The 121,896-nt window shown below is 44.0% G+C and overlaps 2 protein-coding genes across 5 annotated transcripts in view; both read right to left on the bottom strand.

The window, feature by feature from the left end:
* Positions 1-2,143: 2,143 nt before the first annotated feature.
* Positions 2,144-69,044, bottom strand: DNA2 (DNA replication helicase/nuclease 2). 2 transcript variants are annotated; one of them, XM_088476219.1, is made up of 21 exons: positions 68,788-69,044; positions 52,117-52,284; positions 50,006-50,192; positions 48,629-48,774; positions 43,218-43,340; positions 42,439-42,649; positions 32,586-32,703; positions 28,840-29,005; positions 27,010-27,204; positions 22,918-23,148; positions 22,709-22,825; positions 22,220-22,329; positions 19,561-19,670; positions 16,764-16,988; positions 15,856-16,049; positions 7,336-7,425; positions 7,043-7,244; positions 6,241-6,330; positions 4,546-4,728; positions 4,288-4,433; positions 2,144-2,917 (listed from the first exon to the last, which is right to left on the bottom strand). In XM_088476219.1, the coding sequence occupies exons 1-21, from the start codon at positions 68,877-68,879 to the stop codon at positions 2,872-2,874; spliced, it is 3,150 nt and encodes a 1,049-aa protein (XP_088332345.1). In that variant the 5' UTR covers positions 68,880-69,044; the 3' UTR covers positions 2,144-2,871. The 2 variants fall into 2 exon arrangements, with proteins under 2 accessions (XP_088332345.1, XP_088332353.1); XM_088476227.1 differs by lacking the exon at positions 4,546-4,728.
* Positions 69,045-87,161: 18,117 nt separating this feature from the next.
* The window catches only part of SLC25A16 (solute carrier family 25 member 16), a 48,752-nt gene continuing 14,017 nt past the window's right edge, over positions 87,162-121,896 (bottom strand). For 2 of the 3 annotated variants that reach the window (XM_088476180.1, XM_088476189.1), the window contains exons 2-10: positions 112,306-112,404; positions 104,437-104,529; positions 102,448-102,581; positions 96,330-96,393; positions 95,630-95,751; positions 94,508-94,574; positions 91,977-92,139; positions 90,052-90,120; positions 87,162-89,285 (exon numbers count right to left, since the gene is read on the bottom strand). In XM_088476180.1, the coding sequence (XP_088332306.1) occupies positions 89,129-89,285; positions 90,052-90,120; positions 91,977-92,139; positions 94,508-94,574; positions 95,630-95,751; positions 96,330-96,393; positions 102,448-102,581; positions 104,437-104,529; positions 112,306-112,384 (948 nt within the window). In that variant the 5' untranslated portion in view covers positions 112,385-112,404 and the 3' untranslated portion in view covers positions 87,162-89,128. The remainder of the gene's footprint in view (positions 89,286-90,051; positions 90,121-91,976; positions 92,140-94,507; positions 94,575-95,629; positions 95,752-96,329; positions 96,394-102,447; positions 102,582-104,436; positions 104,530-112,305; positions 112,405-121,896) is intronic. The other variant, XM_088476192.1, reaches the window with a different exon arrangement.

Raw genomic sequence — 121,896 nt, 5'->3', positions numbered from 1 at the left:
ATATAATGTACAATATATTGTTCTGACAGGGAACGAAATGATATATCGCGCGGATCATATAATGTGTGTATGTCAGATTGCGCATGTACGAAGGTCATTTTTTGCATCGTCCCATTTGCTGTGCTGCACAGCAGAATGGACAAAGTGGTGAATGACGCCGTGCTGCTACATACAGCAGGGAACTATAAATTGCGCGGTCGTACATCGGAATATTGCAGGAGGAGTCTATAGCAGCAGTTTTCAACCGCTGTGTGCCACAGACGGTTGTGTAGTGTGGCATGGTGCGAGAGCTGCCACTCACATTATAGAACGGACCAGGAAGCACTGCTGCCGAGCTTCTCTGGGAGCTGACGCGCCTGGGCCGTAAATAAACGCAGTGGCGTGACATCACAGGACACGCATGTCGTGTTGTCTGTCTGCCCGGCTGCCTTCGCCAGTCACCCAGCCCTTCCCTCCCGCCACCCGAAGCAATTCACCCAGCCTGCCTTCCAAAGTCAATCAGCCAGTTATCCCACCCGGACACTGCTGACAGCTCTGCAAGCTGCTGACAGACGGCTCAGCACTGTGTGCACCTTCAGCCGATGAGGAACAGGTAGGTCCAGAAAAATTTTCATTTATTTTTTTTATTTGGGAGCCAGTGTGATTTGTTTTTGCGGGGAGCAATGTGGATTATATTTTTGCTGTGTGGTCAGCAATGTGTTTTTTTTGTTTGTTTCTGTGGGGGCCAATTTATGTGTGTTTTATTTCTCTGGGGCCAATGGATGTGCGTTTTATTCCTGTGGAGGCCAATGTAGTGTGTTTTGTTCCTGTGGAGGCCAATGCAGTGTTTTATTCCTGTGGAGGCCAATGTAGCGTGTATTATTCCTGTGGAGGCCAATGTAGCGTGTATTATTCCTGTAGAGGCCAATGGATGTGCATTTTATTCCTGTGGAGGCCAATGTAGTGTGTTTTGTTCCTGTGGAGGCCAATGCAGTGTTTTATTCCTGTGGAGGCCAATGTAGTGTGTATTATTCCTGTGGAGGCCAATGTAGCGTGTATTATTCCTGTAGAGGCCATTGGATGTGCGTTTTATTCCTGTGGAGGCCAATGTAGTGTGTTTTGTTCCTGTGGAGGCCAATGTAGTGTGTATTATTCCTGTGGAGGCCAATGTAGTGTGTATTATTCCTGTGGAGGCCAATGTAGTGTGTATTATTCCTGTGGAGGCCAATGTAGTATTATTCCTGTGGAGGCCAATGTAGTGCGTTTTTCTTGTGTGGGAGCCAATATGGATGTTTTTTCATAGGTTGCGCACGGTGTATATCGCCAGATGGTGTGCCTTGGCAATTTTAAAATCTTGCGTAGTGTGCCTCGAGTTGAAAAAGGTTAAAAATTAAGAATCTAAAAGGAAGCAGACGCCTCCTGACAGCAATTGCAATCTGAGTGCAGCGTCCATAGATGCTAGATCGGATCACCATCGCAACCAGCTTACTCAGGCTGGCAGCTTGCGAGGCCAGGAAATCTTCAGTATCTTTTTGGATAAATAGTAAATAACATAATAATAATAATAAACACCAGTGAAATTCTTTTCCTGCCTAGGTTGATGTACAGTATAGTTGGTCTTTGCTGTTAGACACATGTATTTCCGCAGTTCATAAGGTCAGGTTCTCTCGGTTTGTTTGTGTTTATACATTGGGGACATGTCTGAGACATTGGGGCAGATTCAGAGTAAAACAAAAAGGGGTAACTGTGCACCTCGGTAAAGCCATGTTGCACTGCAGCTGGGGCAGATTCATACTGTGCTCTGTTCTTGCTTTGCTCTCAACTCAATGTTGCTACGAGGTGCAGCTTAAACTCTGTAGACAATTGGGATAAAATGGTGTAAAAATGCCACAAATAAAACATCCATGTGACTTGGCTGTAAAGTGTCGTACACAGACTTACAGTAGGACACTTATGGTTAGTCTGCACTTCGCAGCTATATCGCCACTTACGATCACCGAACATTGACATTTGGCAAAGTGTCGCAGGTTTCCATCACCACCTTCTATTAGCAAATCTTCTATAATTAACAACTATTGTTTCTTTTAAAAATAAAGCCAAGATACAAACTGCAAAAATGAACAATTTTATTGAATCAAAATTCTAATTACTTAAGAAACCTTATAAAAATAGTACAAAAATATTTACATCTATATCAAAGCTTAATTATTGTTGACATGAGACTAGTTTATACATAAGCAGTAATAAATAATAGAGCTTCCTAGGAGACATCACATTTTAAACATTAATCACACAAACTACTATATATATATATGTGTAGAAATAATGGCGGCACTCACAGGATTTTGATAAAGAAGACTCACGACTCAGGAAGGTCAAAGTCCTGTGAGTGCCGCCGTTATTTCTACACGTTTGGCAGCTTTTCCATTGGAGGGCACCCGGGCAAGTACCAGTCATTTTTGTGGAGTGCCGGCCATGTAGTGTGAGTGTGTGTGTGTGTGTGTGTGTGTGTGTGTGTATGTGTGTGTGTATGTGTGTGTGTGTGTGTAAGCAGCATTATCAGGAGTTGTGTAGTGAAGTGAAATACAGAGTTGTCTATCAGTGCATGAAGGGGGTGAGGGAGGAAACACCAGCCAGTACAATAACCTGCAGCAGCTCAGCAACACTAGACAATGGAATCATCACCAGGAGTAGGAGTGACAATGCTGCTCATATATGATCAGTACATAATACCAGACATGAACAGTGTGTAGTCAGCGTACAAACATGTCCAGATCCAGGATCCGTGTCTGCAGCAGTGACTGGCTTCACATTAAGCACAATAAGTCCCTCAGGAATATAAAGTAAAATGGGCAGCAACATCATCATCATCATCATCATCATCTTGTGTGCTCAGATAGGGAAATGCTCATGGGCTCCGGGGGGAAGATTGAGAATGTTCTGGCGTCAAGGACCAAAAACAATTGACGAATATTACCAAATGTACGGGGGTTCATCTCCGTGTATGGCATAAAGGAAAGAGACTGCCTCCATCATTGCGGTATAACAATACTTTCTGAAGAAGAAACCTTGTGTGGTTGGTGATCACATCAGCCTGTATCTCAGCTTATCTACAGCTGCCCTGTTCCCCTAATCACCCACTAAGCTAGAAGCAAGGTCATCATTGCACAATATCCTCTGGAATGGTTATACCCATGAACAATGGGCCTCATTCAGACCCGCTCGCAAGCGGGTCGATATTGGGCCCTGCACAGGCGCAGCGGCCGCACGGCGCGTGCGCAAGCCCCGGAGCAAGAGAGAAATTCTTTCTCTCCGGGACTCACTACAAAAGGGGCGGCTGTCGATGGTGATCGACAGCTCGTCCTGTTTTGTAGATGGGGCGCGGCTACACAAACGGAGGTGTTCCCAACATCGGGATGTCAGTGGTGAGCTTCCGGCTCTAATAGAGCCAAAAGCTCACTGGGGCTTGCGGGAGACTAGACCCTACTAGAAGGGTCTCGTCGCAACCCCCGATGGTCGAGATGGTCTTGACCATCGCGACCATCAACCTGGCCGCTCGCTAAAGCTGTGGGTGGTCACCCACAGCCCAACGAGCGGCCAGGAGGCCGGGTCACAAAATACATGCGGCCGCGAGCGCCTCTGAATGAGGACCAATGTGTTTTGTGCTCTGGAGCCTCCTAAAGCTAAAAGGGAGGGGGTTACCAAACAAACAACTGTTTCTATATGGATTATATGGGAATTTAATAATAACCCTACTGGGATATCTCCGGTCCCCCAGCAGCGCTCACACAAGGTAGTTTTGTGACTGATATGAGCAACTTCCTCAATTTGAACTCTCATTTGATGTTCCGGCCTCTCTAGACATCACTTAAACTGTACAATCATTGGCAGCTACAACCAAACCAATGTTCCCTGTAAGAATGTAACGAATGCTAGGGAAGTATTGTACTACCAGCCCCAAGACAGAACACACAGTATAAAACAAATAGTGAATAGAATGATACTATAAAAATATGCCCAGTATTTAAATAACTGACCTTTGTCCCAACCCCTTTAATACATACATACACCCTAGAATTGTAACACTAGACAGCCCACTAAACCCGGTCAGCCCTAATTCCACAGGGAAATTTAGCATACATTGGCTTCTATGTAGCTGTTTACATTTCCAACAATTTGGCATGGCCGAAGACTCATTGAGGCCAGGAGTTATGAAGCGGAGTAAGGATAAAATATAATTTGCCCTGGGTAAGGAGCAGAATTGTCTCTTGTCACATTAGCATAGTGCAACACCACAAAAAGGATATGAGATTTTCACTCCTCAGATGGCAAATCAGCTTCTCCAAAGAATCAAAGCGGGAGAGAGTGGGGACACAGCCTATCATGACCAGCTTGTGCTTGGCTCGTGTGAGAGCCACATTGAGCCTCCTCCAGTCCTTCAGAAGATCTCCAAGCTGTTCAATAGATAATATGGATCATGAAAATGTTTTAATCATGAACCAAGATAAACAGACAAATGGTGTTCTCAGAAAGAATTGCTGAGAAGCAGAATAAAATGATACTTGCCTTTCCATCAATATTGCTTCTAACAAATGACACAATGATAATACTCTTATCTCTTCCTTGGTATTTATCTACAGTGTTAACCTCTACAGTGCTGGACGATAACTTTGTGAAATAACCAGAGATCACTTTTAATTGCTGACGGTATGGAGCAATGATCCCAATGTCCGAGGGTTTGGTTCCAGCCTTGTTAAGAAAAATAAATACCGGTATCCATTCGGCATTACATATTAAGGATTACACACAATCAATATAATCTTAAACAGTCTCCAGATATATTACATTGCTTTTGGATATTCAGGAAACATTCACCAAAACACTAAGTAAGGGTTTCCCAAACACTGGAATGATTCAGACCCGCACGCTAGATGCTTACGCTCGCACCCAGCGTATGCAAATTCGACACACACCCAGCAAGGCATAAGCATGCCCACTATGTCTTGGCGTGCGATCGCTGTGTGTATGCAGACGCCCACCAGACTGTCTTAAGATGCCCACTTGCGAACGTCATCTCCAGGAAGTGTATGCAACCATCGGTACATCGGGTACCATCGGAAGCGAATGCAGTGCTTGAGGATGACTATACCCTGCCGCAAGCACTGCGATCACTTCAGTGTGAAATACAACCAGGTGACGTCTACTATGACGCTGCCTGTTAATTATGTACGCCTCTGAAACGGCGTTAAGATGCTCATGCACACCTGCGTTCGCACCTCCAGTCCCCCGTTTCTAGTGGCCAGCCCCTGTTACCACCCATAAATGGCTTCTCCTGTCACTCACGCTGCTGGGCAGTCTATGTGCAGCGACCGAACACTTCTCGCACTGGTTCGCGCACGCGCACTGCGAAAGCATGCCCACTATGTGAAGATCGGCAAGCTACTAGCGAACGCATCTTAGCGAGGGGGTCTGAATCAGGTCCCCTGTCTTCAAGACACCCTAACCAGAGTCAGAGAGAGGCTGGCCGGGCTGAGTGACGGGGGCGTGACCTAATCAGGCATTTTTGCAGTGCCGCTACGCGCTGGGGAGGGGGGCATTGTGAGCCCCTCAGCCCTGCGCAAAGTCAGGGGGACACAATCAGTGTGATCACTCCCCCCCCACAGGCATAGGAGACTGCTGCAGCTGCTGCTCAGCAGCCGCGAGCAGTCTCCCACTGCAAGCCCGGGCAATTAGTACCCGCTCCCCCCACCCTCTCGGCGCCCCTGACCCTAACAGTCCAGGTTTTAAAGAAAGCCATATTTGTGCACAGATGGCATAATCACACTGACTGCGTTACTAATTAAGTCACCTGTGTTGTGACGGCAGATCGGGCAGTCTGTATGCAGTATAGCAGTCGATCTGCAGATATATATATCGTTTACTTGTGTACCCCCGCCTTTAGTGTGCTTTAAAGACCAAGTTTGGGAACAACTGGTTTAAGTCATTGTAACACTAGACGTATACATACATTAGCCCATATAATAAATCTGCAAGTCCAATGACCACCCAACTACATTTGTGACCAAAATTTCCAATCTTACATCCAGCAGTGGAAAGAATTACAGTACCTGAAGACCAATACAAAACTAATAAGCACAACATATTTTCTAGCCGATAAAAGCCAAGCGATAACTAACCATCATGTCAGCACACACATGTAACAGGGCCAAACACTGTGTGCTGCCAGCTGGTGTATGCTAATCTGTATAAAGAGTCACACACCTTTAGAAAGACAGAGGTTAATTGAAACACCAATTTAGCTTCAATCCAATTACTGACACCACATTTTTCTTCTGTTTCAAGAGCAGGGATCTAGAAAACACAATGGAATAATGTACCGTGCAATCAGGTATTCTGTGCTTGGTGACATTAATGTGAGTATAATGAACAGAGATTAGATAGTGTAATAGATACATGTTTTAGTAATAGGAAGGGAAGTTGTTGAGCAGCATGGAGTGTAGGGATCCTCAGAGATAGATGGAGTGTAGGGATCCTCAGAGATAGATGGAGTGTAGGGATCCACAGAGATAGATGGAGTGTAGGGATCCACAGAGATAGATGGAGTGTAGGGATCCACAGAGATAGATGGAGTGTAGGGATCCACAGAGATAGATGGAGTGTAGGGATCCACAGAGATAGATGGAGTGTAGGGATCCTCAGAGATAGATGGAGTGTAGGGATCCTCAGAGATAGATGGAGTGTAGGGATCCACAGAGATAGATGGAGTGTAGGGATCCACAGAGATAGATGGAGTGTAGGGATCCTCAGAGATAGATGGAGTGTAGGGATCCTCAGAGATAGATGGAGTGTAGGGATCCACAGAGATAGATGGAGTGTAGAGATCCACAGAGATAGATGGAGCAGAGAGGGATCGCTAGAGATAGATGTTGGAGTGTAGTGATTGTGTGTGGGAGGGTCTCACCTGTAGCCATTTATGTGCTATGGATTTTCTGAAAGATACTGTGAGAAGCATGATATGTCTGTGGTACAATGTACCATTGCAGGATTATGTAATGACACCTACCTCCTCTGTATTCAGAAAGCAGACAGGGTTATTTGGCTCCAAAACATCTTTGACCCATGCACTTTCATGGGTCTCCCTGAATTCCAACTCCAGCTTCAAAGATTTGAGATTAGGCAGTTGGATAATGGCTGTGGACACCCGATCAGAGGCACATTCCAGACGCCCTTCATATACCAGCTTATTGCTCAGAGCCATTATCTTGCTGAACAGGAAAGAAATAGGAGACTGTTCTATATTAACATTCAAGTAAACTAGGTGTAGCACCTTGGATGGTAACACAGATTGCTCTTTACCTATTCATACGAAACTGCACTGTCAGCTGAACTACAGCGTCCTGGTTCTTCTCCAGCCTTTTGAACAAGCTCTCACTCATTCCCAAATCTCTGGCAAAATAGATGGAATTATACAATGCTGAAGCAGAAGTATAGAAAAAGGAAAAAAAAGGAGCGTAATCCTGTGATGTGATGACCACTACCAAAGTACAACATTCACAATTTAAAAAAATAAATGTTAACATGACAGTATACCCAATAAAGAGCAAATCCAGTCATGCTAATTTCCTGCACATGCTCAGTACACAGAGGAATCAGCCATTTTGTGACTGTCATTGTTTACAAGACTGCAAATTACAAGGACCAGTGACCCATCACTTTTATTTGTTTCCATCACATACGCACAAGACAGGAGGTACTGTATAACAAGCCATACAAAAAGCAGAACAAGTGCCTGCATGAGACAGAGGGTAGAAAGGACCCTGCATTAAGAGCCTACAGTCTAGCAGTGCTTTATGGCTCAGATATATAACTAGAGTAGACCACAAAATAGCTGATCCAAAATGTAACCCAATGATATCTCTGGTTCCTAACGAATTGCACTATTCTAATATTGCTTCAGCTCACCGCTGTGTGTATGTGATGGGTGCAATATAACAGTCATCGTTTTTTCACCTGTTAATACTCCAAGCTACAGTAAAATGCCACTATTAATACAGTAGTAAATTGGAGGGCAGTACATAACAGAGCCTACAGGTGTCACTATTGCTGAAACTCAGTCATACATTTTGCATTTGTGACATGAAGCTACAGTAAAATGCCAATAGTAATACAGTAGTATATTGGAGGGCAGTACATAACAGAGCCTACAGGTGTCACTATTGCTGAAACTCAAAACTAGACTTCTAGTGAAAAAAAGTATTTAGAGCCCAAGCAGTTATATCACCATATAGATAACAGATTATGTGCCAAAGAAAACAGATAAACTGAATCTTTAAGACGTCTTTGTAGAAGTATAGCAGGCTGTGAAAGACAGCACTAACTGGTTGTATTGTGCAACACCTGTCAGTCTGGCATTTTTATAACATGTACTAAAATGTGTTGGCAGAGTACACACGTTCATACACATATACAATGCAGGAAAGAGGTCTGTCATTTTCAAACTGTGATTTCAAGATGGCCTCCTCCATTGCACTTCATGAAGTAATATATATATATATTTGCACCCGCCTTACCACCTTTCTTTCCTCCAACTCATTTCAATCTGGCTTCCGTTCTCTCCACTCCACTGAAACTGCCCTCACTAAAGTCAGCAATGACTTCCTTGTTGCCAAATCCAAGGGCCACTACTCCCTACTTATTCTCCTTGACCTCTCTGCTGCCTTTGACACAGTGGACCACCCTCTCCTGCTGCAAATCCTTCACTCCCTTGGTTTACGTGACACTGCCCTCTTACAGTAGGTGTTCCCCAAGGTTCCGTTCTTGGACTACAACTATTCTCACTCTATACGTCCTCTCTAGGTGAACTCATCAGCTCTTTTTACCTCCATTATCATCTCTATGCTGCTGATACTCAGATCTACCTTTCCTCCCCTGACCTCTCCCCCTCTCTCCTCACTCGTATCTCCAACTGTCTCTCTGCTATTTCTTCCTGGATGTCCCAGTGATTTCTTAAACTTAATATGTCAGACTGAGCTGATCATTTTCCCACCCTCCAACATAACCTCACTTCCCACTATTTCTTTAACAATTGATGGCACAATTATCTCTTCTAGCCCCAAAGTGCGCTGTCTTGGAGTTATCCTGGACTCCTCCCTCTCCTACAAACGACATATCCAGACCCTCTCACAGTCCTGTCGTTTCCATCTCAAAAATATTTCCAAGATTAGACCCTCTCTCAGCCAGGATGCCACCAAAACCCTCATGCACTCACTGGTCATATCCAGATTGGCCTCCCCAACTCCCATCTCTCTCCTCTCCAGTCTATCCTCAATGCTGCTGCTCGACTCATCTTCCTCTCCAAACGCTCTACATCTGCCTCCCCTCTCCTACAAGCCCTCCAGTGGCTCCCCTTCCCTTCTAGAACCCAATTCAAGGTTCTCACACTTGCTTACAAAGCCCTCACCCATTCACATCTCTGACCTCATCTTCCTCCACTCTCCTGTCCACCCCCTTCGCTCAACTAAATGCACACCGCCTCTCATGCCAACTGATTACTTCCTCCCACTCCCGCCTCCAAGATTTTGCCCGTGCTGCTCCCGACCTTTGGAACTCTCTCCCTCTCCCTATCAGACTCTCCACCTCTCTACAATCCTTCAAATGGGCTCTCAAGACCCACTACTTCATCAAAGCCTTCCAGCTCTCATCCTAACTTGCTGCAACATGCTCCTTCCTCCGTTTACCCCATCTGTATCACATCTGTTTGTCTGCCCCTACCCTTTAGAATGTAAGCTCTTACGAGCAGGGCCTCTACCCTCTTGTGCTTCTCCCTACTTTACTTTCATCTACTTCTTACCCCCCACCAGGGCACCTAACACTTGGTTGCTTACGGTCTGTTGCATATCTGGGTGTTATGGTCACTAATGTAGCAAAGTATATTATCCATGTCCTTGTCCTATTTTGTACTGTAAGTCAATTGTCAAATTATTTGTTTATTTACTTTGTAAGGCGCTGCGGAACACTTGTGGCGCCATATAAATAAAGAATAATAATAATACAAAAACTCAGGCCAGCATTAAGATATTTTGATTAAAAAAAAACCAAAACATTTTGTTTAGACCACAGGTTCGCAAACTCGGTCCTCAGGACCCCAAACAGTGCATGTTTTCCATGTCTCTAAACAGAATCGCAAGTGAAATAATTAGCTCCACCTGTGGATCCTACAAAATATGTCAGTAAGTAATGACTACACCTGTGCACCTGCAGGGTGACCTGGAAAATGTGACCTGTGTGGGGCGCTGAGGACCGAGTTTGAGAACCACTGGTTTAGACCATTACAGGGCTTTAATGTGATAAACACCATGACTAGGATTAAGAAAGTCAACGTTTCAAGGTCTCAGACTTAAGCAATTACAATCAGATTTCCCAAACAATATATGGGTTACATATTTTCACATACTTTGTATTTATTCCTTGAGGTTTAAAGATTGTCCATGACAAATGTCAATTTGGGATCTTCGCTTTTAGTAATTTATTATGGTGACCATTTCTGATTTGTACATATTTTGTAGTCAAATATCAAAAATATATTTTTTTTGACAGTTTGTTTCTGCATGCTCACAAGTGCTAAAATGTTTGGATTTTTGACATATTCAAACTATAACTCAAAACCTATACAAGATGAATATTACAAACTCAAGATTTCCGGTCAGGTTTGCTGACCCATTGGGGCGATTTAATTGTTTATGGGCGGTGTTAAAATTAATAGACGTCCAGTGCTGCAAATCAATTGTTATGGGCACCCATTAATTATCATGTCATTGTGCCCTATTAAACTGGGTTAGCGGTCTAAAGTCCTGGTTAGGGCATACAAACTGCTGTTTAGGCGCCTTAACCACGGATTAATCGCACATTCGTGCTCGCACCCTCCTGAAGGTGCGAGCAGAAATACTGGTGCCCGAACAGAGCAACAACTGAATTGCTTCGTTGGGTGCCCAAAACATATAGCCGCCCAAAAACAATTTAATTGCCCCATTGAGTATACAGAGTGCAACAAATTTGGAAAAGTAAAAGGTAAAAAAGAATTTCAAAACTATATTACTTGATGTGAAATGACCTGTAAGTATAATGATAATGTTATGATCTTTCAGCCCATAATGGTAGTAGACTGTGCCAAAGGTCCATGACCACAACAATGGTCAATTTGGTAAAATGCCCAAATTCATTGTATCCCTCCCATCCAGGAACTACTCACCTCCCCTACACTCTTGATAGCACCACGCTTTCCACCATCACTCAAGTCCACTGCCTGGGCGCCGTTCTCGACTCCTCCCTCTCCTTGATGCCTACGTGCAGTCTCTCTCACAGTCCTGCTGCTTCCACCTTAGCAATATCTTGTTATTTCCCACCTAAACTACTGCAATCTCCTCCTCTGTGGCCTTCCTCTCTCCCTACTGAATCTACCCTTAATGCTTCCATCCTTCTCATTTATCTCTTGCAGTTCCACATCAGCCAATGAAGCAGATTACCTTGCCCATCCACCAAACAATTGCTATCCTTACCTTCACTGATAAAGCCCTCAATATCCCCATTCCTACATCTCCAACCTCAATTCTGTCCACACTCCCTCTCACACCCTCTCCGATCCTACACTGACTGCTGAATTATATGTAAACAAACAATTGTTCACACATACCTCATTCTATATGATGAAGGCCCTTATCAGGTGTTGCTGATGGGCAGCAGTAACATCTATGAGGAACCAGTCCCTAGCTTACCTAAAACCCATGATATCCAGTCTCAAGAACCTGTATTGTTACATTACCTTTGCCTTTCAAACCTCTCCCTGTAGTATATCTTGAGCTTTGATCACTGTAAACATGTGATGTGAATTCCAACAAGAATCCCATGTCAAAACAAAAGCAACATCCCCCGTAAATACTGTCAGTTACTTGTGTGACAGCATAAAAAGTATATCATTAAGCATATAGCACAGACAAAAACCAACGTATTTTTACAGAAAAACCTACCTCCAAACCTTAAAAAAGGAGTGTTTGGTATTTTATATGTAACCCTTCTCTTCCATACACAGTAAAATAAGTTATTTTAATTTTAACATGATCTACAGAGTAAAATCAGTAAGTATTACGTGTTACACATTACTCCACATGGATAATCCCTTACATCAGGCATGTCAGACATGCGGCCCAACTCTATATTTTATGCGGCCCAGGCCGCCCTTCATTCTCCCCCCTGCCGCGAACGGAGCTCAGTTCTGATTGGGCAGTGTTAATGTATTACATTAAACATGGCTGACGAGGGAGCAGCAGCTCCTTCCATAAGCCAATGCTGAGCCGCCAGTTACCGCTGCCGGTCCCGCCCCCTGCCCTTTTGCGCCCTGTGCAGACGTGGTGAGGAGAGGAAGACGCCATCACCACTGTCTGTTCCGCGCCCCTGCTTCTCCGTGCATACGGCTTGAAGAGAGGAGGACGCCGCATCCTGGCTGCCCGCGCTATGCTTCCTGAAAAGACGCTGCATATTGGTCAGTGTGCTATTACGGATCCAAGCGGCTTACTGGGGGCATATTGGGGGGCATTACTACTGGGGACATTACTCGAGGGAGGGGAGGGGGGGTGCATTACTACTGGGGGCACTACTTCCGGGGGCATTACTATTGGGTGCTCTACTACTTGAAGGTGGGGCATTACTATTGGGGGCACTAATACAGAAGCATTACTAATTTATACAGAGGGTACTACTACAGGGGAAATTACTACTGGGGCCACTATCACAGGGGGCATTACTACTGGGAGCACAACTGCAGGGGTATTACTACTGGGGGCATTACTACTAGGACATTACTATTGGGGCACTACTTATGGGAGTATTGCATAGGGGTACTGCATAAGGGGCACCACTACTGGGTGCACTGTATAAAGGGCACCACTACTGTGGGCTCTGCATATGGGGCACTGACACTACTGGGGGCTCTGCATAAGGTACCTATTGCGCATACCCCCGTTTGTCACATTTAATAAGGACCCTCCACATGTTTGTTGCCCAGGGGCCCCCACAGACCTTAATCCGGCCCTGTCAGGAGTTATTAGGAAGACGTTGGCAGCAAAGTCCCTCAAAATATGATCAATAGTGCCACAACTGTTCCATAGCACCAAACATAGGATAGACACACATACAAGATTAAATAGGTACAATGTCGCTATACTAGTTACATTGACGTTCACAATTGAACATCAATAAATAATAGGTTGGAGAAGGGGATTGATGGGGAATGGAACAATCAGATGAAAAGGATTGAGTGCCCAAGCCTCTTTAGGGCCATGGAAGTACAGGGGTGGTGTAACTACATAATTTTTCCTCAATTTTGCATCTTGATTTGCTAATCGTGTACGAAGTCACTAATAGTGTACGAAGTATTTAGGATTAGTATTTTTTTTTAGTGACTTGCACCTTGCATCATTATGCTTAATCTGCTACTTTATATCAATTCCTTTCCAACATAAAAATACTAATCCTAAAACTTCACAGGTGTTACTAAAAAATTATATCACACCTTAGTGTCTTATTTTTTGACATGTCTGCCTTACATATATCTATTATAACCATATTTTTTAATGAAACCTGATAACCTTAATTACAGTATTTCATGCTTTTCTTTGTAGTTGATCAAACCTGTAAGTTGTTTATTAATGCATACATTTAGCATTTTGGCTTTTCTGTGTGGTAAATAAAATTAATTCTACAGATGTGGTTACATATACCTATCCATCACTAGCACCATATAGCCCCGTTTTGCGCACCACTGACTTTGCAACATGCAATTTTTTCTTAAAAGATGCGTCTTAGGCCGCGTATCCACTTGTAGATTTTAATGTACGATTAAACGGTAACGTTATCATTCAATCGCTCATTAATCATGCATGAATCGGGCGATGCACGCCCCTGCTGGTTGTTTCAGACATCAATCATTGCCCGAACATGCTGGTAAATCTGCCGATAACGACAGATTGGCCATGTTCAGGGATGAGGGAGGGTGCCTGCACTGAACGACATATTGTTCAGTGTAGGCACTACAGGGGATAAGGAACGACTGTACGATTACGATGTCTTAATCGTACCGTCGTTCCAATATCTAGTAGTTGATACGCAGCTTTAGGGCCAAATTCAATTAGCCGCAATAACCCATTTATGCGTGTAAATTTGACTTTTTATGGGCCACATGAATTTTAATCTATTCAATTGGCATGCGTAAATTCTCTATGGGATTTAACACTACTTTTTTCGTGATCCTCTGAGCAGGTGAAAAGTTGGGGAAAATACCCATTTTAAAAAGGTACAAATGTGGGGATGGTTCAGAACCACAGGGACACCCTCTTATGCACTCAGAAGCTTTTAATTAGCTTAATGTGGCCAATAACGACATGCCATTTTTGGGGTGAAACATTGCAAAAAGCAGAATGGGTTACAAGATGTAGGACAGGTATTAGGGGGTGCTGTGTGAATGGGACAGGTGTTTTTAAGCTTGCAGGTGGGAGTTACAGGTGTTTTTGTTTAACACATTTTTAAAAGTAGCTTAAAATGACATCTACTTACAGCCATTTTTATCTAAAGCATTTACACTTGCTTTCTATCATTGTTTCATGGTTATTGAAAAATGCATATACAGATGTGTCCTCATAATATTGTCTCAATGCGCTACACAGCACAGCTTGCCTGGCATGAGTGAGCCGCCAGGTCCAGTGAGAGTCTGCTAGCCCTGGGCGTAGTCTTTTTTTGCAGAAAATGTGTCTAAGTCACAATGTGATGCGACTAGGATGTACCAGCAGAATGCGCTGATTAATATGATATGCGATGCTTGTATATCTGTGTGAGCAGATTAAGCATAATGATGCAAGGTGCAAGTCATTTAAAAAAATAAAAACTAATCCTAAATACTTCGTACACTATTAGTGACTTCGTACACGATTAGCAAATTAAGATGCAAAATTGAGGAAAAAGTATGTCATCTGGGTAATCAGGCAAAAGACAACAGTCCTATATGAGTGTCTCATACCACTCATATAGGACATGTCTTTATGCCTTATTACCCAGATAACATAATTTTTCCTCAATTTTGCATCTTGATTTGCTAATCGTGTACGAAGTCACTAATAGTGTACGAAGTATTTAGGATTAGTATTTTTTTTTAGTGACTTGCACCTTGCATCATTATGCTTAATCTGCTACTTTATATCAATTCCTTTCCAACATAAAAATACTAATCCTAAAACTTCACAGGTGTTACTAAAAAATTATATCACACCTTAGTGTCTTATTTTTTCACATATCAGCAGGCTTCCAGCAATGATCAGTTTATGATGTATGACATGGACATGAGGGGAAGGAATAATCAGTTTGGTGCTGATCTGTCCAGGCAAGCTCATTGTGCTCCCTCCCATTAGTTAAAATAATATAATTTATGGAAAATGTAACAAAAAGGTCAAAAAGAATACTACAAATTATATGAGAAACTGGTAAAGCATAAGAGGACACGGTCTGGACCCAATTGCTCTGCTGATCATAATTAGCCCACACCTGCTGTAACCAAATTTGTCAACCAAATTGTTAAAATGAAAACATAAAATGGATCACTTGTAACAACAACATGCTTCTTAACTGGACAGTTGTACAATATAATTCATACATTATAAGAGATACCAAACAGCTTGGAGAAGGTCACAACTATTCAATTATGATATTCCATATAGATTAGTATGGGTCAGAATCTAATTTTGATATACATTTATTGGATAAGTAGAGGTTCAAGAAGAATACTAGGGTAAGAAGTAACATGCAAAGTATTCCAGAGGGACACAGTGAGATTACCTGGCTTCTGGGCTCTGAACCAGCGGGGGAAGTTGTTGATGGTCCCCCACTAACACAAATCTGTCTGCGAAGAACAGAGGACCGAGACAAATCGGCTGGCTAATCTGAGAGGCTTCATCCACAATGCAGAAGTCAAACCTTCTTCGGGTGAAGATTGGATGATTGACTCCCATACATGTGGTCGCAACCACAGGCTAATAAAAAATAATTAGAACAAAAGATCATTAGATAAAATATAAAATGAGTGACGGTACCTTTACATGCTTTTGTACATTCCACCAACATAAGTTTAACAGTCTTAGTTGAAAAGAAATACTGTTCATTTAGATCAAAAATAATAAAAACAATAATGAAAATGAAGTTTTCAAATTACTAAGTGGTATCTCTCTCTCTATTTTCCAACACCATTATTACATTTTGGCCTCAACAGATGCAATATATCATGCAAGCTATTAATTATTGATCAATAAGAGTATATAATGCTAGGCATACACCTTGAGATTAAAATGTCTGTCAGATCGACAGACCAATTATCATTGCTGACAACATCCACTATCGTTGTCATACACTGTCAGATTATAGCAACGATACTGGATGCTTTCAGCCTGTCAGATAATTGAAATCGGATCACCAATTATTTAAATTGTGATGCTGAGATCATCCATAAACCATGCAGCGTTGGGGTTCCCTGAGGACTGGAGGGGATGTAGTTGGCATCCCAGCGGTCGGGTTAGCCCACTTATTGGTAGGTGTAGGCATTGTAACCCAGTCGGGATGCCTGCGTCGGGTTACTGAGCGCCGCCATCATGTACCCAACCCAAATGGAGTTAGAAATCATGGTGTCGGAGGACTGCATCTCCACTGTGATATGACTACCATCAGATAATGCCTTCACAAACCCAACACACCTGACTGTTGTAGAGTTCTTCTAAACCATTTAGTGACTTGATTAATCTGGTTTTGCAGATTTCTTCCTCTCCAAATTTCTGAATGTCTGGGTGAATCTTCTGATTTCGCCCCAAGCGCAAGAATCCTACTTGGAATTTTTTCAGCTTCAGCAGAATATTATCTACCGCTGAGTGTGTATAACTGGTTAGCAACACACTGAAACCACAAGCATAGAGAATTCTTACCTAAAATACAATGCAAGCTGTATTAGTGCCATAAAAAGTAACAATGCCACAATTTGTCATCTACAAAGCATGCATCAGTGAAGACACTACACTATTTCCTACTGAACTGAGAGACTTGTCACTAGAGGACACTGTTATTTGGAAGACTATAAATAATATTTGAATTCATTTTGGCCAAATAAGCATTAAGTCAGCTCCCACACATAAATTAGAAAGTACAGGTAAGCAGAGAATGAAAATGAATTCTGGGAAGAATGAATCTATGTTATGTGTTTTACTCCATCAGACTTTCATCCAGACTCCCAGCCTTTAAGTGTGCCCACAAACAATCTTTTCACCCATATCTACTACCCTTCCTCCTAACTATATTGCCTCCACCCCCTCAACCCATATTCCTCCTAAACTGTAAGATCTCACAAACCGAGCCATCTCTCCTACTGCCTCCTCCATGCAATGGCTTCATATTATGTAATTATGTTAATCTGTAATCTAATCTATAACTGCCTAATGTATTTCTGTTATGCTATCCTCTATGTGCAGAGCTATGAAACCCTTAAGTTACCATATACAGTCAGGTGCATAAATATTGGGACATTGACAGAATTTTCATATTTTGGCCTCTATTCACCACCACAATGGCTTTGAAATGAAATAAACAAGATGTGATTTAACTGCAGACTTTCAGATTTAATTTGAGGGCAATTACATCCAAATCAGGTGAACAGTGTAGGAATTACAACGGTTTCTATATGTGCCTCCCACTTTTTAAGGGGCTAAAAGTAATGGGACAAGCTAAACAATCCTAAATTTAACTTTCACTTTTTAATACTTTGTTGCAAATCCTTTGCAGGCAATTACAGCCTGAAGTCTGAAACACAGACATCACCAGACGCTGGGTTTCATCCCTGGTGATGCTCTGCCAGGCCTCTACCTCAAATGTCTTCAGTTCCTGCTTGTTCTTGGGGCATTTCCCTTCAGTTTGGTCTTCAAGTGAAATGCATGCTCAATCGGATTCAGGTCAGGGGATTGGCTTGTCCATTGCATAACATTCCACTTTTTAGCCTTAAAAAACTCTTTGGTTGCTTTTGCAGTATGCTTCGGGTCATTGTCCATCTGCACTATGAAGAGCCGTCCAATGAGTTCTGAAGCATTTGACTGAATATGGGCATATAATATTGCCCGAAACACTTCAGAATTCATTCTGCTGCTTTTGTCAGCAGTCACATCATCAATAAATACAAGGGAACCAGTTCCATTGGCAGCCATACATGCCCACGCCATGACACTACCACCACCATGCTTCACTGATGAGGTGGTATGTTTTGGATCATGAGCAGTTCCTTTCCTTCTCCATACTCTTCTCTTCCCATCACTCTGGTACAAGTTGATCTTTGTCTCATCTGTCCATAGGATGTTGTTCCAGAACTGTAATGGCTTTTTTAGATGTTGTTTGGCAAACTCTAATCTGGTCTTCCTGTTTTTGTGGCTCACCAATGGTTTACATCTTGTGGTGAACCCTCTATATTCACTTTTGTGAAGTCTTCTCTTGATTGTTGACTTTGACACATATACACCTACCTCCTGGAGAGTGGTCTTGATTTGCCCAACTGTTGTGAAGGGGTTTTTCTTCACCAGGGAAATAAATCTTCTGTCATCCACCACAGTTGTTTTCTGTGGTCTTTTGGTGTTGCTGAGCTCTCCGGTGAGTTCTTTCGTTTTAAGAATGTTCCAAACAGTTGATTTGGCCACACCTAATGTTTTTGCTATCTCTCTGATGGGTTCGTTTTCATTTTTCAGCCTAATGATGGCTTGCTTCACTGATAGTGACAGCTCTTTGGATCTCATATTGAGAGTCGACAGCAACTGATTCCAAATGCAAATGTCACACCTAGAATCAACTCCAGACCTTTTACATGCTTAATTGATAATGAAATAATGAGGGAATAGCCCACACCTGTCCATGAAATAGATTTTGAGTTGATAGTCCCATTACTTTTGGCCCCTTAAAAAGTGGGAGGCATATATAGAAACCGTTGTAATTCCTACACCGTTCACCTGATTTGGATGTAATTACCCTCAAATTAAATCTGAAAGTCTGCAGTTAAAGCACATCTTGTTTGTTTCATTTCAAAGCCATTGTGGTGGTGAATAGAGGCCAAAATATGAAAATTCTGTCAATGTCCCAATATTTATGCACCTGACTAAATAAAAAAATAATAATAATGTGTTACTAAAACTAAGGCTCCTTTGCCTTAGATGAGCTTAGAAGCATTTCTTGGTCTGCATAAAGAATGTTAATCACCAAGCAGTCATTTAAACAGTGTGAAAAATTTCCAAACGAATGCTCTAGAATCCACAATTCACAAATGGGAAGGAAAATGCAGAAATAAATGCGATTGTTTTTGATTTCCAATATCTAAGGACACAGCAAAGTGCACGCACTTCCTTTCCAATCCCGTGTGTTATCCACGAAGATCCTTCCAAGAATGCAAAGTTTAAATTTTCTTAACTAACAAAACAACTTTGAAAACCTTATGAAGTCTACGTGAAGTCACTATGTAAATATTCTTACCAGGGTGCAGATGGTAGTAGTCTTTCCTGTTCCTGGCATGCCAACGATAAGTGTATAGTCCTTAGAGAGGAGGACACGTTTCATGGCCTGCTTCTGGGGCTTGTTGAGCCCTAGAGTATGGAAAATATAAAACACAACGCACAGTACCATTTAAAAATGTCAAAACAGGGAGCACATTTTTTTGGTAGCCAATAGGGTGCACAAACTGTGCAATGGGGTTTAAGCTATCCCTACAACCACTCATCTGGCAGAAAAACACAGAATACTACATAGAAATAAAATAAAGGAACTACGCAACATTTTTGAATTTTAGTCAGTCCTAATGTTCAAATACAAGCAAATACACATCCCTAGGTGACAGTGAACACCCCTCCCCCATTAGGTTTCTGGAAAATGGTACAGTAAAAATCCCCCCTCTCCTTATCAACCATCTGAGGGACACAGGCTGAACGACATCCCAAAGCCAGTACATTAAGAAGGTATAGCTCCTAACAAATAATTCACTGCAAAACGGTTTTCTCTTAAATCCATTCCTGCTCAGGGGCCAATCCAATTGCCCGCTAAGGGTGCGAGTTGCTATTGCCACGGCACCTGAACTCACACCACTTGCGGCCTGCTCCGAGCTCAAACTCATACAACTTTGCTCGGAGCCCTATGGGCCTGCGAGCACTTTTGTGCGAGATCGGGCTGCCGTAAAGTGAGGCTGATGACTCGCATCCGCAAGATCATCACGGCTAATTGGATTGAGCCTTAAGCATTTTTACGACGCACAGGAAAAAACATTACTTCTTTGAATTGCTGTGTGACAGCAAACTGCAAGAGGGGTGAAACTTGCAGTACCGTTTTGGGAAACGCAGGCATGCCAGTGTGTTTGAACGCCGTTGCAGGGGCGTGCATAAATTAGCCATTGCGATGCCATGCGCAGCTTGGGCTTTCACTGCGTGCTATGAGGTTAGCAATTCCTGGGTAGGGTCAGAGCTTGTGCAAGTGTGCATGTGGCTCCAATTGCACTCCATGTTACCGATGGTTTTGCAGACTTGCAAAGTATTACAGATGTGTGTAAGGTAAAGTGGGCGTCCTTAGGCTACGATGGCATGGCGATTGCAATCATTAGCATATTTTCGCAGTGAGACTGCATGCGTAATCGCTGCTGCGATCGCAATAACGATCCTTACTGAATCAGGCCCACAGAACATACACAAGCCACATATTTTAATCAGCAAAGTCTGCTTGTGCGTCTTATTCGAATTATGAATAAGACGCATTTTCAGCGAAAAAGACGCCCAGCTAAAACGCACAGAAACCGCGCCCTGTGTAACATGACTCCTAAAGCAGAGAGGGATAGACGAGAAAGGTCTTATCTGTTCATCTAGATAACAGAATGAACAACCTTGGATTGTCTGGCATGAGTCAAAAGGAACCAAAAAAATAAATAAAGAAAATCCTCTCCTGGGCCTGCTACACACAGAGGGGAGATGTATATCAAACCTTCCAGTGAGAAAGTGGAAAAGTTTTATTTAGCAATCAATAAGCTTCTGTCATTTTGTAAACTGTGCTAGTTAAATATCCACTTTATCTCTCTAGAAGGTTTGATACATCTCCCCATTGTGAAGGGTTATTATTAGAATTTATTTTTATGGTGCCACAAGGGTTCCACAGCACCTTACAAATGAACAAAACAAGAAAACAGTGACTTACAGTACAAAACAACGCAGGAAAAGGAAATGGTTTCTAAACATTGCTGCATCCACGATCATAACAATCAAATCAGCAGCTAAGCAGAAGCAACCAAGGGTTAGATACGGTTGTAGGGAGTATATGATAATATAAGGGAAAGAAGAGGCACATGACGGAAGAGGGCCCCGCTTGTGAGGGCTTACATTCTAAAGGAGAGTGGCAGACAGACAGGGGTGACAGTGAGGAAGGAGGAGCGGGTAAGGAGGAGAGCTGGATGGCTTTGATGAAGAAGTGGGTTTTGAAAGCCTGTCTGAAGTTTAGTAGAGAGGTGGAGAGCCTGAGAGGAAGAGAGAGTTCCAGAGGTAGGGAGCAGCACAGGCAAAATCTTGGGCGGTGGGAGGAGGTAATCAGTTGTCAGGAAAGGCAGAATGAAGTTATGCAAGCTCCTGGGGTACATGAAAATTAGTGCCTAATGAGAGGTGATTAAGAGGACATCCAAGACGTCAGAGAACTTGCAGAAGAGGAGCTAAAGATACTGTTGAATTTAACAACCACCTCCTCCCTCACACACTATTCTGGGGGTATCATAAAACCCAGCTTGTAGTTCTACATGGAAGAAACTAGGAAAATACATGGGCCAGTTAGTGTCCTCCCTACATGGGTAGTACAAAAATTTCTGATGTAGGAGGGAGGCCAGCCTGACCAGTAAATTCTCCCTGCGGTCCTCTGCTGCCAAAGTTCTACTTGATCTGCGGCTGGGGCTGGAGATAGCGGTGGACTGATTGTCCCCAGAAGCGGAAGGGGTGACAAACGCTCCAGCGGATAACAGTGGCTGTCCCTCAAATGTGTAAAATTGTTAAACACAGATTGAATAAGAGCATTTTCAACTTCATATACTGTATGTCACAGCCTGTCACATGAATTAACCATGACAGTTTTTTTTCTTTTATAAAACCAAAGTATTACAGATCAGAGTACACACCTTTCAATATGTTAGCCACTGTGTCCTTTGCATCATGAGGCAAAACAGAGCTTAAATGCTCCACAAATTGAGGTCTTCCAAAGTCAATGATCAGGTCTCTGAGCTTCTTACTACCACAACAAGGAAGGGAAACAAAACACAGGTAAGAAAAACATAAAAATACTTTGTCTGGATAAATGGTAGAAGCAAGAAATGGATAATGTGGCTAAAACATTAAAGAGCTGTTGATAGATGATTGAAACAGAGACAAGGTGATATAAAAGTAGAAAATATATAGATCAGAAAACTGGTGAAAATAGAAGATTAATAGTAATGCAACTGCAAAAATTGATATATATGGTGGTATATGCATCCAACCTATAGTCAGAAGTCCAAGCTACAGTATATTTGTATAGAAACTTGCGTAAAGAAAAAGAACAGGAGTACATTACATGCCAATGTGCTAGAACGCCAACACTGTTATTGCAGGACGAATAACCTGACACAAACCTTGCAGGTGAATTCTCCATCAGTCTTGACAGGTTTCCTAGGTGGGAGTCCAGGCCACCCCCTCCTTCTTCATGATCAAGTCTAAATATCGTACCTTGAGGAATCTTGCCTAGACTTCTGAAAGAGGAAATACCAAGGATTTAGGGTCAATATATGGTTTTCCGTGTAGGTGCCGGCCTTCCGTACTATATAATGGGAATATGCAGTACCTGTCCAAACTACAGGTTACGCAGGTCTCATTCACTTCTCTGATGTAGCCAGTAGAGAGTGCAAGAAACTTCTTATCTTCTCCACTTACAACAACTCTGTCCCCTATTGACAGATTCGTAGCGGGAATGTTACCAGATTGGCGCTGAAAGCAATGAAGGTACTGACCATCAGATACAGTCTGCACAGCCCCTGTCCTAAGAAGCTTCCCAACACATTGCCCATCTTCTTCCCTGGAACAAAACAAAACCCATAACACAACTGAAACATGTTGAAGAAATTAATTACATCCTACATTAACAACTCAGAACACAAATTAAAAGATACATATTTTAACGTATTGATCAATTCTTTTCTTTGAAGGCAAAGAACAAAAAAAAACAAAGACAGACAAATGGGGTCAAGTTAAGATCACAAACAGCTCGGAGCAACAAGAACGATGATTTTGTACTCATCGGAAAACCCATTTCTCACCATGCATCTGAAGGAGACTGCTGCTCCGGATAGAGAGTGTTTGGCACATGGAGCTAGCACTAAACTGTAAACTGAACTAAACAATGGATCTACCAATTCCAGTAGGAAACAAAATAGTTCCTGTGTTTTAACAGAAGACCTTTCTGATCGTGTGTATATATAAAACATCATTGTTTTTACTCCTAATTGCTGCCGTGTTTTCAGGTCTTGGTTGCAGGCTAATGTTGCAGCTCTGCACAATTAACACACCTTCCCCCCCAAAAAAGGAAAAACCCTCTCAGCTCCATTGCGGCCCAGTTTATTCAACTAACAAAGCCATAATTGAGAAACACAGACACTATGAACAAACAAATGACAAGGGTGACAGCATGTAAACAATACCGGCAACGCAGTGTCACCCAAATGTACAACGAGAAATGGGTTTTCCGGACAAAATCCTCTTTTTTTTTTCTAGCGTCCAATCTGGAGAGCCACTCCGGGACTTCCCAAAGCAAGACTTGCAAAGCCACGTGCAACCCTTTATGCCCAACACTGGCATCCAATGAAACAAAGTTGTAAAAACTACTTTATCATGTGCACAAAAGAACAGGTTGCTGCTCTGCACAGGAGCTTGCCAGAGCCACCAAGCCTTGCCACCCATGTCTTGTGGTTAGCCATCTTGCCCATAATTGCTTAGAAGTTAGCCAGCCCCATTTGAGATCTATGAATGGCTAAAGACTGCTCAATGTAGATCTTCAAGGCTCTTACAACATTCAGATGTAGAGAATTGCTGGAATCAGATGGACTTTCCTACTGAAACGCTAGCCAGACAATTTACTGAAAGGCGGAGACAATGTTGGACTGAAAGGATGGACGGGTGAATCAGGATGGAAAATTAACAAAAGGAGATTTACAGGACAGGGAAGCCAGTTCAGAGACAAGCTGGGCCAGAGCTATGGCCAGTTAGGAACAAAACTTTCTAGAGAAGGAATCACAACTCTGTTTCTAGCAGCTGATAAAGGGCCCATTGGAGGGCATCAAAGACCAAATTCAAGTCCCAAGAATGGACTGGCGGAACATAAAGGTGGCTGGATATGAAGCACCCCCAGCACAAAAGTCTGAATCTCTGAAATATATGCCAGCTTACTTTCAAAAAAGAAAGCAGGGGTCTCCCCTTTGATGGATGAAAGTAAAAGCCCTTAATTTAAGCCAATCTGCAGGAATGAAAGGAGGCAGAATCTAAACTTGGAAATGGGTACTCCCCTGTGTGCACACCAAACATACCCCCTTCGGCTTACGGGCCCAAAGCATGAAGGGAGGGCTGAACTGCACACCCTAATTCTGAATATCATAAGAGGTGCTACCATGTTGAGACTTGTAGTGCAATGTAGCAAAAAAATAAATAAAAAATGCACACTCTAATGGTGCGTACAGACGGGACGATCGAAAACGATAGCAATATCGTTGTTCGATCTCCGGGGTGTGCTGGACGATTGATATCGATCATCCAGCACACCACCACCGACTATAGCGATCGACGGTCCCTATAGTAACCTGGTCGATATTGACTAAGTTGGCCTACATGCACGATGGTCGATATCAACCATACGTGCCCGCACATCGCAGGTCATTGGCCACCGAAAAATGCACGATATGAACGAGAACGATATGATCAATATCGTTATCGTTCAGATCATCCATTTCAATCGTAACGTGTGTATGCACCTTAAGAATGATGATAATCAAAACATTTATTATAAATTCTAACAATTTACATGTAGTTTTAATAAAGTTCTTAGTACGTTTGGCCAAAAATGTTTGCCCACATACCAGGTCAAGGTGAACCTCATCAGATGGGTCCATAACAAAGAGTGCAGGGGACTCAAACACCAGACCTCCAGTATCAGACACACACTTAACATGTCAGCTATTTGAAACTATGCAGCAATTGTACTAGTTCTAGATAATTGTAAGCTATTTGTAATGCTTTACATCAGAGCAACCCTGCAGGAACCTGTGTCTGCAATTCTCTGCAGCCAGGTAGATCTATGTACTGTGCTGCTACAAGATGCTAGGAGCATCTGGAATCACCACGGAGTGATCGAAAACAGGTTCTGTTCCACAACTCCCTTGGAGATAGCAAATGCCATACAACAGCTTCCTATTCTTAACTTGTACTTTTCACAAGACGCTTCTATACTGTAGGTGTGACATATTTCAATTAGATAGACAGTGTCTCCCAGATATAAATTACAATAAAATTAACTTAGTCTACTATAGCAGTAAGAAATGAAGGGAAACATCAACCCATTTTTCACCAACTCGAATGTTTCATAAATCTATGCAATATGAATTATAGAGCAAAGGAGACAAAAATAATAAGTGACTGACAAAAACAGAAAAAACATGGAGGTTTTAGAATCTTGGGTCAAATATGTGAGTGAGATTTCATCAGTTTATCATATTTGACACTGAAGTGCCAAAAGTCACGGGATAGCAGTTTGTAAAGGTAATTGTAGGTGGCATCACAGAATTGTGACGTCTTGGAAATATCCAGACCTGCATCAGTAGTAATATGACATCTCGTGAGTCAGTTTGAACACAGACTAGGCTGCTCACGGCAAGCCGACGTGAATTATCGGAGTTAAAATGTGCCCGTTGGATGGTACATTCCATTTCTGAAGTTGTGCGGATATTCAACATCCCTCGATCTACGGGTTCACGTGTTTACCAGGAATACCTCATGGAAGGCGTTATCACCCACCATGGACAGCTAAGTTGCTGACTGTGGGTGCTTCATAACCAGCAGCGTCTGGTAAGAATTGTCTGTGGTATCAGACAAGTGACACTGGCTCAAATTACTTCCACATTCAATGCAGGAGGTACCAGATGCATATTCAGCAGGTCAGTGCAGCATTCTTTAGCTACCATGGGATTTGGGAGCAGAAGACCCACTAGAGTGCCCCTGTTAACACTAAGACACCAGATAGTGTCTCACTTGGACTAGTGACGTCGCTAATTTGACCCCGGAGGACTGGCAACATGTGGCGTGGTCCAATGAGTCACGGTTCCAGTCGTTTTGGGCTGATGGTAGGGTTGGGGTGTGGCACAGACCCCATGAGGCATGGACCCCAGTTGTCAGCAAGGCAGCATGCAGGGTGGTGGTTCCATAATGGTGTGGGGTAGGTTCACGTGGCATGGATTGGGTCCACTGGTACGCTTGACCAAGTCATTGACCTGTAACTGTTACATTACATTGCATTCATGTACCCCCACAATGTCTAGCAGGATAATACACCGTGTCAACCGTCCCAAAGTTGTCCAGAATTGGTTAGAGTTCTGACTAATTAAGTGACCACCACGTTTGCCCGACATGAACCCAATTGAGCATATATGGGATGTGGTGGAGAGGTCCATTCGCACCCAAGAACCTGCACCTACAAATATCAGGGAGCTGTGGGAAGCCATCCAGATGGCATGGGTCATCATTTCTCCAGAGGTCTTCTGTCCACTGATGCCACGTTGAGTTGCTGCACTTTGCCAGGCTAGAGGGGGTCTTATACAATACTATTTATTTAGTTGAGAACTAATGACCTGGAAACAAATCTTATACAAATGGGATGTTTCATTGAACCCTTTACCTTTCATCCGCAGACAGCATCCAGATATTTTTACGTCCCATTTTTGATTCCTTTGACTGTGCTTCTAAAGAGCACATGAGGTACCAGAGACTGAAGTACTGCAGATGGGAGGCTTTCAGATGCACAGTCTCTCTTTCAATAACCGGGAACATTTCATTAGGAATGTAGAAACTCCCACTTTGCTGTTCAACTGACCTGTTAAAGGTTACAGAACAAGTATATGCTGTATTGGCTTATGTCGTTTTATTATCTTACAGTATGCTGCTACCAAAAGGGAGGTGAGAATGTTCTTCTCTAACACTGCAAACAAAGTAACAGACCTCTTGGTAAACTTGATTTGCAGAAATGCACTGTGATGCCAGACTAACTTAAATAGCTGCATTTTCATATTTTTAACCTGTATGAGAGGCCATTAAGACATAGTCCTACATGTGTGAGGGGAGATTAAGCTGTCTATTATGGAGAACGTATGTAATACTTTAGAAATGGTGTAAAGTCATGGTAACACTGAGCACTGATTTAAGGGGTCATGTAAATTGCATTCAAAATAACAAAATTTGCATTTTAAAGGATCCAAGTATAAGTGGTCTGCAAAAATGCATTACTCTTCCTCGGTGAACCACTGGGAATGTGCCTTGTCACGATTTTGCCAATATTTTTAATATATATTCATAAATCTAAATAATTAAGAAAAAAGTAAGGGGCATATTCAAGTGGTAACGACATTTTTACTGCAAAACTTAGAGTGACTATAGTAACCAATTTCCGATTACAGCGGCTGTGTGCACTCCAGATTCCCACACTATCCAACTGAATAAAATTGGGAGGAATCATTTTTAGTTTAAAAATCCGCGGGCAATTTCTGTTTAAAATGGGAAAATCAACCTGTAACTTAAAATAAAATATAAAATAACAGTATAGATATATATTACTGTCAAAAATATATTTTGCACTTTTAAAATGTTAAAAATAGCTGATTTGTGCATTTTTTAATAGAAGTGAAAAAGTTATAGAAAGCAATTATTTTTCATTCAAATAAATGCTGTATTTAATTTTGGGGTGCATACAAATGCCAACAAGTAGATTTTTGGAGTAATCTGAAGCCACTTTTAAAAGGTCTTAAAAAATAACAAACCCACATGTAACTCCCATCGGCAATGTTAAAAATTCCTGTCTCATCTCTTTTAACCCATTATTCAGAACTTTGCAGAATACCCCAATAATGACATGTAATTATTGGCCCAATTAAGCTAATTGAAAATTTCGAATTGACTTATTGATCATTACAGGGGGGGGGGGGGGGGGGTTGAGCTTGTTCCAGGTGTTCGGAACCAAATCCCAATATTTTTAACATAAAATAACGATTTTCCCTGCTTTCTAGCTAAAATTTTCATGGCCAATTAAAAGAAATCCGTGGCAGGCCGTAATTTCTCGCACCGCAGGAAAATATGTGTAACGTGCCAAATTGAATATGCCCCTAGATCAGGGGTGGGCAATAGGCGACCCTCCCCCTCCAGCTGTTCCTGAATTACGCATCCCAGCATGCCTTGCAACAGTTTTAATATGGCCAAATAGCAAAACAGTGGCAGGGCTTCCTGGGATGTGTCGTTCAACAACAGCTGGGGGGCTGCTAATTGCCCACCTCTACCCTAGATGAAGTTACAGTACATTGGAAATTCATATTGTTGCCTTCTAATTACTGCTCTACAGGTATGAGACGTGTTTATCAGAAGGAGCAAATAAAACAGCATATCCCAAAACTGATCTGTCTCAGCAATGAGTGCACACTGAAAACAGTATAACGCCTGCTGTAGACTGGGCACAGATTACCTGCTGTAGAGAGCACAGTTCCTCATCTGTGAACAATATTTGCAAGCTTGCTTGTCTGAAATTATGACTGGTAGAGAGGAGAGTTTAATATCTTTACTTCCGTTATCAGGCTTATACACTACATTTGTCGAATAAAAAGACAACTCGTTCCTTAATTTCAATAATTCTGAGGAGAAAAAAAACAAAACAATAATCCATAGGTTTATATGAAGATCCAGACCTCATTATTTCTAAGAAAAGAAATATACCCGCGCTCAGGTTTTTTTTTTTTTTTATTTAATATTTTTATTGTAGTATTGTTAAGAACAAAATAAAAACACACAGAATAACAAAAAAAAAAGAATTAACAGAATTTTGGTACTTACTGATAAATCCCTTTCTCCGATACCATAAGGGACATTGGAGTTACACTGGGGTATAGACGGGTGATAAGTGGAGTCTGGCACTTTAAATATCCTTAAGAATTGAAGTTGGGTCCTCCCCTCTATACCCCACTGGCGTCAGTTAAGATTAACCGAGCGGAGACGGACAGCAGAGGAATGGAGAGAAAAGGAGAACCAATGAAGAAAAGTCCAAGGACCAAAAACAGAGAACAACAATAGACAATGCCGAAACCAACATGCAGCTACAAACACACCAGAAACAATACAGGAAGGAACAGTGCAGGGAGGGCATCTAGTGACCTCTATGGAGTCGAAGAAAGGGTAAGTATCAAAATCCTGTTTTCATCTTCATCAACTAGGGAACACTGGAGTTACAATGGGGACGTCCCAAAGCTTTCCTCCCAGACTCCTTTTCTCTTTTTTTGATTAAGTTATAACTTTTGGTCTACAGCAGCAACCCCTATCCTATGAAGAAGTCAAATACATGATAAATTATAATTATTCAGGGGCATTTCTCTATTAACATTTTCTGTGCAATAGATTTTTACTTTTCTTATTAATATGATTTATGTATGTCACAGCCGTGGTGTTGTCCGACCGCACTCAGATCGCAGTCCCTGCAAAAGACCCGATGCCGTGAGGAGTGCATTGAACACCGCCCGGAGCTCAAGCAAGCTGAATGGTGGAAGAGTCTCCGGGTGAGACCAGCGACCCTGAAGTTGACTCTCCAACACCACTGCCCCTCAGCCTCGTAAGCTGGCATTCGTGATCAGTAAAATCCAGATCCCGAACTGGTACCCCACAGTGAGATGGCCGGCCTGAAGCCACCAGAGCAGGAAGAGGCGGGTCCGAGGGGACAGCCGAACTTGCTTGTGCATCTGAAGGTGGTACCCTGACCACTGGGACCAACTGAAAGGGCCTAAAATGGAAACTTTCTAATTCAATGGCTTTGAAGAAAGCCACCATCTTGCCTAGCAAGTGAATGCAAAGGTGGACTGATAGCTTTTTCTTATTGAGTACCAACCTGATCAACTCTTGGATCGCCTGGGCCTTGTCAAGAGGGAGAAACACTCGCTGCAAGGAGGTGTCTAGCATCATGCACAGGAACTGGACTTCATGAAATTTACAATCCACCCATGATTGAGGAGTACCTGATGTGTCAAGGTGACCTGACTCTGTAGTGGCTCCGCAGATAGAGCCTTGATGAGAAGGTTGTCCAGGTATGGCACAATGGTCACCCACAGAGACTGCAGATGGGCAACCATCACGGTCATCACCTTGTAAACACCCGAGGGGGCGATGACTGGCCGAAGAGCCGAGCCTGAAATTGGAAATGAGCGTCCAGAGTGGCAAAACAAAGGAACGCCTGACGTGCTTTCCAAATTGGGTTGTGGAGGTAAGCATCCCTGATGTTCAAGGACACCAGAAATTCCTTGGCCTCCAGACCTGCCATCACAAAGTGTAGGGAAACATCATATGAACATTTAAGGATTTCATTCAAAATAGGCCAGACTGAGCCGTCCGGCTTCGGAACTACAAACAGATTGGAAAAAAACAGAGTGCACTGATGCACCGAGGCAGGGACCAAGACCTCGGAGGCAAGAAGCATGTCTATGGCTCGCTGTAACACCCTTTGCTTCTGCATGGAGGCCGGCAGTAAAAAAGCGAACTGGGGGAGGAGAAAGTAGCTTTCTTTGGGAATCCAAACATCTGAACAGGTCTGACGAGCTCACACCATTGGGCCTCCAGGTGGGACGGGAGACCATCATGCTGCTGGTTTGTGTGTGATCTTAGGACCCAGATGATAGGCAGGACTGGACTGACATCCTCTGGTCTTTCCTCCTCTACCCGTAGACAAGGTACCTCTAGATTTGGGACGAAATCAGGAAGGGGCTCAAAGGAACGAGAAGACTGTCCTGAATAGGGCTAAAGAGGAGCCACCAAGGATGAAGGCAAGAAGGTACTATTACCCTGAGTGGCTAGGGCAATAATTTTGCCCAGTTCAGGACCAAACAAGACATCACATGAAAAGGAGAGGGCCGCCAGGCCTCCTAAGTCAAAAAGGCACGGCGTGTGGCCACCGCTAATGCTGAAATCCAAGAACATACCTGGCCAGTATCCATGGCTACATCTCTAAGGTATAAAGCAGACTCTCTGTGTTCGGCTAGGGGGATCAGGTGGGGGCAGAACATTAGACTGAAGGCCTTCAACCAATCGTTCCACCCATTTCTCTACCGCCTTGTTCACCCAAGAACTGACTAAATCCGGCTGGAGTGAAATCCCAGCTGCCAAATAAATGGATTTGAGGGTCATCTCTAATTTTCGATCTGACCCATCTCTCAAGGAAGTAGCCCCAGGGACTAGAATATCCTTTTTGAAAGACGAGACACAGGGATCCACCAGGGGTGAAGTCTCCCACGAAGACCTGTCTATTGTTGGAAAAGGGTAAAGAGCCAGAAAATGTCTGGACATCTGGAATTTTTTACGCGGATGTTTCCAGGTTGCTGACAACTGCTCCTCCAATGGAGAGGAAGAGGGAAAGAAAACGGAAAGCTTTCCTGAACAGTGAGGTACTTAAGATCTCAGCCGTATCAAGTACTTGCCAGACAGCCCTGATAAGGGACTGAACCCCCTGGGGTGTCCCCTGCCTTCGTCTCTGGGGGCGAGGTCTCCTCCGGATACGAATCCTCCATAACCTCCCCTTCCTCCCAAAATGACAAATCTGCATCTGATTCATTCCCTGACTAGACGGTTGAAGGGAGAGGTCTCTTATGGAATGAACATCTATCGGAGCTGTCCAAACTCCTAAAAAGGACTCCATAATTCATAAGGATGAACTAGGGAGATCAGGGGAGACTCACAGCAAACACTCCACACAGTACAATGCACCAGTAAACTCAGAGGACACAGTTAACCGATTAGTCAGTCAGAGAAACAGACAGAACAGGCACAGAAGCAGCTATAGAGAGTGAGGAGTGACACAGAATTTAGCAGTAGCTACAGCCCCGGCCATCCTGCACCTTCACAACCCAACAGTGCAACTCACTGACCCCCAGTAGAGGCTGATGAGCGCTGTCATATATGTCTAACACACTATGAAATTGCAGTTAAATGGACCCACCTCTCAGGTATGCATGTTCTGTATAAATCTATGGCATTAATATTGCCATGTACAATATATGGAGAGAGAGAGAGAGAGAGCGAGCGCATTACGTTATCACATGTGGTATGTTTGCCAGGAGTAATGCCAAATCATGGGTATGCATGGTATTTCTGCTATACAAAGACAGGTTTTTGGTTAAAATAATAAAAACAAGTCATAAGGTCAATGATTGAAATAAATTACACTGGCATACAACACACCTCTTTTGTCTAGACGGTTTGCAGGCACCGTGTACATATTTCCAGTCTTCAAGTATAATAGCAAACCAGCCTCAGGATCTTCTCTCCTTTCCTGGCTTAACAATGTGTACAAAATAACCTATGACAAAAACCTGGATTAGTTTCAGCAACAACGGAGTACACCTGGAAAGCAATGCACATTTCAGTGAATATAAAAAGATTCAACTGCATCTGGGGTGAAATATAGAAATTAAGCCAAAATATTCAGTATCTCTAAATAGTAGAAAACGGGTGTAAATTAAGGTCATGCAAATACAGACTGTTAGCCAATATAGTCTCTTTCAACATCGTAGAAGCCTATGTCCATCTGGGTGACCATCCTGTCCAACTGGATTAAAACTAAGTTGACAATATGGAAAGATGGATTGGAAAAAAAAAACATAAAAATGTTGAAATCAGCAGCAGATGAAAAACACAATTTCTATGTGCAGTGTCAGATTTGGTCATTTTGCCAAACTATTGAGCTGCCAAATATGTGGCAAGATTACCCATAATGTATGTGCCAAAATTTGCCACAACAGTCCTTCAAGGATTATGGTAAACATTCAGATGCAGCGCTGTATGGATAGCTGTAATGACAAAATATATCTGATAAGGAAAAAGGATTCTACTTCGTAAATCCCCTCAATTTACTAGCCCCAAAATGCTAACTCTTTAAAGAACAAAAAAATATAAAAATTATACATTAGAATCTTAGGGCCGTATTTAATTACAGGTGAAGAGCCGAAATCGGCGAAAAAGTTTTGCCTATTGCCGCTTTTTGCCTGGTCGGAACTTAACTCCAAATTCAGTTCCAGACGGAAATCGCCTAGACGGAAACTCAATGCAACGTAATAGGCGAAAATGATTCGCCTATGAATAGCAGGTGAAAAGAAATGCAAAATCTTTTTTTGGGGGGTGCAAACGTGGGGAAACAACGCAGAACCCTTGGCACACTCCCCCAAAGGACAAATGTAGCAAAAAATTATTTTATAAAAAAAAAAAACTAAGAATATTCCCAAAAAGTACTTTCATTTTTGGGGTGAAAGTAAAAAGTGGGGGGACAAGCATAAAAACTAGCGAAATAGACTTCTTGGGGGTTTGCAAGGATGGGTCAGGTGTTTTTGGGATTGCAGGTGCATGTAGCACGTGCGTTTTTGAAATTTTTCAAAAGTTAACTTTAGAAACATTAAAATATGCTTGCACCCATTTTCAAGTACCCCAAATTTGACTGGACTACTTATTTTCACCAAAAAATACTGCTTTGTGCCATTCTTCACCACTTTTGCAAATACACTAAGAAGAAACAATTTAAACTACTTAAGTACCCCAAACACTTATTAGGGCTCTTACTACACATCTAGATTGATTCCCTATTTTAGTGCATCTTTTTGGGGGGTACAGACTGATTTCCCCACTTCTGACAGTACTTTCCGACTGTTCCGCATTCGTCACTTTCGCGTGTTTAGGAATTGAATAGGGCGAAAAGCAGGAACAAGCACGAAAAGTTTTCGCCTCTGAAACAGGCGAAGGAGGAGGAAGGTCGGGCAGGCGAAACCTTTCCGACTTTTTGCTTATTTGAATACGGGCCATAGTGTGTACCATTTTAGCACTGCAAATTTCTTAATAAAACTGAATAGCAAATACACCTTTCGAGGTAACATGCATGTCCCAATAATTTAAATCCACATACTAGGGTCATAAAAGGTTTAAAAGACAAATTTTAATACAGGTGACTGGCAAATGGTAAAAACAAAGCACATAAAAGTTAAAAAAAATATATCAAAGCTTATCTGATTACAGCATTTCCAAAGCGTTTCGTCTTAACCTCTAAGACTTCATCAAGGGTATAGACACTGTGGTAAGAGGCTGAATACCTATTAAAGTCGGAGGCCACACAAGTTAAACCACTATGACCTCACTTCCTGTGAGAAAATCAATATAACAAGCTATTTGGACCCAATATAATGATCTGGACTACATATCACATATAGGCAGCAATCCTGTAATAGTAGTCGAAAAAAAAACAGACTAAGAAAAAAAATAGGTAGAAATCTTTACCGACGATGGTGGAACACATTTGGTACCACCACCGTCTCTTCCGTTGGTGGACCGCAGGTTGAACACACCACAATGATGGGAAATAACATCACTTCTGCCCCGGCCGAGTTCCTGTTTGTGTCAGCCAGCAGGCGTTTAAATAACTACTGAAAATGCGCAGCATCCATCTTTACCGGTAGAACGCACAACGGCCATCTTTGGAGAGTCTTCCTCGTATAATACCTCCATTTTGTTGGAGATGTTGTACTCAATGGTGCGCCATTTTGGAAACCCAATAAAAATAAAAGAATGCAGAAAGTCCATATATCTAAAACAAAGGTTGCATTTAGAATCAATCATAACATATCTGATGGTATATATTAAGACTTAACCAATCGGTATACAAAAGAATTCTAAGATACAATCTTTTTTTTAAGAATAGGAGATAAAAAAGGGGGTAAAATGGACGCAAACAAAAATGTCAGAAGACTGGAGAAGATATAAAGGATGAATCAATATATAGATGACAAACAATATAAAAATTCTGGACCACAGTGTAAAAATTAGTGTTCCTTAATAGAATAAAAAGAACCAAGAGACGTTTAAAAAAAAGGTACCACAAGAAAAAAATTCAAAGAAAAGGTGCAATTTCAAAGTATTCGTTAAACCCAAGTGGGGAAGGTGTTTGGAGATCAAAAATCAAAACATTTTTCTCTTTTTGAGAGTCTCTTCAATAGGTCCCCCCTCTCTCACCGGGCTTTAGGAGTTTGATTGCTTTGAATGCCAGGTGCTCTGGATTAGAGCAATGCTTTTCAAGGAAATGTTTTGACACTCTCTGGCTTTTGACTTTGTTCTTGATATTACGAACGTGCTCTTGTATACGTAATTTAAGGTTCCTTTTAGTTTTGCCTACATACTTGAAACTACATGTACACTCCCAGTACATAGATCGCCAATTGCAAATCACGAAATCCTTTTGAATTATCTTGATTAAAGTATATTCTTTTGAATTATCATGATTAAAGAATGTTTTCCTATTGGGGATGTATATACTTGCAAACATTGCAGTTTCCACACTTAGAACACCCTTTACATTTATTAATAAAAAAAAATAAAACTTCTGAATTAAACTAAGGAGGCTCAGTGCCAAGATGTCTTTTAGGTTTTTGGTCTTCCTGAAGACAATCTTAAGTCCGGGGGGGTGGGGAAGAGAAAAAAAAAAAAAGAGAAAAAGAGAGAAAAAGAAGAGAAAAAAAGAGAGAAAAAGAGAGAAAAAGAGAGAAAAAGAGAGAAAGAAAATCACTTTTAGAATCGGATCCATCAAAAGGACACTCCAGTGTTTATTGATGGAATTCTTGATACGGTTTTCCTGGCAGTTGTATGTGGTGATGAAAGGAATTAATGTCTCTTATCTTCTAGGTGGTCGTATTTTTAGGAGTTCGGTTCTGTCTGTTTCCATGGTTCTCTCCAATGCCTTTTGTACCACGGTATTCGGATACTGCCTTTCTGTAAATCTCTTGGCATATGTTACCAGTTGTTTATCACACTCTTCTTGTATGCTGCAATTGTGCTTAATCCGGTAGAATTGCAAATAAGGGGATGTCCGTTTTCCAATTTTTTGCATGATTGCTCTTAAAATGCAGGTAGACATTTGTATCTACCTCTCTGATATAGTTGCAGGTGTTAATACTTTCACCATTACTGAGAGTGTTAGGTCCAGAAACTCAAATTTATCCTCCTTCACGTGATGTGTGAATTTCAAGTTGTATTTATTGGTGGAGATCAATTTGAAAAACTTTCCAAAAACATCCTCACCCCCTTCCCAGATGATCAGAATATTGTATATGTACCATTTGTATCAAATTACTATAGCCCTCCTCCCAGCTGCCCATTAGGAGATTTGCAAATTGGGTGCAACGATGGTTACCATTGCCATCCCGCATACCTGTATATAAAAATCATTATCAGAATTGAAAATAATTGTGGCAGAGGATAAACCTAATAAATCACAGATTCCAGTCTTGTGTGGGACTGAGTTTGGGGTCTAAAAATCTTTTACAGGCCTCAATTCCCTTGTCATGTTTAATGCAGGTATAGAGACTTTAAACGTCGATAGTGATCCAGATGTAAGACTTTCCATTTCATTTCAGAAAGTGTGTTGATCACACTACTGGTGTCTGTCAGATAAGATGGTAACTGAATGATGTATTTCTGAAGAAAGATCTCTATATACTTGGATAAATGAGAGGTCAGTGAATCTAGATCCGCGATTATTGGTCTTCTTGGTGGATTAATGAGTGATTTGTGAATCTTCAGTAGGAAGAAATTGGTATGGTATATATTAAGACTTAACCAATTGGTATACAAAAGTTTTTCAAATATTGGAATTCTTCTTTTTGGAGTACTTTAATGTGGAGATAATGGACCAAAATACATCTTCGCTCTTCAACAAATTCCACTGTAGGGTCATGTAAAAGCTTCTTATATGATATTTTATGGTTCAAAAGTCTAAGGGCTTCCTTCTCATAATCTTCCCTGTCGAGGATCACAATACTTTCTCTTCTAACCGCCTGTTTAACGACAATATTTGGAGTATCTCGAAGGTGAATGCCTCTTTTTCTGCATTTTTGAGGTTTGAGTGTATTTGTGGCTGACTGTCCTCTTCGCATAGATCTTTCTTCACTAAGTCGTTAGAAACTAAAGGGCACAACATAAATGTTTTTAAGGGATAGAACTTAGGGCCTGATTCAGACTTGGGAATAGAGAGATCTCTCTCAACTGATCATCTTGGTGAAACCATGCTGTACTGCAGGTGGGGCAGATTTAAAATGTGCAGAGATTTAGATTTGGGAGGAGTGTTTCCAAACTGACATCTAAAATGTAGAGTAATAATAAAGCAGTGCAGTATTTGTGGGTTACATGCAAAAGCAGCCAGTATTTACCCCACATGTAAAAAATGTATGTATTTACACCCCTTGCACTGCAATATGTTGGTTCAGGTTCACAGTTGAGAGATAGATCTCACTCTATTCCCAAGTCTGAATCAGGCCCTTATACCTTTTTAGTCCCGATTTGGATGAATGAGGGATGTCGTCTTCTGGTTCCTTTTTCGCAAAATGTCAGGGATCTTACAAATTTGTTTAGGTCAATAAAGGTTTCAAACTTATTCATCTGTTTAGTGGGGGCAAACTTTAATCCGTTGCTTAGCAGCGATACCTCTGTAGTATTAATATGATTGATTCTAAATACAACCTTTATTTTAGATATATGGACGTTCTGCACTTTTATTTTCATTGGGATTCCAAAATGACCACACCGTCCATTGAGTACATCTCCAAAAAAATGGAGGATGCCATCGTGCGTTCCACCAGTAAAGATGGATGCTGCACATTTCCAAGATGGCCACCGTGTACCTAGTCTACACTGTCAAAATGGCTGCCGTACATTCCACTTACTCATAGGGACGCTATTCCTGCCTGGATTTTACTATAATTATGTTTTCCGTTTTAGTATTACTTGTTCCTCCTCTCTGCTGTAAACTCCAGTAGTTATTTAACTGCCCCTGGCTGTTACAAACAGGAATTCGGCCAGGGCGGAAGTGACATTATTCCCCAGCATGGCGGTGCATTTCACCACCGTCGTTTATTGTATTTACAGATTTCTAGCCGTTTTTCTATTAGTCTGATTATGTTCCCACTATTATTACTGGATGGCTGCCTATATGTGATATGCAGTCCAGATCATTATATTAGGCCCAAATAGCTTGTTATATTGATTTTTCTCACATGAAGTGAGGTCACAATGGTTTAACAGACCTATGTATTTTCTCTGCACCGATCGGGAGAAAAACACCTGGTCGGGGATTTGGTTTTGCCTGCCCGAGGCAGGCGAAACAAAATCCATGATAAGTGCCGGCTAATTGGTAATTAGCCGTGGCTAATTGGACACCCCCCTATGTTGCATCTTTTTTATTTTATTTCATATTATGGATTCTAATGGTGGTCACATGATCTAAAAACATTTTACCAGATAAGTAGTGGTTTTATCATGAGCTCTTAACTTCACGGTTATTTGTCATTAGACACTAGTAGGCGCTTCTTTCTTCACCATTTTTATCTGTACTATACGAGTCCCCACTCAATTATTTTTAGAAGCTGACACTCAATTATGATTTGAGTGTCACAAAACCTACTTCCACGTTATCACACTATATTGTTCATTATTGTATCTAAATAATTTTTTTGTGTGTTACACTATTACATGTGCGCCTCTACACCTATTGCACTATATATTTTTAGTAAATCAATGAAGAAAAAAAAAATCAACATTACTTTTTTGTTTTTAATAGCTATTAAATGGGGGACGCGACTGAATAAACTCATCCAACTTAATTATCACATCCTTGATTTATATGGCACCACAAGGGGTCTGCAGCGCCTTACAAAGTACATAAACAGAAACAGTATGAACAAAACAGGAGAGAATAAAAGGAACTTATCACTATTGTAGTACTTGTTCTGCAATATTTTGTATTGTAAACACTGCTGCATCAGCAGTCATAACAAAATAAAAGCAGCGATGTGATCAGCATTCAGGTACTTTGTGAATATCTTAAAGGGCAGCCTGTAAATGGAGGGGTCCCACCTCCAAAACAATAACCATATAATCAAGTCAATGCGGCGCTCGCTTTTAGTCCGTATGGCTTGGCCCTTGAGCTCCCATAATGTTAAGGATTCTACCTTTGAACCTCTATGTACCCCTGCCTATACCTTCTAATATCCTACCTATAAACCTCTAAGGATGACGCTAATTTGCGTACGCAGTCATACAGTAAATAAAGACTCCAGACCTAGAATCTGTGGTTCCAAAGCACAACGTATTATTCAAGTAAAAGTACAGCAGTTACACGCTATGATCCTCATATAATCTTAGCGCAAAGAGATTATACAGACCCAAGTACAATTATACATACGCAGCGCTCTCTGGTCCAGATGTTAGGCATCAGCAAGAAACCCCTCGTCAAACAGCATTCAGCACGAAGACTAGGAACCCAGGGTCAGAACACATATTTATACCCCCCAGAAATAAACACAATAGAGAAGTTTGTTGCTAATGCCATTGGTCCTAAAGGAGAGGGCATATGTTACAAGGCATTTAACAGGTTGATTCAAATACACACAACCCAGCCTCAAACAACTGGGGGTCTCTGGTTTCCTGCCTCAAGCAACATCCTAACAGCTGTTCATATTATGTACATTTTGTTGCTTGAAGTCTCTGCGGTCCCTAAGTTGAGAATGCATGATGCAATCTCCACAACGATGGTACTGGAATACTGTTGAAAGAGTACGCATCAGTACAATACCAATCACTGCTTACTTATGTATAAAACCTTAGTTACCAAATAATCTTTATTTCACAGTATTTATGCTAAATGAACAAACTTAAAAGGTTTAATAAGCTTTAAAGTATAAGATTTATGTGAATATGTTATGTGTAAGTATGCGGGGTGTGATGTAAAGACGCTAGTTAACTTGGGGCAGATGCGTGCGCATGAAGCTAATAAACAGCGTTTTCATACAGGATCTTATGCATTCGCTAATATGCGACTAGTTAACAGCGCAATTGTGCGTATTAATGTGTGTATGAGAAATGGTGCACTTAAATCTCACTTAAACTAAGTGAACACCTAGCAGTGTGGAATGCTGAGCCTTATAGTTCCATGACTTGCTCATGCCCCAGCAGCCCCCACCCTTTTCAGGCTCCAAAATACTGGTCTTTGTTCTCCCAGGGCCTGTATAGATGCAAATTAGCACAGCTACAAGACCCAAACCTCAGATAACACTCTTGGCTTTGAAGGTATTTTATTGTAGGAAGCCTGCTAATGTAAGGTGCTACAAACGACCCTCTTGCTGTATTCGAGCAGGGCCACCTGGAGTGAGAGCAGACGTTATGTCCATGAAGCTTGTCTACACAGGCTAATTGTCACGTGGCCATTTGCTCTGTTTAGCTAATGCAATACAATTTTGACATACTGTACAGCCATTTCTGAAATATATCCTTTAGGGAAACTATAATAATATACACTTTATCCAGAGCACCCAAACTACGGAAAGTCATGAAATGGGCTTTTGGTGAATCGCCATAACTTATGGCGATGGTCACAGATGCAATCGCATGATGCTAATAGTAATATCGCCACATGTACTAAAGTGTGAGTTTATCTAAAATGGCGCTTAGGCGGCCATTCGCAAAATGGTGTCTTGCGATCTCATTTCCAAGATGACGTCTTGCGGCCATTCGCAAAATGGTGTCTTGCAATCTCATTTCCAAGATGGCGTCTTGCGGCCAGTCGCAAGATGGTGTCGCTGTGATTCAATTTTAAACTGATCTTGTCTCAGCCAATAATCCAGCTTCGACAATGTCTATATCTGGAAAGTGAGTTTCAATAACTTTATGCCCTTAAATTCCTTCACTTGTGTTCAGCCAGATAACTGCAAACAATGTCACAATTGTCTTGTAATAAAATGCTCCCTCAAAGTACTGGTAGCTGTTGTAGCAAGTTGGGTCCACGGTCACTTAACAATTCTCTCATCTGGATAGCAGTATTCACATCATATACACAGCACATTACTATCTCTGATTGGCTGTCATGTTTGTATTTATCTTTGGTACTGAACTGGAGTCTTTGGATGGAGTGTGATCTGGGATGAGCGGCTGAAAGCTGCGCGACCTAATATAATTCCTGATCATGGACTGGAACAAAGATGTAGGTGTGCATTGGAGTGCAGTGTGTGTGTTAACTGGTTGGCAAGATAGGGCTGCTGACGACTGGAGGCACTGAAGGAACAGCCAGTCTTGATGGGAACCAGAGGATAGGTGCTTGAGGCACACAGGTGCTGGTAGATAGAATAGAGAGAGCTTTGGTACGTCAACCAGGCTAGAACCAAAAGGCTACTGGGTCACGTGGAACAGAGTAGCAGCTCTGAACCGGAATGCTGAATAAACCGGAATTCTGGATAACCAGAATGGGACCGAAATACCAGATAACCGCAATGGAACCGGAATGCTGGAGCCAGTTGTGCAGCAAGGTGGTAAGCACACTAGGGGGGTATATTTACTAAAGTCAGAATTTTTAGAAGTGGAGATGTTGCGCATAGCAACCAATCAGATTCTGTTTAACATTTAACTAGCACCTTCTAGAAGATAATAGCTAGACTCTGATTGGTTGCTATGGGCAACATCTCCACTTCTAAAAACTCTCACTTTAGTAAATATACCCCTAGGAGTCTCTTGGCCAAGGAAGAGACTTTGCAGGAGCTCACTGATTTGCACTCAGCTAGGCTGTGCACAACATTGCACTGGCAAGTACTGTGTGCAAAGGAAGTCCTTTAATACCCTGGGAGAGTTTGGATTGTCTGGAGGCGTCAGGTGAGAGAGTGTACTGGTCTCCTGTTGGTGGGTCACCTGATTCTGCGCCACACGTGGAAGCCGGGAATGCTGTAAACTGCAGGAAGCCGCAGCAGCTGAAGGATGACTGCCACGGAACCTGGAACCAGGTAAGTAACCCGGAGGCTGCAAAGTGGAGCGTGGTTTGTGACATTGGCTTTCGCTCTCTCTTGCAGTTTCAACACCCTGGCCAGCACCTATAAAGCATCTTGTTTCAAGATTTTTTTTTTGTTACTTTAGTAAAAATAGTCACTGCTATGTTCCCTTTTGTCACAGGTGAATGGTTCATACACCTAAACATTCCTCGACCAATGCTGTATAGGATAGTGAAATATATATTTAAACTCACCTGACTCCTGTGTTCTATGGAGTTGGATTCTTTGCCAGTTTTCAGCTCCAGTGGCATAGTTTTAAAACAACCTTTCGATTTCTGGTGTATTTTCACTTTCGCAGTTACATCAATTTTACCCTTTAAACCAAATCTTGGCGACCAAATATTTTCCTCAATATCCAAAAACTCAAACACTTGAGCAGCACCTTTTATATTTGTAGCAGTGGACCTACAGTAAAAAAAAAAAAAAAAAAAGGCGGTGGTCATAATAGGATAAAACATAAACCAGTTCACTGTAAACAATCTGAGAAATTCACACTGAATACCTGGCTAAAACTATAAAACCATGATAAAGGACCAGATTCTTACATAATGCAGTCGCCATTCTGGCTGCTTTCTGCAATCAAGTCCTATGCAAACATCCACCAATATTGACTGACAAATCTATGAGACCATACTGCCTCCAGCCCTGCGCCTGTGAGAGCAGCCTTCATCAATAGCAAAGGCATGGTGCCGCATATCAGAATGATAGAGGTGTGAAAACTGCATACGCTTAACTTGGAATAGGTTGCAACTGTCTACTTGTCCACAGGATGCTTCTCCTACGTGGGGAAAGCCTGTTGCTGCCCAGTAACGGCCAATCAGCTATCTGTGAGAAGCAACTAAGATGTGTATGACTCAGAATCATTTGTAGATGCTCTAAGATGCATATGTAGGTCCATTTGTATACGAATAGTTCATAAAATAACTAATCCAGTTGTTAAATTATGAAAACAAAATCCTGTATGCCTGCTTACAAGTTAAGCATCACTTGGTGTTGGTTAGCAGGTGTCATGAAGTCACTTGCCCATTTTTCAAACGATGGAAGATATTCCTCAACTTCTTGCAAAACATCGGTTTGATTTAAATTTAACTGGTACCTGAAAGAATATTATAAACACGTGGATTTAAAATACACAGAACAGTACATACTTCTCAAACAAGGTACAAGGGACTTAGAACACAGTTAATAGAAATGTCTTTAAGAACTTTATTTGTGGGCTTACACCACTTAACTTATTGTAAGGGTCATAGTAGCACATACTGGTAACTATATTCTGGTGCCCAAACAGTAATCCACAACACATTACACGGATGTATTGCCAAGCATGACATACAATCTTTTATAAACATTTCTCCGTAGGTTTCAGAAAAGGAGATTCTTACCTGGTTAAATCCTTTTCTTCCGAATCCACAGGGGACACAGGCATTACCATGGGTATAGGCTGGAGCAGGAGGACTCCGTGCACCAACTAGTTATACTTTTTCTCCCAGAAGCCTCTGCTCCTCCTCCCCTGTACCTCACCTCCAGGCAGACCAGTTTAGTTAGCAAGCCCAAGGCACGAGCAAGAAGCGAGAAAGAGGAGAAGGACACCAGAAATGCCAAAAGGAGGACTGGAAGCAGAATAAAAACCCTGCAATCCTGGTGTGTCAGGGTGGGCGACCTGTGTCGCCTATGGATTCGGAAGAAAAAAGGATTTTACCAGGCAAGACCATAAATCTCTTTTTCTTCTTCATGCCGTAGGGGACACAGGCATTACAATGGGATGTCCCTAACCTATCCCACTAAGGGAGGGCACGAACCAGAGCTGCGCTGAGAACCCTTCGGCCAAAATCTGCGACCTCCCTGATGAGAAACCTAGAGACTATCCTAGGAAGGTAGTCTAAGGAACTTCGTAGAACAGCCTGGCCCAAGTGAAAAAAACAAACAAATGGGGAGCGACAGGATAGCACGCCCAAGCCTGACACCCGCCAGGTCGACGCAATAGCTGGTAGGAAGACAGATTTCCATGTAAACTAACAAATGTCCGAGGGCAAAGGCTCTAAGGATGATGACTGAAGAGCCCGAAGCACCAAAGACCAGTGCCAAGCGGTCATCAGAAGAACAAACGGGCTGTATGAGGAGAACTCCTTGAATAATAGCCTGTACATCAGACAACAGAGCAATCTGACTCTGGAAGAAGACCGGAAGGGTGTTCCCACACCTGCAAAGAAGAAAGGCAGAGGCCCCAATCCAGACCCGCCTAGAGCAAACCCAAGAGGAAAAAAAAACAAAACAACCCACTCTGTGGTTAATGTTCCTGTCAGAACACCGAGCGAAGTAAGTCTACCAATGTGGTGAAAAAAACTTGCAGAGGAAGGCATATGAGTATGCAGCATATTACGACTGACTGCACTGAATAAGCCCCAAGTTCGCAGGACAGATGTCTCAAGAACCACCCCACTGAAACACTTCAGAACCAAATGGAAGAGAGGGCCGGAGACAGAATAACCGACCTCTGGAGACACAGTGGAGCGCCCACGGAGAGGCCGAGGAGATCTGCATACCAACACGGCGTGGCCAAATCGAGGGCTACCAGAAACACCTTGCCACACTCCAACGTCAACTTGCAGAGGACCCGTGAAGTCAGCGAGATCAGGGGAAAGATGCACAGGAGAACTAACTTTCACCGGCCCGTCAAGGCATACACCCAAAAGGCTCCTGGATCATGGTGCAAATGCAAAATCTCAGCAGCCTATGGAAGTGCCAGGAAGGCAAAGTCCAGCAAGCCCTATTGAAGAACCATGACCTGACAGACATCTGGGTGAAATGCTCACACGCCAGAATGAACATCCTGGCTGCTGAGGAAGTTCGCTATGCATTTCCAAACCCCGGGAAATAAAAATGCTGACAGAGCCGGAAGAGGACGCTCTGGCCAGCTGAGAAAGCAACTCGCCTCCTCAAAGATGTCTCGACTGCGATTGTTGCTCTGATGGTTAATGTAGGTGACGGCTGTCGTGTTATATTGTTCCTGGACAGGACGATGCTGGAAAAGTGGTAGAGCCAGGCAAAGAGTCCTGAAGACCGCATGAGGCTCCAGAGCCTCTATCAGCAACAGACTCTCCAGAGCCGTCCACTGAAAGGCCTGCTGGCAGGTTACCGCCCCTTTCCCGCGCAAATTTGCATCAGAGGTCCAAGTGGGAAACCTGGAGCCAACACAAGGAGAGCCGAACATCTGAAGAGAACACGATTTTCCACGTCTTCAGCTGCAGAGGAGACCAGTTCCACCGGGACAGAACTTCCCACTTGAAGAGGCAGGGAGTGAAGCTGAGCATATTCCACCCTGCTGAAGTCGAAGACCAGAGAGCCCAGGATCTGCATGCAAGAGAGTATTGACCCTAAGCGATGACAGAAGAACTTGCGAACCCTGGCCTACAGGCCCCAAGCTTTTTGAGCTGGAAAAAAAACAGCTGAATCCTGGAATCCAGCAAGGTCCCTAAAGGGTACATCGACTGACGGAGACAAGGAGGAATTCCCAACTGATTATACCTCCATGGGACTGGAGGAGAACCACTTTGAGACGGATATGTTCCCTGAGACCTTCCAATGCCTGAGCGAGGATCATAAGATCATCTAAATAAGGCAAAATCCTGATACCCCTGCAGAACAAATGAACTGCCATGACTTTCATGAAGGCAAGAGGGGCTGTGGAAAAACAAAATGGCAAAACCAGAAAAAGGAGACGTTCCTCCTGGACCGCCCACCTGAAGAAGCTCAGGTGACTAAGCCAGATAAGAACATGCAAACAGGCCTACTGGGTGTCCAAGGAGGCTATGGAAACCCCTGGCTGCAGAGCCAGAAAGATGGAACGCAGAGACTTAACGCCCTGTGTGAGGACTGAACTCATGACCTTTCAGATTATGAGACTGACGCGCTACCTAATGCGCTAACAAGGCACCCTCCATACGGAATTTGGGGACCACAAGAACCTGTTGAGGGCCTTCAGGTCGAAAATCGGCTCCTGAACCAAGAAGAGGCTGGCCAAAAAGCCACTGCCCCTTTGAGACAGGGGAACTGGATCAATTACTTTGGAGGCCAGCCAGGGAGTGAAAAGAGTCCCGCAGGATCACCGCTTTGCTTGAATCCATCAGAAAATCCATGGAACAAAATTGGTTTGCAGGCCGCTTCCGAAACGCTAGGGCGTAGCCTCGGGAGACAACCCTCGCACCCAGGCGTCCGAGGTTGTCGCTAACTAGGTTTCGGAGAACAGCAGAAGTCTACCTCCCGCGTTGGTATCCCCCAGGTGGAAGCCCGTCTCGTCAACGGTAAGTTTGTCAGACTTGGTGGTAGGGCGTCCGGTAGACCAGAGCTGTTTAGCTCGGACCTGGAACCCCTGGATGAGTAACCCTGGGACCTAGAGCAATGCTGGCCCATGACTTTTCTCTGCAGACAAAAGAAGCGAAAATTAGAAGAAGTTCACAATCTAGGGGCTGACTAAGAAGGGAGGAAGGCCGTCCGCCGCTACCATAGTCACATCTCCTGAAAAAGGAAGAGACTCTAGGGCCTACCTAGAGTCTAAGCCAGCGCGCCAGGAACGAAGTCAGGGGGCTCGTCTAGCAGGTGAGGATGCTAGCATCTTGGAGGTTAGGACATCAGTATCTACTGCTACCTCTACAAGATAAGAGGCTGCCTCACTGAAATGCTCCACTAACCTCCTAAACTCATTAATATAGGTACCTGATCAGAGGCCCTGAAGGGCGTCTGCCCAGCCTCCAATGACTTTAGCCACCCAGGAGAATGCTAGGGTTGGAACTGCGATAGCATCTGCACGAGTATGAATACCCTTGAGAAAAGGTTCCCACTTCCTCTCTGTAGGATCCTTAAGAGATGCCGTATTAGGAATAGGAAGGATAGTGTTCCTCACTCGGCAGGCAATTTGAGTACCCTGAGGAGGAGACACCCATTTGGCTTGATCCTCCTTAGGGAGCGCCCATGCCTCTGCTAAAGAGGCCCTTTAGCTGCGCAGACGAAAATAATTCTGCCAAACCTCCGTAAGAGCGAAAGGGAGACCTCCAGTAAATAAGAGGTCTCGGCCCCTGAAGCATTGGAAATATTGTCCTTGTGAGCTGAGAAAACCTCAGAGTCCAAATCATGACCGGACAGTGGCGTAGAATTATCTAGCCCGTAGGATCTGCGTCTGGAAAAATGCAGACAGCTGCACTACACCCTGCACCGATGAGACGGTACAATCGGGTGCAGCTGGGCCCCTGTAAGGATACAAGCCATGGGGTAGCCAGTCTTCGTCCACTGCAATATTAAATGCGAGAAGGACTGCATCCATGGCAGGTCTCAAGAGGTAGTCCAAGCCGGTTCCTGGTTTTGTGACAGACTGAACCTTCTGGCTGCGAAGCACCGGACACAGAGCCCACCACGGTCCGGAGCAGAGGATAAAGTACAGGGTGACAAATCCTGCAGTTGCGCAATAATGAAGCATCCCTGGGTGCCTTGCCCAGGGAATACATGTACAGAATTCTAGGGCTGTCCCCACACACCAACTAGGTACACTATTGTGTGCAATAAGAAGTGCAATAATGAATGTGACCTCAAAACAAAGTGGGGTTTAACAGAAGAGGGTTTTCCCCCCCTGCAGCAATCCTCCAAATGAGAGACACTTTGACCACCTGGAGAGGAGGCCGTGCCAGAACAATCTACAATTCCATGCACACACAACATTCAATGCTCAACAATCCAAACGATACTCGGCAGAAAGGAGCTTTAATTTATAACCCAACCAAAGGGGACGGGGGAACGGGAAGGGTAAACAGGAGCCCTTTTATTACTCTTCGGAGACTAACTGCAGCAGGCGCAGATTAAATGGCCGCCCAGCATCTCAGTTGGAAGGGGAGAAAGATTATCCCTATGGCATGGCTTCTGCAATGAGGGAACATGCCAAGGGAGCAGGGGGAGTAGCTAATGGGGAGAGACTACCTCCCCCTTGCTGAACAAGATCTTCCAGGACAATGGCTGCCTTCAATAGAAGCACCTCATTGCCTGTGCCCTGGTGGTCTAGTGGAGGCGCCAGACGACCACTGTCAGCACCACCGGTGGTCTCCCTGACAGCAGGGAGCCGTTCTTACCTTGTTGTGCTCCCCCCCCCGGCATCGAGGAGGGTCCCTGGTGTGTGACAGGGACCAGCCGAAATCACTGACCCACTCGCCAGTGCTGCGGTTTGACTAGTTGGTGCCCAGACTGCTCCTGCTCCAGGCTATACTCATAGTAATGCCTGTGTTCCTTATGACATGAAGAAGAAAATAGGATTTTTGTATTTACCATAAAAATGTACTTTATATCTAGTGGGATGTAAACAATTATCTAATATGTTTCATAAAGAAACTTTGCGTGACTTACATTTCTCTCAGATACTTTGGCCCGTGAACAGTCTGAAGGGCTAGGTTTTGCAAAACATCACCACCAAACCCACACGTTGTTGCTCTTTGGAAAATGTCATGTAACATTGTACCAATCAGCATTTGCCGTGAACCTTTATCACAAACCTAGAAGCAGTGAATAGAGGACAATGAGATTTAGCAAAAATTTATAGTGGGAGACAAAATATTATTTTAGCAGCTCCATGCATGAGATGTTTATTCATATATGTGGAAGGATAAATAAAAAAAACATAGACCAGTTCTATAATCTCAAACTTGGTTGCCACAACAATGTGTGGCAATAGGTTATGTGATCAGAGAGCTGGGCTTTTCTTCGACAGTCTGTTTTTTAAAAGTTAGATTTGTTAAATTACTTTAGAATTAAAAAATAAAGCAGATTCCATTCTGAATCTGTGTTCACACACTGTAGCCTAGAATGTTATTTTCTATTTTCATAATGAATTTCACTGACAAATGTGCCACAATAAGCAGAGTGCCCTCCAGTTTCCAGGTTTTATTCTTCCTCGTCTTTAGGAGAGTTTGGATTTTACACCATTTAGAAGAATTTTTTATTTTCCAGAACATTATTATTTTTTGCTCTTTACCTGGGGGTTCCATCAGTGCCAGAGAATTTCAGTTTATTGTTTACTGAAGGTCAACAACAACATGTCTGCGAAGACCTTTACCCTCATGAAAAAGAGCGGTCATTCTTTACAGTTAGCCGGTTCTCTCACTTAGAGACTCAGAGATCTGCATTAGGATTTTCAGATTTTGCTGTGCTTCTGTTATAGTTCTTAGGGCACACATCCACTAGACAACAGGCAAAAGACTGCACGATTACGACATTGTAATCGTGCAGTCGTTTGTCTGTCTGTGATGTGCCTACACTGAACGAGCAGTCGTTCAGTGAAGGCACATCAATCATCTGCAAACATGTTGAACCTGACTATATCATCAGGTTGTACAACATATTTGTAAGATGATAGATGTCTAAACGACCAGCAATCTCCAAACGATTATCGAACAATATCGTAATTGTTTAATTTAATCGTCTAGTGGATGTGTGCCTTAAGTCTTCCATTTCATTTACGGCCATTTACATTTAAACTGTATGCTCAATTTTCTTTATTCTGGTTCAATTAATCAAATATGTAATGCAATGTGTATTTTGTAAGTTCTATGTAGCTATAAAAAAATATATATATTTTTTTTTTAAGTATACAAATATTAACTAAAGTCACAATACTATCATTATAGTAATGCAATACAGGATAGCTTTTTTTCTTCTAATAATGTTTAATTAAACTATTGGATTATTTGTTTTTGTATATATTAATCTGCAACAAACAGAACCAACCTTGAATTTTTCACTTAGCACAGACCTCCGCATACATCGAATACTATTTGCTATACTGGTACCAGATATGAGGTGATCAGGGTATAAAATAAGATATCCAGAATCCCGGTCTATAGTCCATGTATTCTGCAGGGCACAATTACCCTCCAAGTGTATGATATCTCCAGGTTTGACATGAAGACTAACCCTGTAAAGGAGAAAGATATAATTTCTAAAATGTATTTAGTCATCAACCATAAAGTAAATAAAGGCCATCACAGTTGTAGGGTGATCGGACAGTTTATTATTTAGGCCAGGTACGTAGAAAGCTTCGATTGTGATTGACTGGTCAATCGCGGGACTCTTGGTTGCAGATCACCCACGTCCAGAGGCTGCCTATTCCCGGATGGGTGGTGTTCAGGTATAGCATAGCAGGGTTGGCCGCAGCACCAGTGATGCACTGAGAGTGACGTTATATGCGCTGCGACACTTCCCACTCTCATGTTCCAGCCCGCTACTATTATAGCTTCCTGCAGCGTGAGGTGTGACTGTAGTGTCAATCGTGCAGACGGAACCTGCCGACGGTAATGCTGGGCATACACGGCCAGATAAAACGTCTGTAAGACATTTTATCTGGCAGCCTGCCAGCCGCAGATGTCGCCGGCATACACTGTGAGATTTCTCTCACAGTGTATCAGCCCGACATCCGAGCTCCACCGCCGGGGGAAGGAGACATTTCCCTGTTCCTTCCATGGGAAGGAACACAGGAAATGTCTGTCTGTCGGCCGCGGCTGGGCATACACTGCCCGGTGCGGCCAACAGTTTACCGGGTAATATCGCATCGGATGGGCATGCTGGACAATCCGGCATGCCCGACCGAGCAATATTTAACCCTCGGTCGCCCGCACACGCTACAATTATCGGGACGATCTGCCAATATCAGGCGGATCGCCCCGATAATTGTAGCGTGTATGGCCAGTATAAGTAAAACTTGATGGATGCTCTAAAGCTGGCATATCAAGACGAGCTCTCAGGATGTTATATCAAGGGGGGCATGAATGGTGGTGGGAAGGTACTGTAGATCATGGTTAGTTTTGACACGTGAAAGTAAATCACAACCTATTGGAAGTTGGCATAGGCTGATCGTGTAATATCTTAATGCTATGAATTGTTTTTAAAATCTGCATAATTTAAATCAGAAAATAGCACAGATTTTATTGAAACCTATACAGGCATCATTGCAATATCTGGGAGGACACAATCCATATAAACATTACTTCTTACACAGTCGTCATACCCACAAAAGCAGCACATAAGTGGGCCTAGCTCATGAGATCTTACAATCTAAGCTACATCACATTTGTGCCAACTAAGTATATCCTATGTGAGCAAGCAAAAGTTTTTATTACAGCCAACTTACAAACCCCAAGATGTTTACAGTCAGAACATTCACTTTTTACATAGTCAGACAACTTCCTCTAGGCCAGGGATGGGGAACCTCAGATCCGGGGCCATATAAGGCCCGCTGAGTCATGTGGTCTGGCCCTCAGAGCTTTTCTCTGCTAGCCTCATCTGGCTACCAGGGTGCATAGAATGGCACCCTGCAGCCAGAATCTATGCAGTAGTGCCGCCAGGAGCGTCCTTAGGACGCTTCAGACGGTCACAGTGTTACCCTTACAGCTCTCAGGAGCATCCGGCGATTGTGATTGTAATCACCGGCGATTGTGGTCCCGCCCCGTGTGACGTCACATGGCGAGAGCATGGCCTGCAACGGGCCCGCAAATAATGTTATATATATCAAAATGGCCCTCGGCAGAAAAAAGGTTCCCCCCCAGCACTAGGCTGTCTATAATGACATAATACTCTCCTGCGCATACATAAACCACGAATGTATACTCTAAAATTACACATGCGTTCATTCCAGATGTCAAAATCACGGTTCAAAATATCTTGGTCAACAAAACAACATATTATCCCCAAAACACTCTGATTTTAAAGAAATTGTGAGACACTGGACAGTGATAGAGCAAAAGTAAGAGAGAGCAGAATGCCATCACATGTAAATGCAAAAGCAAAACTTCTGGCTGCGAGAGAGTCAACTATCATATACACAATTCAATGTATTTATTTACCAATCATCTCTGAGAACACAGAGCTCTGTATCGTCCCCCTCCTGGGAAGCTGTAATAGTGAGATGTTTCTCCTCTCGGGGTCCATGTACCTCTCTTACATCCAGAATGCAGTACCTATTGTGTAGACCTCTGCACAGTTTAGTCCTGGGGATTATTTTCTTGGGAGGTCTGAAAGGACAGAATATAGCTAGAAAATACACAGATGGAGCAAACACATTTAGCAACATACAGCTCCATTTAAAAACCAGGACTTTACATGAAATAGAACCAAAATGTATATGTACATAAATAAGCCATACTAAGTTACAATTTGTCTCTGTGATGCAGGATATGTATACCAGGGTGCACTGCTGTGATATACTGCACTGAGACCTTGGATAGATAACGTGATACACTTGCTGCATTACATTTTCCAATGTTGATAAGTTTTATACAGGTCTTGGTTCTAGTATGGCCGTTATTGTCAAGGCTGTACTGAATTTTATATTTGTTACAACTACTTTGTTGAAGTGACAATTTTTAACAATTGTTCCAGGATTCCTCAATTAAAAAAAAATATATATATTATATATAATAAAAAAAAATATGAGATATGGTAAGAACTTACCCTTGTTATCTCTATTTCTACGAAGTCCATAGGGTTCCACAGGATACCTTGGGGTATAGGTGTGACGTCAGTCGCAGGGCACCAAAGAGTTAAGCTTTCAGCCTCCCAGGATGCACTAGGTCCCCCTCCTATACCCCGCCCCCGAGCCAAGGCACCTCAGTTAGTTACCAAGCCATAGGCCGGAGGAGGAGGAGGAAGAGAGAGAACAAAGATCTGGACACATACAAGAATCACATTCTCACCAGAGGGAGACGGAAAACCGGTGACCAGAGCAAAGCCCATCTGCAGCACAGGTGCGACAGGGCGGGAGTCCTGTGGAACCCTATGGACTTCGTAGAAATAGAGATAACAAGGGTAAGTTCTTACCATATCTCATATTTTCTACTTCAGGGTCCATAGGGTATCCACAGGATACCTTGGGGATGTCCCAAAGCAGTATCCTTTAAGGGTGGGGACGCTCCTGTGCAGAAAGGAGAATCCGCCGCCCGAAGGAAGCATCCTGAGAGGCGAAGGTGTCAAACCTGTAATACCTCACGAAGGTATGGACAGAGGACCACGTAGCAGCCTTGCAGATCTGGACTACAGAGGCACCACGTCGAGCTGCCCACGAAGGACCCACAGACCTAGTGGAATGAGCCTTCACAGAAGGAGGAACCGGCAGGCCTTCATGAAGATAAGCTTCAGAAATAGCCATACGGATCCAGGCTGCCAAAGTTTGCTTTGAAGCAGGCCAACCCTTTTTACGGAAGCCATAGAGGACAAACAAAGCGTCCGACTTCCTAAACGAAGAAGTGCGGTCAACATAAGTCCTTAAGGCCCGCACAACATCCAAAGAGGCCTCACCCACGGAAAGACCCGGTGAGTTAAAGGCCGGAACAACGATTTCCTCGTTAACGTGAAACAACTTTGGGAAGAAACTCGGGCCGAGTGCGGAGTACTGCCCTGTTCCCATGAAAAACCAAGAAAGGGGGTCTACAAGAAAGAGCCCCTAACTCAGAAACACGTCTGGCTGAAGCAATAGCCAGAAGGAAAACAGTCTTAGCTGTTAGCCATTTAAGATCCACTGATCCCAGTGGTTCAAACAGCGGTCCTTGAAGAGCAGTCAGGACCACAGCCAAATCCCAAGGCGCCACAGGTGGAACAAAGGGCGGCTGAATGCGGACAACACCTTGCATAAAGGTGCGCACATCCGGGATTGTAGCAATCCTACGGTGAAACCAGACAGACAGGGCCGAAACCTGTACCTTCAAAGAAGCAAGGCGAAACCCATGATCTAGTCCCGCTTGCAGGAAGGCGAGAATCCGAGACAGACGAAACTCCCGCGGTGCATAACCTCTCGGTCGACACCACTGGAAGAACGTATGCCACACGCGATGGTATATCCTCGCGGAAGATGGTTTCCGAGCTCGCAACATGGTACGCACCACAGAGCTGGAAAACCCCCGGGACCTCAGCATGGCCATCTCAACAGCCACGCCGTCAAAGACAGCCAAGTCAGGTCCGGGTGACGACAAGGACCCTGAGACAGGAGGTCCGGTCGTAGCGGCAACCGCAGAGGACTGTCCACGGACAGACCCTGAAGGTCTGAGAACCAGTGCCGTCAGGGCCACGCGGGAGCTATCAACAGGAGCGTCCCTCCTTCCTGTTTGAATTTCCGGATTACCCGTGGAAGAAGGGAGACCGGAGGGAACAGGTATGCGAACCGGAACGTCCACCGGACGGACAGAGCATCCACCAGAGACGCCCCTTCGTCTCTTGTGCGAGACCCGTACACCGGCAACTTGTTGTTGTGCCGGGACGCCATGAGGTCGATCTCTGGAAGACCCCATCTGTCCACCAGTAGTTGAAAAACGTCCGGGTGCAGGGACCATTCCCCCGGATGAACGTCCTGGCGACTTAGAAAGTCCGCCTCCCAATTGAGCACTCCCGGGATGAAGACCGCTGATATGGCCGGAAGATTGCGCTCCGCCCAAACCAGGATCCGAGACACCTCTACGAGAGCCGCCCGGCTTCGGGTTCCTCCTTGCCTGTTTATGTAGGCCACGGTGGTAGCGTTGTCCGACTGGACCTGTACCGGGTGACCCTGGAGAAACCGATGTGCCTGCTGGAGAGCATTGAAGACCGCACGGAGTTCCAAGATATTGATTGGAAGCTCCGCTTCTGTCGGCGTCCACCTGCCCTGGAACAATTGTGGACCCGAAACTGCTCCCCAGCCCCGAAGACTGGCGTCCGTTGTCAACAGGACCCAATTTGGAACCCAGAACGGACGTCCCTCGCTGAGGTGGGTCGTCTGTAACCACCAAGCAAGGGACAGGCGAACCTCCGGGGTGAACACAATCGTCTGGGACTTCAGAGACTGAGGCAGCCCGTTCCACTTTGACAGGATCAGGTGCTGCAGAGGTCTGGAGTGAAACTGGGCATATTCCACCATGTCGAACACCGACACCATGGAGCCCAGTAACCTCATCGCCGAGTGTAGAGACACCCGGCGGCTGTGCAGACAACTGCGCACCCTTGACTGTAAAGCAGAGATCTTTTCCTCCGTCACGAAGATCTTTTGCTGTCCAGAGTCCAATAAGGCTCCAAGATGCAGAATCCTCCGAGACGGGATTAGAGTGGACTTCTGCCAGTTGATTAGCCAGCCGTGTGCCGTTGCAGCAGGGCAATGGTCAGGTCCAAGTGGCGTAACAGGAGCTCTGGAGATCCCGCCACCAATAACAGGTCGTCCAAGTACGGCAACATGCGGACTCCCTGCAGCCGCAGAGAAGCCGCCATGACCGCCATCACCTTGGTGAAAACACGTGGAGCTGTCGCCAGGCCAAAAGGTAACGCCCGAAACTGGAAGTGGTCGCTGCGGATTGCAAACCTGAGGAACTGTTGATGGCGCAAAAGAATAGGGACATGCAGGTAAGCGTCCTGTATGTCCAATGACACCATGTAGACCCCAGGTTCCAGCGCCAGAATGATGGACCGTAAGGTCCCCATCCGAAACTTCGGTACCCGCAAAGACTTGTTGAGTGCTTTGAGGTTGAGAATCGGACGATACGACCCATTGGGTTTCTGTACCAAAAAAAGATTTGAATAGAAACCTTGGCCCCTCTGGGAGAATGGAACAGGCACTATAACTCCAGCCTGGAGCATAGTGTGCAATACCTTCCGCAGCTCCGTAGCCTTGTTCCGGTCTGATGGTAGACCCGTGGTGAAGAATCGAGCCGGGGGTCTGTGCCGGAAGGAGAGGGCGTACCCGTGGGAGACCACCTCCAGAACCCAAGTGTCTGTAGTAGTGACCGACCAACACTGGGCGAACTGCAGCAGGCGGCCTCCCACCCTGGGAACCCCCAAAGGGAGGCCCGGACCGTCAGGCCGCAGGCTTGTCATCTGGCTTGGGGGCCGGACGTCTGGTACTCCATGCCTGCTTCCGGGGCTTGACCGATTTCCTAGGGCCAGCCTGACGAGGAAACGACTGTGGTTTGGGCCTGCCCTGGGCCCTAGATGACCGAAAGGACGATGGTCCAGAACCAGAAGGAGCAGCGGCCGACGGGAGACAAGCCGATTTGGCTGCCGCCAGCGTGGCCACAATCTTATCCAGATCCGGACCGAAGAGAACTTCTCCGGTAAACAGCAACGCTTCCAGACCCTTCTTGGAATCTGCGTCGGCCTTCCAGGATCGCAGCCACAAGGTGCGACAAGCAGCTACCGCTGCTGAAGAAATTCTAGACACCAGAGTACTAATGTCTAGAGCCGCCTCGTTGATGTAGGTGGCCGAATCACGGAGATTGCCAATCAACTCCGCCTGTTCGTCCGGACAGTCGGAATCAAAAGAAGCCTCTAATGAATCCGCCCAGCGCTCCATCGCTCTGGCAACCCAGCAAATGGCCATAGCCGGCCGTGCTGCCCCCCCCCCCGCAAGGGAATAAGCGGACTTCAGGCAGATTTCCACCTTGCGGTCCGTAGCATCCTTAAGGGAGGACATGGATGGCATCGGCAATGTGGCACTACGGACAAGACGGGTCACGTGAGAATCCACCTGTGGAGGGGATTCCCACTTAGCAAAATAATTATCCGCGAACGGATAAGCCACCGCCAGGCGTCTCTGCGGCTGGTATCTTTTGCCAGGCTGTTTCCACGCCTCCTCTAAATGGTCCACCATCTGACCGGAAAGAGGAAAGACTGTGGCATCGCCCTTCGCGTCTTTGAAAAAGGCATACTTAGACTTAGCCGCTGGGGGAACTTCGTCCTCAATCACCAAGGCTGTGCGGACCGCCCGAATAAGTCCAGGAATATACACCTTGGACTTAGCGTCAGCGTCCTTAGTATGGAGAGGTTCCTGATCGTAAGGATCCAGAATCTTCCCATCATCAGACGTCCCTTCGTCATCCTCATAAGGAGCGGACAGAGACGCCACCGGCCGTTTATGAGGCCGCATCACAGACTCCCCTTGCAACACATCCGACAAGTGCTGTACAGAACTCGTCAGGGAGTTAACCCACGCTGGCTCCTGAGAAACCGGGAGCGGGGAAATAGGGAGACTGTGGGGTACCACCAATTGTCGTGGGAAACCCTGCATGGGTGACGACACCACAGACTGCTGGGACAAACCCATCGGAGTAAACGCGGGCTGCGGAGCTAACTGGCCCACTAAAGCTGTTAGCGCCTGAGCGAAACAAGCACAGGGCGGCTCCTGTACCGGTGCTGTAACCGTAAGAGGCCGCGCCATGGACAAACACTGCCGGCAAAGGTCCTCCGCGCTACCCTCCCCCTCCGCTAACGGTACTTTACACGTGGTACACTGTAGCCGGAGGGGAAAATCACTTTCAGACATGATGGCACCACGTATGTGACCCCTCTCACCAATTATATATTAAATAGGCGAGAGACCACCCTGCAGCACCGCACCGCAAGGCCTTAGCAGAAAGAACAGGGACAGTAATAAAGCTGACAGTCTTGAGAAGAAAAGTTACAGGCAGCAGCGCTAGCACAGTCACATACAATGCAAAGAAAATCAATTCCTGCACTAACAGCGCTGATCACTCAACTACACAGACACAGGGCCTGGTAGGACACAGCGCTGCATACACAGACCTGACCACAGCGGAGGAGAGGTATGCGGGGGGACCCAGACCACGATGCTTCCAATGCAGGCTTCCAGCAGCGTTCACCATGCTTCTGAAAAGATGGCCGCCGAGGAGCAGAGAGAAGGCTGGCCTGGGGGAGGAGCGCTGACACAGGGCCAGTCAGCACAGTGCAGAGGGGGCTGTGTGCAGCGGGGGAGGCGCCGGCTGTGAGACAGGGAAGGCGCGCTCCCCTGGCATGCATTTAACCCCTGGGACGCCGCAGGGCTACCGCTCTGCTGCGGTCCGCTGTCCCAGGGGGTAGTGGAAGCGCAGGTTGGTCGCCTGGCTCCACGCTGCAGCCAGTCCCCAGGGAGCCCCCTGCCTGGGGACTTAGGACCATGTGATCAGCGGGGACCCACCGCGGACCCCGCTGCTTACCTCTGTCCCCCTTGAATCCGGCCATGGTCCGGAACATCTGGGGTCCCCGCTAGCTGTGACCCCCAGATGCCCACCAGCATCCCCGGATCAGTACCGGCGTTCTGGTACCAGCGGGGTGTAGGGAAGACAGCATGGACGTCAGGACTGACTGTCCATGCTGTTCATCCAGATGTGCAGCCACAGCTGCATGAAGAAAAAGCTTATGGGGCTCTTCTAGCCCCCACTCCAACAGGTGCACCCGACTCCGGCCGGGCACCAAACTAAACTGGGGTGCCTTGGCTCGGGGGCGGGGTATAGGAGGGGGACCTAGTGCATCCTGGGAGGCTGAAAGCTTAACTCTTTGGTGCCCTGCAACTGACGTCACACCTATACCCCAAGGTATCCTGTGGATACCCTATGGACCCTGAAGTAGAAATAAAAATTGAGAGATATATATATATATATATATATATAGTCAACGTTTCAGAGGCGTGACCTCTTTTATCAAGACCTTTTTAGCGACCGTTTGGAGTTACGACCCGCACTGACTCTTTAGTGACAGGCAGCGTGCGTGGCGTCTCAGCGTCAGAGAGATGTCTGAGAAGGAGAAGTCAGAGAAAAGGAGCCCAAAGAAAAGTAAGGCTACTTGACATGAAAATGAAGATCATAAGTTATTGTGAAGCTGGAAAAAAAGTTAAAGAGATAGCAGGTGACTTGGATCTGGCACATTCAACCATTTCAACAATCTTGAAGGATAAAGAAAGTGAAAGAGGCAGTGAAAGCATCAACAGGATTTAAAGCCATAATAACTAGGTAGCGGAAAGGCCTCATTCATGAAATGGAAAACTTGCTGACAATCTGGTTTGATGACCATATGCAAAAAAAAAAAAAAAGATGCCACTGAGCCTTTCAATTATTCAAGCCAAGGCACGCAGTATCTTTAAAACTTTGAAGACACGTGAGGAGGATGAATCAGCGGAAACATTTACGGCAAACCATGGATAGTTTCAACGCTATAGTCGGAGATTCAACCTGCATAATCGCAGTATCAGCGGTGAGGCAGCAAGTTCTGACATAGAAGCAGCTGAAAAATTTGTTGACCAATTTGATGAAATCATCAAGAAAGGCGGCTACCGCCCGAAACAAATCTTCAATGTGGATGAAACAGGACTTTTTTGGAAGAAAATGCCTGAAAGGTCCTACATACACAAAGAAGCTGAAACAATGGCCGGTTTCAAGGCTTTCAAAGGACAGGGTCCGTTGTTGCTGGGTGGAAATGTTGCTGGGTTTAAGTTAAAGCCTTTGCTCATCTATCGCTCCCAGCACCCACATGCATTCAAGCAGGTCAGTAAGCACATGCTGCCCGTATACTATCATGCAAATAACAAGGCATGGATGACACCAGCTTTATTTGAGGATTGGTTTACCAACTGCTTCATACCCCCGGTCAAGCGTTATTGTCTGGACAAGGGCCCTTTAAAATTATCCTCCTGCTTGATAATTGCCCAGGACACCCCCAGCATCTTGATGATGTAAAGGTAGTGTATCTGCCTAGAAACACCACTGCTATCTTACAGCCAATAGACCAGGGGGCTACAGCTACGTTCAAAGCATACTATTCGCGCACAACTTTATCCAAAAGTGTCTCAGCAAAAGAAAATGATGAAGTAACCCTTCGTGATCTTTGAAAATCATACAACATTTTACAGTGCATAAAGAACCTAGAATCCACTTGGGAGGAAGTGACAGAAAATTGTATGCAAAGCATATGGAAGTCTTGTGAATAATGATGAAGTGGATGACATAGATGAACATGTCGATGACAAAAAATAAAACTGTGCAACTTGCAAACGTGCTTAATTTAGATCTTAAAGTGGAAGATATTGAAGAATTAGTGGAATGTCGAGGGAGAGCTATCTAACGAAGATCTAATAGAGTTGGAAGCGCAGCAGCACCTGGAAGAGTTGGAAGAAGGAGAAGAGGAACAGAAGAAGTACAAAAGAAGTTCACAGTAAAGGGGTTAGCTGGTGTGTTCTCTAAAGTGAATGTGGCAATGTTACAACTAGAGGGTATGGATCCAAATGTTGAAAGGTTCTCGAAAGTGGAACGGCAAATGAATGAACTTTTACAATGCTATCGTGAAATTTATGACGAAAAAAAGAAAATTACAAAGCAGACCACATTAATACCCCTTTGCCACCAAAATTCCGGGTCGGAACCGGAGTTGGAACAGAGTTCCTATCCGGATCAGACCCGGAATTTAGCCGGCGCCGACTGGGGATATTCCCGAGTCGGCGCCGCATGGACCCGGCTTTCCCAGCGTGAAAGTGGACGCCTGGAGATGACGTCATATCCAAGCACCACTAAAGCCAGACCAATCGGCCGTCTTGCAGCGCACTCCAGGTCATCGTGGCCCAGAGTGTGCTGTTCTCACAGCAGGGTTTCACGGGCTACGCCCGTGTTAAACCCTGCTATATGCCTGTTTTGGATTGCCAGGTCACTCGACCCGGCGATCCAGCTCTGTCCCCTTTTACACCAGGGAGCTGCCCGATTTAACCCTGCAATAACCCAGGTTTTAGCTCTGGTGTAAAAGGGGTATAACAGGATTCTTCTCAAAAGCTACACCCAGTACCCCTTCCCCTACAAGTCCTTCCATTTCTTTGCCATCATCTCCCTTACCAGAGCCCTTTACAGATCCTGATCACCAATGATGACACATTACATGATGAAGGATTTGATGGCTAGAATGTCTGTTTTTCATATCTATATTTTTTTATGCCGATTGTCCTGTTTATGCTCTGTAACGGTACAGTATGCAACAGTTATGCGAAGTCTAACTAGTAGTACGTAGTAAAGTTATGCAAAATAAAACAAACAAGTTCTGCAAAGTACTGTACAGTGCTGTACAGAGTTATGCTGTACTGTATGCAAAGTAAACAGTTATTCAAAATAAAAGTTTTGCAAAGTAAAAAAAAAAAAAAAAAAAAAAGCTAAATAAAACAAGTTACGCAAAGTAAAGCAGTTTCCTTTTCTTTATTCATAATACAATACAGGTAAATGATTGCTGTGCATACTGTATACAGGTACAGTACATTACTGTATACAGTATTGTACATGTATACAAAGCTGTACTATAGTTACGCATATATAGTATAGCACTGTATATCCTGTTGATGCTTTCACTGACTCTGTCACTATATTTTTACCATTTAAAATTGTTGAATGTTCCAGCTTCATTTTGTAATTGCTCATTTAACGACTAATTTGTTTAACGACCGAGTCGTAGGAATGGAACTCGGTCGTTAAGTGAGGAATGTCTGTGTATATGTATATATTATATATATATATATATTAGTGTAACCTAATGTATTGCTCTATATACAAGACACACACAGTAGTGCTAATTTCCACTTGTGTGCCACTATAAACTGCAGCTTTTAGGGCATTAGTGTTCATTCTAGCACCCTGCTGCTGTCACAACCTGTGCAGTTCCTCTTTCCTGCCTGGGGTGTCACTCCCTGCTTTGGTGCTCTGGTCCGTATCTCAGCAGTTTGTTACATTAGCTGAGTGTGCTAGAAGCACCAGAGCAGAGAGCGACACCCCATGCAGGAAAAAGGAACTGCATGGCTTGTGATACGTGCAGGTGCTAAAATGAAGACTAGGCATTAATTGGAACTTTTTAAAAGTTTGCTGTCAAAGCCTTTGATACTATTAGTCCAAAAATAATGCGAATAAATGGACCTTTATAAACAGACACAAGCACTTTCTGTGATTTGTCATTGCATGCAGAATTCAATAGCATGAAGTCTTGTAAAATGGGGTTCCATGGGAATGCTTATTAAATACTTTGTACAGTATTTACTATAGGGAGGGTTTGAGACACGTCAACGAAGACAAAGTGCACGCTTTTATCTAGATTTTTTTTTAGACTATTAGCCCTTACTAGAACACGTTGAGTATATGCACGGATGACGGCATGTAAACTTTGTTTTAATGTACAAGGGCCTGAACTACGCAGCCTAAGGCTGGGTACACACAAGAACAACATCAGCACAATATGTCGTTTCCAGGCAAATCGGAACGACCTATTGTGCCTGTCGTTCAGTGTGTACCCTCAATTGCAGAACCCGCAGGTCGTGCACAGCATCTTCTAGTTGGCCGTGCTGCTAAATGCAGCATTGCATGGTTCACTGCGCCGTCGTACCGCTACATCGTGCAGTCTGTACGCACGGTGCAATATGTCGGCTGGCGGATCGGCTGGGAACTCACCAGCCTAAGGCTGTGTACCCGCGATTGCTGCGCGCTCCCGCAGGTTGCCAGCGAAGTCGTCACATCTGCTGTTCTGCACAGATGTGACAATCCTAGGGCCAACGGCATGCTCCTAGATGCAGCCATTGAATGATATGTGAGCTAAATTGTTCTGTGTATGGGCGACCAATGTATCGTTACATCAGTCATCCGGTCGGCCACGATCCAGCTTCGTCTAATGCAGTGGTTCTCAAACTCGGTCCTCAGGACACCACACAGTACACGTTGTCCAGGTCACCACCAGCAGCTGCACAGGTGTAGTCATTACTCATTGACACATTTTAAAAGACCCACAGGTGCAGTAATTTTACTTGTGATTCTGTTAGGAGACCTGGAAAACATGCACTGTTTGGGGTTCAGAGGACAGAGGTTGAGAACCTGTGGTCCAATGTGTACCCAGGATAAAACCACTAAAAACTGCTGCATAAGTAAATGCTTGGTATTACCAGAGTATGAAGGAAAAAGCTACCAACTATACAGGATTGCTCCTGTTCATAGTCAGCCTGACAGCAGGATTGCACGGATGTGAACGCTATGATGAGCTGCCTGTCAGTTTAGAATTGACTGAATAATTCCCCCCTTGGAATCACCAGGCTGCAGCAGACTTCAGGAAACCACACTCACTTTTGCAAGATCTCATTTTAGCAGGTATCATGTTGTCCATCCTCATCATCACACTAGCCCAAAAGAGTAAGGACAGTCACCCCTGGCTGCTGCAAACATTGGGGAATCCTTTGGCTAGTGTAGATCACTAGAACGCAGGTAAGTCATATTGTGTACTTAAGTTTATTCCACCCAAAATGAAATTTTAGTTACCCGTTTGCCAATGGCTTCTATAGCCATCTCCTATACTTTATAGGTTTGTTACTATGAGCACAAAGAAGAGATGCTACCCTCTATTACACATAAAGAGACTAAAGGGGGGGGGGGGGGGGAGAGAGAGGAAGATAACAGCGATGACATCAGGCTAGGGCGCTGACGTTTTCTCATTCATAAAAAAGCTCAGGCCACCCATTCCTTCCATCATACTGCTTCAAAGGGTGCTTAAATTTAATTAGGCCGAATTTGTTTTTTTAATACTTTTATCAGAACATTTTTTTAGTAGATAGAGTGACTATTTTGGGACACCCTATGGCATTTAGAGGGGTTGTCAAACTTTTTATTTTTAAAACTGCATACACACATAACGATTTTGTTACCAACGACTTTATGTATGATTCTCTGCCAGATTACCTGTCAGATTTTTTAAAATGTAATGAACGATTTTTTTTAAACTACAAACGATTTTTGCATATTCCCTTAATGAAAATCATTGTGTTGACAAATCTGACTGAACTACAAACGTGAACACACATGAACGATTATCATCGTTTGACTCAGAAAGTAAACGATTTTTTCAAACGATAATCGTTCAAAAAATCGGTGTGTGTGTATGCAGCTTAACTCTTTTCATATGGGTCACAAATTATTGGGTTTACACAGACTAAAGCTGCATACACACACACACACAACGACTTTATGTATGATTCTCTGCCAGATTACCTGTCAGATTTTTTAAAATTTAATGAACGATTTTTTTTTTTAACTACAAACGATTTTTGCATATTTCCTTAATAAAAATCGTTCAGCTGGTCAGTCTGACTGAACTACAAACGTGAATGAATACTAATCGTTCATCGTTTTAACTCAGATAAGGGAATTCAATATGGAGCGAAACTCAGTTTTTGCGTTAATATCGCAACTATGATGTAATTATCGCAGGTTTTAGTTTTACACTGTATTCAATTTCAAAGACTTTTCGCAGGTTCGAAAAGTCTTTGAAAATAGAAATAGGAAATAGGTTCAGGGCTATTCTGCAAGTATGCAGCAGGTGTATTCTAGAATAGGCTATTAGCGGCAGGTGCATAGTTGCAGAATTTTAAAAAACTTATTTTAGGGACATAAAAATATGCTAGTACCCATTTTCATGTACCCCAAATTTGATGGGACCACTTAAAAAAACAAAAAAATAACCTAAGTGCTCTTCTGCAACACTTCTTCAATGTCGGGAAAAAAACACCTGCTGCGGCTATTTAAATCCCCGACTTTCATTTGCAGGCTAAAACGGGGGTACCCATAGTGATCCCCCATGTTTTTACAACTTTAGGGGGGGTCCTACAATTTTTTCCAGGAAAATTTCGTAGTTTATCGCAAATCCCACTTCGCCAGGTCCCGTTTTCATAGATTTTATATTTAATACGGGGATAAAGCGGGCGCGCGCCCGATACTTTATCCCTGAAAAATCTCCAATGTGGAGCGAAAAGTCCAGCACGGACTTTTCGCTCCCATATTGAATACCCCTCAAAGAGTTAACGATTTTTTCAACGATTGAACGATAGACAATATCGTTAACGATAATCGTACTGTGTGTATGCACCTTTAGATTTAAGCACATTTTTGGAGCATATTGTGCTTTTTCTGTACTGCACATGTGCTAGAATAAACTTTTCTGTACATTCGTATGTAAATTTCATCTCCTGACGTTAAACCAGGTGCACATACTATTTTCTTATGACGTAAAGCTGGAACATAATGGTGCGTACACACGGTACGATTAGTCCGCGATAACAATATCGCTAACTGATCTCCCTGCACATTTCCGATGTGCTGGATGATCGATATCGATCATCCAGCACACCACCAACGACGGGCTAGCGACCAACGATCGCAGGTCCCTATGTAACCTGGTCGATATCGACCAGGTAATCGATATCGACCAGGTTGGCCTGCATGCACGGACGATGGTCGATATCGTCCATACATGTCCGCGCATCGCTGGTCTCTTGAGGATTGGAAGGCACCAAAAAATTAATGATTTATCGTTCATATCGTGCATTTTTATTGTACCGTGTGTACGCACCGTAAGTGAGCCTTAAGCTGGGTACACACTACTAGACAATATATTGGATGATGTGTCGTTTTCTGGCGAGTTGGAAATATCAAATCATCCAGTGTGTATGCATTATCACGTGCTCCCATGTGCCGTTCCTTCTGATCTGCTGTGCATGCACAGCAGATCAGAAGATCCGTCGGCCGACAACATGCAGCGGGAGAACGATATATCGGAAGGTCGTACACCAGATCATTCAGTGTGCACGGACCACCTGATATATCGTGCCCTCACATCTGCCGTGGTGGCAGGGTACACACATCGTCTAGTGCAGACCCTCCAACATGAACCGTTCCATTAGGTACACAATGCTCTGCTGCTGGACTTAAGGCCCCCATACATCAGAGATTGATTGCAGCAATCGTGCAATCTGCAATCGATTGTGTATAAAAATCTTTCCCTTTTTCAATCGATTGCAGAATTGCCACAATCGATTGAAAAAGGGAAAGATTTTTATACACAATCGATTGCAAATTGCACGATTGCTGCAATCAATCTCAGATGTATGGGGGTCTTTATCCTCTTAATTTATGATTGCAGCCACCTGTGGGGAAACACCTGTCTCATCAATTACTTAGTTCAACGCAGGTGTCTGCACTCACAAATTAAGAGGGAAGTCCAGGAGCAGAGCATTGTGTACCTAATGAAACGGGCCCTGTTGGAGCGTAGGCAAGTGTGTACCGAGCTTTACAAAGCTGCACATTTCTTCAGGTGAATTTTACACTTGCAGCATTGACATAAAACGTGCACAACTCTATGCCCCTGTGCGTGTCTGAATATTGGCTCCTATTTTTAATTAATAAACCTTTTAAACCTCACTGTTGTCTATAATGTAAGTCAAATGGTTTCTCTAAGTTCTAAGATTAGAGAGATGTACACATATATACACACACACACACACACACACACACATATATATATATATATATATATTTATTACACACACACACACACACACACAGAACAGTAAGTCCAGCTCTTCCGTATATTGTAAATACCGCTGGGTGCCCGCACAGCACATAATGTAAGAAATCCACCAGGTGCAGCACTCCAGACAAATAAAGAATACTCAGACGGCAAAAATAGAAGCGGCAACGTTTCAGTGCCTATGTATTTGTGGCACTTTCGTCAGGACAAGGAGATACAACATAATCTTAATCTGTCATGCGCTCTTTAAAGCGCATGACAGCCCACAGGTCAGCGATTCGTACCGCTATTGGTACAGGTACCAGTGCGCAACCTGTTGCTCGTCACTTCTGCCAGGCAGCACATACACTAGCATCTTTAAGATACCGTATGATTGACCACATACCGGTGTCTATCCGTGGTGGTAATCGTGCAGCTACATTGCTGCGTTGTGAGACTAAATGGATTTTTTTTATTAGGGACTCTTGCACCCAAGGGACTTAATGATCACCTGGGTCTCCAGCACTTTATGTAAGATACAGCTATTAGATCTTCTTGTGTCAGCCATAGCACTATGTGTATGATATGTCTGTAGTTTGATAGGTAATTTCTCAGCTGACATATTGTCTATATATGTTCATGTATTATATATACTATTGCGTTAGAGCATTGCCAGCCTTTTGTGTAATCTAGATATCTATATTGAATAACACCGTTAGGTATGTGTTTAATTATGCGCTTATTTTGTATAGGTGTTTTTTTCTTTAGTTTGTTTATATGTTACCTTGGTGATGGGAGCACAGTAGTGACTTATCAGGTGATGACGTCACTTTATATGCGCCGCCGAACCGAGTGTTGCGTCCTGACTCTGGAAGTGTTCCAGCACTGGGTGTACCTGCGTGTATTTAAGGTAAGATTTTGTCGTATCTCCTCGTCCTGTCAAAAGTGCCATGAATACATAGGCACTGAAAAGTTGCCGCTTCTATTACTGCCGTCTGAGTATTCTTTATTTGACTGGAGTGCTGTACCTGGTGGATTATATATATATCTCCTGCAAACCACATATCCAGATCCTCTCACAGTCCTGTCATTTCCATCTCAAAAAATATTTCCAGGAGAATTCTCACCCAGGATGGCTACTAAGACCCTATGGGGTCTATTTATCAAGCAGTGAAAATTGTGGAGAAGTGGAGCAGTTGTCCATAGCAACCAACCAGCTCCCACCTATTTTATAGACTGCACTTGACAAATTCTACTTCAAAGCTGATTGGTTGCTATGGGCAATTTCTCCATTGGTTCACTTCTCCACAGTTTTCACTGCTTGATAAATAGACCCCTACTACTCATTTCCAGATTGGACTACTGTGAACTCCTCCATTCTGGCCTCCCCAACTCCCATCTCTCCAGTCTGTCCTCAATGCTGCCACTCGACTCATCTTTCTCTCCAAACGCTCTACATCTGTCTCCCCTCTTCTACAAGCTCTCCACTGTCTCCCCTTCCCCTTAAGAACCCAAGTCAAGGTTCTCAGTCGCTTACAAAGCCCTCACACATTCCTCTCCCACTTGCATCTCCGACTTCATCTACCTTCACTCTCCTACCCGCCCTCTTTGTTCAACAAATGCACACCGCCTCTCATGCTAATTAATTCCTCCCACTCCAAGATTTGCCCGTTCTGCTCCCCACCTTTGGAACTCTCTCCCCATCAGACTCTTCACCTCTCTACAATCCTTAAAACGGGCTCTCAAGACCCACTACTTCATCAAAGCCTTCCAGCTATTATCCTAACCCACTACTCCATACTCCTTAACTACCCCATCTATGTCATGCCTGTTTGTCTGCCCCTCCCCTTTAGAATGTAAGCTCTTGCAAGTAGGGCTCCCTACCCTCTTATGCTTCTCCTTACTTTACTATCATCTACTTTTTACTCCCCACTAGGGCACCTAACACTTGGGTTGCTTATTTGGGTGTTATGGTCACCAATGTATATTATTATAATGTAAATGTAGATGAAAAATTACCTGTTTGGGTGCCCAAACGGCACTTTTCGTGATCGCGCTCAGCACTTTCGTCGGGGAAGCCGATTTACGCGGCTAAACCCGACCACTTTGGGCTCAATCAGCAGGAACAATTGAATAGCGGCCTGCAATCTTCCGTCACTTTAGATGGGAGATCCGGACAGCGAAAACAATTGAATACCGCCCTTATTTGGTTATTTACTTTGTAAGGCGCTGCAGAACTATTGTGGCGCCATATACACTAATATATATATATATATATATATATATATATATATATAGAGACACACACATATATACCTTGTATATAAAATAAATTGGATGGTTAGAAGCCACCAGCGTACTGTATATAGGTCATGTTACCCCGTGTTTTGGTCTTGACCGGTAGGCACTTATATAAGAGGACACTATGGGAAGGATGGTGGGACACTTACCTCTCCTTAGGCTTCTCATCCGTCTCAGTGAAACTTTTTTCCATCATCATTTCCAGCCAGTCATCCTCGGAGGCAGCGGGACACCTATCCATGGCTGACTATACATACAGCGCCTGACAGCCACCAGGTGTCCCCGCTACACAGACACAGCAGCCTGTACTTAGTACTGCACCGGGCACATCATCCCTGTCACCCAGCGACCGCCCATTCATCCGACCCGCGCTGACAAGACGGCGGCTCGCAGCGGACAAATCCGTCTCAGGACAGACAGGAGCGAACATGATGGGGAGGTGCTGTGACGTATGGTCAGGTGGTTAGTCCGCTGCATGTTGATTGATACTGAGTTGAAACAAATTGTACATGTAATAGAGTATAGCACTCCCGTGACGTCACACCACCCATTACATAATCCAAACTATATAGGCTACTCTGTTATGGTGAAGGGTTTTTTTTTGTTGTTGGTAAATTTATTAACTTTATTAATTTCCAAGTTTATTTAACATTTTGTAATCAATAATAGCAACAACGATTTGTATTTGCAAATCCTTTGTTATGGATGTGATTCCGACATATACCTCCTGCCCCTGACCAGCAGTACATGTGTTATGCAGGGCCGAAACTAGGATTTTTGTCACCAGGGGCAAGACAGTAATTTGGCGCCCCCCCCCTAGTAATTCCCCCTGCATTTGTGCCCCTATAGTAATGTCCCCTGAGGTAATGCCCCTGTAGTAGTGCCCATATGATAATGCCCCATAGCAATGTCCCTGTAGTAGTGCCCCCATAGTAATGCCCATATGTTAATACCCCATAGTAATGCCCCTGTAGAGCGCATGCTCCCATATTAATGCCCTTGTGGTAATGCCCATGCCCCCATTCTAATGCCCCTGTGGTAATGCCCATGCCCCCATAATAATGCCCCTGTGCTAATGCCTCTGTAGTGCCCATGCCCCAATAGTAATGCCCCTGTAGTGCTCATGCCCTTGTAGTGCTCATGCCCCAATAGTAATGCTCCTGTAGTGCTCATGCCCCTGTAGTGCCCATGCCCCCATAGTAATGCCCCTGTGGTAATCCCCATGCCCCCATAATAATGCCCCTGAAGTGCTCATGCCACATTAGTAATGCCCCTTATTGCCCATGCCCCCATAATAATGCCCCTGTGGTAATGCCCATGCCCCCATAGTAATGCCCATGCCCCCATAATAATGCCCCTGTGGTAATAGTAATGCCCCTGTGGTAATGCCCATGCCCCCATAGTATTGCCCCTGTGGTAATGCCCATGCCCCCATAGTAATGCCCCTGTGGTAATGCCCATGCCCCATCATAGTAATGCCCCTGTGGTAATGCCCATGCCCCCATAATAATGCCCCTGTGATAATGCCCATTCCCCCATAGTAATGCCCCTGTGGTAATGCCCTTGCCCCCATAGTAATGCCCCTGTAATAATGCCCATGCCCCTGTAGTGCAGCTTATTAAAAAAAAATACTTACATTGAACCCTGCTCCTGCATCCAGCGTCGCGTCCGGTCTGCCGGCTGCTCCTCGGAACTATGGGGGAGACGTCATGACGTCTCCCCCATAGTGCCCGTGGGGAGAGCCGGAAGCTGGAGTTCGGGAGAGAACTCCAGCCTCCGGCTACACCGCGTTGCTGCAGAGAAGGAGCCAGGCGCCCGCTGGTAATAAATATTACCAGCGGACGTCCGGCTTGGAGCCTCTCTGCAGCGCCGGGCTGGAGGTCACTGGCACCGGGTACAGCGGCTCACCCGGTGCACGTGCACCTCCAGCCCCCCCTAGTTGCGGCCCTGTGTTATGGATTACCTCTAAGGAGCATTAGTACCCGATCAAGAGGTGGACGCAGCAGCACGATCGCTGCGTCTTTGTATGCAGCGGCTGCGCTACAATATGCGAAAGCTGCAGAAGGCGTTTAAATTAAAAAGACGCCCACTGCTGGCTTTTCTGATCCGCTTCTGCACCCAAAGGTGCAGCCATCAGATCAACTGCTTGACCATAGTCTTAGGTTACTTAGGATGACCTGGAAAATCACACTGCCGGGAAGAGTGAAGCTGCGTCCAGGACGCAGCCACTGGCTTCGGCTCACCCAAAAAATGGGACAGACGCCCCCATTATCAGAGATGCCCCGTGTCACCGCCCCCAGCATGCCAGTCATAATGTGCTATTTGAATGTTACACAAACATGAGGAAAAAAATTAAATACTGCTCTTACTAAACATTTTTATACAACAGCACAGCTTTTTCAAGACATGGAGGATCAGGCTTTCATTATGCCCTACTTTTCTTCATAAAAGTTACTGCGCAAACCCCACAGGTACTGGATAGAGCGCTGTATTATTTGGTTTAAACTACATTTACTTTTCATTTTACTGCTATAATTGCAAACCTGGAAAAAAACAACATGTAAAAACAATTAGAAATTGTCATGTTTATTAAGTGTATTTGTTTTAATTGCCAGCATGGTAACCTGCAAATGACCCTTGTGTAATGTCCAGCTGAAGGGATAATTATTTGGGCAAAATTCAATTGATTCCTGCCCCCATCGCGCCTGACGGAGCTATTCAATTCTTGCTCCTGTCGGGCACGTTCAGCTGACAGCGCTTCATTTCAGCTCGCAGCCCCAGGGGGGTGAGAGCTGAAATGTACGAAAAGTGACATGTTTGGGCGCCCAAACATCACTTTTCGCGATCGCGCCCAGCACTTTGGTCGGGTTTAGCTGCTTTACGTGGCTAAACCCGACCACTTTGGGCGCGATCAGCACGAAAATCTAGAACAATTGCATAGCGGCCCGCGAACTCCTGTCACTTTAGACGGGAGATGCGGGCCGCGAAAACAATTGAATTCCGCCCTTTGTCTGCAAAGATGCCATGTGAGGTGGATTTATGTAAAGCCCATTAGGACTGGCAGCAAATGATCCAACAGCAAATAATGGTAAAATTATGGGGTCCTAAACATTCTGGGCTTGTCCATCTCAACAGCATGAGGTTCCCCTGGGGCAGTGGCAAACGCAGGATTTTGAAAGGGGGGTTTCCAATTTCCGAATACAGAGCCAATTAAAAAAATCCACAGACATACATACATTATATATATATATATATATATGTGTGTGTGTATGTGTGGATTTTTTTAATTGGAAATTGGAAACCCCCCTCCAACGGTGCCTATTTGATATAAACCCAGATGAAAACAAGAAGCAGCACTCGTTGTTTCAAATATATATATATATATATATATATATATATATCTATATATATATATTTACATTTGATGGACTGTTCAGCATTACACACACACTGACAGACACACGCACAAAAACTACACACACCGACACAGATAAACTGATAGGGCACTCACAAAGACTACACACACACACTGACAGACACACAAAGACTACACACACATACTGATACAGACACACTGATAGGGCACTCGCAAAGACTGCACACACACACACACAGATAGACTTGCACAAAGACTACACACACACACTAACAGACACACAAAGACTACACACACATACTGATACAGACACACTGATAGGGCACTCGCAAAGACTGCACACACACACACACACACACACACACACACACACACACACACAGATAGGCTTGCACAAAGACTACACACACACACTGATACAGACACATTGATAGGGCACTCACAAAGACTACACACACACTGACACAGACTACACAAACACACACACTGAAGCAGGCAAACAACAACTGCATCATTTAATATCGAAATCCCCCCCCCTCCCGCCGGCAACCCCCACCCCTGGCACCCACTCCCCCCTTCACCTGCGGCTCCAGGAGAGAGTGCCGGGAATAGTAAGCACCCGGCGGCAGCTCAGCTTCTCAGCCGCCTCTCACAGTGCCCATCGGAACTACCTGGGAGGAGCTGCGCGCTGCCGCTGCAGCTCCCCCTATGTTCAGCCAGCAGCCAGTTTTAAGCTGAACTCCGGGCCCGGCTGCTCCTTCGCTTAAAACAAAAAAAATGATTCAGCTGGGCAGCGATGGAGCGGCGGCCAGGGGGGTTTCTAGGTACTCGGAAACCCCCCCTGCGTGCGCGTATGTGGAGAGTATCACCCCTCCATACCTGAGTGACAGGATGCTCTGGACCAAGGGCCATACAACCTAATTAGCTTCTACACAAGCCAAGTAGGGGGTTGTGTGACAGACTAGGCAGGCATAAAATACCATGTAGAACTCTGAAACTTTGTACAGTTCTTGGGAGCCAATCGGACATTGGGAATTGCTCCATCTTCTTGCATCTCCCAGCAATTAGATTCGGGATCGAATCCCGACGCTGGAACACCGGCAGTGAAGATCCCGACAGGTAAGTATTTTCTCTATTTACTAACCTAACCCCTCCCCCCCCTAACCCTCCCTTAGGGGTGCCGAACTCTAACCTCCCTCCCAAGTGCCTAACCCCCGCTGTAAGTGCCTAAACCTATCCCCCCTTCCCTGCAGCCTAACCCTAAGTCTCCCGGGGGGGTACCTAACCCTAACCCCCCTTCCCCCAAACCCTCACGGGGGGTGCCTAGCCCTAAGTCCCCCCCCCCCCCATGGCTGCCCGCCGCCCGGCTTGCCTTCGATCGGTATGCCGTGCGTCGGGCTCCCAGGCGTAGGTAAAGTGACAGGCCTGTCATTAGACCCCTGCCAGGATTAGACAGTCGGGAAGCCGGCGGTCGGCATTTCGACTGTCGGCTTCCTGACTGCATCCCTCAGATTCATGTAATTAAGACTGTTAATGTTTCACTTAATAGTGAGTGGGAAAGTTACTGGGGAGTCTAATCATTTCTGTAGACAGACCAGGTGGGTGTAATTGGATTAAGTTGATGTCAGACCCACGTCATGCAGGCTTAAGTGAGTACTGATCATGACAAAACTACATTAGAGATTGGAGTTATCTGGGATCTGTTTCGTGAAACAAATATTACACAGTTTAAAAGAAAACCATGGTTTTATTATTTTTTTTTCATGGTTTTCTCTGTGTTGGTTTTATAGATATTGCTCTGTTCTTAACAAAACTGATCATTAACATGGACAGAAGAAATGTAAACTTGGCTCCACTGTTCATGTTAATGACAGTTTTATTAAAAGACTGTGGACCTGATTCAGAGCCGGACGCTCTGAACGAGCGCCCGCTCTGAATCATGGCGTTTTTTTTTTTTTTTTTGGAACGTCCTCCTGGACGCTCACATAGCTGTGGGTTACCACCCACAGCTTATGCGAGCGTCTATGATGATGGTCGCGATGGTCAAGACCTGCGGTAGGGTATCAGTGACCGCAAGCCCTGGAGTGATTTTGGCTCTATCAGAGCCAAAATCACTCCCACTGACATCACTAGTAATGTCAGTGGGGCCGGACCCAGACGGTAGGCGTTCCCATGGGAACGCCAACGTCTGGCAGCCACGCCCCCGGCACGCCCACCAAAGGGGGCGTGCTGTCACTCAACATCGACAGCACGCCCCCTTTGGTGCGAGACCTGGAGCGACAGCTTGGCTGCCGCTATCTGGGTCTCGCGCATGCGCATGACGGAGCTCCCTCCGTCGTGCGCATGCGCACTAGGGCACCATCGACCCGCTTGCGAGCGCCCAGCGCTCGCGAGGGGTCTGAATCAGGCCCAGTGTGTATGGTATTCTGTTTCTTAATGGTGCATACACACAGTCAGATTTGTCAGATCATTGATTTCATTGAACGATTGAATGATTTAATCAACGATTTGAATGAATTCTGACAGTATTAAAATGAATGAAATCGGCCAAATGTTACTGCAAACACCGTTTATGTCAGATAACGATATCTGACATTTGGGAACGCGCATCGTTGGTCGATGCATGCCCAACATGTCAAAGATATGAACGATTGAATGATTTTTACAATCGTTATCGTTTAGATATTTAACAAAATCTGACCGTGTGTATGCAGCATAAGAGGGATAAGCGATCCTGACAGGACTCTTTCCTCGGCCAAAATGCAAAAGAAAACCCGGAACAGATCCCGGGTGGAAGAAATGTATTTGCCTTTATTCAAAGTAAAAATATATGATTAAAAACAACACTTTTACGCTCAGTGCGATTGCTCCAATTGTAGAAAAATTACATGTAGCTTCTGGTGCAAATAAAACACAAAGGTAATGTTTTCTATGGGGATCATAGGGAGTTTCAGGGATGTATAAAAACATAAAAGTGGTTATTTTGGACCGTATGACAATAATTTTAACTTCCCCAGAACATTTGTTAAAATAAACTTTAAAAAAAATAAAGTGCTTGAAGTAAAAACAATCACTTGAAGATCCATGTTTATAGCCCAGGGTCAATATGCTTAAATTGGGTGCTGTCCCTAGTATAAAGATTGGGCTATTGTCAGATGAACATTGTTTTACAGTATATCTAAAGGCTCATACACACTAGACAATGTGCTGTATGAACAATATTGGTGAAAGATTTCCCTTGAACTTTCTGTAGTGCAGGACAGACGATATTGGGTGCACACACTTTAAGGGGCAGATTAGATGGGCCAAGTGGTTCTTATCTGAAGTCAAATTCAAGTTGCATACTGAAAGATATCTTTTAGTGAAGTCATCCTGCCACATCTCTGAATCTGAACAGGCAATTCTTGACAATTTTGTCAGATTGGCCTGCATGTGTGGACGACAAAATACATAGTTAATCGTTGGTCGTTCACTGCATACACACTGAACGATATGAAGGATATATCGTTGAATGACATCTTTATCGTCCATATCGTTCATAAAAATCGTCTAGTGTGTATGCAGCTTAAAGAGGTGCGACACATCATGGGAGGATTGCCTCCATGCTCCTGGGTGCACTATGTAGAGGAAGGGAAAAGGTGCGTGCTATGTTTTTAAAACTAAAAGCTCTATCCATCTGGAAGTAGATTTTCAGATGAGCTAAATTAATTGATGACCTGGGTACTCTTTAGTGATCAGTGAATACAGCAGAGGCAATAGCAAGTATATTAATGGGTCAAGTCAATTAGAAACAAGTTCGGTCCTGTGAAACATTTTTACAGCAAACTCGCTGTGAAACTTGATTTGCAATTTAATTCCAAGTTATCCTATTTTGCCAGCAAATTTGCGTTCTTTCTGTGCGACCTCCTTGAGCAGGTAAAACATTAGGGAAATCTTTATTGTATGGTAAAAAGATAGGGGAAATATTTATTGTAATGTAAAAATGTTGGGACACAGTGAGGAACCAGGATCACAGGGGATATCCCCAGTACTGTAGGTCTCACTGCCTGAGGGTCCATCTTCTCCTCTAGGGTTCAGATGCCAAACTGTGCACTTAAATTTTACATTGTAACTCTATAATACCCCTTTTACACCGGAGCTAAAACCCAGGTTATTGCAGGGTTAACCCAGGCAGCTCCTTGGTGTAATAGGGGTGAGGGTTGGATCGCCGGGTCGAGTGACCCGGCAATCCAGCCCAGGTAAATAGCAGGGTTTAACACGGGTGTAGCCCATGAAACCCTGCTGTGTGTACGACGCACTCCGGGTCTTGATGACCTGGAGTGAGCCGCATGCCGGCCGATTGGTCCGGCTTCAGTGGCGCTTGGAGATGACGTCATCTACAAGCGTCCACTTTCATGCCGGAAAAGCCGGGTCTATGCAGACCCGACTGTGGCGTGAGCGGCGCCGACTCGGGAATATCCAGAGTCGGCGCCAGCTAAAGTCCGGGTCTGATCCGTATAGGAACCCTTTTCCAACTCCGGGTCAGACCCGGAATTTTGGTGGAAAAGGGGTATTAGTGAGTCAGTTGCCTTGTGGAGCAGGACCACAGATAAACATGGGTGCTTGGTTCACTTCTATAGAAACTACGCCAAGATTCACCCTCCTGACAATCAAAGTGGGCTGTCATGGCACACTCCTGTCCCTTCCTCTTGTTGGCTGTGGGCTTCAAGATAATGAACGCAGTTCCTGCCAGTGATTGGAATGGCATTTTGTCACTAACCTACAACGAAGTCATCACTGTAAGAGCTTAGTTGAAGTTTGTTTACAATGACATGTATTTTGCCTTTACTAGACCTAATGCAGTTCTGATTGAGTTGTAGACACTGGCCAGTCAGTACCGGGCTCCCATATCACATATACAGTGCATTAGTGTCATATATAGATAGAATCACCATCATGTGCTTGATTATAATACAGATACTACATTATACTGCATTCCCAGAACTTATTCACTACAGTGCATTGTGTTATCAATCTGGTACATTATCATGCATGCACTAATGCTGGCCACACACCCCTCTGGTGGCTTAAGCATGGGTCCCCACCACTGCATGTTTCGTTGATTTTCTCTAAACAGCTAAAAAATGGGTTAAATAATGTGGGACAGGTATGTTGAGATGTCATATTGATGTGATAGGGGTTTCATAACTTGCAGATGACAGCTAAATATTCTCTTTACTGGTTTAAAAATCACATGAAACACATTGTAATGTACCCCAAAATGCTGTAAAGACTTTAATTTGCTGTAAAAACACTAGCTGACTATCATTTTTCCACCATTACCAATTTTAAAAAATCAAACATTTGACATCTCTTAAGAACCTCCAATGATTGACTCATGGCCACTAACTGCCTTCCTTACTGGATCCAGGATATCCCCTCGTTTTCATGCACTTCTTGCTAGACCACTCTTTGTAGAAAAAATCTGCGCCATTTCTAATTAAATATTGCATTTCTCCGGTATGCGCGTTTCACTTTCACAAAAAAGCATCCAATTGAATTGACCCTTAAGTGTGAGAATCCTGCGAGTAGAGAATTTTGTTCAATTGTGCAAGTAGTAAGATTTGCGGGGCTGGTTATATGTGATGTACATAAGAGTGCCAAATTTGCTAATTTTATATATATATATATATATATATATATATATATATATATATATTGTGTTGTTGCAATCCCATTGAGGAATCTGCCTAATTTGTTGTTATTTTTTAATTGTTAAACCTCATTAACATATCCTGCGAAGGTTAAGTAGACAGTTCAGGAGCAGACTATATTGTACAGCAGTGTTTCCAACTCCACTCTTCAGGGACCCCTAACAGTGCATGTATTACAGATCTCCTCAGTTTCACAATTGAAATTATTAGCTCCACCTATGGATCTTTTAATATATCAGCCAACAATGAATACACCAGTGCAGCGTACTGTTAGGGGTCTCTGAGGACTGGAATTGGGAAACACTGTTGTACAGGGTGGAAAGGGTCATGCTGCATAGAATACAATAAAAAAGGAAGTGTCCGTTTACTCATAAAGCTGGCACAGTGATTATGTTTAATCATGGAATACCTCTAAATGTACTGTTCACTGGCATGCTGATACTTTAAAGCTGCAACTATCATTTCTTTACAGTATACAGAACATGTCCCATAGCAATACCCAGTATACAGATGAGGACTTAAAGCTTCATAAGAGTATTCCAGGCCTAATTATGTATAAGGGTTTAGAACGTTTGAATATATTTATGGGATAATGGAGTAATTCCAATAGATTATACTAATGTTAGAAGTCACAGAGGAGTTACATGACCATGCAAGGCTCTACTGTAGGCCAAGTGATTTCATACAAGTCACAGAAATCCAAATTTGTGTCATAGGAAAAGCGGTCATTGAGAATGTTAACAGGTTCTGAACGTCGACTTGGACATTAGGTCGAAAGCAAAATGTCAACATATTCATAATGTTGACATTTAACATGTCGACTCTGACATGTCAACATACAGGTTTTGGCATATTTTAGCAAACGTACTGTCGAGATTCTGGTGTTGACAATTGTCGACTTTATGTCCATAATATACGGTTCTGGTGCTTATTATATAATATTATCTCCAATCATAAGTGCATGTATAAAAAAGCTGCAAAAAAACATGTATGTTTGTGATTACATACACTACACATCCATATAACAGTGGATGCACACCTACAAAAAATCTATTTAGGTGCATACACACACAACGATTTAGTTAATGAACGATTTTAGTAAACGATTTTCTACCTTGAAAAAATGAACTAAAATAGTTTACTAAAGTTGTTCATTTACTATGTTCATTTAAATGTAATGAACGATTTTTGCATATTAACTTAATGAAAATCGTTGAGTTGACAAGTCTGACTGAACTACAAACGTGAACGTGCATGAACAATAATCGTTCATCGTTTTGACTCAGAAAGTGAACGATTTTTTCAAACGATTATCGTTAAACCATATTGTTTACCGATAATCGTTCAAAAAATCGTTGTGTGTATGCACCTTTAGATTTTGCACTAATATACATATGTGAATTACAAATATTTGTAGTTTACTTGATTCATCATACTACATAGCAACCAGTTTGCTGTATAAAAGCACATTAAAAATGTATATGAATATAAATAACCAAAATCAATTATACAACAAACATCATAGATAATAGTAAAATGCTATAAGTATCTGTTGGTTGAACCAGGGGTTAAAACCACACCACTCCTTCAGGTATTGTTACCAACATTCCTAAAGCTGGCCACACATCTAAAGATTATCTGTCCAACCAGCCAACTAGTTGATTGGTTGGAATGAAAATCTGGTAAGGTATGAAAGCAAATGACAATCAGCAATTTGCTCCCAAACGCCGGAAAATTGACAAAAATTGTTGTTTGAACAAATTGTTTAGATCAAACATTTAACAAACTTGTCTGACGACCATTTTCATCTGTTTTCTGATTTTGGAGCAAAACCAGCTTTAGTGTATTAACACCCTAGAGCAGTGGTTCTCAAAATCGGTCCTCAAGAGCCCACACAGGTCACGTTTTCCAGGTCAGCCAGCAGGTGCGCAGGACACATTTTACAAGATCCACAGGTGGAGATAATATGTATGTTGTATAATTGATTTTGGTTATTTATATTCATATACATTTTTATTGTTTTTATACAGCAACTGGTTGCTATGTAGTATGATGAATCAATAAATTAAAAACATTTCTAAATCACATATCAGACTCTGTTGTATATTAGCGCAAAATCAAATAGATTTTTTTGTAGACTTTGGGGCATATTCAATTACTGTAGGTGCGAAAAGCCGTTTTCTGCGGAAAAGTTTCGCCGGTGACATCATTTCGCCCGGCGAAAACTTATCCCCATATTCAATTGTGGAGACTTATCGCCGGTGCGGAAAACAATGCATTGGACTCGGCAGTAAAGATTCGCCTATGAAAAAAAGTGCAGAATTGGGGTTTTGGGGTGCACATGTCTGGAAACCACTCAGCACTCTTGGGACAGTCCCCCAAAGGTAAACTGTGTCAAAAAAGTTTCATAAATACTCAAGAACACCCCAAAAAAACACTCATTTTGGGGGCGAAAAAGACCAAAGTTGGGGGATAAACATAAAAACTAGTAAAATAGACTCCAGGGGGGTCCCCAAGTATGCGCCAGATGTTTTAAAAACTGCAGGTGCTTGCGGCAGGTGGATTTTTAAATGCTTTTTAAAACGTCAATTAAGCAACTTTACCATATGCTAGCACCCATTTTCATGTACCCCAAATCTACTGAGACTAGTTATTTTGCTGAAAAAATATTACTTAATGCCATTCTTCACCACTTAATCAAAGACGCTAATTGCAAGCAATTGAGAAAACTTAAGTACCCAGATTAGCTTTATTAGGGGTACTAGTACATCCCTATAGTGATCCCCTATGTTAGTGCAGCTTTTCGGGGGGTACAGACTGTTTTCCCCAATTTCGACAGTACTTTTTGCTAGCTCCGAATTCGTCGGGTGCCGTTTTTGCCGATATCTAATTGAATACGGGGATAAGCGGGGACGCGCGCGATACTTTTCCGCGAGGAAAACCAGCGATGACAACGAAAACCTCGCCAGGCCAAAAGTTTGACTTTTCGCACCTAATTGAATATGCCCCTCAATGTCCAGGTCAACATTCTCAGACCCTCCAACATGACCCCTCCCATCAGGTACAAAATGCTCTGCTCCTAGGCTTAATTTAGGATTGCCACCAATTGTGTTGAAACACCTTTATTATCAATTAATTAGTCCAGCACAGATGACGGCGATCATAAATTAAGAGGGAAGTCCAGGAGCAGAGCATTTTTTACCTGCTTTTGCCAGAATCCAGGTTTTGCTGTTATAAGGGCAGCAGCTGAGTGCTGTATATACATTGTACATAGCGGCCAGTCTTCCTGTTTTTCAGAACTTGTTGACATTCTGACCGGATACGTTCCAAATAGCCTTAATAATTTACAGTGGGGGTACATTATTACTGTACATCCATAGAAGTTCTTAATGTACACACTAATGTGAATACAGCAGAACTCACTGTTTATACATAATAACCATAATATAATTATATTAAAAAAGTTCTATGTTGCTGCTATGGCAGCCTACTGGGGGTCAGGCCCGCCAAGAGCCGCGCTGGGCACGGATAAAAGGGAGCGTGGCCTAATCGCAGGAGGCGTGGCCACGCCCCTTATTAAAAAAACAAAAAAGTTTTGCAGCGCGGTGAGCCCCCCTCACCCCGGCACATAACCAGTGGGAGGGCGCGATCAGCTTGATCGCTCCCCCCACAGGCATAGGAGATTGCTGTGGCTGCTTCTTAGCAGCAGCGAGCAGTCTCCCAGTGCAGCCCAGCACACAGCAGCGTGGGCTGCTGTGATGTAAGAGGGGGCTGGAGCAGTGTAGGGCCCCTCCAGCAAGCACAGGTAATTAGTACCCCCCCTCGGTGCCCATGCTGGGGGTTGCAGCTCCTGTACTCAGATACCCCCAAATAGGTCATATTTTGAGATCATCCCTCTGTGAAATACGAGTGTTAATTACTGATCCAATGAAATATCTGTATCTCTTACTAGCAATACACATGGTGGCGTTACCACTAATGTGAAAGGAGATTTATGAATACATAATTGGGTGTCTCTAGTATTCCTTAAATACCTTATTTATGGGTAACCAAGGAATACTAAATACCATTTACTAATACAAATTAATCATATTTCCATTGATTTTACTGTGGGACCATATATTAATCACTTCACTATCCTTGCACTTTCCTTAATATTTTTCGGCCCACTACAGGGAACACCCCCTACCCATAACTTAATAAATTATTTTTATTTTTTTCTATTAATTCTGCTCACACTAGTTATTGGACTACTGTCCATTTTTATATATTTTGTACTTATACCTTTGTACTTCTACTTTTCATGTTTTGTCTGTCTTACAATATAGTTAATACTTTTTATTGATACTAATAAAAGTTGTTTTATATACCTTTACATATGCACAGGACATAGAGTGCCCCAATATATGGGTTCTCTCTCTTTTTCTCTTTCGTATTTACTTTTCCCAAAAGTGCACTCCCATTTTATATACCCCTTTTACACCAGAGCAAAAACCTGGGTTTTTGCTGGGTCTACCTAGGTCGCAGCTCAGTGTAAAAGGGTCCCTGAAAAATAACCCGGTCAAGTGACCCGGCAATACAACCCAGCTAGATACCAGGATTGACCCGGGTAATGGTGCAGTGTAAACGGTGCAACCTGGGTTATCTTAACTGGGCCATGCCTAAAATAAGCTGATTGGTGGTTGTGGAGCAGTCATCTCTCACTTTTTATGACCCTACAAGGGCAGACCCGGGTTCAGTGTGACCGGGGATGACTTGAGAATAACCCAGATCAATGGTGCTGTGTAAATGGTGTCTGGCCTGGGTTGGAACCATGTCTGAAAACCCAGGTCGGACCCGGGTTTTTGGTGGAAAAGAGGTATTAGGCTCTCACATGTTCATTGTCCTAATTTATTATTTATCCTGTGCAGTTTTTGAGAACTCTCCCTTATAGCAAATGAAATAGACACAGATTAAAATTCAGATACATTTAATGTTGTAATGGAGGAACAGTGCAATAACAGTGACATGATTTTAAAGAACAATTAATCTTCTACAGATGTGGATAAAATAGCAATCATGGTATTCGGCGTTGCAGCACCACAAAATTAATATTCAGAGCCAATTTGATTTAAAAAAAAAAAAAAAAGGAGTACAGAAGATTTGTTCACAGGTAAAAATTTGTACACAATAGGAGAGAAGTTTTTGAATGTCTCTACTGATGCTGGCTGTTACATCTACAAAAATAGTGTGTAACAAAAGTAATGCCAGATGACAGCAGCACTTAAGTTTAATTAGGAATATGGGCTTGACTGAAAGTTGTGATCATCACAACGAGGATATCAAAATATATATTTCCTGAAATAGTTTGACTGAATGCATGTTAATAGAAGTTTATATGCATTTTAGTGGTGCAGTACAAAGAGTATTTCTCTGGTATCTTAAAACTACCACATTATTAATTAGGCATTGGACACAAGAACATTAAAATCAAGCATACAGCATAGTCTTTAAGCCTGGCAAAAGCATGTAATGTTTACAGTCCAAAAAATAATGTGAGGGAATGGATCTGTATACCTGTACACACATTTCACATAAATTTCAATATTAACGCTTGATAAAATATAGAAAAAAAAGTATAGCAAACTAGGTGCCGTGGTACCCTGGGAGCACTTGCAGTGGTGTCACAGGTTGGTGGTCCCGTACCAAATCAAATGATTTATGATCCATGTGATTGTCAGCCATCCGCACTGGTATTTCCTATCATAAAACATGTGGACAAACAGTATCTCAGCCCTGTCCACCACCACATAACTAAACCTAAAGATAGATAAGCACAATTTACGTAATTTAATAATTTTTGCAGAATTTCTCAATAATAAACCTTTGGCCTAGGGGTGCCTCAAAAAAAAAATTCTGATAATCTAGGGTGCTTTGATTCAAGAAAGCTTGGGAATCATTGGTATAACATATACTGTAAATGGAGTGCTATAACTACGATCATTAAGTACATATAGGGGTCTATTTACTGAGCCTTGGATGGGGATAAACTGAATGTAGATAACGTACCAGTCAACCAGCTCCTAACTGTCATTTTCAAACACAGCCTGTGACATGGCAGTTAGGAGCCGATTGGCTGGTACTTTATCTCTGTTCACTTTATCTCCATCCAGGGCTTAGTAAATAGACCCCATAGTGTCCCTGTTTCCCCCAAGTACATCTTTGGGGGACATAGGGATGAAAATTGGTATAGGCGGTGAGCTGGAGCCTGGGCACCAAACAGTTAAATATGTGTTTGGTGCCCAGCACAGACTCCCTCTCCCCTATACCCCGCTTTCAGCCCAGAGTACCAGTTTTAGCTTGATGCTTGTAGCAAGGGCACACTTTTTAGGGGGATCCTGTTAGCCAGCCTGGTTTATTTGTTATTGTATTTTTATAACTGAGTGGGCAGTGGGACAGCGTCCTGGACTCCCCCACCGCCGCTCTAACGATTCCGCTGCCGATGACTGGAACACTGGCAACTAAGTCAGTTGCAGCCAGGCTCATACCAGGGAGCCGCAGCTGGCGCACTGGGGATCAGGTAATGCAGCTCCCTGCTTGCAGGGCGCAGTGCTCATCGCAGCTGTTGCCGCCGGTGCAGGAGGCCACCGGCGGTGCTGGCCTGGGGGGGCCAGGTTCTCTCTGCATCCTCACTAGACCACCAGGGTATTCTTGGCAATTGAACACATTTATAATACCGCCCAGTTTCCTGGGGGGATGCTAGATGGGGGAGGACAGCTTATCCCATTAGCTCCTCCCCTGCCCCTTGGCGCATCCTTATCTCAGGCTACCCGCCAAAAAGGCTTCTCCTCCCACAGACAAATGCTGAGCAGACATTTTCCATAGTGCCTGCCTTGCTGAAGCTGAGAGAGACACGGGCTGTCTCTCTGTATACCTACCCCACAGTCAGGTTATACATTTGGCTCCTTCCTCCCCTGTTGGGGTTGGTTTGTTGAGCATTATATTGCCCATTTACATTGAATTCTGTGTGCCTGTTTAGTTTATTAGTGTATATAGGAATACTTTGGTAGGCACTTGACTCTCTGTCTTATCTATTTAATTTACTGTCTTCTGTAATTTAGCCATGTTTAGCCTTCTAATTAGTGGGAACACTCATGTATCTGTTTATTAGTGTCACAATCAATTAGTGCTATATACATTGTTGTAGCCCCACTTATTTTTTTCACATTCAGTGCTCTCTCCTTAGAATTGTACACCACTGTTTTATTATAAACTTGTGTGTGTGGGGACGTTTCTTGGTACACTTTAAGATTTTCTCCATATATCTCCATGTTCTGAAGTTACACATGGAGTCTCTTTGCTCCATAATACTGGCTCTGGAACTGGGGGATTTCATGGCCTTCTTGCATATTCAGGATACCTACTTGCATATTCCTATCCAGGATAATCATCAGCGTTACCTCAGATTTGCGGTAAGGAAGTAACATCTCCAGTCTTTCCACGGCTCCTCGTGTTTTCACAAAAGTCATGGTAGTACATCTCAGACGCAGAGGGATCCAGATATTGCCTTATATGGACAACCTGCTCCTTTTAGCCAAATTACCAGAGGTCTTCAAGTCCATTTCTGCCTCATCTTCGTTCTGCTACAGTCCCATAGCTAGAACATCAATTGGAGGAAATCCAGCACAACTCCATCTCAGGAGATGTTACACGTGGGTGTGTTACTACACTCCGGTGTTCATCGAGTATTCCTGCTGAAAGAAAAGATCCAGTCCATATAGGCCAAGATTCAAGCCTTCCTGTTGGGTCTCTATCCATTCCTGCATGCAGGTCCTAGGAACAATGGTTTCCACCTTCGAGTATACCCAGTTTGACTCCTGTCCTCTGCAGATGAAGGTATTGGCCAAGTGGACCCGTTCCACCCTGCATCTCAAGTCTTAGATGGTGTTTCACCCTCGAGACGTCCGTCACTCTCTCTTGTGGTGGCTCCACCAGTCCCACCTAAACAAGTGCCACCCCTTTTGGTTCCAGGACTGGGTCCTGCTCACCACTGATGTGAGTATTCGGGGTTGGGGGGGCAGTAACTTGTCATTATACATATCATGGCCAATGGACAGCCTAGGACAAGAGACTCCTAAACAACATATTGTAGCTCAGAGTGGTGTACAGAGCCCTCTGTCAAGCAAAGGACATTCTCCGTCACTTGCCAGTAAAGGTTCAATCAGACAACACGACAACCATCGCCTATATTAATCAAGGCAGCACCCGCAGTCGAGGCGCCATGAGAGAAGTGAGTCATACCCTTGTTGGGCAGAGCATTATCTTCCAGCCCTGTCATCCTGCATGACATCAGCAAACGGGGCTGCCCGGCCACTAAACAGACCTTGGCCCGGTGGCTCCGACTGACTATTCATCATGCCTATTCCCTTGGCGGACCTTCCCGTCCCTGCCATGGCCTCGGTGCGGGCACATTTCACCAGGCCAGTGGGAGCTACTTGGGCAGCTCGGTGTGGCACCTCTGCGGAACAACTTTGTAAAGCAGCCACATGGTCCTCCACCCATACTTTCATCAAGGCCAGGTGGTCCACTGCCCATACGTTCATCAAGTTGTATTCTTTCGATACCTTCGCCTCCGCGGATTCGGGCTTAGTGTTCTCAGAGCAGCACAGGAACATTCCCCTCCCTTAGGGAGACTGCTTTGGGACGTCCCATTGTCAGCCATGTATCCCCCATGAGTGAATAAGAAAAGGGGATTTTTGGTCCATGGTGACACAGGGCGCCCATCCAACTTTGGGGTTGTATTGTTACCGGTTTCTCTTTTCACCATCACTCTGTATGTTTGATAAGTGTTTGCGCGCCGGTCTTTCCTCTACTTCCTCTTGCTCCTTGCGTTGTTAACTAAAACTGGTCCTCTAGGCTATAGGGGTATAGGGTAGAGGGAGCCGATGCTACCTAGTAAAGAGATTAAACAGTTTGGTGCCCAGGCTTCCGCTCACCACCTATACCCATTGTCATCCGTGTCCCCCGTGGACTCTGAGAGAATTTTACATACAGTAGGTAAGGACAAAGATCCACTTTTTTTTTTAAACCACTACGTGTATGATCCCTTACACTGAACCATTTCCATGTGGTCCATAACATTAACTGTAAATAAGTGTTGGACAGTAGAACTTTTCAGCAAGGAGATATACAATTTAAAAGAAAGATTAAAAGTAAAAAAATCCTGCAATCCCTTAAAAATTGTCTTATTCGCAAAGCCAAGAAAATAGGTTGCTCAAGCAGCTTATGCTGATTAAAATGATATGCGGCATGCCTATATTCTGTGTGCTGCGGGTGTATCTGCATGTGAAATGCTACGTTACAGCGTCAGCAACTGTAACACTGTAATATAGCATTTTGCATGCAGATATAGCCGCAGTCGCACACAGAATATAGGTATGCCGCATATCATTTTAATCAGCCTAAGATGCTTGTACAGAACAACAGAAATAGTCACATGAAAAGAAGGGCTGTGTAATGCACAAGGAGGCTAGATGTAGGTCACATTAATAACCTGATAGATGTTGCATATAATACACACACATATACCTCTAGTTGGAGTTCCACATTACGTCTGTATGTGTAAGTATTATATAATAGTGCTACATCATCACTCCAACTACAAGGGACCTTGACATTCACCAGATTTTTTTTTTTTTTTAATACAAAAGAGGATTTATTAAAAGGAAAAAAAGAATTTCAGTGCTCTATGGAACTTTTGCCATTCAGTCGTAATAATGTCAGTTGATGTAACAGTAAGTGTGGCAGCAGAAAATGCAGATAGTACAGTGTTGTATTACTGAGGAGAGAACTAATGAAACATAATGACTATTGTGCACAGAATAAAATGACATGTTCCTAGTGTGGCTCATTACCCGCAATAAAAATACTATAGTACTAGAGATACCCTACAGCTTATTTGTTCTCTGGGAATACTGATTAAAAATACTGTAATGTGCTCAGCTTAATACTACTATTCACTGATCATTGTGGCTACAGAATAATAGAACATAAGAAATGATTCTTAATGAGGGGATGTCAGCGAGGAAGGGGTACATAGACCTGAGTTACTGCTGCATATAAATAATAGATAGGACAATACTGAACACACACAGAAGGCTCTTCATAATGGTCAGTGTTCTCCCTAGGCTGTTTTCTGCGGGTGCACCACCTGGCAAGAAACAGCCTACCCCCCGGCACTTTGGGAGCCTGCAAGTGGGGACAGTATCTGGGAGCTGTATAAAAAGGACCAGATCCTACAGACCTTGCAGCTTTTTCATAATCAGATGACTCAGCCTCTAATAAGAAGCGGAGAATTAATATATACAATGTTATTTCAAGTTTAAATCATTATAAGGTCAGGGTTTAAAACATTTTATTATTGCGAAGGCCCCCACCCAGCTACTTCTTGATACCACCCGGCTGGAAAAATTTGTGGGGAGAACACTGATGGTGGTTACTGAAGTTAGTAGACGACCCCTCATACACAATACACAAGGTACAATCCTGGAATGTGAAAAGTCAAAGTTGAAATGTGATCCTTTACAATGCCAGCAAAATGTGACCACAAGATGGTCTGTGAGACATTAGTGAGTATAAGTGAGCTGGCATATCCCCACATTTAAAGGAAGATGTGGGTATTATCCTACGCTATTAGCAAATCCTGATTTGGTATATTTAACCTAACGTTAATAATAAAAAAAATTGATCTTGAAATGTATGGCCAGCTATAAACAAACTGCACAACTCCAGTAAGTAAACACAACAATGCAGCATACTCTAAATATAAATGGTCAATCTAATCATTTGCAAATGGTGTGGGTTGCCGTTGCCACGGCGTTAAAACACAGACGGCACGGCATCTCGCACTCCTCACGGCCCGCCCCAAGCCCGAATTCGCATTATTTTGCTTGGAGCCCTATGGGGCTGCGAGCACCTTTATGCGAATTCGGGCTGCCGTCAAGTGCGCCTGTTGTCACAATGACTCGCACCTATGAGTACATCGCGTGTAATTGGATTGACCCCTAAATATTAAACCCCATAGTTTGTATTTTTATATATATATATATATGTATATATATTTTTTTTTTTGAAACACAAAACCCTACTGTCATAGCTATAATTATTAACTTAAGATAAATCATATCCGACATCTTTATAAAATCACTCTAAAAGAAATTTTTTTTTTTTTTTTTTTTACAGAAACAAGTCTTTTAATTTATAATTTTGCTACAATGATCCAGCATAGACCAACTTTGTTTACTTGAGTTTTGTTCTAAAATCAGTAGTAGCTAAACCAAGGGAGCCAATATGAAAATATCTCAATCTCTTTTATATAACAATATACTTACACTGTACAAGGCTATATGTGCTATAATCATGTTAAAGTAGAGTTGAAAGACACTAGTTTAAGTACAAAACTTGTCGCATAAAGTCATAGGTAGTAAAGGCCACAGCCTGAGAGGGAATGCAACGGATATAGTTGAGAGATAAGCCTCGGTACAGTCCTCTCCTTATACCATGCTCTCTGCAGACATATTGTAGGGTTTGAAGCATCGTCCTATGAAAAAAGAAATGAAAAAAAAAAAATGCATTTTTCATCAACTAAAATTTTTTTATTTTTTTTTAAGCTGTGTTTTTTTTAGTCATTGAACCATGCATGAAGCTGCCTTCATTTGTCTATGTTTAACTTTGCTGAATGTGATTGTTTAGCAAACTTCAGAAGAGGAAAGGAAGGGACAATAATCAATAACAGGGCTGGAATAAAGGAAGTAAGGGTTCTGTGGTAATACTTCTGCTGAATTATGTTCAGTTGTGCAAACAACGTGTGAGAAAGGATATTGTGACATCTGATCTACGCAGTGTAATTGCTGGACTTGTAAGAACATATTGTAGTGTAGTATACTTCTGACCATGTGCACTGCATGATAAAACACCTTGCGGTAAATAATGGCTTCCGAAAGCCAGTCCACATTCTTGTCAGTCTGTACCAGGTACGTAGCCGTGAGAAGTGATCACCACATATTAGATGCTGTTTAAGCATCAGCGAGGCATACATGGACTAAAAGGGCATCACAGAATTATACGCCACACGCGATTGGCTCACCTCCTACATTGGAAACATTTTTCGACCAGGCGCACTCCACTGTGCAGGCAATTGCGGAATATATTAGGATGCTGCCATTTGGTGACTATCCCCTTTATGTACGAATATACATTTCCTCTACTTACAGCATGTTCTTATATTTGTGTTTGTCTTTATGTTTCCAATAAAATACACAGCAAATTTATTGGGATAAGTGTCTATAACAATTCATCCTACTTACCGGCACTTGTCAGAGTCCGGTAGTATGGCTGCCAGCTGCATTCGACGGCGTGTAACATCTAGAGGATAACTACAGAGAAGAGAGGATTGATATTATTAGAGCATGTTCCTCTTATTGCATCCATACACATTTAGGGGCTGATGCAGCGTTGCACCCAAGTCTGTTATTCAGACGAATCCTGCAAATGTTAGCACTGCACATACATCTGAGCCAAGTGCACCCATATGAAGGCGATTCAGAGCCAAACCCATGTCACATGCGGCTGAATGGCTGGAACCATGTAGTGACATTGAGTTGAGGGCATGTAGATGCAACTATGGGCTATACTGAGTAGTGTGTAAGTAGAGATCCGTCTCATTTTGGATCTCTTGTACCAGGTATATGGCTGGTGCAAGCTATGCTGTGAGGATGATGGCTGTTTCCATAAGCGGATTCCTAATCGCAATAAGGTCACAGAGATGTGTACAACTCGGCATACTGATGAATATCCCTATTTAGCTCCATGCACACAATGTGGATATAAAAGTATATGACTTGCTAGCAACAATAATCGGCCCCTTAGTTATTGTTACATGGAGCGTGAACAGTTTGAAGATTTTACTAAGATGTTTCCTCCAGCATCACCGGGCTGCACACATTAACTTGGGAAGAGATCTCTCATTGTAATGATTACATTATACAACGAGTGACAATTTATTCCCTCTCTGAATTGCATATATACCAGGACGGAGGCTGGTGAGCGTTATAATCACTCTAGTGTTCTTCCATATTGCATTTAGGGAATTCTGTACATACTAAATAGTAACACTGAGCTTTAAGGGCCTTTTTCACATTTGCATGTATATGTTTTAAAAGGGCAAATATCAGAACTAAAAAAAAGCATCCTAGTAATTGGCAGCTGCTCATAGTCACTGCCAACACTGAAGGAAAGATAGTCGGGAGCCAGTGAGCTAAATGGAGAAAGTTGAAGTTGTATGAGCTGCTGTTGTTAAGTCCCCGCAGAGGGTACAAGTGGCCGCTGGCTATATGGAACACGATGTGTCTGCACCAATACTAGGGGTCTAGTTACTAAGCAGTGTTAGGAGACAGAGTGAAAAGTGATAAGGTGCCAGCCAATCAGCTCCCAACTGTCATTTTTCAAACACAGCCTGTGAGATGACAGTTGGGAGCTGATTGGCTGGCACCTTAACACTTACTTATCACTTTTCACTCTGGCTCCTAACACTGCTTAGTAACTAGACCCCTAGGAGTGGTGTGCAGCAGTGTTGGAAGGCCGTATGTCTCTGGGGCAAGAGGGGATAGCATATCTACTTAATTGTGGGAGAAGGGTGGTGAGTGGTGATAGCTGGGCACTGGCTGCCAAACTATGTTGGTGAGGAGGGTCTAGCTAGATTATACTGTGGGAGAGGAAGGTGGGGTGTGTCCGAACTAATATAATTGCATTCCTAAACATAAAGTAATTTGACTAAAGGGGGTTTCTACTTTCAGTAAATGTGACTTCATTTGCCCCAAACCTCATGCCTGCTGGGTATGACACCAGTCCAATCAAATATGGCCTACAGTATATTCCTGCTTTCCATGGTGCGGTCTGATGCTGCATGCAAAAGGTGCTTATTTCTATTTCTAATATGATTCAGAGCTCAGTGCATCCAATCATTTAGCCATTATTTTAGCAGAGATCTCTGGGAAAGGCACAATCATTGGCAGTGTTTTATACAATAACAAAAACACCAAAATCTTCTTAGACATGTTTTCTGTGGGGGAACACAAGTGACGAGGACACCTCTATGGATGTATAAATATTCAGTTTCAAAAGGCAGAGCTATCTTTAGTCCCCACAAAGTGAAGTCTGGGACTAGTGAGCCTTTCCTATGAAGGTATGCTGTGAAGTTCTCCTTCAGGAACAACAAAGGAACACAACTTACGAGATAGTCTGGGCAATTGCTCCTGCAATGCCACCACATAGCAAGCTAGCAGGTGTCTTCAATACCAAAACGTCCGGATTGTCGGAGCTCGGTTTCCCAAGTAGCTCTGGAGCATGCTGGAGTCCTGTAGTCTTCAAGGTTTCAAAGGTAAAAAATGAAAATCCTGTGAAAGTAAGGTAATCGCTGTCAAATAGGTCTATTTACTAAGCCTTGAATGGAAATAAAGTGAACTGAGAAAAAGTACCAGCCAATCAGCTCCTTATGGTGCATACACATGGTCAGATTTGTCAGATGAACGATTTTACCAAAGATTTGAACGATTTCAGACAGTATTAAAATTAATTAAATCGTCAAAATCTGACTGCAAACACAGGCGATGTCAGATATCGTTATCTGACATGCGGGAACGCGCATCGTTCATCATTGCAGGCCCACATGTCATATTTTCTTTCAGATATGAACGATTTTTAAAATAATTATAATTCATATCTGACAATCAAATCAGACCGTGTGTATGCACCATTAGTGTCATGTCACAGGCTGTGTTTGAAAAATGACAGTTAGGAGATGGTTGGTTGTTACTTTAGCTCCATCCACTTTATCTCCATCCAAAGCTTAGTAAATAGACCCCAAAGTGCAGTATAGATAAAAAAATAAAACAATACATAAAAAATGAAGAAACTAGGGGGTAAAGTTACTAAGATTTGTATTGGTTCGAGATTGCAATCTCGGGTGAAAATATAACTTTTTTGCTTGTCAGGAATTTACTATTATTAAACTCGGGTGATTTATTCAACTTTTGGGAGAGAAATCGGGCGGGTTAATTCCGCAAATTCGGCCATTTTTATCACTAGAAATGAATACATCATCAGCTCAAATCGGAAATACTTTTCATTCACTTCAGCCTAATTCGAGAATTTACCATTTTTATTTTTGCTCTATCCGGCTGTTTTTGCAGCCACATCGGGGACTAAATAGAAGTTGCAAATGCAATGCCTCCTGACCTGAGAGTGTCCATCAACATACACAAATTCACACTGATTTGTGTATGTTTAATAATAATAATAATAATAATAATAATAATGGAAACTGTGTTTTAAGGGTTAATTTAAAAAAAAAAATGACGTGGGGTCCCCCCCCCCCCAAAAAAGCCAGTCCTGGTTCCTAAAATTACGGGGGAAAAAACGTGTAGATTTCCCCCGTACTTTAGGAACCAGCACTTGGCTGCAGGGCCTGTCCTGGTTTTAAATATAGGGGGAAAAAAATGCATAGGGGTCCCCCTATATTTAAAACCAGCACCGGACCCAAACCGACCCGGGTGTAATGCCACAGCCAGGAGACCCTATCACCGGGTCTCCATGGCCAAAGCATTATCACCCCAAGCCGGGGATCTTAGCGGAGGTGGGAACCCCCCAAGAAGCGGTCCCCCCTCTCCCGAAACCCCAGGCTTAGGATGAAGCCCGGGGCTCATCCCCGCACCCCTGGAGTGGTGGGTACAGGGGTAATAATGTGTTAAATAGTTCCAAACAATTGTATTTTACAGTGGAGCTACAGGTGCTAGCATGCCTGCCCTTTGGCACTTGTGGAACTACAAGTGCCAGCAGGCGGCCGGCACCCGTACTCCCACTGTAAAATAAATAAGTTAAAAAAAAGACAGTACACACACACCGTATACAGTACAACTTTATTACATTCACCTACCTCACTCACACATACTTACCTACTGCCAGCTGGTCAGTCCCCTTCTCCCATATAGAATCCAAAGGCTGTACCTGGAATAAATATCTGATACTCACCTCCATCCTCGCGCTGCTCTCCGTAGCATCCCTGTACTTGGCACCATAACAAACCAACTGACCCGAAGCCAAATGGACAAGTATTGGTATGTGTTGTCACACATACAAATACTTCGCGAATGCCAGCTGACGGGCCACTTCGGACACCCACGGCCTGCCAGCCAATCAGAGGCCGCTTTACATATAGTGGCCGCTCATTGGCTGATTACACGTGGGTCCCAGCCAACTAAATTTCTCCAATTTTGGGGATAAATAGTCATTTAAGTGGTTAAACTAGAAGTAAAATATAAAATGAGTCTTAAAGTTGATTGAGGACATTATAACAAGATATGATGCATCAATATGTATGGAAATAGTAATATTATCATCTGTTAATAGATGGTATAAGAAGGATATTTTAAGTAGGTGGCACAATGAAGAAGAAGGGCAGAGGCCCTGCTCACCAGACCTTAGCATGAAATGTAGTCAGCCAGGCATCAGTCCCCATGAAAATCATCCAAGTAACATCCCTGCTTTTTCAAAGTAGATTATAGAAACTTGCTGCAGATCACAAAGTCTGCCGATTACTGTACACACTGACAGGTACAGTACTTCCCACCATACAAAGTAGTGTTTATGCTTATTTCAAACATATATCCGCAATGCTGTACCATGTTTCCTTTTGTTATGCACCTTTGCAGGTGGAAGGTGTGTGTGTGTGTGTGTGTATAAATAGAAGTATCCAGGTGAACATACCTGCATAAGGAGCCATCCCTACAATGGTTGGCACAAGTCCCCTGTAATATCCACGGAAACCCCCTTCCTAAAACAAACAAATAATGCACAATAAAGGACATTGTCCTGAAAGTGGTCATGTTGTTTAGGAGTTTATACCAGGAGTCTGTTTTTCTCTGTAGGACTATCACTAGGTGGGGATGTTAATATAACAGTCACCTAAAGCCAAGGAATACATTTTCCATTGCATTTCTTGTGAGTTCCCTGAAATGTGTAAGTAGCTTCCCATGGGCCAGCGCCCGTTCAGGTGGCTACAAATGAAATATGCAGACTCCTGGCAGGCAAGCTGCATACACCTTCCTGCAAATGCCATGAGCGGTCAAGTAAGGGGTATTTAATAGTCACAAAAAGGGCAGGACACAACGTTGCATCAATTTGGTCATCTAACACATTTTAGGTGTACACTGTACGGGGTCCATGAACTTACACCCGGAAAATCAATATGGACCTAATTGTTTGGATCCACCTGAATTGCAGGGATGCAAGAGGAGGACCAACAGCATCAAGGCCAAAGAGATCTGAATTCTGCTAAATATAGCACAATAGTAAATACCCAAAAGAAAAAGTGGTGTCACAACAGTGGTAGATTAGGTGGAAAGCGAAAGAGTGGTAACGGGAAGCACAGGACAATACCATTCTGTGTTTCCCACTGTTACAACTCTTTTCCTTCCTACATCATCGCCTGAAGGGGCTGATTGTCAGTTGCGCGCAAAGTGGCTGTGGTTGCGGGCAGTGCGGAAGTCTGATTTACTGCCTTATACTAATGCGATAATTCACAGGGTTAATGTGAGGGTCTGTGCGTCTTCAAGTGGAAACCGTGCTGCCCATTGATTTGATGCCAACCGCCATCATTAGTATCGGCACTTGCACCAGCCCCATACTAAGTGCAAGAGATCCGTCTGAAACAGTCTTTCCTTCCCCATACACACAACTCGGAATCGCATGGAGCTTTTGATGCACTCCCATGACGTTCCAGAAGATAGGGCAGTTCCGTGCGCCCGAATTGCTGCCACCACAAAACATCCCATTAGTAATCATTTTACAATTATGACCATGAAAATATATATTTAAATATTAAAATACCTTTGTGTATATAGTTTTGAAAGCATGTATGATGCCATTGTATCTGTGTTCTCCCTTCACTTGAAATGCAAGACGTGCTCTGACCATGTCAAGGGGATAAGTGCAAATAACAGCAGTGATACCTGGAATTTCAACAAAATGTTTAATATTCCTCTTAGTACATTTTGAAGATGGCCGTGCTCATTAAATTACAAATTAAAGATCCAATCATTTTCATTTGAATTGTGAGAACAAGAAAACAGGTGTGGGTAACAATAGATTACATAAAATGCAGATGTTGTGGTCTGAAATCAATAAAAAAAAAAAAATGGAGGCGTCTAACGTTTTGCGGGCAGCCGCACTGACATCAGCAGTGATGTCAGTGGGGAGCTTCCTCCTCGATCGGAGCAGGAAGCTCCCTGGGGCTTGCGGTTGCCGAGACCCAACCTTAGGGTCTCGTCGCGAGCCCCGATGGTCGCGATGGTCTTGATGGTGGTTACCATCACCCTGGTAACCCACAGCTTAGCTAGCGACCAGGGGGTCGCACTTAAAAATAGAAGCGGCCGCCCTCATTCAGAATGAGTGCTCGCTTCTTGCGAGCGCCTCTAAATGAGGGCCTCTGTCTTAAATAATATACCACTAGTAAAAGCGCTAGACGTGTCAATGAATTAAATCTGTAGGCGAGCTTCATAAATGTCTCCGATAATGCAATGACCAGTACCTGCCATTGATCCAGCCATTAGTCTGTGCACATGTTCCGACTTCCCAATTTTCTTGCGTATTAACTGTAAAAATGTATAATAGTATTAATAACAATGTTACATTTAGATACAAATCCAGAATAAAATATCAAGATGGGAGTAGCTGAAAGAAAAAATTGCTGCTTAGCAAGTAATGGTAACACATTCGGGCAGATGCATAGTGAGTACTTTATAGTTGCAGCAGAAACATACAGCGGCTAAATCTGCAACAGCTGCACGCTGCCATCATCTCACCATGCGCCAATCTCTAGGTATGTATCAATAAATCTCAGCAAAATATAAAAATGAAGAGAAACAGAAATGAAAACGTGAATAAAAAATATTTTAGAACCACTGTGTGTCTGCTATTTCTCTTATTGATAGGTGTGCCTTATGTGTGTCTGTATGAAATTAAAAACAATGTTGAATACAACAAAGTTATTACAAGTTTACTGTATGTTGGAATATTTTGAAGATACCGTGCAACAGTATTGAAATCCATTTTTTGAGAACAGCAGGTTATATACAGAGAATAACTACTGTGACGAACACACTTTTATACCTGTAATTAGCTGTGTCAGACAAAGTAACTCACGGGTTGTGTTCTAGTAGTAATAATGATTATCATATGATGGCACACACATGACGAGAGAGTGAATGAAACTGTATATAACCTGCTATACACAAATAATATATTGATAGATTATTCAAACATACGATAAACTTATAATAACTTTTGTCATATTCAACATTGTTTGTATTTTCATACAGACACACTTAAGGCTTACTTACAGTATCAACAAGAGATATAATATGCACATGGTGGTTCTAAAATATTTTTTACATGTTTTCATTTCTGTTTCACTCCTTCATTGTAATACTTTGCTGATGGTTCTTGATACATATATTTTTAATGATTGTTAATACACTTTATTATGTATTTCTTGTGCACCATAAATGGACAATTTTCCCTTTCGGTTTGTGGTACTTAATAAAGTGGCCACTCAGTGGAGTTTACCTTTTAACAAGATGCACCAACTGAGACTGAGGGCAAACAAATGGGAAAAAGCAGATGTGAGATTCTGCGATTGAACAGCATTTACATTACGTGGTAAAAAGAAACTGTGCTCAGAACCAATTTACCTTAAATTATATGCTCATAAACGATAATTTTTTACCCAACTAGTTGCAAATCACTGAGTGTAAAAAAGCTACCGATCCCATTTATTACATGGCTGGGAATAGGTCATCCCACAATTAGTCTACTGCTGATGTCCGATTTGGCCAGAACATTAGAGGGCTAGATCCTTGCGATTTGCAACATTCCTTCCGATTTCTTCCTAGAATTCTGACATCAGGAACAAGGTTCTCGCCTTATGTGCTTGTTGTCTACCAAGTTACTGACACTGGGCCTGATTTAGACCCGCTTGCAAGCGGGTCGATGGCGTGCCAGCACGCGCGAGCCCCCGGAGTGAGCGCAAATAGCACTCGCTCCGTGGCTCACTACAAAAGGGGCGGCTGTCGATGTTGATCGACAGCTATTAGAGCCGGAAGCTCTCTGGGGCTTGTGGCAACGAGACCCTACCACAAGCCCGATTGTCGCGATGGTCTTGACCATCGCAACCAACATCCTGGCCGCTCGCAATAGCTGTGGGTGGTCACCCACAGCTATGCGAGCGGCCAGGAGGCCGCACCAAAATCTGTATATAAAAAAAGAAAAGCCCTGATTCAGGGCGAGCGCTCTTTCAGAGCGTCCGTCTCTGAATCAGGCCCATTGTACCAAGCTGGGTACACATCATATGACAAAACAGCACCACGTTGTTTATTTTGCGAATATATGCAAATGCCGAATCTGCCGGGAGATGTATTGAGATACCGACGCCTGTCATAATCCTGATGCTGACAACCCCGACCCCCTCCATCCCGATCGTCGCTGACGGGGTAAGTATTCACTTAGCCCGGGGAGGGTTAGGGTTAGGCACCCCCCCCCCCCCCCGAGAGGGTTAAGTTTAGGGTGCGGGGAGGGGGGGCTAGGTTTAGGCACTAACGGGGGGGAGTTTAGGGTTAGGCACTAGGGGGGAGGTTAGGCTTAGGCACTCCTAAGGGAGGGTTAGGGTTACTTACCTCCGCTGTCGGGATTTATAAAACAGAATAGCGATCCATGCTGAATCAGGCCCATAGTCCTAATATAGAATCTTATTAATCCAGGACCTATTGTGTGGCTTACTGAATTCATTTCTAATTTTATGACATTGCTAGTTACCCCATATCTTATATGTTTTAATAAATATGATATTGTTTTATACCTTATCTGTCCACCTTTACAATTAATTTTATTGCATTTAGCTTATATTGGGACTGACAACTCCATTCTGGCTGCTATTGATAGCACGTTGGGTAGATTTCTGTTTTTTTGCAATATATATTCTGGTGTCACATAGGGCCCGTCAGTGAGGTCAGAAGATGGCCACACAACAAGCCAGTAGGGGTCTACACGGACCAACATGCAACAACCTATAGTAAATTATTTTTTAGAGTGGGTGGCGATGCTTCTGCAACCCCCCACTGCTCTTTTGAGCATGCACTGGGGCCGGCATGTATACATAGAATGCTCGTTTGGGCTTTCTATTCAAAAAAGTTTCAATGGTCTTCATGCACCAGTCACTGCGCAGAATAGCAGAATGTGGGCCGGCATAGCAGTAAATGCTTTAGAAAACGAATATCTTCCTCAAGATGAACAGATAAAATGACCAAGAGCACTTTAGACCAGGATTTCTCAAACTTTTTGTATCATGTACAACCTACTGATAGTAAAACTTCACCAGGTAACCAACAATTGTTTATCAATGTATCCCAAGTACCCGGTATGACTTTAAATGTTGAAACATGTCCCTAATATTATTTTGAATATTATATTAATTACTAGAACTATTTACTAATATTATATATTATTAAGAACTGCTATTTTGGGTTACTTAAACTTGTAAAAGTATTTTTCCACCCAGGGGGTACACGTACTATAGACTGAGAAACCCTGCTTTAGACTGGGCTTTTGAATGCAGTAATGGCCATAAACAGGGTTACTATAATCTTATCCTGTAGTAGATTTTACAATTACAAAGTCCAACATTGCAGGCTTCTTCATCTTAGAATATGACAAGGTGATTTTGAAAACAAACCTATCAGCCAATAAATGTATAATCATTAGCCAGCACGTTCTACTTTATAAACGTCTTAAAACTATGAATGTTTTTACCCCTCAGTTACATTTTTCATGATGACAACTCAGATAACCATCCAAAGGTCTTGTAAAATAAAAACGTAACAGTCTACACATTGTAAATACCATCCACGTTTCAGGTTTTACTTTTGTTTTTATTTGACTGTTCTATCAGAATGTCTGGTTCAGCCTGCAGCAATAATACTAGAGTACATCAGTGCCGCATTTACATTAGTAGTACAGTATGTGTCCACAGTGTATTCTTGTCCAAAGGAAGTCAAGCATAGAGGAAGTCACAGTAAAGGTAACTGGGGGATGGGAATCGAGCAATGGATCATTTTAACCATCGATGGATTGGTTCCAATTCCCGATAGCTAATCCTACAATGGTGAGGACCCAACGTTTCCTCACCATCTCTAGTTTTTTTCCCCGACTGTGAACAAGCAGCAGGTTTGCGCTGATTGGCTTCCATGTCCTGTGGCCTGCCTCACCAGGAGACTGACATTTTTTCAGCGAATCAGAAAGCACACAAGTTTCTGCTGACAAGCACAGCTTTGGCGGTGGGCAGACCCAGCAGAACCAAAGCCTCTGAGTCTGTGATGTGACTCTGAGCTTTGGCTTCAGTAATTGCCTGGCCTGTTGCGATGACGTAATCTGAGTGCACAGACTGACTAAACTCAGAGCCCGGCATGGGTGACAGCGATTGACAGAGACTGTGTTATGTGGGTCATCTGAGAGTCAGGGCACTGCGCATGCACACTGTGTGTGTGACTGTTGTGACACAGACTACTAATAGTGAGTACAGATGTGTCCTCATACATCTAGCCTTAATACGCCACGCGGCGTGAGATGCCTGGAGCGAGTGAGCCGCCAGGTCCCCTGCAACACAGCTATACAGGTCAAACACACACGCAGTTCTGAGTACCCAGAAACCCCCACTGACAGACCAAATTTATTTTATAGAGACGAATACAGCCTGGTCTCCGTCTCTGCACTGGCTGCGGGTCATGCGACGCCCACTCGTGGCCGCCGCTCCTCACACAGACACAGAGGGCCTGATTCAGACCCGCTCGTAAGCGGCCGCTCGTTCGCTCCGTGCGATGCTCGCACAACTGCGCATGCGTATGGGTTGTAATACGCATGCGTGAACCAGTCATTGCGGTCGGAAATTGTGTGCTCGCAAAATAGCGAATGCCTGCTATTTTGAGTGACAGGATGAGGCGTTTGTGGGTGGTAACAGGGGAAGGTGCTTGAAAACGGGGAGTGGAGATCCGAACGCAGGCGTGCCAAACGGTCAAAATGGGCGTTTTAAGGGTGTGCATAATTAACAAAGCAGCATCATCGACCACGTCACTTGGTTGTCTTTTAGCCTGAACTCGTATGATTGTCAGACCGACAGACATTTTATCTGGCCGGCTGCCAGCCGCAGATGTCACCGGCATACACTGTGAGAGAAATCTTTACAGTGTATAGCCCGACATCCGCGCTCCGCCCCCGGGGGAGGAGACATTTCCCTGTTCCGTAGGAAGGAACACAGGAAATGTCTGTCTGTCGGCCGCGCTGGGCATACACTGCCCGATGCGGCCTGACAGTTACCGGGTAAATATCGCATCGGACGGGCATGCTGGACAATCCTGCATGCCCGACCGAGCAATATTTAACCCTCGGTCGCCCGCACACACGCTACAATTATCGGGGCGAACCGCCGATATCAGGCGGATCGCCCCGATAATTGTAGCGTGTATGGCCAGCATAAGCAATGTTTTATGACTGATGTTTCTTTCAGTGTACCAACCTTAAAAGTAACCCAAACTTAGCCATGTTCCTCCAGTCTATTGTACACTATTTTCCAACTGGTCTTTTATTCAGTCTTATTGTCAGAACAATTGCATCTGTGGCCAATTTGGACACACACAAAGACAAATTGGACAGACCTTGCAGTACAGGCGGCGTGCTAAATGACACCTTCTTATTCCCTCCTCTCTGACTGGTCAGTGGCATCAAGCAATGCTCCAGTAAGGGCCATCACATGACCGGAGTTTACCTTCTGACCGATATGACTATATTAAGATTAGGATACCGACACCTGCAGGTAAGTATCCTAACCCTACTCCTAAACCTAACCCTCCCTCCCCACAGCCCAAACTAACCCTCCACCCCCGCAGACTAAACCTAACCCTTTCCCCCCCACAGCCTAACCCTAAGCCTCCCCCTAGTGCCTAACCCCTAAACCTAGCACTACCCCTAACCCCAATACTTACCTTCGGGATGCCGGCAGACATGAGCCAGCGGTTGGGATGCTCTTGCCGGGATTCTGACTGGTGTCGGGATTCAAGCGCTGATATCCTGGGCGCCGGCATCACGACAGACGGGACATGAACAGCATCCCGGGTGTAACATTTTACTTTATTACACAGTGCTGAAATCTTAAGCTGCCCATCCACTAAACGATTTTGACAGGCGATTGCACGATATCGACGTCGTTATCGTGCAATAGTTTGCAAATCGGCCGCAAATCGGTCACTTTAAAGTCGGAAACGACCAGCGATGCTCGTGCACGTTGGTCGGTTCCAACATCTATCATCGGGCAAACGTGCTGGACAACCTGACTATAATGTCAGGTTCAGCATGTTACCAGATAATTTATGATCCTGCTCTGAACGTCTGCTCGTTCAGTGTAGGCACATCACAGACATAGAAACGACAGCACAATTATAATGTCGTAATCATGCTCTCGTTTCTCCGTCGGCTAGTGGATGGGCACCTTTAGGGGAGGTAAACACGATCCGTTTATACATTATTGAAACTTTTATGAAAAAGATGAAAATAGTAAAATTAGTAAAATCTGCACAACATGGAGAAAACACAAGAGATAATACCTTTTTGTATTTGTCAAAAGCCATGAACTGTATGGCCCCATATGGAAAGATCCTGATCATCATTGCTCCGTTCCCTTTATACAATCCCAGGATCCCTTCTTTCTGTCTGACTGCGAATACTGTAGATAGTACCCCTGAAAATAAGTAGCATGTTGTAAGACATGAGAACACATGGTTTTGAGAACATGCCTGACATACATGCAATATACATGCTAAAGGAGCATCTCCCTGCATTTAACCATCTTTCCACTGTCACAATGCGCAGCAACATCATTGTAAGGGTTTTTGCCAGGCAATGGTGGTGCTTTACAGTAGTGAAATGACACTATGGCCCTGATTCAGAGCCGGACGCTCTGACCAGAGCGCTCTCTCTGAATCAGGGCCCTCCACCATTAAAATGGAGCGTCCTCCTGGACGCTCGTATAGCTGCGTGCAACAAGATGGTCGCGATGGTCTTGACCATCGCGACCATCGGACTTGCGAGTGAAACCCTGTGGTCGGGTTTCTCAACCGCAAGGCCAGGAGTGATTTGGCTCTATCAGAGCCAAAATCACTCCCGCTGACATCACTAGTGATGTCAGTGGGGCCGGCTCCAGACGATAGGCGTTCCCATGGGAACGCCTCCGTCTGGCAGGCACGCCCACCAAAGGGGGCGTGCTGTCAATCAACATCGACAGCACGGCCCCTTTGGTGCGAGACCCGGAGCGATGGAAAGTCCTTCGCTCGCCGGGTCTCGCGCATGCGCACGACGGAGCTCCCTCCGTCGTGCGCATGCGCAGTGGGGACCATCAACCCACTTGCGAGCGTACTGCCGCTCGCGAGTGGGTCTGAATGACCCCCTATATTCCTTATAGGACTCGTTCCTTACACCGAATATGCACAGGGCTAGGGATACTGGAACCAGCTGTCCTATAACAATATAAAAATTACATTTGTTTCTAAACAAAATGTAGAAAAGCAGTTTGTTCAATAACAGTCGCTGAAACTTTCCAGCAAAGTACAGAGATCCTGATTCAGAGTTGTACGCTAATGCCGCCGCCGCTGCTGTGTCTGTGTACGCAGCGCCTATGCGAAAATATGCAATTGTCGCAGACGCCAAGGATTGTATTGAGACGCCCGTCCACGGCTTTGTAAATCCAAGCCTCTGTGTACAAAGACGCAGCATCGGTTGCAGATCTTGAATTATCGCAGTTCTGAGTCTAAGGCTACTCAGAATGGCGGCGGGAACTGAGACGTCGGAGCCACTTTCACTGTGTACGGGATCGCAGACGCGGGATGTGACACACACAGAAAACAGTCACAACACATCTGCATTCTTTGCTGCCACTCACCGTTACCTCCCTGACTGTCAATCGCACAAAATAGTGTAAATAGTCGCTACGGACTACGGTAATGTACCTTGACCCATGCGCAGTTTACCGATAATCGCTCATCTGTGTAAATATCAGCACTGCGTCCATCTCTGAATCAGTTACTGACCTGCTAACTACATATACATAAATAGCCAAGACAGAACATAGAACAATTAAAACTACATGAAATATCACATGCAGTGAGCTGCACAACTGCATTATATATGGGATGTCCAGAGCTTGGCCTGGTAACCCTGGTAACTCTGAGGGGCTGTAATGAAAGAATGAAAGTAACTTATGTTCCTCTCTCTCCTCAACTCTGTACAAACAGTGTGTAGAGTGCCAGTGTGTATGCAGCTGTAATGTGTAATGGTATGCAACGTTCCTGCCACTGCTTGTTATACTGGGAGTGTCAGTCAGTCTGAGTGGGCGGGCGCGTTCACAGCTGCCTGGCAAGCACTAGGCCATTAAGTGGTACATTTACCATTGCTGGCACTATAGCAGATAGTAAATAGTTACCAAACTAATTTTGCTCTCATAAAATCATAATAATATAAAAAGAAAGGGGAGAAAATAACCTTTTTAAGAAACCAGTAAATAGGTTATTTAGGAAGTCCCATTGTTAAGTTATACTCACCCAAATGCCTGTAGTGGACATTCTGTGCTTGTAGCAGAATCTTGATCCTGTCCAAAGGCGCAATGGTGGTTTTTGCACAGCAACTTGCAACACCTTCAATGAAAAGAGCATAGGTTAATATATTATATATAACTATTACGTATATTTGTTTTTTCAACACAACACCACATTAAGTTGTAAGGCAACTCTTATTAATTAGTGCATTTCCAGTAGAAGTTTAAATAAATATAAATGTATTCATGTTGAACCAAAGAGCCTTCCCTAATACCTCTCCATTATACTGTACAGAACTAAAAACTAAAGTATATTTATTTAAACAAATACTGGATATGCACTAAATAATAATGTTTACCCTACCACTTAATGTGTAGAAAAAAATAATTATGTTATATAGAAAGGTGAACTATTTAAATACTGTGTATTGTCCTTGGTAATCAGGAAATTATTCACAAGTTTCTCCCTGGGCACCTTCATATATCAGGACCTTAGTTAAACTTCCCTTTTAAAAGCAATGCATCTTAAAACTAAAAATACACAGGGTACTAGAACTGGATGCATACCGAAACAGTGCTGTGGGAGGGTTTTCTGTGACACTAAACAAAATCTGTCTCGCAGCCAAAAATAAGTTAAGAAACAAAAGGTGTAACTAGCCTAGCGGTCGGAGTGCTATGGAGTCCAGAGCTAGAGGTGTCCCGTACTAACCTGTCCTAGCTCAACGTTTGGCCTTGGCTGGTACTTGGGAGTGCTTACAAAATCTATAGGGGGGCACAAATGTCTAGTTATGCCCCTGTTACGAGCCCTTTCATTTAAATAACCAGGTACTAGATACGAATGGGGATATGTATGCACTGTACAATGGAGAGGTATTTATGATTGTCATAAAATGCATTTTCTTTGAGGATCGACTTGTATTTTTCAGTCCTTCAAATATTATTTTCTGGCTATTTTCTGTTATTCTATGATCATGATTTATTACACATCCTTTAAAGCAACTAAATGATGCCATATTTTCAATATGCATTGGATCGAAACCTCACTGAATAAGCAGCGCTTGACTTCACAATTTTTTTGACACATCAGAGAGTTACATCTCCACTTTGCCTGGGGAACTTCAACATAGAATTGAGCAACGGCGACTTTTGGGAGATCTTCCCTTTAGTATGTAGTGGAAACAGACTTCTTCTTCCCATTTGAGGTAACTCCTGGAGGTTGGGTCTTCTTGTCCTGCGCGGCTCCCCTAGCCCCCTTCCCCCTTGTCTTTTTCTTTGTAATGGCTTTTTTTTTTTTCCTCTCACATGGGTACCAATTTGGTTATAACCATATCAAATGTTTCTCTATACTAATTTAATGTATTAGTTCATTATCTGTGTAGTTTTGTATTCTACTTATTATGGCTATTGATAGATGGTCATTTCTGTTCATAAATATGTCAGTTTTGCCATTTTTCTTCTGTTACGAGATATTTAATTATTTGAATGTTTATTCAAAGCCATGCAATTGTAGTACTTATACTGCATACTGCATTATGTATTGACGCTTTTGGTGCTTTACACAATAATACAAAGAGATATGGTAAGAACTTACCTTTGTTATCTCTGTTTCTCCGAAGTCCATAGGTTCCACAGGGTTGACCTTGGCGTTTGGGAACCAAATCCGGGCACCACGCAGTTAAAGCTTTTAGCTCCCAGGATGCACTGGGTCCACTCTCCCTATAACTCCACCCCCAAGCCAGAGGCACCACAGTTTGTAAGTAGCCAAAGGCCAGAGGAGGAAAGAAAGAGAGAGAAACTGGAACACTCAACCATACTCACAGAGAAGGAGACGGGAAACCGGTGACCAGAAACACAGCCCATATGAAGCCAGGTGTGTCAGGGCGGGCGCCCTGTGGACCCTATGGACTTCGTAGAAACAGAGATAACAAAGGTAAGTTTTTACCATATCTCTTGTTTTCTACTTCAGGGTCCATAGGGGGTCTACAGGGTTGACCTTGGGGATGTCCCAAAGCAGTCCTTATAAGGGTGGGGACGCTCCTGTGCTGAGAGGAGAATCAGTCGCCCAAAGGAAGCATCCTGAGAGGCAAAGGAAACCAATGCATAGAATCTTAAAAAGGTGTGGTCAGAAGACCGCGTGGCCACCTTGCTAGGCAGAACAGCCGAGGCGCCACAGCGAGCCAACCACGAGGGGCCCACAGCCCAAGTAGAATAAGTATCAACCAAAACAGAAAGGCCTATCCTATGTGTAGGCCCCTGAGATAGTCATACGAAGTTATCTAGCCAATGTCAATTAGCGGCTGGCCATATCACATAAATCCGGAGAGGCTGGACCACAGTCAATGAGGCCACACCAGCCGAGAGGACTGTTGACTAAAATGTCAGTACCGTAAGTTCCAGAAAAATATGGACCTTAAAAACCACTTTAGGAAAAGACCCAGGGCGAGTGCAACTCACACCCCTGACATAGTGAATCATCCAGTAGAGGGAACCACCTGAGAACGCTCCCAACGCCATAAGAGAGAGAGAGAGCCTAAGCTATAGACCATGTAATGGCTATCAAGGCTAGTGGTTCAAATGAAAGTCCCAGGGGGGCACGAAGAACCACTACTAAATCCCATGGAGCCCCTAAGGGAGATAAAGGGAGGCATAATCCAGAAAAAACACCCTGAAGGATGAACCGGATACCAGAGAGTGGAGTAATTCCACATCCAAACCAAACTGACAGTGCAGAGATCCGCAGTGACAGGAAGGCAAGGCAGAGGGCGAGACTCAAGCCAGCTGTAAGGAATGCCAGAACTTCTGGATATCCTAATCACCGGAGGATCGCAGCGACAGGTACGATACCATAAGAATTATGTATGCCACAGTCTGTGGTAGATCCCAGCAAAGTCTGGCCTATGTGCTCTAAACAGCTCAATGATGACAGAGCCAGGGAAGCCCTAGGACCACAGTAGGGACGCAGTCAAAGACAAACGACCCAGGTCCAGGGAAAAACAAGGACCCTGAGACAACAGGTCCGGACAGAGAAGCAGTAGGAACGGAGCATTGATGAGGAGACTCCGAAAATCTAAGTACCAGTGACGTCTGGGACGAACTGGAGCCACCAGAAGGAAAGCCCCTCCGTCTCGAATTAAACTTCCGAAGACCTCGAGGAAGAAGGGAGACCGGAGGACACGGGTCCACAAAGTGGAAGGACCACTTCACTGACAAAAAGTCACTCAAGGTTGCTTCAGTACCCCTAGTGCTGGACTGTAACACCGGTAGTGTGTGATAGAGTCAGAAGGCCATGAGGATCACCTCAGGGAGGCCCTCTCTGCTCACCAGGAGTCGAAACCTCTCTTGGAGAAGAGACTAGACCCCGGAATGCACGTCGTGACAGCTGAAGAAGCCCGCTTCCCAATGGAGAGCTCCCGGAATGAACACTGCAGAGATGGCCAGGAGGAGACCCTTGGACTATGTCCGAATGTGTGACATTCCTGTCATTGCCACCCAACTTCCAGTGTTGCCTAGATGGAAACCACTGTTATGGCACTGTCAGACTGAACCCTTTCAGGTTTAACGTGAAATATGTGTTAGGCCAGCGTGAAGGCCCAAGACAGCCTGAAGATCCAACAAGTAAATTGGCAGGGCGGAAGCAACAGACTTCCAACTGCCTCAAAATGAATGCGGACCAGACAAGGAGCCTGAATCAGACCCGCTCGCGAGCGCTGAGCGCTCGCAAGCGGGTCGATGTTGGTCCAGTGTGCATGCACACGACTGAGCTGGCTCCATCGTGTGCATGCGCGAGACCCGGATAGCGATGGGCAAGCCGTCGCTCCGGGTCTCGTACCAAGGTTTGCGTGCTGTCGATGTTGACTGACAGCACGCCCCCTATGGTGGGCGGCCCGGGGGCGTGGCTGGCCAGACGGAGGCGACTCCCATGGGAGTGCTTTCGGCTCTGAGACCCTACCACAAGGGTCTCGTCGCAAGTCCGATGGTCGCGATTGTCTTGACCATCGCGACCATCTTCCTGGCCGCTCGCTATAGCTGTGGGTGGTCACCCACAGCTATACGAACGGCCAGGAGGCCGCTCTAAAAATTAGGAAGGACAGCCCTGATTCACAGCGAGCGCTCTGTCAGAGCGTCCGGCTCTGAATCAGGCCCACTGTCCGTAGCAAAGAATACTCTGGACAAGATGGCCATAGCCACCCGGACAGAGACCGACTCACCTCCGGAGAGAGCATCATCGTTTGAACAGCGATCAGTTGGAAAAAACTCAATCCATCTGGAGAGGAGCCAATTATGGCAAGGCCCGGAATGGAACTGAGCACATTCCACCCTTCCAAAGGTAGACACTCTTGATACTTGACCGCGCTTCACAGAGAGTAATGACATTAGTCGACTGCGTAGATATCCGCACACTCCTAGCTGAAGAGTGAAGATCTTGTCTTAAACCAGAGGAATTCTCAGATTCTGAGAATCCAGCAGGGCTCCCAGATGAAGAATACCATGTGAGGGATGCAGGGAGGACTTTTTCCCCGTTGATTAAACATCTGTGCCCTGAAGAAGCCATGGCTATCCTGACCTTGCTGTAAAGTACCTCGGTGATCCTACTAAGTGCAGGAGGCCGTCCCGATACAGGAGCAGTCGGATAAACTGAACAGGTGAACTGTCAGAAAATCCATAAAGCTAGTAAACCCTGATGGGGCTGAGAGCAATCCCAAAAGGCGGACCCCGAAAATTGCAAGTGTTGTTGTGGCACAGCAAACCTGAGCCCATGCTGATGAGAGGGCTCTATATGTACCCGTAGGTACGTGACATGAATATTCAGAAATACCATAAAGTCCCCAGGTTCCAAACATCGGATGATGGAGCATGGTGGACTCCTCCTAAGCCCAGGTACCTGTAGGAACTGGTTCAGGGAATTGAGACAGAGAATAGGCCAAAGAGGACCATTCATCCACTGCACCAGAAAGAAAGCAGAACAACCAGTCCCTCGCTGAGATAGTCTGTAGAAGGGCCCCCGTACTACCACATGGAAAGAGGCCGCCTGAGCAATGAGAGGGCGTACCCGTGAGAGACTACCACTCCTACCCACGCAGCCATGGCGACTTAACACCAGCACTGGGTGAACTGAGAAAGTTGGTATCTCACTCTGGAATCCCCCAGTTGTAGGTCTGTCCCGTCAGGCTGAAGATTTATCCTTAGGTTCAGAAGCAGGGTCGTCTGGAAGCCCAGGTCTGCTCGGTACTGGATATGGCGGCCCTTGTAGAGGCCGACAGCCTAGGAAGAAACAGGCCATTAGGCTGACCCTGAGGGCCAAAAGACTTAACAGATTTAGTCTGAGGCCTTGTAGTGGGAGTAGCTGAAGGCGGTAAACTTGTCGTTAGTAATACTGCCAATGTTACTACAATCTTGTCAAGGTCAGGACCAAACAAGATCTTCCCCATAGATGGTATCTGCACCTCTGCATACACAGAGCGCAGCCTTAGGGTATTATGGCGGATACCGTCGCAGCCGGAATTCTGAAAGTTAGGAGACTGGTATCCAATGTAGGTATTTCCTCATAGGACAACTGCATATATTATGTGAGCGACCAAAGACATTTGAACCCCGGAGGTGTTGGAGGGGAAAAATTTTACAAATGCATCAGTCCAGTATGCAATAGTATTAACCAACCATGCTATAGCCATGGTAGGACGGGTAACAGCCCCTGAAAGCGAGTATACTAATTCCGGGGCAGAGTTACCACCTACGGATCCGTAGAATCTGACCACGCAGGAATGGGAGGCGTAGTAACGTCTGTAATCAGACGAGTAACATGCCAATCCACCCCAGGAGGGGCTCGTGATGGCCCTCAGGGAATTTGGGACAGGAGGCCAAATCGCTGTCAAGATACCTCGTACCTGACGACAGCCAGAGTTCCGCCATGCGTTCCACCCGCCAGTCAGAAACAGGGAACCCGAAGGCACGTTAGACTGAGGGTGTATGGTGCAGGTCGACATTCACTATGTCCAGAATGGACCTGGCTACCAGCCCTAAAGCAGGGATAATAATACCTGAAATAGGTTCCCCCCCGTGTAAGAGGGAAAGAGCCCAAACAGCATCCAGTTCACGGCAGAGCCAACTGGGAAGTAACCACAGGGCGTATACCACGCCATTTTGCGTTTCGTAGACAAACGACAACCACCCAGGGTGGCTGCAGTGGTAGTCCCTGCAAGGGGAATGACAGACTGTTGTGGCACCAGAGGAGATTCATGTTCTGTGAAAAAAAAACCTGCAAGGAGCAATAGTCTGTGTCACAGGGGTAGAGTGCAAGAAACTGCGAGATACCCTGAGATGAAAAGGGCAGTATGGTGAAGTAACCCCAAGTGAGTTACAACAATGGGGCTCGCCCGGCAATCCGCAATTTAGAGGATCCCGAGAAACAAACCGCCCAAGGGGGTCGTGTAATGGGCCCGGCACCAGATGACGCCACATACATAACCCTTTATGAGTCAAATCCTCCGCACTAACACCTGCAGCACATGACTTGCAGGATATCAAAAATGGGTGCAGTATCATGCTCTATCTCCTGGTCAGACATATCTGACCAACCCTCTTGGCAGAAATATCAATCAGCGCTATACTGGTCCTGACTGATGCTAAAATTAGCTGCAGGGACCCATTTTCACCGTATGCAACACACAGTTCCACCCAAAAAAATGGCAACGTGCAGCACGCAACAGTATGTGACAAACCTCACAAATATTAACAAGTATATATATGTGAGGACTCAGAATCATCCTAAGTACTTTAGCTGTATTAGGGCAGATAAAGAAAAGGGATAGATATACACTTACAGGTGAGAGAATAAGGTACAGGCAGTCAGCACTAGCATAAGTCGCATACAATGCAGATATATACATATATACATAAACATGTCATATAATATACTGCAAAAAGTCACTGCATTCAACTGCCCAGATTCAGTGTCTGGGAAGGCTACAGCGCTGTGTACACTGACCTAATGGTGAGGTACGCAGGGGGACTGGACTCACTGCCATCTCCGGAGCTCTGCTGCTGCACATAGAAAATGGCCGCATGGAGACCTCAGAAGAAGCGTGGCCCGCGGAGGAAGCAGCTCAGCGATGCCAGACTATAGTACTGAAAGAAAGGCGCGCTGAGCTGAGGGGAGGAGCCGCTGTAACAGGGAAGGCTTGCTCCCCCGGCCGGCTATTAACCACCGAGACGCCGGCTCCCAGCACCGAAATGTAAGTCCCTGGTGGTCTAGTGGACACACGGGTTATGGGGGGGGGGGGGCCGCCGCCACTGCCGGCGCCTCCGGTCTGTCCCCAGAGACCGGAGGCACAGGACTGCATTTCAAATGCACGGATCACCGCGACCTTACCTGGATCCGGCAGCAGTCCTGGGCGCCCGCCAAGTCCGGCTAGTACAGACTCTGGGGTCCTGCTGAGATCCCCAGATCTGTACTGGCGTCTCAGCGCCGGCGGGGTGACGGAGCAGCAGCTTGGACGTCCCATGGACAGTCCGACGCTGCCACTCTGAAGGGTCCAAAAGTAAAGAAAAAGACCTTTAAACTCATAAAAATAAATTTTAAGCTTAGGGGCTGCTAATCAGCCCCCCCTGCGCTAACGGTGACCCGACTCCGGCCAGCCACCAACTTAAACTGAGGTGCCTCTGGCTTGGGGGTGGGGTTATAGGGAGAGTGGACCCAGTGCATCCTGGGAGCTAAAAGCTTTAACTGTGTAGTGCCCGGATTTGGTTCCCAACCCCCAAGGCCAACCCTGTGGACCCCCTATGGACTCTGAAGTAGAAAAAAATGTATTTGAAAAAAAAAAACCATCCTTTAAGGCAGTTTATACTATTTACTGTGAAAAAGAGGCATACATCTTACCTCCTGCCACAAAAGACCGCAGCCAGTAGTAGTCTCTGTACCCTGGGCTTGATGGAGCAATAGCTGCCTCAGTAGTCATGTTAATAAAAGAGCAAGTGTCTAGGGAGAAAACATACTGTACGTATAAACATAAGTATAAACACAGAACAACAGGAGAAAAGAAACAAAAACTTGAACAAAAGTAAATGCTAATCGTTTCCAATAGATGTGACACAATCACCTTTGGGGTTTCATTAGTAGGATTCCTATGTAGATATGTTCCAATGTTCTTTCACCACACTAGGTCACATTATTTATAGCATTTGCAATTTATAGACAACATAATACTACAAACATACACATAAGAGTCAAGCGAGGGTATTTCTGTTGCAATGATGCTGCCAGATTATCAAAAAACACCAAACCACCAATCACTCCTACAAATCTTTATAAACATCATAACTCACCTGATGTACAGGTAAAATATGATTTAACGTAATGGGGATCATTCATGAAAACCGGGGCACAGGGAAATGTAGTGTTGCAAATCGTTACCATATAGTGGTTTTACTTTTCTTGTTTTATAATTGCATTGTAAAAATAACAGCTAGAATCCGATTAGTTGTTATAACACTACAATTTTCATCAGCGTTTGTCTGTATTATATACCTTAATCATGTTATAATTGCACTATTAAGTCCCAGTCCAGTTTTCAGAAAAGTAAGTACAAAAGGTAGAAAGTTCTTCCGTTTATGCCTATAGACAGTAAAGGGTCTATGTACTAAGCCTTGGGGGTATATTTATATTTAGTGAGAGCTTTTAGAAGTGGAGATGTTGCCCATAGCAACCAATCAGATTCTAGCTATTATCTTCTAGAAGGTGCTAGTTAAATGTGAAGTAGAATCTGATAGGTTGCTATGGGCAGGGCAGCATCTCCACCTCTAAAAACTCTCACTTTAGTAAATATACCCCTTGGAGAGAGATCAAGTGGACGGAGGTAAAGTACCAACCAATCAGCTCCTGACATTTTTCAAACACAGCCTGTAAAGTGACAGTTAGGAGCTGATTGGTTGGTACTTTATCACTCTCCAATGCTTAGTACATACTGTAGGATCCCTAAAGCTTGGAGAGATACATGTATGTTTGTGACACTGCAGACACTGTCTTCAACACTCCTAGAAAATGGGGATGACACACCCTGATCGGGAACACTGTTCAGCTCCACTCCCTCCCCACCCCCAAATGGCCACACCTTGGCAATAAGGCTACAGCTTAGGAGTCACTGCAAGCGATCCCATTCTGCACATGCGCAGTCCTCCCTCCATCAGAGATGTACCGTCAGGTATGCGTACATCCCTGAATCAGGCCTTTTTGGTACATCTGAACACAAAATACTAATAAAACAAATTATGATGTTATTTCCAGCGACTGTACATGCATAGGGTCTGATTTAGAGGTGCCCTCAAATCCCATCGTAACTTCAATTCCATAAACCGCATTGCAGTGAAAATACGCTAATGATTTAGCCGATGTCTTGCGCACAGTGATGCCCACCTCCGGTGTCTCACATCTGTCTCTTGTGTACAAAAGATGAAACATGGGGAACATTGGTTTCACATCAAACATCTAAGCAACCCTATGCTGTCTTAGAATGTTTGTCTCACCTATGACGCCGGGGCCTCTCCAGCTGCAAACGAATCTGCAGAAGCTCACTAGGGCATGCCCAGAAAACGCTCCCAGAAAACGCTCCCGACATGCCTGCGGTTTTGTAGCCACCCCCTATTACCTCCCCCAAATGCTGTCACTTTATGAAAAAATCCTCGGTGCAACCACCATCACTAATCCATCAATGCGCGTGCACAGTGCGGTTTTGGTGCGTGCTCAGTAGCCAAAAATCACTCTACATCGACATGCATGCATGCACCTGACATCGACATGCATGCATCTGCCATCGACATGCATGCATGCACCTGACATCGATATGCATGCATCTCTGCATCCAGCCCATAGATACTTATAGCAAATACAGCAATAAAGGGACACACAGAGACAACTAGCTAAAATCCTCATGTGTGTGTCATGATATTGATTCAAACACATTTTTCAGCTAAAAATAAAAAAACTTGTTTCCTAGATCTATTTTTATTACTGAGATGGAACAAAAACCCTGAAAAAAAAACTAATTTTGCAATCTGGCACATATGCCAACAATGTTGAAAGTGGTTGTTGTTCATGGTATTAAAATTAAGCAACTTAATATCAATGATCAACTTTAAAATTAAATCAACACAGAACTGACGTCACGTGACGATCCTGCCGATTATGCAAACTATATAGAAACATATGCAAACATAGAAAAATACAATAGCAATAGTATCAGTGGGTGGAATTCAGATGCCACAGCCAATTAGAAGAGGCCACTGTCGTCATCATCAGTTTGCATTTTGCTCCAAGGTCGCACAAACAAGTGATTCACCTATTAACAGGTCCATTTGTGTTTTTCCTGTGGCCACATTTAGCATGAACATGTTTACGCTATTGTATGTCGTTGGATGGATATAAGAAGGCAGCAGTGGAAATCTCTATGCTCAGAGAAGCATTAGCATATTTTAGCAACTGCGATCCGTGAGAGATCTCAGTTGCAATTGCATTATCTCAGAATCAGGCCCAATGTTTGTATCCTGTTCTGCTATTTATTCCTCCCATGCATGTCTACAAACAACTGGCTTACCATCCTCCAGTGAGCCCAACCCTGGCCCAGAAAGTATGTCTTTCCAGTTTGCTTATGGCCCTGATCAAACAGGTTTATCTTGGTCTGCAGCTTCCTGATCCCACCACAAACAACATCCCAAATCTGATTAGATGTTTAGCGTCAAATTTCAAGAACCTCCAAAATCTACTCTTCTTTTATGGATTGACCATTTTTGTTGTATTTAAACATTAACTAATGGGCATCAATTTCTAAAAAGAAACAGATCACTTTTTGAATGGCTTCCTGTAAATGCCAACTCTGAATAGTCTTTTAACCAATTAACTGGCTAATATTTTTCCCAAAAAATGTCCCCAATGTTCTTGATTTTTTGTTTTTGTTTACATTATTATTATTTATGTAAATTATAGCTATTTAAACTTGATTCACTATAATTGTATTAAGAAATATGCAGATTTGTTAATAAAATTATACTAAATCAGGTTTAAATAGCTATTATTTACATACTTTGGTAATTTAAAATAAAAATTAAATTTTTTTGGGAAAAATAGTTTTATACAGTTAAAAATAAAAAGAAGATTCTAAGTTCCTCAGGATCACCCATCACTGTTGCCTAGGAGAGGGGGAGGCGGGCTGCAACGAGTCCAGACTGTGGGCAATCCTGTTAGATGAGACGTGTCAGGGAAATCCAAGTTTGGTGTGGTCGCATCTGAAACGACCATGCCAGGAAAGTGGTTAAACATTTTTGTAAAATGCAAAGTAGATAACCCAGGCGCTGAAGAGTTAAACCGCTTTCAGACTCAATGTAGTTGTGTGAGGGAGACAACCTTACTTCTATAGAAACAAATAGATACACAATAGCAGATACAGAGTCTTAAAGTGGCAACTAAGAACACTCAAATCAGTTACACAATATAAAGTATTTAATAGAAAACAATCAATAAAACATACATCAGTATCTAGTATCAACTGTGATATTGAAGAGCCGCACTAAACATAGTGCAGTACGGAGTATGTCGAAATAAGAATAAATTATTATGTTAAAAGTCCCGAAGTCTAGGCCACTAGAACAATAAGCAGCAGATTACTAATCCTAAAAGGAAAAAGTTCCAGTCTAGATAAAGTCAATGAAGGCAGCGTGCACTGGATTTGTTAATTAGGCAAATGGACCCGTATTGTAGGGTCACTGTATAGCAGTATGGATTTTACCTGCTAATCGGGTAGTAATGTCCCGTCTTAAGTTGAATTGGAGTCCGGCTCTGGCGGTGATAAAATACCGCTTCCGCGGATGGCTGGATTCTATACTCCACCCGACCTGCGGGGAGCCGGATGATGTATTGCCGAGTAACCACTCTAGGAGTCCAGTGTAGCTGGAAAGAGTGCCAGAGAGTCCCAAACAGTGTGCTCGTATGGGAGCTGAGTAGCTTTTAGTATTGCCGGAAAGGGACTACGGCTGCTGGCATGTATTTTTGTAAAATGCAACTGGGGCATCAATCTCAATGGTTGCAGAGTATGAGACATATATATCAATATATCCTATGCCCATGTTTTTAAAGCTGTGGGGAACAATTCTTACTCTTTTAGAAAGCAATGAACAAGTGGGAAGTTAAAATAAAAAGAGGTGATAGCATTAGCACATAGGCAAAGTTCAGCGAGGGCGCTTTGAGGGAGTTGTACGTTATGCAGAATTTTATGTTCTCATAACTAGGCCTATTCTCAGAAGGATCTCTTCCAGCAGATATAGGGTCAGTGCAAGTGCACACGGATGATGATGTCTGCTATGAAATAATGCATACAACTACAGGTGGTCCAACCGCAGAGATGCGTACAACTGTGCCTTTGGCCAAATATAACCATTTAGTTACGTGCACACAGTGAGGGTGTAATTACAGCAAACAAGCGTAATAATGTGTTAGGCCATGGTCTGTTGTGACACCGGCCAGCTTCTCTTTTGTGTGGCATTAGAATCAGATGTCTATCATTCTTATGCAATACTCTAATTCTATGGACATAGATCCTCAAAGTTTTAAATTACAATATGGAGACCCTTTATATTCTACAGACAAACTTTGAGCAAGAGCACAAATAATAATATACAGGTTCAGGTAAAATATTGACACCAGCTTGGGTTGAAAAGATGGATGGTACACAGTACTGCTCTGATCTCCTGAACAATAAGGAATGATGACCTCCACCAGAGCTACTCAGAAACTCTTCTTGCTAAGGAAATAAACTAAAAAAGGGCAACTTTACGGAATTTTAAAATCAATCGATTCAGAATGGATCAAAAGGTAGTCACTGTAATGCTGAAGGGACCAAATTTAAGTTCCAAGGCTTGGCCAGCGGAACATAAAGCAGCTGAATGTGCAGAATCCCCTGCATGACCAAAGGTAAATTTTTGTCTAAAGAAATCCTAGAGGAACAAAAACTGGACCATAACGGAATGAATGACCTCCTCAGATAAAGCTTTATTCCTAAGGATCATGGCTTCAGCAGCTGTGCCATTAAACAACAAAGCTGAATCTTTATTGAAAAAGGGGCCTTGAGATAAAATATCTCATCTTAAAGGTGGAAGTCTCCATGATGGATTTGTCACCATATTAAAGTTGTCAGTGTATGATGATCTTCTGTGTCAGTCTGGCGAAATGAAGATCGCATGATTATCTTGGAGAAGAGATAATTCTATGTGACCATCCAGAAGGAATGCTTTTAGTTTCCTGGTTGTCATGCAATACTGGTTCACCGTGTGGTTTAGCGGAGAGGCTATCATATCAATCTCCAGCTGCTTCAAGAGAAGACGGAAGACCTCTTGGTGGAGAGACCAGTTTCCAGGATGTATGGTATACAGCTCCCAGAATGAAAACTGCAGAAATGACTGAGAATCGCATTCAGTCCAGCGCAAAATTTTGGTGGTCTCATTAGTAGGGAGCTCTTGTACCCCAGATGATTTATTTACAAGACAGCTGCGATATAACCTAACTGAATGCAAATAGCCCTGACTTTTAGAAGAGACTGAGGGCCTCATTTAGGAAACTTAAATTGTAAAGACAGATTTTACCAGTCTCTGAATGGCGAGAATCTTTACCTCTGAAAAACAACTCTCTGAAGCCTGGGGGTATATTTACTAAAGTGCGGGTTTATAGCTTTGGAGATGTTTCCCATAGCAACCAATCAATTCTACTTATTTATCTAGCACTTTAAGAACATAACAGCTAGGCTGCTATGGGCAACATCTAGCAGCTTAGATATCCCCTGGTATCTAAGAGGAGACCTAGAAAAACCATACGCTAGTCCAGGACACAGGTTAATTTTCCAGCATCTTTACTATTATGTTCTGCAACTGGGTCTAAAGGAGAAATGCAGGTTCTGAGTTATCAGAAGGCTGCTGAAGTAGGGTACCACAGTCACAGTAAACAGGGAAATACTGCAAAGGCGCTTATACCATGAAAAACACAAAATTAATACAAAATGTATAAAATATAATATAATAATAATACATATAAACAAAGACAGAACTAGAACAAAACTGGTTGCTCCCGGGAGTAAATAAATAATAATAACACATAACAATCAATAATAAAAACAATTGTATGAGAGCTTGATGACTGGTAATACCTGGTAGCAAGGGAAATGTTGAAACCTCAGTGATGCTGATTGCAAAACCAGATGGTAAATAATAGTCTCAAATAGAAACAAAGGGGGTCATTCAGACCCACTCGCAAGCGGCAGTACGCTCACAAGTGGGTCGATGGTCCCCACTGCGCATGCGCACGACGGAGGGAGCTCCGTCATGCGCGAGACCCGGACTGCGACAGCTAAGCTGTCGCTCCGGGTCTCGCACCAAAGGGGGCGTGCTGTCGATGGTGACTGACAGCACGCCCCCGTTGGTGGGCGTGCCGGGGGCGTGGTGGCCAGACGGAGGCGTTCCCATGGGAACGCCTACCGTCTGAAGCCGGCCCCACTGACATCACTAGTGATGTCAGTGGGAGTGATTTTGGCTCTGATAGAGCCAAAATCACTCCAGGGCTTGTGGCTGGGAAACCCGACCGCAGGGTTTCCCTCGCAAGTCCGATGGTCGCGATGGTCAAGACCATCGTGACCATCTTTTTAGACACTCGTATATGCTGTGGGTGGTGACCCACAGCTATACGAGCGTCCAGGAGGACGCTCCATTTTAATGGAGGAGGGCCCTGATTCAGAGCGAGCGCTCTGGTCAGAGCGAGCGGCTCTGAATCAGGGCCAAAGTCTCCAGTGTTAATTGTAACAAAAAGAGGTATAATGTGGATTCCACAGCTGTTTAAATGGAGCGCATATATGCTGAGATGGTAATCCTTTATAGGAATAAGATTGATGTAACAGTATATGGGAGAAATCCCTTGATACTCACTCCAGTACAGTCCTCTTTAACATACTCCAGTCTGAGTGTTAGGCGTGGTAGTTCCAACGGCTAATGGGAGCGATGTGACTGCCAGGCCGTGGACAGAGGGCCCGGGGAGTCAGCTCCAAATGGTCGTGGTCAGCTGACTGCCGGTCTCCCGAGTGAGTCCTGGGCCAAGCTGGGCCTCTATGAGCAGGATCTTCGTTCGGCTGTGTGTGCTTGCTCCAGCAAGCCAGTGAAACAAAGCGCTCTGGTGTGGAACAAGTGGCAAGTAAGTGCTCTAGATGAGATGGCACCTGTAACTTCGACGCGTTTCCCTGTGGTACACGGCTTTTTCAAGAAGCAGGTGTCTGAATGAACAGTAGTAAAGGTGGTCCTTTATAGGTAGGTTTTTTAATTGGCTCAGGTGTCTGGTCCAATTAATACTCCCATTTGTGCAAGCTCTTACTCATTAGGACACATTGCTTAAATGCTGTATATTAAAAATCCTTAGGCATTCCAATCTACAGATTGAATATATAAATAAATGAGTAAAACTAATTGCATTTACACAAACATATATATATATATATATATATACACACACACACACACACACACACACATACATACATACACTAATTATAAAAAATAATAAATAATTTTATTAATTTTAAGTCACAGTACTCTGAACTGAAAGTGGAGACATGCAATAGCAATCTGATGAGGCTCTGATGTCATTCCCAGAAGGTAATGTGAAGCTATGCATCTTTTATGTCCATGGAGGCCAGAAATTCATCTCACTCCATGCCACTGATGACAGTTCTTAAAGACTCCATCTTAAACATGTGCACCCGGTATGAGTGTTTAGGGATTTCAGATTCAAGATGGACTGAAATGTCAAATCCGGTTTTTGCACAAGAAAGAGTTATGAGTAGGGATGAGCGGGTTCGGTTCCCTGAGAACCGAACCCACCCGAACTTCGGGGATCCGGGGCGATCCGAGCCCAAGCTCGGATCTCCCTGTCTGCCCCGGATCCCTCTCCCGAGGCAAAACCTCGAGATCTGCTGTCGGATCTCGAGGTTTTGCCTCGAGCGGCCATTTAAAAAAAAATGCCTTTGCCTTTAATGGGCAAAGTGCTGATTGGCTGACAGAGCCGTCTGTCACGGCTCTCAGCCAATCAGCATTATGGTGCTCATTTGCATGTAGCACGGACTCGTGAGATCCGTGCTACATGCATCTGTGTGATTGACAGTGACACAGAGCACAGATGGGTCAGTGAGACCCGTCTGTGCTGCTGTGTATTTCAATGACACAGATGCACGCACGGACCAGGAGATCCGTGCTACTTGCATCTGTGTCATTGACACAGAGCACTAACGGGTCCGTGAGACCCGTCTGTGCTGCTGTGGTAAATAAAAAAAAAAAAACCTGTGTAAAAAGAGAAAAAAATGGCGTCCTCCCCCCCAAAAAAAGAGCAACCAGCCCCGGGCATTAGTGACCCAGTGCTGGGTGTGCTTAAATACAGGGGACAAACGACATAGGGGTCCCCTGTACTTAAACACAACCAGCACCGGGCTAGTCAGAACCAGAGCTGGTTGCCAAAATACGGGGGACAAACGACGTAGGGGTCCCCCGTATTCTGCGCAACCAGCTCTGGGCTCTGATCCGGTCCTGGTTCTGGAAATACAGGGGAAAAAAATGAGTAGGGTTCCCCTGTATGTTCCAGAACCAGCACTGGACTTTTTCTAGCGGGGGGCTGATGCCACAGCCAGGGGAGCCCTTTCACCGGGCCCCCCAGCCGCAGCATCAGCCCTGACCGCTAGTCAGCCCAGGCCGGGGATCCCTGGAGAGCTGGGGACCTCCCCAATAAAGGGGTCACCCTCTCCAGGGCACCCCAGGCCCAGGCTGATAGCCCGGGGCTATCCCCGCCACCCCTGGTGGCGGTGGGTGGCGGGTTGATTGTGTGGTGTGGTGTAAATAAAGAATATCAAACATTGTCTTTACAAGTAGAACTGCAAGTCCCAGCAAGCCTGCCCCGCATGCTGGTACTTGGAGAACCACAAGTACCAGCATGCAGGGCATTAAGGGCCCACTAGTACCTGTAGTTCACCTGTAAAAAAATGTTTAAAAAAAACACAGGACACACACACCGTGACAGTATAAGTTTATTAAACATACATACACACACACACACACACACACACATGTACACATACTCACCTATGTAACCCTGTAGCATCGGTCCACTTGTCCGGTAAAGTATCCATAGGGGACCTGTGAAAAAAAACATACTCACCATCTCCTATGCGAGGTTCTGTCCTCTTCGTTCCAAAGTAGGCATCCCCGGACTTGGCAAAAAAAAAAAAACGAAAACGCGATCCACGAACTTAGTACCGTTCTATAGAACGGTACTTCCCGAATGAGAGCTTAGCGGCGGGGTATCACCATGGAAACCCCGCTGCTAAGCGTTCATTGGCTGAGAGAGGCCATCTCCCGTCTCTCTCAGCCAATGAACGGCTCCCTCCATTGTAGTCAATGCTGG

Source organism: Taudactylus pleione, unplaced genomic scaffold (genome assembly GCF_031769625.1).
Source record: "Taudactylus pleione unplaced genomic scaffold, aTauple2 ptg000016l, whole genome shotgun sequence".
In the NCBI taxonomy this organism is placed as follows: Eukaryota; Metazoa; Chordata; class Amphibia; order Anura; family Myobatrachidae; genus Taudactylus; species Taudactylus pleione.
Note: the sequence above shows the minus strand (reverse complement) of the source record. Positions and strands in the feature narration are given on the sequence as shown.

Excerpts from the sequence above, each read along its gene's own strand:
- DNA2 (XM_088476219.1), bottom strand. The coding sequence starts at position 68,879 with ATGGATAGGTGTCCCGCTGCCTCCGAGGATGACTGGCTGGAAATGATG. Across the intron at positions 22,330-22,708 it reads ATGGAGAATTCACCTGCAAG|TAAGAAGCTCAGAGACCTGA; the intron begins GTTTGTGTCAGG and ends TTGTTGTGGTAG. Across the intron at positions 2,918-4,287 it reads CATCTGAGGAGTGAAAATCT|CATTCTCAATCTTCCCCCCG; the intron begins CATATCCTTTTT and ends TTGACGCCAGAA.